General features: G+C 42.1%; 4 protein-coding genes across 4 annotated transcripts; 2 read left to right on the forward strand and 2 right to left on the reverse strand.

Moving 5' to 3' along the window:
- Positions 1-4239: 4239 nt before the first annotated feature.
- On the reverse strand, positions 4240-21348 carry NOC3L (NOC3 like DNA replication regulator). Its single transcript, XM_075717700.1, has 21 exons — positions 21323-21348; positions 19605-19812; positions 19073-19199; positions 16631-16788; positions 16463-16519; positions 15305-15435; positions 14480-14641; positions 13615-13708; positions 13226-13401; positions 12881-13009; positions 12280-12411; positions 11820-11900; positions 11129-11229; positions 10585-10657; positions 10444-10507; positions 10285-10356; positions 9137-9318; positions 8782-8910; positions 8048-8145; positions 6108-6192; positions 4240-4657 (listed from the first exon to the last, which is right to left on the reverse strand). Exons 1-21 carry the CDS (start codon positions 21329-21331, stop codon positions 4526-4528), a joined length of 2400 nt encoding a protein of 799 aa, XP_075573815.1. The 5' UTR covers positions 21332-21348; the 3' UTR covers positions 4240-4525.
- Positions 21349-23317: 1969 nt separating this feature from the next.
- On the reverse strand, positions 23318-71601 carry TBC1D12 (TBC1 domain family member 12). The gene is given in 16 exon segments (XM_075717647.1): positions 23318-23418; positions 23644-23902; positions 25699-25808; positions 26134-26262; positions 28269-28340; positions 29083-29177; positions 31990-32070; positions 32746-32852; positions 33199-33316; positions 35019-35101; positions 37862-37977; positions 44407-44463; positions 51677-51800; positions 70516-71411; positions 71414-71541; positions 71544-71601. Coding segments are annotated over 16 exon segments (2502 nt in total). The 3' UTR covers positions 23318-23349.
- Positions 71602-91045: 19444 nt separating this feature from the next.
- LOC104034053 (D(1)-like dopamine receptor) lies at positions 91046-92418 on the forward strand. Its single transcript, XM_009486900.2, is given in 2 exon segments — positions 91046-91094; positions 91097-92418. Coding segments are annotated over 2 exon segments (1371 nt in total).
- Positions 92419-112235: 19817 nt separating this feature from the next.
- FGFBP3 (fibroblast growth factor binding protein 3) lies at positions 112236-112736 on the forward strand. The gene has a single exon (XM_075718013.1). The coding sequence runs from the start codon at positions 112236-112238 to the stop codon at positions 112734-112736; it is 501 nt and encodes a 166-aa protein (XP_075574128.1).
- Positions 112737-132518: the final 19782 nt, after the last annotated feature.

Below are 132518 nucleotides of genomic sequence, written 5' to 3' on the forward strand. Positions count from 1 at the left end.
GAGTTATTAATTAACGTGCTTAGTCTATTAAAGCAATCCATATCAACTTACAGGGACGCAAATGAAAAAATTGCTGAAACCAGTCATCCCTTTGATTTCCCACATGAAAGTATCTGTGGTGAATAAATCGCTCTGCACATGTTTTGTCTCCCTAGAGCAATCCCTAAACGAAGCATTTCAGTTACCTGGTGTGACTAAATCAAGAAATCCGTTAATATGGGGAGCGATTCATGCTCTCAGCTTTTCCACATCAACTTTAGCACTCGAGCACAAAATGCTGCTGCTCCTAAGAGAGAAGCCGCATCAGGCAAAGGACAAACAGCAATGTAACTAACATCAGGTTTACTTTTGGTAGTGCAAGGACGAAAGGGAAAGAAGTTATAGGCAGTAGTCCTGTGACGATCCCCCCCATAATTAGAAAATGAAATAAAAGAAAGCAAAGGCATTAATTGGCATATAAACAACAGGCAGACCCTGCATTCTGTCATCAGAAGCTGTGAAGTCTTTCACTATACACTACAGAAAATTCCTATAAAGTAGCCATTACCAAAGCAAAAAAGTGCCCTCTTGAGGTCATTTCCAGCTTCCAGGCAAAACAACCACAGACACACCAAAAAAAAGTCAAATTTCCCTGTGGCATAGCCTCCCAGAGACCAGGCACTTCCCACTGCTTGTCATCTGTACCGATGTAGCAAAATAGCATTTTGCAGTTCAGCGAGCATGACTGAATTCAAACCCCAACCACTTCCTCGTTCAGCCTCTTAACTCCGCATTACCAAGGCTAACTACGTAGCCAGCCCCTGCACGAAGGAGGGCTGCTCGCTCCCTAGCCCACGCCCACTGCACGTGTGTAGCGCAAGACTGATACCAAGTGTTAGAAGGGACAACTTACCCCTAGTTTTATATGCATAGTTTGCTTTGGAATACTTTGGATTTACTGGGAAATACTTACATCAACCTACCGCACAATTAACTAATCCAACTTTTTTTTTTTTTTTTTTTTTTTTAAAATGTTAGTTTCATTCTCTCTGTTATTTTAACACAGTGGCAGTTTCCCATCGCAAAGATTTTTTTTTTTTTTTCTTTTGGTGTTTTTATGGCATTTTAGAAACAATACTTACTTTCCTAGAGAGTTTGCCCTTACCTATTTGGCTTTTTTTGTTGTTGTTGTTATATTCAGCAGCACTGAAAATAAAATTCTTAGTATCACCTGTAGTCTGGAAGACACACTTGCTAATTCATTAGCTTCAACATAGAAAGTTATTGCACCCATGTCGTCATCCGCTAATGTTTTTCTGTCACATAGACTTAAAAAGAAAACTAAGCCTTGGGAAATTAAGGGACAACGGTAGCCATGTCACATTGTATAATGCAGGGCTAACACTAGCCTGCAGTTTAGTGGCAATTTAAAAACAGTAGTTTTGTACTATTTCTACTAACACAATAGTTCTCTAGCTGTGGGAATAGTTTATTAATGTAAGTATCTTCCTCATCAATCACGGTCTAAAATTGCTTTTGCTGCTGTTTATCACAAAAAAAAAAAAAGTGAAAGAGAACAGCAAAATACTTGGCTTTCTGTTAAAAAAAAACCCCACAACTTTATAGGAGGTATGTAGACAGTATATTGTTCCGGTATTTTCATTAATGTACATATATCACTTAATTTCAAGTTTAGGTATTGGTAAACATCAGAGTAGACTTGACATGTGGAGTGGGGTGGAATTGGAAAGGAAAAAATGTCCTTCCATTTGTGTTGGTTTCAAATACCCCAATACTGAAAATACCCCACCACTTCAAGCATTAAACTGGGAGAGGGGGTTGTTGTTAACTTTTGTGAACGCCCAGTTAGACAGATTTCTTGTTCTGAGTTATTACTCTAACAGGGAAGTTTATTCTACTTAGCCACAGATTTTATTTCTGCAGGAATACCTGTCCATGCATTCCTATGACAAGACTGACGAAATAATTTTGTCCCTTTCTGTGCTTTTGGCTGGGCATGGACATCAATTAGGAAAATACATTCATTTTTACATTACAAACTATTTACAGGAAGCAGCTTCCAGGATAAAGTTTGAAAGAAAGGAATGTAAATAATCAACACCTTCCAGAAACATGCAGTCTCTGAGCGGTAGCAGGCCTCATGCTGAACAGTTTACAGGTGGAAAGCTCATGCTCTGTTGCCTATTGGCAAAAAAACAGAAGTATTTTATTCTAGACTATTTTAAAATCACTGTTACTTTTCTACCAATTTCTTTTATTTTCCTTGCATAGCATGTGCTGCTTACAGTGGTGCGACTGTATGGGACAAAAGTTGGGCGGCCACAGATCCTGGCCCCGTTGCAGTACTGCTCAGTTTGCGGGAACCAGCGCACACCAGGAGGTGCTTCCTGTTGCCTGAAGGGTTTCTTGTTTCTATCTTACTAATCCCAAGTTTAGCAGTTAGAAGAATAAAAAAATACTATGTCAGTTTTAAAAACTAGTCACATTATTTTTATTGCTACAAATATTGCTAGATGAAGTATTTCAATAGCCATCTTTAGAAAGCCATCTGCTTCTAGAAATCATGTGCTTTCAAGAATTAAAGACTTTGACATGGAAATATCTAAATACTTCAAGAACACAATTCTCTTACATTCACAGTTTGTCTTTAAAAGAGAAGAACTTGCTGGTAGCTTTACATTTCAGTGAAAGGCTGAGTCTGCAGCTTCTGAAACTCAGCTGTCTGTTCTGCTCTAACTCTGAATGCTTCAGGCAATGTTTGGTTTTTCATCACTGGCTGTTACTAGTCCGCTATAAAACTCAGTTTACTTTTAGGGTAGCCCACTGAATGTAAGAACGGTGGCATTTTTCCTGTCTGTGATAAATATTTCGTAACTTCAATAGTGACAGACATTTGGCAGAGTTAGCAAATTAAACACAAAAATCAATAGCAGTAAAGAGATTTTGCTCCAATACATTTATAGGATGTTTCAGAAGGACGTAGTTGTACAGCTGTCTGCCTCTTAAAGCATGTCAAAGTGTTCTGACAATGCAACATTACTATGTGCCAGTCCTTATATTGTTTGGAAACTATGTAAAATGAACAGTTTTAAAAGTGACTTTTCCACCTGGACTATTTTCTCTCTGCTGACTTGAAGAATAAACTTGTATTTGTATATGTTGTAAAAAAAAAATAAATGGTTTAAGATGTTGACTCTTTGCTTTTGCCTTCCTGAGCTGACAAAGTACTGGCAAATGGCCGCCGTGGAATTCTCAGAATTTAAATCACATCCATATTTGCAACCACTTAAAAACTAAAAGGACCTACTCAAAAGCTATGGGAATGGCAACCTAAACAGAGAGAAACACATGTATTACCATCAGTATCACGTACGCAGCTTTGTAATCTACATAGTAAAATACGTATTTTCTAATCCATTAATAGATAGATGTCTATTCCAAAAGTGTTTGTGAATTTATGTTTAACTACTTGAAATTTGGTGAACTAGTCTGATGAATACTAAAAACATGTATTAAAATAAAAATAAATAAATTACAAAACTATCTAAGAACCATAATCAGGATAAAGGACTAAATACCCTAGAGAAAAAGAAATATTTTCTGATTGTTGTAAGGAGGTTAAGTGACTTGAACAAAAGCTTCGCAAAGCTTACATGTATCATTATCACATCATAGACTAAACACTACAAAATGGATTAGCTGCCAGCTAGGGACAGCCCACCACACTCCCCTGTAAAATGGAATTCACATAACACCAATACTCACTTTTGAGTTATTTTCATATATTTTACTTACTGTTTGCAAAGCCAACATGCAGCTGAAAATGGATTCTAAAACAACCGGGCAATAACTAATATTTGGGGAATGAAGGGGAAAAAAAAAAAAATTTCAATTCTTACCTTGAATTTGTCCAGTACTCTTGACAGGCATGGTTTACAGAAGACATTGTAGTGGAGCATTTAATCATGATGATAGTTCAAAACTGGAATCTGGTAATCTCAATTTGCCAATACCAAGATTCATTGGAGGGAAAAACCCCACCAAATGCAAAATTATTAAGATGAGATAAATGGTTAGGAGACATCAGAAGAAAAACAGGAAAAATGCAATAGATATTCCAAATCTCTAGATATCTTAAACACCAAAGTCAATATTATATTAAAATTTCCAAAATATTTATTAATTTATCAACACAAACCAGTGATTCCTCAGAAACACTGTCTATATACTGTTACAAAAATACTATAATGCACGGTTGCAAACAATTTTAAAATGACCTGGGCTTGTATCTTTTTAAATTACTGATGTGACTGTTCGTTGTGGTTCCCAAGCCCTGAGAACATGGGCTCAGTTGTTAAGCAGAGGCCTTGTAACTCTGTGTGAAAAACTGCTGTTACATTTTTTTTGTGTGTTTCTATATTCAAACAAGAGCCTACTTGAATTCCTTTAATGAGGAGTGGAAATTTCTTTCAGCCAATCTTTCTCCATAATTAAGCAGCCAACTGAACACAATCAATAGATACATTTACAATAAGGATGCGTTCTTCAAGTGTTTGGCAAAATCCAAGGGTTTGTGAACAACAGTCTCACTGATGTGTTGTTGAAGCTGTTTGTTTAGCTCTTCATCTATAAATGAATCCATTTGTGAGAATGTATCCTGAAAATTACAAAATATTAGTTGCATTACTAAACAAGGCCAGTATGTGTTTTCCATGCATAGCTTAAATTAGCAGTCCTGTTTCTCTCCCATGCCCCCGGGTCACCTAGACCAGACCTACGGAGCTAGCTCACTTGTATCTGGCCTGCCCAGTAAGTTTCACTTGGCTAGCAACAGAGCAATGTGTCAGGCACTCCCTTCATAAGCTCACGGTTTTGGTGAGGATTTTCTGTTTTGTTGTAAACTGGGCTTTAGAAGAATACCTACTACACCTAGCCGCAGCTTCCAGCTCTGAAGGAGCTTACACACTGCTTCCTCTTCAACACACCTTATAAAAATAAATCAAGTTTCTCTGATCAAAAGGCTAGTGAAAGCAATAATGCTTTCATTATTCAAAGCAGGAATGCCCTGACCCTGCGTCTTGAGATCCCTTCTGGCTGCAGAAGGTAACTTTCCCAGTTATGTCCACTGTAACCAGCTATGGACAGGTTGTTCTCTCTGTTATCTTCCTCATCTGTTTCTGCTACCTTAAAGAGTTTGTGCACTTCCTTATTCAAGCGCTACACAATCTCTCTCCTGTCTGCTGCTCCCAGCCTTGTTCTGTCAGAGCTGCTAATGTAATACCCTAGCAGACAGACTGTCTTGACAGACATGTCAGGAAGTCATTGCAAAAGGACAGAATAAGTGCAAATACATTTTCAGAAGTTGCTTCTCTAAAATGGAAAAAAAAATTGTGCTCTCGAGGCTTTAACTAACTGACATTACCAAGTTACAAATTGGAGGCACTAACAAGGTTAATAGGTTATAATGTTTTCATTAGGAAGAAAGAAAATTAATTACCACTTTTTAAAGGACACACCACTCACTGGACATTTAATGGAGGTTGGCATCTGGAACACATCCAGCGCTGAGGATGTAAGAAGTGTTTGCCCATTTCTCCTCTTTATATGTTAGCTCTTTGTTCCCTTCAAATTTACACTTTAAAGCTATAAACCAACACTAATGGGGATCAGCATCCTTCTACGTACTGACTCAAAGGCTCTGGAAATCCAGCTGTCCTGCCAACTACCCACACTGGGGAAAGAGAGCTGGCTTTTTATTACTGCTTTTTGAACAAACATTAGTTCATCATTACAGAAAAGGGACAAGAAATCTGCACTGAACCACTGCAAAGTGCAAAAGACAAGTAAAATAATAGCTACCACATTCATCTTGCTACATTAACTGATGCTGTAAGAGGTGGAACTATTCATACAGCTTTTCTTCCTTCCTCATAGTCAGTGTTATCTTATGCCAGTTAAAAAAAAAAATAACGTGACACAGAAAGTACAGAAACAAGAAAGCCAAACTAAGTGTGCAGATGCCCAAGCACTGCATAGTGAGCCAGCAAATACAGGTTATATTGGTATATCACGTGGTTAAAAAAGGACACAGAGAGATGAGATGGTACCTTTCTTCTGGGTGTTACTGATGCAACAGGAGGATTGAAGGTCATTCCTCTCATACTGTATGCCTCAAAAAGCTCTGTAGCAGGCCTGTAACAAAAACCACAGTGAAAGAAAACCAGCATTAGATACACTTCTAAATAATGTATCACCAAACTAAGAGCAGCTTCTCACACACACATGCTATTCACACCCTCCACCATGCTTTAAGAGAACTCCTCAGAGTAATGAGCATCACCTGGAAAAGACTGGAAGCCAACAGCTGGGGAACAATGCCAGTAAAAGCAAGTCAAATGTGTCCAAATACTCAGTTGGGGGACAGAAGAAAAGGGAGACAAGAAAACTGTTCTGTTGGCTTGCCAGTGCTCCAAGCAGTCACTGCTTGCCCTGTACATACTTGAAAAAGTGTAAAAAAAAAAAAAAAAAAAAAAAAAAAGAAAGTGGATAAAGGTTACCTATCTGATACAATGTGCCTGAACTTCCAACAGTTCCTTACCAAAGGGTTTTATGAAAACTAAGCAGCCATGGAAGAACAGGGAAGACCATCACATGGAAAAAGAACTGGTTAAAAGATGGGAATCTGTGATCAGTTTTTGCAATGGCAGGAAGAAACTATGGATTTCCACAGGGTCCTGGGCTTTTCAACACACTCAAAGATGAGCTGGAGAGTACCAGGTTATTTGCGGTAGTAAGAATGAGGTGCCTGTGAAGAACTGCAGATAGACTGTACGAGATGGTCAGTAAAATTGCAAATGCCATTTAGTGGTGGGGGGGGGAAATCTTAGAGAAAAGCAATCTCAGCATCACATAAAACCAACAGGCCCTGAGCTGACCACTATCACTTAAGGAAAAAAATACTGTTGTTTTGACAGATACTTTCATGGGATTGTGAACTTAATGCTGTTTGGAGTTGGAAAGAAAGAGAGAACAGAATTGATAATAGTTACATCAGTGTATAAATCCACAGAACACCCACATCTCAAATACTGCATCTGAGTCTCCAATTTGCTCATCTTGAAATACTTGAATTGGTAAAAGTCAGCAACAGGCAAGATGATGAAAAGTATAGAACAGCTCCTGTCCGGGCCAGATCCCTTCAGCCAGAAGACATAGCAGATGGAGGGACAATATGATAGAGGTCTACCAAGTCAAGTGAGGCACAGAAAGAGTGTATTAGAGCAGACTGTTCATTTCACCTCCCAGGGCAAGAACCAGGGACTGTTCAATGATGCATGCTGGCACCAGGTTCAAAACAAAAGAAGGTAGGTCTTAACATAATGAGCTGTGGACTCATGGAACCCTTACCAAAACAATGCTGTATTTGCAAAATGTATGCTTTGGTTCAAGGGACACTGAACAGTTTTGAAAAGAATTCCATGAACAGGTACTAAACAGAGAATGGTATCAGGTTCAGGAAACCCACCAGGCTGAAACCAGTCGGAGGCTAGGACACTGCTCACAGCACGTGTCTTACATGCTTGCCCTGTTTTTACTCTTCCCGAGGCACCTGCTTCCAGCCACTGCTAAAGACAGGATGCTGAACTACATCCTTAGTCTGAACCAGGATGGCTGTTCTTACGTTTTAACACACTATGGACCTTATGCTGCAACTTGGTTTCCAGTTTACGCTGGACAGCCACGGTTCAGTGATCCTGATCCATATTCAGATCAGGGCTGGTGATGCAGATATTTTGCTCCCGTGGGAAGAAAGCACACTGCACTTTGAGATTTTTACCCTTGTCACAGCCTGGCAACAAGCCTCAAAAGAAAAAAAAAAGAAAAAGGCAGCCAACATTCTGTACTGGCAGAAGAACAAAGAAAGTGAATTTGAAGAACAGAATCTTTTCATTTTTGAATAATTATTTTAGGGATTCCTTTAATAAAGTATGAGCAACAGCTACTTTTCAGGGGCTATTTTTAAAAACAGAACTCTTTGATAACTCACCTTTGGCTCAAATCAAGTGAAAGAGCTCCTGAACCTTCAGTTGGAGCTCCAACAATAAGGTGAGCTGCAAATTTCTGCACTGTTGGATGATAGTGTCTCTGAAAGAAAGGAAGAAAGAAGGCAGTTGACTGAGGGATAAGGGATAATGTATTAATCTATGGATTCTTGCATTTATTTCCATTTCATTAAGATGGAAGGTTCTGCTTCTGTTTTAGCTAGAGAAACTGAGCACCCCAAAATAAGTCAGTTTCTGAGGTTAAGTGAATGAGAACACCCACTCATACATTTATTCACTAATATGTCATGCTGTGAGGATAACTCTCCACAGTTAATCTGACTCCCACTCCCAGAAGGCAGGAGAAAGAGCAGAGGAAGCCCTCCCCAAGCCCCAAACTCTAAACCCTAGCTGGAATGACAAGGTGTCAGTAGCCCTGGAGAAGGGCTGGACTGCAAGGGAACTTAACAGATTGAAAAAGCCTCCGAAGGAGTCTTATTAGGCAACCTGCAGTAAGATCCAGTGTGGTATTAACATATGGTATGTATAACATTCCCTTTTGATCTCATTCCTTCCCTATACCACTGTGCTGCTGTTCCTCTTTGTACGGAATAGGCTCATCTGGGCCAGATTTGACTGATAAGCCTGAAGACCTCTGTTCTCTATTTGTGTAAAGCATATAAACATTTATCAGCCATTTACTGCTTTTACTTCTCCAATCACTCAGCTACTCACTAACCTGCAGTAAATGCAGCTCCCACAGAGCTGTGTTCTGAGCATTGCAATGCTCTGGTTCATCTAGTTCTGGGAGATAAACTCCACTGCCTTGAGATTCGTTGTCTAGTAAGAGGTCCATCTTTGGGAATGTCTACAACACAAAAAAAAGGACTGAGTTGCTGAAAATACACATCCAATCATAACATGGTTAAGTTCAGGATTCATTCCATGTTATTCAGTCTCAGCAGCATTTAAGCATACTCTGTTTTCATCATTCTTGCTTAAGATGCTTCAAAATATTTTGCGTAAGGTCAGTTTGTCAAAAAATTCAGTAAGCTTTAACCAGTGAGCTAAAAATTCCAACAAGTAAAACTTACTTGCATGAATACCCTGTTTGTTGCCAAGATCCCAACACTGGAGTTTGGAAGTACATGAAGAGCAAGCGTGGAAAGTCGCTTTAGGAAAGCAAGAGCTCGCTGCTGGGAAACTTGCTTTCTCCGCTTGGCAAACATGACATCCAGGCACTGGAGCACAATCGCTATATCATCATTGGTACCACCTCAAAAGCAGAATTTCATACAAAGAGTAAATAACCATTTCGAGGAACATACAGCTAAATACTGTGCTATTAAGTGTACGCTGGAACCTGAGAAATAGCATGAAAACTAAGGTTCAAACACAGCACTAATGCAATACAGACTTAAGCATCCAGCCCTTTTTGGTAAAAATAGTCCAGCTTTCAACAGAAAAAATGTATCATTGTTTCTGTGCTCCTTTCTAAGAAAATGTTTGTTCCATCAAAAACGTCTAAACATTAGAAGAAGTTAGTGTTTTAACCCTAAGTGCATTCCTTATATCATCTTCTATAAATTGTTAAACGATGCAAAGATTTAGTCTTTTACCCATCCAGCACTGTAGAGTGTTTTTTCTCAATCTTTCCTCCTTAGTGAATACAAATTTATGAAGTTAATTAAAATTACGTTAATTTCAAACTTTGTAAGTATCTTTTTATCAGTTTCTCAGAATTATTAGGAAATTTAGATTTGAAAAATGGAACATCAGAATTATAAAAATCAGAAATATAAACCATAAGATTTTAGAAAACAATTTAAACTGAAATTATTTTCTAAATTCTATTAGAAAAATTAGAGATTTTTCTCTATTAGAGAAAGAATTAGAGAAAAAATAGAGAATTTTTAAATTGCCACTGAAAGAAAGATTTATAAGGAAGTCAAAAAACTTAAACTGAGGACAGGATAAATGCTTATCCAAGATCACATACTTGGCATTCCCTAATGGAATGACATGATTAGAACCTGTTACCATGTATTGCAGTAGTACTTCCAGTATCTGTATTGCAGCAGTGCAATGTGCAACTTACGAAAAAAGTAGATTAAAACAGACAGTAATCTTTTCAGAACTCAGATATCTTAAACAACTATTAACACTATATTAAGGCTATGATACCAAACAAGCAGAATAAACGTTATCTAGGTAAACACTGAAAATAAGAATCTGGAGTTACCTGCATGTAGGCTGAACAGTGTCTTGTAAAGATGTGTGTAGAATTTCATCGGATCAATGTTAAGAACATCACCTATTAACATAATCCCAAATAAATACATTTACTCCATTAATTTATCAGACAATATTAAATGAAAGTTTGCTTTTAAAGTTCTCTTACCTTGACCAGAGAGTATATGAAAAGCACTGAGAATGCAATGAAGACTCTCACGATAGGTTAAACCCTAAGAATACAAAACTGATTAAGTACCCAAAAGAACATAATTTTAAGAAAACCGAAATAAAAGTAAGCTCAACTTACCCCAGATGCAATAAGAGAATGAAGGACAATCAACAGGTCGTCGAAAAATTCCACATTTATGAGGTGAGCAAACCTTGAATCAAAGACATTTTTATTTTTAAGCTACGGACGTTATCTGTACTGCAAACTCAGTTCAAAGTATTTTGAATTGCCAAAATCTGCACCTTAAAAGCAGAGTTAAATCAAATGCTGAACATCTATTACCTTCACATAGATGGTTGATTCAGCCCCCAACTGCTAATCAGCTTCCCTATAGCACTAAAGATATGCTCGTGTCCTTCAGGAAGTAATCAGACAAAATAATGGAATCACATCTCACCCTGCTGGGTTTGCATCACATCAATTCTATCATGGGAAATTTCACATCACATTGAAATGTTTTTAGAAGCAGGTGAAAACTTCAGCAGAGAAGTAAAAGAATTTCAACAAATTTGTCAGGGACAGTCTTCTCTCACTGCTTATAAATCCCTTTCAAAGTCGAAAATCCCTTTAGAGCTTTATGTCTTTTCTAACACACACAAAAGAAGGTGGACTCAGTTCTTACTTTGCAAGACCTTCTAGCACAGCTGGCAAAAGTGGAGACTTCTGAGCTTTCTTCAAGATTCTAAAGTAAGTTACAAATACAATATTCAAGGTCTCTGTGTGCTGAAGGAAAGAAAACAAAATAAAATACTTAAGCATGGAAAACAGACATTTCTATTTCACTTAAACTCAATTTAAAACATTCCTCTCTGTCCAAGCCTGCACTCAGGCCTTCCAAACCAGCCCTGGCACTGCCATCTCTGCTCTTCTTATGCTGAAAACCTCAAGTCCTGCTCTCCTGCCGCCTGCGCTGTCCCCTCACCCTCTCCTAGCTAAACAGGCTCTCTTCCCCTCCGTCCATGCTAGCCACACTCCTCTTTTGGCTAAAGGCCACTCTGAGAGGCTGGTAACAGCCATTACATAGTGCTATATGTATCAGGAACAGGGCACGTGGAGGACATATGTCAATGGATTCAAATACCTTTCTGTGCAGAGAACAGAAGGAAATGGGAATGGCTAAGTTGGCTTTCCTGGGTAAACTGAGAGGGCTTGGTTTACTAAAACCTAGACCTCTGGCACAGGCAACATGTTTATAAGCTGCCAACATTATCGGTGGAGTGCTGACAGGTTGGGATAGAGGGGAGACACTTGGTTACAAATGGGTTAGGAGCTGCTAGTTTGCAAAACAGGAGAATAATCTCTAAATTACTTACCAGCTTCAGTTTTTTTTCTTTACTTTCTGAAGCTTCTGCTTCCAAGAGTTCTCGTTCCAGTTTCTCTTCTGCTTTCCTCCACTGAAAACATACAGTTGATTTTAAGACAACAGATCAAATGTTTCCAACCAGCCTGGATATCCAGGTTCCAAAGACAACCAAAGAACAAATCTTCCATGCTTGGTGAGCTGCTTAAGGCACTCTGTGATGCTACAACCAACTCGGATATATTCCTTCCTATCAGAAACAACCAATCAAAGGCATTATCAACACCAGAAGGAGAAAAAAATTAGGAAGATAATTAAATTCCCTGTAGAACCTCATAGATATTCAAGTACAACGCCAAGACTAATCACTGACGCTGAGAGTTAACAATGGTAACAGGAGATATGCAATCACTACTAGAACAAATTGCTACATAAAGTCACGGAAGTAGAGCATGAGAAAGCACACGTCATACCTTTCTTTGCATTCTTGAAAGATTTTTTCTTTTCTCTTTGTAAGTCATGAACTTTTTCTTTGGTGCAATGTCTTCGGAATCTTTTTGTAATTCTACTTCCTTAATTCTTAAGTGAAGAAATACTTTTAACACCTATTGCAAAATAAAATAAATACAATGACAGGTGACCCACAACAAAGGAACGGAGAGGGTAAGAAATCCTGAATTCCATTCAGGCTAGTGGGCTTTGCTAGTCAAAGGTTCTTCTGTTTACTCCCCTCCTGTTCCTTCATATCTGTATCTTTCATCTCTGCTCCCAGTTCCTTCCCGAGCACTGTCCATTTCTATCCATTCCTCCATTTGCCTCTCTCATTTCAAGTTTCCCTACCTGACTTAACCCATGTCTCTGTTGAGAGCTGATCTCCTCCTCCCAGTTTCCTTCCCCTGCCCCATACCGTTCCTCCTAACCCTCTGGCTCAGCCCACTCCTAAGCTGCCTGTGTTCTGAGAGTGTGAGGAAATTCTGCTTCTCTGTAGCCAGCAGCTGCACTAACTTTAACTTTCAGATTTTTTTTAAACCATTGACTGAAGAAAATTGTATAGTACAACAGAAAGACTCTTACCTCAGGCCTGACATCGTAATTTCTACCCTTCACAAGGCCAGAAATGACCTTAACTACACCAAGGGAAGCATAGCCCAACTTGTCTTGTTTAAAGAGCTTCTTAACTGCCTCAAAGCACAGTTCAGAAATCTGAAAAGTGAATTCAAACAAATTCTTCTGTAAAGCCAAGTCTATGACAACAGCTTACTGATAATACTGATGGTATTTACTAATTAGAAAGTGGTCACAGCCTGTAAAATAGCAAAAAGATAGGGCCAGAAGATCTGGCTACTGTGGAATAAAGCTCAGAAATAGATTATTTTTCATGAAAACAAGAACTCTTTCCCTAATCAGAAAATCACTTACCATTTTTGATGCATCATTCATGAGTGGAACAATGAGAACAATAATGTTGTTGTGGAAGTTAAAGTGGGGTAGGGCCACAAGCAGCTCACACAGACACTTCACTGCAATCTCTGCTAAACCTTTATATGCTTTTAATGAGATGATGTTGCTTTTCTTAATCTTCCTTTGTTTCCAATCTGCACAGAATATTATTTTTAGTGATTACTGTTCAGAATGTAGGGAAGCTTCTAAATATTTACATTTTTAGTTATCGCAGGCATTCTCCTACACACTTATATGAAACAGTACTTGCATGAAAAGCAGCAGGTAGCATTCAGTCAGAGGAGGTTCGCTGTGATGCTGCAAACAATTTTGCGTTTACTACAAAAAATGGAAAGTGTTGACTGTACCTTTAATTGTTTGTTCCAGATTTTCCAAGTAAAATTTATACTGGCTCACAAGGCCTTCTTCAAATTCTCTCAGTTTCTGAGTTTCTTTTTTAACCTGTAAACATAATACACATGAAATTTTATTTGGAGAGATAAATCCTGAAATTAGCCAGTGGTGGAAAAAGATCAAGTTTTAAAACAAATTATCAGATACCTAAGTAGTTTTTAATTCTAGACAGACACTCCTAGAAATGTATGAAAAATAAAGTGTTTCTACATATTTCTCTACATGTTCTTGCGCTCAGAAGGCCTCTTCTAACTTGGCTGATTTCATTTATAGGTACTTAAGTGAAGTTTGTAACTAGATGTTATGTTAAAGCCATGACTCTAAACTGCACTACCTATATTCAAGAAACCTTCTAAAGAATTGCTTAAAAACAAGCTCCAGAAAACAAGTTATTCTGCATTTGTTCAGCAAATTATTGAACACATTACACACAAATCTGTGCCAGTTAGGTGACCATGTTTCATAACATGCTTTCTTTCTAGTTCCCTTCAGTATGACACAAAACACCATCTTATTCTCAGGTTTATGATGAAAGTCACACAGGTTGGGTATGCTGCTTTCATATACTATTTTTTCCCTCCATGACCTCCATCATGTCACCTACTTATTGAAGGAAATACATAAGAATTAAAGGTTCAGAACAAAAGACCTCTGCCCCTGAAAGTGTCACAGTTTCAGAACTTCCACAAGGACTTGTGTATTTGTCACCCTTTGCTCAAAACTATAAATTCATATTAAACAAATCAGTATTAGTATTTGGCATAACTTAAACAACTCTGAACTACTCACAATATTCTATAAAAAAATTTGGTATTTCACCTTGGTAGCTTTTTCTGCTTCAGTCAGAGGCCGAATTTTGTAAGAAGGTGCAATATCTTTGAATATCTCCATCAAAGAAACCATGACCAGCTTCCGAACAATCACGGCCACATTAGGATCCTGTTCCATCAGCATGGCACGCAGCTCCTTCAACTTTTTAATCTGATTAAGAAAAGAGGCAGACAAAGTCAGCTGAAGATCACCCACAAACCAACGTACAAGCACAATGTACATTTCAGCAAAAGTCTGCCACAAGAAACTTGCCTTATTTTTGAATACTAGAAAGAGAAAAACTTCAACTCAGCAGTTACTCAGACTCTACTTAGCACTGCATAAACAGTCAAGAAACGCTAGATATCCCAGCACAATTTTTATCTTGGGAACGTTCAAACTACCCTGCTACTACAAACCTGCACAGAATTACAGCAAATTACTAGGATATCCTGAAACATTGAGAACTATCAGATACAACCTGAAATCAGAGCTTAAATAAGGGTCATGCTAAAGGAACAAGGCAGTTTGGACAGGAAATACCAGAGACACTATTATTCCTAAAACCACAAGTATTCAGAAGGACAAATTACAACTGAACAGAGCAAACACAGTCACCTGGATTGTCACCTGATTCAAATCCTTTGTACCAACCTATGGCAGCAGTTTCACTGTTTGCCACCCCCTGAGAAGTGACAAAACATTGACCCTTTTCCTTGTTCTACTCATGTATTTTTCTGTTTTTGCTATTATTTGGTTACTTTGGATCTTTATTTATTGACTTACTGCACAACACAGGCACATGCAGATGCATATTAAGTAAATGCTACCTACATTGTTGTCTGGCTCAGAGAGAATGGCCGATGCTAAGGCAGCTATGTGCATCTTCCTTTCCTGCAGCTTTTGTCTCCTTTGAGCAGCCATTTCCTCAGGAGTGAGAACAGGCAGGGGTTCTTCATTAAAGTCTAGCACAAGGTGTGAGAGTTAGAAAGGAGGGTCACTAGGGAAGCTGCTTAACAAATACCATATTGCAAACTACAGTTCTAGATACTGCATTTCAGATGGGTACCACAGTAACACCACAAAAGAGCAACACATGCAGTTCCACAGTAAAAGAAGCTTTAAGAATGACCTTGCTAGAGCTTATATTAACCCAGAGATTAATTTTTGCTCCATTCCAAAATCTTACGCTTGCAAAAAGAAATGGACCAAATGCTTTTGAATCTGCAAATGGTATTCCCTAAGTACAGTGGGAACATATAAACTCAACATATGACCCCAGCTGTGCCAAGAAACTGCAGTGCTATGCAATTTGCAACAAATTATTCACCATTCACTTTTTCTTTTAAAAATACAATTGTTTTATTTGCATTTTCTGAGTATTATTCTGCTACAAGTATGTCCTTCCTCAACTTCAGATGATGTTTAGAGAATAATGATCCAGAAGTGACAGAGTTACAACTGCAACTATTATTTGAATATGACTCTTAACTGGAAAACAAACTGCAAATCAAAATCTGAATTTCCTGGTAATCTGATGTTTTAAGTAAAAAATTTCAGACAAAGACAGACATTCAAAAGCTTACACATGTCTGTGTCCTGAACTGCATTTCAAAATGAGTAATTAAACTAGAACCACAGCACATATTCTTTAAGTAAGACCAAGATTTCCCTTCTCACTAGCAAAGATGACACAACGGAGGAACATCATGCAAACATCAGTTCCAAGTGAAAATCAAAATAATTTTAAAGACAGAGATTCTAAAGCCAGCTGTTCCTCAGGTCCTGGGATCCTAACAAGTAAGAAAGCAAGCTCTGAACCACTGTTATACTTTGGGGGCATGGTAATGAACATATTCAACAACACCCTAAACAAAATACACTTAAATTACAAACTTCCTCAAGGAACAGCAAAGTACTCTTCATATATGTCAGTGATTTGGCGTAAAAAAAAAAAAAAACCAACAAAAATCAAAGATGACATTTTATTACCCTCTGCTTCCTCCATTTCTTCTGTATCCTCTTCTTCATCCTGTGCAACATTGAGAACTGCAAAAACAGAGTGTCTAGTGTCAAGTATGTAATAAACACTGCGGAATTTTAAAAGAATAAATTATATACATCTTGACTACGACACTGATTCCGGAATCTGTGTCTTACCTGGCTTTTCCATAGTTTGGGGAATAATGCCGCCTTTGTCTTTGATGGGCAGCAGATGGATGAGTTCTTTTTCTGGCTCAGTCTGCATACGTCTTGGCACCTTCTCGTATTTGTCAATGACACTTTCATGTTTTCGTTTTTTGACGTGAACGGGTTCACTGAAAAACACAAGGCAAACTAAATGAATTAGCCATCTAATTAGATATGAACCATATATGACAGTATACTAGCTGGATTAAGTGTCCACACTCAGAAAAATAAATAATGGCTGATCTTATTAAATGGCATGTTTGAGTGTGTTCACCATGGACAGCACCAGTCACCACATCAAACAATGTTAATGTGGATCTGTACAGGATCTTTGAATTCAGGACAATACAGTGCTTCCCATCTCCTTTTTGTAGGAAACCAAATGTGAAATGAGCAAAGACAAAATGAGATTTAGTTAATCTGGCAGGTCAGCCAACTTTGTGAATTTTGAAATGCTGGCATATGAGTGTAAACACACAAATACATGCAAAATGCTTGCACTGATTTTGAATTTACAAAAAAAATTAATTAAATGGCGTAACCATTTATAGTACAGGCACACTAAGAAGTGTGTTATCTGTTCATCTTATAAAAAAACTAAAAGCCAGGGATAAAGAATCACATTGTTGAAGCCACATGGTCTGTCTTATAGCAGGAACACTGTTTTTGTTCTTGTAAAGGGCAGAGTTTCAACTATGGACATCTGGAAGGACTGTGAAAGCTCTGGTCTCAGAGACAGCTAGGCTTCAGAAAGTAAAAATCACTTGTATGAGAAGTACTTTTATACCCCAGAGTCTACCCAGATTCCCTGCACACATGACACAATCGCCCTATGCATGCATTGTAAGGACAGTGCACCAGGCTCAGCCTTGCTGTCCCTGTGCAGATCAAACCTTTCCTGTGTACCCAAATCCTACTCAATGAGCACAGGAATTCTACACGTCTGTGATTGATCTGTTGAGCACGAAGAAAATACAGCTGCTGTGAAAACAAGGGAAGTTCTGGGTCATACCAGACATCTGGAAACCCTAGTACTAGCTGATGGGTTTTGAGATGGCACTGCTCCCATTCATGTAGCAGTACGGGACTCAGGGACCCTTCAAAGTAGGCAACTGAAAAACATCAGATGAAGCTTGCAAAGGCAAACATCCTCTGGAAACATGCTTTCAGCCCTAAAATATTAAAAATTTTGGAAAAGAGTAAATAAAATACAAAGATGAAAAATAGAAACTATTAAGATGTCAGCACAGCCTGTCTCTCACCTAGGCCAGAGTGCTGTTTTACCTGCCTCCCTCCCCACTGTGCTCCCCCACTGCTTGAGCAGGTGCCCTGGCACGGCTCACTAAAAACTTAACCTTGAGCAGTCCTGCTATGAAGGACTCTACCAGCAAGCAAGCAGGACTAGGACCCTCTCACTGGACAGTCTTGTGTCTTCCTTAAGACGTCCCACAGCCTCGCTCTCCCCTACCCTACCCAGACAATGCTTAACCAGGATGTGATAATGAGTGGGTCAGTGCGCGTTTTTATTTATCCGTACTCTATGTTAACTTTTTACCACTATTGCTATCACTTTTCTACTCTGCTCACTGGGAAAGCTTGTGTCACACCCCGCTCTCCAAGAATAACAGAAAAAATGCAGTGTGGTGTACCACCCTTTCGCAGGGTATGTTCCTAACCTGCACAGAAGTATGTAAGAACATAAGTATTTAGTCTGTGCTAATATGAACATGGAATTTATAAGTGAGGCAATATTTGACAAGTTCTTAAGAATGCCTATAGTTTATCAGAGTAAAGCAGATTAAAAAGACAAATTCTCCAGTTGAAGGGAACACTATGAAAGGAGCTAAAAGTTAGTAACACTAAAACAGCTAAAAGAGCAACTATCCTTCTATGTATTTTGTTGTGAACTCTACCTAACACCTTGCTCCAGAAAACTGGTAATGAATTTATTGTATGAATGTTACAGTGTTGCATGTGTTTACAGACATGGCTTCCAGAACCCCCTTTTTCTTTTTTTATACAGCAACTTGCAATGCAATATGAAAATATAGTGGCCCAAAGTCCAGGGAACATCCTGAATACTCTGTATAGAAAAAAAGACTCTATATACAGATTAAAGTATTTCTTTCAGTTTGAGGAATGCTACTCATCCCACAGCCAGGGACCTCATGGGAAGGAACACTGGGCAGAAACAGTATTGTGAAGGTCAGGCAGAGCAGGTGAATGTACCGATACACATCAATACATTAATACTGAATGTACTGACAGATTAAGGAAACACTAAACTGGAACTGCAAAGAAACACCAGACTGAAAGTGACCTCCTGATGTATGTATTACATTACATAGTAATTACATATTAACCGCACAAACCTGAATTAGTACGAAAACTACACATCACAACAACACTCACTTAGAAGAAAGATCTCTGGTTAAAAAAGATGCTTTTTGAGCCAAATCTTCCATTAATTTTAAGTCATCTTCATCCATCATGTCCAGTGGAAGAGCATCTTCTTCCTCTTCTTCTTCCCGTTTTTCAGCTATTTTAGAAGATGATGCATACAGATTAAGATCCTGTACATATAATCAAACTTGAAAACCTAATCCTGCCTACACACGAGACCATTTTACACGTTACTTCAACCTTGAGCTCATCAACCGTCATGCACGTGTTTTGTGTTATCCCAGAAAACTGCCCCTTTATTGTGACATCCAAGAATTATCAAACACATTTCTACCATCTCAAACTGTCAAATCTTGTTGCCAGAATAGCTACATTTTATATTTTTCATAACTCTCCCTTTCTTTCCTTTAAACATGAACAATTATTTGTACACAGAAAATGAAATCTTGTTTCGATACATAATTTTACAACATGAAGCAGCAGATTATTTAGTAACCCTCATACGTTTTCGCTTACAAAATAACTCTGAGCAAACACTTACCAACTTGTTTTTTCTTGCATTCTTCCAATGGAAAAGGTTTTCTAGAGATAGCATCTCTGACAGCCTCCCTTAGCTTCTTTTGTTCTTTTCGATACTTCTTAGCAGCACTCTGCTGCTTGTACTGTTTATTCTTTAATTTGTTGTCAAGCTTTATTTTACTAGTTCTCAGTAACTTGCGAAAGCTTGGAACTCGTTTTGTGTTTTTTCTCTAGGAAAAAAACAGAAAACTACAAGTAACTGACGTGTTCACAGCCTTCGTGAAATTTATTTCACTGTTTCAGATCTCATTAAACTCGTATTTCTACCAGGGCTGAAGAATGTGTTTCTTCTAAATGGTATCATCAGTTGGCTCCTCATTTCCCCATGTGTTAAATTTTTGAGAAGAGACACCTGCAAAGAATGTTTTACAGAAACATCCTTTGACAATTTTTTTTTATTAAACCCTACGTCCATCACTTTTAGACACGTGAACACTCAAAGTACGGTAAACATTGTTAGGGCACAGCTCTTTGCCCTGTGTGTTCCCAAGCACTCTGTCTCCTCTCTTCACGATGCCATTCTTCCCCAGCACACGGTAAGGTCAGGAGGCTCTGGTACAAGGCCACAGCCTCAGGCCGGTGTCCTCCTGCAGCACGCTTCCCCACGCCAAGCTTTGGCTCTCTCCTGCCCCAAACTCTCCATGACGGGTAGCTGCAAGGAGGAGACAAGGCCGCCCGCTGCAAGGCTCAGAGCAGCACGATGCGCGAGCCCTGTGTGTGTCACCGGTGCCAACGCTCAGGCACCGCCAGCGGTCACGAGAAAGAGGGCTCAGGGAAAGCCCAGAGGCACAGATCAACACAGGCACCCTGTCCAAAACCGCAAAGCACTCCCAGGAGTGTCCAGGATGGAAAGGGACGCAGCACAGCTTACCTACTGAGGGGCATGGGAAGGCATGGAGCGGAGGGAAAGCGGGCCCTTGTATTAGAGCGCTGGTGGCAGCGGGGTGTCCCTTTGGTAAGGGGACAAGTGGCTGGACTAGCGTGGGGCTCCTCGAATCCTGAATTTTTGCCAGTTCGCCTTCATCCTCCCTTTTTAGATGTGACTACTGGGAAAGCGCCGAAGAGACGGAAGCCGCGCCGAGGCCCGTCCCCACGCCCCGTCCCCACGCCCCGCACGGCACCGTGAGCGAGGCCGGCCAGGGCCGGCGGGGCCGCTGCCCAGAGGCCGGCGGGGCCGCTGCCGTCCCTGCCCCGCTGCCTCCAGCGCCCAGCGCCCGCCCCGCTCTACCGCAGCTCGGACGCCGCGCTCCTCCGCGCAACGAGCGACGGCCACCGGGCTCCTGCCCCGTGCCCCAGCTGTGGCAAAATCACCTCCGAGCGGCGAGAGACGAGGCTGCGTTTTGCCGGGGAGCCGCCGCGGAAGGGCGGGCCGCTGCCCGCTCCGGGCACGCCGCATTTTACCACCCGCCCGCCGGCGCTCGGAGTTTCGCCGCTCCCCGCACCCCACGGCCGCAGCAGCCCGGGACAAACGCGCTGGGCCCGGGGGGAGGCGGCGGCGGCGGCGCAGGAAGGCAGCCTCCTCCCGCGGGGCCCGCGGCGAGGCCCAGGGGCCGCCCCCCGCACCCGCCGCCGCCTCAGCCCGGCCGGGCGCGCCCCGCGGCAGCATGCAGGCCGGCGGGAGGCGCGGGCCCCGCTCCCCCGTCCCGCCCCGCCGCCCCCCCCCCCCAGCGCGGCGCCTACCGGCTTCATGGCGGCAGCCAGCGCGCGGCCCGGGGCAGCGGAAGCGCCGCGGGGGGGCGGGGCCGAGCCCAGCCCGCCCCCGCCCCGCGCGGCCGCGGCCACAGCGCCCCCTGGCGGCGGAGGGCGGCAGCCGCTGGCGAGGGGCAGAGGGGCGGGAGCTGCTCCCCCCTCCGCGAACGAGTCCGGCCCCCACTTCAGTGCCCGCCCGCCGCCCCGCCCCGCCCCGCCCCCTCCGGGAGCGGAGCCTCCGGTCTCAGCCCCGGGCTTCGGAAAGAGCAGCGCTAAGCTGGAAGCGCTGGGCGCTGCCCCTCGGCTCAGCCACGTTTGCACCGCGGCAAGCGAGTGCCGCCGGGCCAGCGCTGTCCGGCGTGGCGGGAGGCGGGAGGAAGGGAAAGGCAGCACACCGCACCTCTGGTACAAGTTTTATTTACACAGGAATTGTTACTAGTGGTCTTAGAGGAAGGCTTGATCCTTCTATTTACAGTTATATACAGATTTATAATTGAAAAGTAAGAAAACTGTACAAGATAACACAAAAATATAAGACATTGGATCCAATTAAAGTAGTGAATACATAAGTTAAGAAAAATCTGACATTGAAATTTCAAGTTGTAATGTTATAAGTAGTATATATATATGTAGTTTTTAAACCAGATAGCAACGTAAGTTACACCACACTAAATCTTTACCCCAATTATGTAGACTCTGCTTTTAAACACCAGACAACCGGAAGCCTCCTGCACTTAAAAATACATAATGGTAATTTTGACTTGATTTCCACAGAGGGACCAGTTACAAAAACCCACATGTAAGGAATTTATTTACATTAAATATTAGCAAAAATGGACCAAGAGAGTGCAAGTGTTCCTCACCTGCAGTGCTATCCATTTTAAATTTCCATCCCCTACAAACACAAGTTGTTGTACAGCATCTTCGAGAACAGGAAACGTTTGAAAATATCTGCCGTGACACATAACTGTGAGACATAAGGTCACATTATAAAAGATGATAAAGAATTAAGTATCACTAAGCCAGATGCTTTTTGGATTTCAGTATTGCACACTAATAATAAAACGATTCTGTGCCTGCATTATTCCAAAGTGTTAAAAGTGGCTGCTCCTTTGACTACACAAAGTCTGCAGATAGCTTTGTCAGTTTCTAGTGTTCACCATTACATACAAGTATTTCTCAGTTGGAAATGGCTCAACAAAATAAAACTTCTGGTGGCAAAACCCTTTCACAGAATACCCACTCCATTTTTAATAAGCTCCACAACCAATACACCAAAACAAATGCTTAACACCCCTTGCTTCAAAAGCTGTACACTCTGAAAATAATAGCCTTGATCTTACCACTGTTTAAAATTCAATGATTTTTGCTGTAACAGGTTTGGGCACAATACTTCCACAGTTCCTGAGTTAATTACATTTGCCCAGACTGAAGAATGAAGCTGCAACTTAAGAAAACCCAAGTAAATAAGACAATACCCCCTTCCCAAATTTTAACCATCTTGCACATAAATATACCAAACCACCTTATTTGGTCCTCAGTACTTTCAAATGGTTAATTTTGGAGGTAATATTTGTACCAAAGCATTTGGTTTGGATAGCAGGTTTAGGGCCTTAAGATTTAGCATTTCCCTCATTCCCCCCCCCCCCCCCCCCCCCCCCAAAAGTGCCTTTGTGGTATTTGTAAAAAAAGTTATGCCTCAAAATTTTTTTTAAAGTACCAACAGAAGTTATTACAAATGTTTATTGCATTGAGCTGATTCTTTTAAAGTATTAAATATGAACTCCCTTGCTTCTCAGTTTCATAGGTTTTAGTATTCTGTGTGAAAACAAATCTTCCCATGACAAACGCTAATACTGGCAAAGATTTCATCAGTTCATTACTCCACTGAGAGCTGTGTTGGTTTTCCATCTCCTTTTCACATTTTCTATAGTGTTTTTCCACAAAGAAGTGATGTGAAAACTCCTTTGTCATCAAGTGGTTTTCCACATTTTCAACTGACCTCAACATTATGACGATTAGCTTTTCAGTGCTGGGCTGTGGTTCTTGTCCCCTTCTTTGTTGTCCTTCATCAGTGAGGCAAACACCTGGAAAAGTAAATTATTTAATGAATATAAAAAAGCCAGTCTTATAAAAAAAGATCCCTATTAACCACCACAATGTTAGCATGGAGATTAATTTCTAGAATGAGACACTAGAAAGGAAGTGCCCATTGCTCAGAAGTCAGACATGCAGCATAAAGTAGTCATTAAGTGCCCCATATACTCATGTGCTGACATGTCTGTTTTGAGATACATATACAAGAAACTCACCTGTGCCCATTTTTTGTTACTATTCTGCATCTGAATAGCTGCAATACAGCTAAAAAGCTTTTCTGATGTAATGTCTTCTGGAAGTTTTGTTAGAAACTGTGCTATATGAATAAAGTCCATCTGTAGGAGAATATCTTCATATAACCGAAGGATTCCTAACCCTGTCCTAAACAAAAATTCTTCTCCATCTCTACAGAAGACATCCCAGACACGACAGGCCAGGTCAAGTGGTAATGACTTGCTGTAGAGTGTAAAAATCCTACAATAGAGGGGAAAAAAGGCACAGTTATAACTTTAACCTATTTCAGAAGATGAAAATACAACCGTCTTTAAATCTCAGTTATGTTAGCTGAGAGTGAGCGGATGACATTATTTCATATGTTCTTATTTTTTCTGTATTTCAAAGATCCACAAGTCTCCAGATTTTAAAGTGAGAACTCCTACTCTGAGACCCATCTCTTTTCATGCTACAGGAAATCCTCCATTTGAAAACCACCACCTTCAGGAAGCTCTGGCTAGAAAGGCTGCAAACATCTTTACACTCAAACAGGGTATAATATACAAATAAGAACATAAACTGTATGCCTTCAAGAATGGGAAGGGTGAACAGCTCTGTTCATCATTTATTTTCTAAACTAAATCTAAAGCCACAAATCATCTCAATAGAAGGCTACATCCCACTAATGTACTGATGAGAATTCTACATTTTATCTACAAAATCTACAAATAACTACATTTCCATGATACATTTTGCATTTCTATTCATGTTAAAAATCGCCAAAAATCTAAAGACAGACACTGTTCTATTCTTACTGGGAAGAGTTCACTTGCATTTCTTATTGCAAAGTTTATTTTTAAAAAGCATTCATTATACATGGGCAGAGAGTTCAGTCTGCTGTATGTACCGTATTGTAGAACCCCTCCCATAAATTTGTAGTGGTTCCTTTGATACAAAGCACGGTGTTCTCCATTTCCCCATTATTCCTATTGGGAAGTGGTTCAGGAACCTCAAAACACTCCTTACTCCACAACCTCTTCTACTCTCCCTTTATAAGAGGAGATCTCTATCTCAAGGCCATTTTTGGAACATGTGCAGGAGTAACCATCTTTATTTCTCACAGGTAACTGGAAGCAGAATATTCTAGTACTTTGTACAGCAGCACTATTTCCGCAACATATATACCTCTCTCTCAATCTGCCTAAACTCTTGTGACTGCAGCACACTCCTGACTCAATGCTGCTATTGTATAACCTGCTCCTGCAGAGACTTACTGCTTACTGATAAGCTGCATCTTACAGCCAAAGTTCTTCATTCCCAAGTGCTCAGATGACATGACCTTTTTTTATTATTTAATTCTACCCAATTCAATTTACTAGAAACTTCTAACCCATATAACAATCCTATATAAAGCACATTCCTATCCACACACACACGCTTACGAATAGACATTCCGTATTCGGCAGCGCTACACACACTTCAAGGAGGCTTGCATTACTGCCTTCCACTACAGACACATAACACAGCTTGGTACTCTCTGCTTTAGAACATTCATTACTGCAAAATGTTCACTGTATTTCCAAGTTTATCCCTTCCCAAACCAGGTCCTAAATTTCATCCTCCTTCTGCTTTGAAGTCTATATTCCTATATTCATACTTTCTTCAGTGACCGATGTATGTTAATTTCATCAAGTCACTTAACAATCAGTCATGACAACTACGGTGGTGTAGCCTCCTCTCCCCTACTTATATTACACATAGCTGACTCTTCTTACCTGCAGCAACAAGAAAAGGAGACACAGGACCCCTGTGTGTCTCCTTTTCTATCTGAATAGATGTCATGCCTAATCCCAGTTCATAAAATTTGAATCCTGCTAGAGAAACTGTGGTTGCAGAAAACAGTTCACCACAATTTCACAAGACCTAGGAAGCTGAGGTACACAAACACCTACTGAATGCTTTTTTTATGCTGTATTTCTCTTGCTGAAAAACCTATAGCAAAACGGAAAGTGTTCCAACAGTTGTAAGGTTAGGTTTGCTATGTTCTCTGAACTCACCAGTCTATCAAATATATGTCTGGAGTAAGACTGTATGATTTGAAATGAAGAAACAATTTGGGAAGATTTTCTTCAAAGAATACTTCAAAGGCTGCAAAGTATTTCAGCATCTGTAGAGATAGTAAAGCACCTCATAAGCAGTCATTAAAAGAATGTTTACCTGTAAAGTAACACAAACCCAAAGAAGAATTGAGGATGTCAACATAGCACAATGCTACTTCTTGGGATAAGTACAACAATTAAGTGTTTCTAGAGGGAAAAATCAAAACAGTAGGATGTGTTCTATCAATTAGTATCTGGTATTCTCAGTTTTGTAACCACAGGTTAAAGTTCTCCATTATTCAATAGGACAAAAAAAAAAAGTCATCAATAAATCAACTATGCTTCAAGTCAGAAAGAATGTTACGGTTCAAACCCAGAAAACTCTGTGCATACCATGCTGTGATCCACACGGAAAAAGGCCAGCTGGCATGGCTTGTTTAGAAGGTTAGCAAAGGCAATGAAAGCATCTGCCTCTTCCAGATTGAGAATGAGCACAGCAGCAATGAAGGACATCCCTTGTACCTTCAAGTGGGAAAAGCATCAGGCAAATATAGGTGAGTAGGTTCAGTACATCTCATATCTTTGGAAATGCAAATATTTACAGTCTGCAATATATGAAATACCATTGCATAACATTTCCAGCTGAACAGAAACAATACGGATAAATAATTTTTATGCATGCAGTCAATTTGATTTCACCAAGACATAGAGTGTTTCTTCAGATGCTGCTTTTAGGTGCTTGATGCAAGTTCAAGGAGGTCTCATGATCACAAGTCCTTGGGACTTGGAATGCAAGAAAGTTAAAACCACACAGGCTGGACGCAGAGCTCATAAGAGACCAAATTTGGCCTTAAGTTCATTGTTAAGCTATGGGAAAAGCAGACATGGAGAAAAACCTCACATATGGGACAGTTTAGACCCAGACAGATCTGTTGGAATTGAGACAAAATTCCATTTCAGAAAAGTTAATACATGTCTTTCCACTTGCCAAACAGTATTTGTTCACATACATAAAATTACTTTTAAGTGGCTAGGTACAATACAAGTTTACATTTTTCCATGATTACTCTCTCAGAAACTTTAGCCTGCAATAAAAGTAATGAGCATTATTCTTGTAGTTGTTAACTGATCTGAATACTCATTATTATAAAAAATACTGAACTCATTATATTATAAAAAATAATTTTACCAATTTCAACTGCAATGATTATTATTCTGCTGTTTCTAGGCATTTATGCTGCCTGCTCCTCATTTTAAAAAAAATGCACTCAGTATTTTAACCAACTAGGGGAAAAAGTACTGATATGCATCAAAGCCAGTCCCACAGCTTTCCATTTTTGTGGGACAGATGGGTGTGGAAATAAATTACATTAAGTTTACTGCCATATTAACATTAAAAAAAAAAAAAAAATCTATGATCAGCAATATCCAGGCCAGCTGTGTTCCTGATGAAAAAGAGAAGATCTCTCCATGAAAAATTACTTATTTGTCTTCTAAAACTCCACCCTGGGAACAAGCAGTCTCAGAACCTGCAGAGTTTGTAATCTCACTTAAAGAGTATGGGAGGGTCTCCAAAAAATGAGGTCACAGATGACAAAATTCAGGACTAAACACTTGAACATGAAAAGCCAACTAGATATTGATGCAGAGTCCCAAGCATGTCTGATTTAGAAAGGAAAACACACCTTGTGCTAAATAATGCTTTGTTGCATGGATCAGACTTAAAACTCTTCAAGTTCTTTTTAGCCCAGAAGAGATTAGAGCTTGTGAAAGGTGTTCCTAGCTACCACCAGGAACAGAGAAAGAAAAAGAAGGAAAAAAGCATCTGTTATTTAACTGCTTCTGTAAGCTGACACCATTCAGAGAGATGTTAGGTTTAGTTGGTTTGTTTGCGGGTTTTTTTGGCAGCTTTTTATGGGCTTTGGGTTTTTTTATTGGTTGGTTGTTTTGGTTTGGTTTTTTTAGGTTTTCGGTTTTTGGTTTTTGTGGTTTTGTTGGTTTGTTTGTTTTTTTTTTAACCAGTCATGTTTGCTGCAAGCGATCTTATCTTCACTGAACTCAGATGAAGCGATTAATCTTTGACATCAAGACACCAATAAGGAGTTTCTAGATTTCTTGGATATGCGGTAGTGAAGCAGACAGTATCACTATGGAAATGGCAGCAGTGGGAGCAAGACTAGTACAGAACAGGCTAAATGCTCACTGGAAGTCTGCTAGCGTTTTGTTCTTTTCTGTAGATACTGTGGGTCTGTCAGAACTATAATGCCTTGTGAACACATCCATTTAAAATTTTCCATGCAAGCCAGATAGCATAGTCATCCTTGACATTCAGTACATTTTCAGCTATTTAATTACCTCTAAGAGTTACCATCATTCTAACTGCTATGAAATGAGTAAGTGCCAAAGTTGAATTATTCTTTTTAAGTGCTAGTAGCATTAAGTTTAGTTAACCTACTTATTAAATACACTAATACATGACAACTTAAGCTTATTTGCCACATTATAAACATTTTACAGCAAATACTTACATATCCCACATCTGGTCTGTAGCATGTATATGCTCCTAAAACACTATGCAGGAGATCATGATAAGGACCACCCTAATACAAGGGGGAGGGAGGAAGGGGAAAAGAAAAAAAAAGTTTTTTTCAAAATCACTTTATACATATAGGAAGGTAACAAGCCAGTATTTTAAGATGCAAGTGAAGCGAGTGAATTGCTGCTTTGCTCACATCTAGAATAACAGCAGTTTTTACTCTAAGCATTACCATGTATGCTTTTGAGATGTTAAAGTAACAGACCAATATCGCTATGAAATAATTCAGTGGAAATCAGTACATAATGGAAAATAAGCATATCTGGTACACAGCCAGGGTTGTTTTTTCCTTTTCAGAGACAGTGGATGTTTTAATTCTTAGTAACACAAGTTACTGTATTACAATAGTGCATGCTATTTTATACACGTGTGTATGCCTATATTATATCTATATGAAAATCATAAAGCCTGAAAATGTGTATTAAAACGCATGAAGATTTCTGTAGAAGCAGTGAGAATATTCTCATTTTTGCATGTAATTTCATAAACATTAATAGGAACCACATGCAATTTTTCCAGGAGAAAAAGTCTTATAGCCCATTGTTAAGTGTCCCTACTTTATTCTCATTAGAAAAAAAAAAAAAATTACTATTTGCTGTTGTACGTAGAAAACAACTAATTTTACTTTTATTGTTTTATACAAACAACTTCTAAAAACTATTCCATATTTAGCCAGCTAGGTTTCTTTTCTTGTTTAACTGTTCAGAGGTTTAAAGTTGTCATAACTAAAGTTACAGAAATCTCACCTTCTGGAAAATATACAGGGATGGAAATGTGCGTGATATATCCAACTTAATTAGCTCCAGACTGGCCTCACGATCAGCAACAGATGCACCTGCATCTGCAAGCAAAACCAACACTTATTAAAACTGATAGATAGATTATTCTGAAGTCTGCAGAAAAATGCCATAGGCATATAAAACTTAGGATCTAAGGGAAAACGTTACCTAGTTCTAATTCTTGGAGTGCACTTCTACAGTACTATACTCCAAGAGCTGAAACTGTCCACTGATACCTGGTATATGCCATCAACTCCAAAAAGTGAGGGAAACGATCAGTAATTACTACCTGTCTACTCATTCTTTTTCAAGTCGTACACCTTTACATCATTCAGACATAAAACCAACAGGCTATCTTTTACTTCTGTACAACACTCTAAGCCAGGCCCAGATGGGCTCTGCATTCACTAGAATTCAAACTTTGCCCAGTCCAGTCCTCAAAACCCTGTTTTATCTTCTGCTGTGATGACAGTTACTGAGTCTGTGCAAGAGCACAGAGTGAGAGCACTGCTCTTTACCTAAACGTGATCCAGTGAGATCTCACTTTGCAAATTTTTATTCCTAATCAGCTCATTTGGTGGCTCATTTCAACCAGCAGCATTGAAATATACTCTGTACTCTAGAAGAAAAAGATGAATTGCATCATTATTTCCAACCCAAAGCATTCTATGATTATCACAAGAAGCTAGCACTTCTTCACCTGCAAAGTCAAGCATATTATTTCCGAAGTTATGCTTTTCTCATGTCCCACTTTTACTGAAGGTAACTAAAATATACAGAGAGACTTCACTGAAGTTTCCAGAACTGACCACACACTTAACGATGCGCAGAAGTTATATTACTTCTGAGCTCTCATTTGACTCAGCTTTTTTTGCATCCTTAGGAGCGGCATTCCTCAAATGGCAGGAAAGAAGCAGCATTCACTCAAGAACCTCCAGAAGAAATTCAGCTGGCCCTTCAGTTATCTCTGCCCTGCCTTCTCCATAGGGACATGATGCAAATACTAGTGATGGCGAGGAGAAAAGTACACGTGGCACCTGGGGAAAAGGCTCTTTCAGAGGGCTTAAACAAGTCAAGAGGCATCTGGGAAATGGAAGATTGCAGAATTTGATGAATAGGCTAAACAGAACCTGCTCTGCTGGAGCCTGGGAAGCAGCATTTTCTTCCAGTCCTGAAACTAAGATAGCTGCATTCAGGAGTGAGTGGGACTGCTGCAGGCTGTGTTAGGGAAATTTGGGAGAAAGGCAGTGATTACTACGGAGAAAGAACACACACAATCTAAAATAAAAAGTTCAGGAACTGCTGCTTCATCCCTCCTTTCTCCTTCAAAAGGAACAGGTATTATATTGGTTAATTTGGGACACTATTCATATAGAGTATTCCCAAGGAAGATTATAATTTATGGTATAGAGCATAAGAAACTCTGGATCTATACAAGAAATTCAGTTCCAACTCCAAAAAAGGAGTCACTGGGGGTCTTTTCAACAGATCTGACAGATAACACATCTTTTGCTGAATGTCTTCAAAACACAAAAAGACACTCTTCGTGCTTCACCTTTAACACTTCATTTTGGCAGATAAAGATATTTGAGTAGGTCTGAAGGTTTTTCCTGTTCACATATGTTAAATGAGGCTAAAATAATTGATCCTCCAGGCTTCGCTACCAAAGATTAGTAATAACCACAGTGGGCTGGCTTGCTTTTCAACCAGAGATGAAAATCCTATTACTCTTAAGTTTTCCCTTATTTACTTACTTACTACATTTCCCAGAACATCTGACACAATCAAATTGGACCCTTCCCACCTTTCGCTCCCATCCAGAACTACTGCTTTTCCAAAATGCTACCTAAGCCTTACCCCACACTCAGCCCAAACCCCCACAACAAAAGAACAAACCACCGCCCCACAAACCAAGGGCCATTGCAAACATGTTTTCCAAGGATAAGCATATTTACAGTCATGTAAACACACAATTTCTTTATACAAGTTTCAGATGAGTTACAGAAGTAGCCTAAAGGAGACCAGAATAATTTACAAAGTAGCCAATTAGTCAGGATGGGCTATGGCAAGTGCAAACAAAAAAGTACTTCTTGCATTACAATGGCATTTTCTTCCCCAAAAGAGAGACCAACTCAAAAAAAATAGTTATTTCATAGCAGCTGGTACTGACAGTATCACACAAGACAGCATTTTTAAAAAGTAACTGTCAACAGCACAAGGACTTGATGATTTCAGGGATACACCCACCATTAAAAACACCACTGATGCTATTTTTAACAGGGAGAATAGCTACAGGGGACAGCAACATGCCAGTAATAAAAATCCATTATACATACACATACAAGCGTGCTAACATTCCCACTTAATAGATTAGGGAGGAAAGGCCATCTGGGCAACCAAGGAAACCCAAGTGGGATCCAAAATGTGTAATGTTATATATTCTTTACCTTTCAGTCCCACAATCAAAAAATAGGAAATAATTTTTTTTCCCCCAAAGTGTGGGATACCAACATAAGAACCATCTAAGCAGAGCTAGGCAACAGCCCATGCTCTAATTTAGTTTCCCATTTCTTCTTTTTGTATTTCATCTAAAATTTTCATGAGAGTTAGTCCTGGTATTTCAGGAATTCAGAGGAAAACCCATTCATCTGAAATGCAACTAGCACATGCAATTATTTTAATGCATCTTTTATTGATACAGTAATACTGTTAAGCCCCTCACTGACTTGTAATAAAAAAGCAAACATTTAAGTAGGGAATGACTCGGAGCACTTTTAACAAGTATTCCTAATGCTGCAATTTCAGCTGAACTTGTGAGACTTTCTGGATTGGTAAAAGTGAATAGGAGGCTATCTAACATTCACGAGATCTCACCTTCTACGTCATTCTCAGAACTTGTCTCACTGAAGCTTTTCCATCGTTCCTTAGCTCTCGACAAGAAGATTTCATAAAGTTCTGGAAGAAAACAAAACCAAACCAACAACAAAAAAGGAAGAGATAAGTAAGAAAAGCACCCATCCAAAGCAAAAGCACACTAAGTATTCTTGGCTTTAGTTTTGTGGCTTGATTTCATCTTAACCACTGGGGGCAGGGGAAGAATCTATTAGATGTTTACCACTAACCACTCGAGTACCACTATACACAGTTTTATAGTGTGCACTGTATTATGCTTTCTTCTGTGGTGAACATGCAAGTTACAAGAGGGAAATCGTGTCTTAAATAATTCAGATTTTTATTTTTGTGAATGGGCTAGAACACTTCCAGTTCATCAAAATCATTAGTTATGAAATAAAGCAATTCCCCTTTCCACCCCCTTAAGAAAGCAAAGCTACAAATTCTCAATTTTAAACATAAAAATATTGTTTTGGGGCGGGGGGGGGGGGGGGGAAGAGCACAACCTTAACTCTTGTAAGACTAAAATGTTTTCGTAACCAGTTTTTTAAACCTTGTTCCCATTAATTTGCCAGGCTATGATGTTTAATTGTAAAAAACACCTGTTCCTAAGGTTGTGAAATACAGTTCTTCAAAAAGCAAGTATACCCTGATTTTTTTTTTTAAACAAAAGTTTAAATTTTTCTTTGAAAATAACCAACTTAGTTTTGCATTAAAACGTGATCTGTTAAGGCATACCAGGAGTGATATTTAATTCGTTTCCCACAGCTAGACTCCAAACCTTCCCACGTACACTTGGGGGTAATCCCTGCCACCACAGCTCTCGAACTCTTCGGGTAGCACGCCTAGGATAGGGAAGCAGGGGAAAAAAGAAAAACAAAAAAGTCACATATTGAACACCTTGTTTCTAAAGTCACTGGGCAACTTACAAGCAAAATAACATACTTGATTCCCAAAACAATATTCAGGGATCTCTGCTTATGCTAAAGCCCCCTTAAAAGAACCCAAAACCTTAAGCTCCCAGAAAGCACATTTCATGTTGTTCTGCAATGACCTCTTACTATATCATGGCAACAAAAACTGACTACTTGACAAAACAGAAAGGAAAAGGAAAATAAGGATGTGGTTCCTCTGTTTCCAGAGGCGAAACAAGCCAACCTTGCCTCATTTACACAACAGAACTTTACTTACATGCCTTCCCAGTTAGGTAGTATTTCATTGACCCAAATCACCATAGCGCTAGCAATATTCTCTTCTTGCTTGAAACGCTCTCTCATTATTTTTTTCCTTTTATGTGCTTCTTTAATTTCTGTGAGGCATAACATGTTAATAATTCTGTATTAGTGTACATAAATTATTAGGTAAATAATTCAGCTATTATCTAATTATTTAGATGTCTGAAAGAGATCAAGGGTAAATTACAGTTGTGCATAAGCTAGCTGATACTATTTATGTTGATTGTAGGTGTATTTCTGAGGAAATTTTTTAATTTAAGCTGTCTTTAAGTTATTCAAATACACAGTGATGTAGACAAGCAAAAATCTGGCTAGAAAACTCATAGCTCTCTTTTCTGCAGTACACAGAATGACTAAAAAGCAAGTACGTCATCAGCGCTGTTTTTCCTGTAATGAATTTCACACCATGTTCTACCTAAACCTTACTTACTACTTTGACTAATCAGCAGTAATTGTAGTTAAAATTATTATTCAAAAGTGCACTTCTACATCCATTTTAAAATTATTCCAGTTTTACTGAAACTTCCACCTGGAAGGATTATGTATTTTCTTTTCTGGAAAGAGAACCTAAAGATCTGAGGCAACGCCACAATGCTGAACAAGAGTATTCTGCCTTCTGTTAAAAAAAGATAGGTCCCTCTTATTAAAAAGGCTAAAAGAAGGACAGAGCAGTGCTATCTTGACATCACTAAGAACCACTGTGAAATTGCAAGACATGTTCTAATTATGCATGCATTAGACACATCAACAGAGTAAACATACCATCCCTGGCAAACTGATACGGCTGACCAGCTTCATTAAGTTTTGTTTTTACTGAAGCTTTGTGTGCGTAGCAATAGTTAATTTAGTGAATACCATGGCACACATACTAGAAGACTACACATGGCTGACCCTCCAAAGATCCAGTTAGAGAACATGGACCGCAGTTCATGACATCACCTTACGAGACACAGACCACAAGAGAAGAGTGAAACGAGTTGTCAAATGCCTTGGATTTCTTATTACATCTTTCAGAGTAAGCTGCCACAGATCCATAGAGGCTCAATCAGTTCAGAAGCTTGAATCTCTAACAACAGCTCAAGTAAAACATGCAGCACAGATTCTTAAAATAGATTATTGCCTGAATACTAGGCACGAGACTACAGAAGTCATTTCAACAACTATTCATAGATTGACACAGTACCAGATGCTACAGATATGTTTAATTTAAAAAACAGATCTAGTGGGAGTAGGCAAGTTCACACAGGTACAACTGGTTGGAAAAACCCCAAAGTTTTCATCTGTTTTCACACTGGAATTTATCTCAAATTCCTGAAAAAACAGATCTTTAAGCAGTCAGCTTTATTATACTTTTTGGCTCTCAGTGGCAACTGCAGCAACACAGTTTGAAAAAAACAGTCCGAATACCCAGAAAGTTTCTAGCTGATCACATTACACAAGTAGTTTTTTTTTAAAAAAAAACCAAATACACAAAAACCAAAAAACCAAACACACACCAAAAACCGCACACAACACACAAATCAAGTTCCTACTTAAAAATTAAAGAAAAGGTTAAACTGACTCCTGAACCTAGTTACATTCACTGTGGCGAATAAGAAAACAATTTAATAATTGAGTCTGTTTAAAACTGTGTGCACATATGTACCAGAGAATAACCTAGACAAGATATTAAACAAGGCTGTTCTTTACTGTACCTACTAGCCTACAGGCCAGAAATTACTTTATTTCTGCTGCATAGTTAAAAAGAATTATAGTGATTATTGGCAGTTAACATACCTCGTTTTTTTGCCTCTGCCACCATCTCATCATATTCTTGTCGGTGACGTAAAGCCTCCTCCACTGATTTGGCAGGAAGATTTCTGAAAAGAAGTTGTTCCTGAATTCAGTACATGCAGATGACATTCTGAACCATTTCAAAACAGGTTTTAATTTGGCTTCTCTCTAAGGTGAGCTTTGGGGTTCTCACACTACCGGTGTTTCAGTGCCAGCAGTAGAGAACTACCAGATGTTTATGCTTCTGTTATTAGTTCTCCTATAGTTTCCCCCAAAGCAGGGTTATTAGATTTGTTGAACATCTGGAATGATGCTCAAATGAAGCCTGCATGAAGTGACAAAAGGGAAACACTAATATTTATTTGAATGCATTTCTGCACATGCATATTTTTATCATTAAATATACGTGCATATCGATACTCCATTTCTTCAAATGAAATCTATGATGAAGTATTTTCAATAAAAGGTAAAGATTTTTATTCATTATAGTTAGCCCTTTAAAACTCCCACAGAAGAAGACAGGTTTACCAAAGGAAGACAGGATAGACCCCCATTTATGTCAGACCTAAAGCTAAGGAAGCTTGCTGCAGGGCTACAAGTTCACCAGCTTAAAACATGTTTGGTTTTTGGCTGCATAGTGACCTCCTAATTGCCAAACGCACACTTCCTTTTGACCAAGCAGACTCATTTTGAAACAAATCAGAACACAATGTTTGGTCTCAGTCTCTTACCGAATCCCTAGTCTACTGTGGTTCAGAATAAACAGAAGACAGTTTTGTCATTTTAATATGGAAAAAAAGTTTTCCATCTCAGAAAATCACAGAATCGTTTAGGTTGGAAAAGACCTTTAAGATCACCCAGTCCAACCATTAACCTAACATTACCAAGTCCACCACGAAACCAATTAAGGGTAGAGTGGCAACCCCATACCTCCTGGCTTGGCGGCTGGATCATTTATAATGGAAAGTAAAAACCAGGAATCATTAAGATTGGAAGGACGTCTAAGATCATCACTCCAATCATCAACCCAAAACCCCCATGCCCACTAAACCATGTCACAAGGTGCCACATCTACCATTTTTTGAACTCTTCCAGGGATGGTTACTCCACCACCTCTCTGGGCAGACTGTTCCAATGCTTGACTACCCTTTCCGTGAAGAAATTTTTCCTGATATCCAATCTAAACCTCCCCTGGCACAGCTTGAGAAACTTCTTGTCCTATCGCTAACTACATGGGAGAAGAGCCCAACACCCACCTCACTACACCCTCCTGTCAGGCAGTTGTAGAGAGCGATAAGGTCTCCCCTCAGCCTCCTCTTCTCCAGGCTAAACAACCCCAGTTCCCTCAGCCGCTCCTCATAAGACCTGTGCTCCAGACCCTTCACCAGCTTTGTTGCCCTTCTCTGAACACGCTCCAGCACCTCAATGCCTTTCTCGTAGTGAGGGGCCCAAAACTGGACACAGTATTCCAGGTGCGGCCTCACCAGTGCCGAGTACAGGGGGACAATCACCTCCCTGCTCCTGCTGGCCACACTATTCCTGATCTCCTCTCATACAAGCAGAAAAGATCACTTTCTTAATATTTCTAATGAAAGCGAGAGCAGAATATATATTCAAGGATGAGATTGTGGCAACACATTACACACTTGGGATGGCACTCTAATTTGAAACAAGTGGAAGTGTCATTTGTAAAAACATACTTACATTAGTTTGTGAATTGTGGTATTTTGAAAGTACATAAAAGCATCAGCAAACCAGTTACTGCATATCTTACTCTCCCACCATACAGTGAAAGAAATAATGCATTTACAAAAAAATAGTCAGCAATCCATACCTCCATTCAGGATATTTCTGTCTTTGCATTGAATGAGCTTATATACCACTAGAGAGAATATCAAAGGAAACACTACAAGTTCTGTTTTCCATTTCCTAATTGGAACTGATTAGAGCAAACATTTAACAGTGCCATCGTAAGCTTTTGCAAGGTGCAATCTGAAAGCTTTGCTCCATTTCCTTTCCTCACAGCATGTGTTCCTAGTCAGCAGGTCCTCCTCTTTCCTTCAAATTGCTGAAGACTGTATAGCTGAAAACATTGACCAATTTATTACCCATTTTTCATTACTATTCTGATTTGTACCTAATGCAGTTTTTGTTGCATCTTCACCTGCTGTTTCCTTGCCTTCGGCTGTAGTTTTAAGGAGCCATGAAAACATAACTGGAACAAGGGCAAGGAACAGGTATCAGTGAACACTACCATCTTGGTACCAACAAAGCATTTAACTGTGGTTGCCAGATACAAAATGAGCATTCAGCATTTGTGACAAGAAGGTATTTCTTGTGTTTCAAAACAATTCTTCCCACTCCTGCTGTTACCTACCTAATACTCCCCCCCCCCCCCCCCCCTTTCCTCTCCTTTTTTAAAAGACTATTCTGGTAAGCCAAATCCAGGTTTGCTGAAGTAACAACTGTCACTGTTAAGACTTCCCAACTGGTCTAGGAAATTAAGTTTCCAGAACGGGGGAAGGAGAAGGGAGCACACACTGAGATAGCAGGAAATAAATACATAAAAGTCTTCATGAATTTTCCTGATTAAGGATGCCCACAACACTGCCACAGGCAGCTGTGATATGCAGTAGATAACATACTGGTAGCCCCATTACAGCGAGAAGAAATTCCTCATATAGACTATAATATACTTAAAGGTTCTTCTGGAGGTATTTGTTAGGCTATTATCTGGGATGGAATAAGCCATTGATACTTTTGTGTAAGACTGGTGAAGTTTAGCTCATCAGTAGCATATTGAAGAAATTCAGTCATCATCAGTTCCACAGCAGAATCATACTTACGCTGGACGATCCTCCAGAATCAAAGCAGTAGTTGACAGTGGTTCAAATTCAATATTTTTACGTCTTGCTGATGGGGGTGGAGGTTTATACATTCTTCCTGTCCGTGCTTCATATTCCTAAACAACATTATTAATCAAAATTAAATTTCAACTTTCAGCCTCACTTCTGATATTAACTAACACTTATTAAATAATGTCATAATATATAATATTAAGTAATTTACAACAGCAAGGAGCTAACATTACAAGTTGTTTATAGCAAGACAGTGCAGCTTTCCGGGACTGCTAGGTAAAGATGAATGAGAAAGCAGTTTCTTGTATCAACTTAATCTTTGATCGATTCTAGTTCAATATTACTACTGAGCATGCAAGGATCAGTTACAGTTAGGAGATCTGCACAATCTCCCCAAAATAATTAGCACGCAAGTATATTTAAGTAATCTGTGAAGCTGACAAAAAAACCAACAAAAAACACTAACCAAGAACATGTGTCTTCCTATTTCTTTCCTTTTGATTCTAGCCACCATTAAGATCCGGCACCCTCAAGTTTCTGAAGCTGTTAGCAAGACCATCAAACCCACATTATCCAGAACTACCTATACTACACTGGGTAATAATATAATAATATTTATCATTACAAGTCTGTTTCACGTCATTTCTTTCCTAAAGGTTAAAACATGCAATCTACTTAGAAGGAAATATTTAAGAGCCTTTAATACACAGAAGATTGGGGAAGAAAGAATCCCATTCCTTTTTCCACAGAGCAACTCAACAAAACAGAAATATGAGACAGTCTTTAGGAAAAAAGGCTAGACAGAGCCAGATGAAAACCTCAAATCTCACGTTCCCTCTTTTTTAGCCTCTGTAAATAAAAATTTACTGCCAAGTTACTGGGAAACCCATTCTTATGATCCAGCAAATCTTAAAAGGTTATCTGTGAGAACACTTTCAACTTTTTCCCAAACCAAGTTAGCTTGTGGGTTCACACTCTCCTTAGGCATGAAGGCTAAATACTAGTTTTTCTGCAAGTCTTCCACATGCTAGAATTCAAATGTAGAATACTAAGAGCTGAAAAGTCATCTTGTTAAGAGAACAAATTCAAGGTACTTTAGTAATGTACTTTCACAGATCACACAGCTTTATTCTGAAGCACAGCCAAGTGAGGTGTAACTTGTACAAGCTTTTTTTTATCTAAAGAGAGTTTGTTCTTGTACATCTGTTACTTTAATAATTGTGTAAGTAAATTCAGTCTTAGATTAACCAAATATCTTATGTTTAAGTTACCAAAAATAAAAAATTGATCAATTACAAATTAGGTCATGTATCTTCCTAATCAAACATAACAATCTTCTCTAGAAACTGCTCCCAAATGGATCTTACATCTAATACACGGCTTCTTGTACACATTAGTTCTCCCAGGGAGAAAGAGAGGGCTTTACACATTCAGTGTTCATTGACAGCATTACAGAAACACAGCTGACAATTTTAAATCTATTACATAGCTTAAAAGTTCAGTACACAGTTGAAGACCATAAAGTTAAATGGTAAAAGACCTCTTACAAACTTGACAACGCAGCCTCAGATTTCCAGAGAAGACAAAGTGTTTGCCCAGTGCTAAGGTGGCTTAAAGCTTGCTGCTCAACAGCCTCTTTACCCTATCCATTTTAGTGATCTCTACAAAATTTCTGTTCTTCCACACCAGGCATAATACATTAAATGACCTGAAAAGTATAACCTCAGTGAAGTTACGTTAATCTCATCTCAAGTATAACCTCAGTGAAGTTACGTTAATCTCATCTCAAGAGGACACTGTCACAGAATCACTGAGGTTGGAAGGGACCTCTGGAGATCATCTATAGTCCAGCCTCCCTGGTCAAAGCAAGGTCAACTATAGCAGGTTTTGCTGGGCCTTGTTCAGCCAGATTTTTAGTATCACCGAGGATGGAGACTCCACTCTTGCTAGGAGGAAGAGGCTACAGCACCTGCCATTCCCAAGAGGTTTCCCATCAAAGTACTAACCAGGCCCAACTTGTTAGCTTCAGAGATCAGAGGAGATCAGGCGTGTTCACAGTCGTGTATGCATATATGCCAATATACTTTTCAGATCCTGGGGAGTTATCTGGACTTCTTGCCCTTTTCTGTTTCTAGTTTGTGGGAGTCAGAACAATAGTTTAACTGATGAGAAAAGGTGATTGCACTCCACAATCTCAGTATCTTTTGAAGTGGTTTTCACCCCCCGCTTCAAGTCTTCAGCTATCCTTCTAGCTATCCACCTTTAACCACTGTATCATACTCTGCCCCATGGCAGCATACCAAGTAACTCATTTTGTTAGCACCCTTGAAAGACAAGCGCAAATCTATAGCAACCAGCCTACTATTTCAACTAGAGTACAAACTCTGTTTGCTTTCCTGTCTTCACGAGAAGCCCAAATATGCACCTTGTAAAGAAAAAGAGCAAGCAACTGTTTGCTATCATCGTTTATACCTACATTCACGCTAAAAACATAATGATTTTTAAATACAATGACTTAAAAGTTACTAGCCAACTGTTCTTAAATACAAATCAGCTCTAAATATTTCTAAGTCTTTGGCCAAAATTTCCTGGAACATCTCCTCTCAAGGGTAATTCCCAAGACAACTTTTGATTGAAAATAACACGCATTCAACACCATTTGGCACATTCAAACAAGTATCTTGAACATCTGGACATACAGGATTGGTAGAGTTCTGTTGTAATTCACAAAAGCACAAGAAAAGTCAGAAAACCAACGTTCACTGTATGAATTAAGATACATATTCTTAAGCCTAAAATTATTTCATTCCACCTAAAACCAGAGACACTACAGGCACTCCTGCCATGCTTCATATCTCAGGCTACCCCAGCATATTCTTAAGTTAGGAATGCACCCTGTGGTCAGCATCCAGGCTGCAGTACAGTAGCAATGCCATCCCTCATATTCTTGGTAGAAGTTTCTATTTACTTTCATGCTTTCCAGTACTTTGTAACAGAAGCCACAAAATCAAGTTAATTTAGTGGTCAGAAATGAGGAAGCTCAAACAGTACCAGCCTTTTCAACATTCCTACACATCTAATTTGTATGCAAGTTAAATTAAAAAAAAAGCATTGCGAGATGGACATTAGAAATGAAGCCACTCTCACCCTTTTATTACAAGCAACACATTTGACTGGTGCTAGTGCTTCTGGCTATGGTACATGCTAAGAACTGATACACTATTTCCAAAGCAACAGAGACAGGAGGGAGAAAAAAAACCCAAAAAACAAACAGGAAAAAGATCTTCAACAGGGATATCTACAAAAGGCAGAACTCATCACCCAACTGTGTGGAAGTAAGTACGCTTTACAAACATTTGGTTTTTCCAATAAAAGAATGCATGCACAGAGAGGGAAAGCTGAAGCATTACTAGAGAGAGTCAAAGCAGAGACCAAAATAGCTTCAAGCTCAAACTGTCATGGCTGCACATTCCCCAAGATGAAATATATTCCAAAGTACCAGAACTTCCCAGTGGAAGATGCTTTTTCCTCAAGAACCCTGTGCTCTAGGAAACTTATCTGAAGATTAGATCCCAGAGCCATCAGACATGCATCAAACTTACTAGTTTGTGCAACTAAAATATCCATTTTTTCTGCAATATTTTGTATAACTAGATGTAAACAATCCAATAGCCTTAACCATGCATTTGATGAAGAATCTAAAATTCTTGGTATGTGATAAAAAGCTTGAGCTGACATAGAATTTGACTTCAAAAGATGTGAGCTAATACTCTTCCATAACAAGGTAAAAATACAATTTAAAGTCAAATGTCTTGTCAAATGTTTAACAAGCAGGGCATATGCCAGAGGACAGAACAGTTGACAACTAAGATTCAAGACTAGTGTAAGACCTGTTTATGCAAAAAAATAATTCTGGAAGTGTCACATGTATGGTTTCAGTAGTTTAGGGAATGTTATTAAAAAAAAATCTTTACTGCAGCATATCTGGTATTTATTAAGAGATACAGAACATTTCACAATCCCAAAATAGAGAAAGAAAAACAAATCTCAGCTTTAATAGAAAGTAAGAATAGTTATCTCCTTATTAAGGCTGGAACTGCATCCTCTCATCTACTGCCAATAATAAACCTGTTAACGGGCTAAAATCATGTTTTTCCTGAAAAACACTGCAATGATATGTTTAAGAGCACTTTGATATGTAGAGGGACTTGTATTTCTGGTATTTATTCCTACAGAAATATAGATAAGCCTATTAACCTACAGACTGGTAACATGTAAATGGGGCTGGGAAAAAAGTCTTTTACTTATAAACTGCCTTTGTGCTTAAGAAGATAAAGATATCCCAAATTGTAACTTCTTTACAAAAAAAACAACCCCAAACCCCACCCACACAACCAACAAAAAAACCCTGGTGTTTTAAACAAGAGAAAAATAATAAACCTGCACAGGTCTTTATTGCCTGCACCTTTTTGATATCTACATGGAAAACAGACAAAACTGAAGTTTCTTTCATCCTTCCTCAGAAGAACCATATAGGACAGCTAGACCATTCAGAGCTATTTCAGATATCTCTAAACAGTACTGGATTGCACTGTGTAACATATGCATAATTGCCCATAGCTGCTTCTTCCAGCATCTAAGCAAACTAATTTACAGAAAGGAAAACCAGCTGCATCACAGCATTCCAAAACCATTAGTTAACCTTAAGTAGGGTATGCTCGTGGGGATAAAGTATTTAACTAAGCGTGCACATAATGATTCCATTTTAGAAGACAAACTTGCATCTACAGTGCCGAAAATACAGAGCTTTAAAGGAATAAATATTGACCACAAAATTTAACATGCATCTTGCTGGGGTAAGTTTTGATCCATCTAGGATCCAACAACAAAAGCTGAACTCCTGGAAATGAGCGATAAAAATATAATTGGTACTTTCAGGCCTGTGAGGACTTTCACAAGCCTTGTAATCCAAGGCTTTTATCGCTCATTTCCAGTCATGACTTCTGTTGAGGAAACAATGGGGATTGCCATATATTCTGCAAGTGGTTTTAAACCCATCTCCCCTCTACACACACATGGGACTGTGGAGCAGATAGGCCTCTAAAAACATCTATAGAATTATTTTCACAATGTTGTACAGCTAACTAGAAATATCATCAGAAAGATTATTTCCCATCATTTCAAGCAGAGCTAATCATCCAAGAATGGAAGCATTAATAGAATCGCTTAGGAGGGCACCCATCTACATCACTTTAATAAACTAATAGAAAATTTATGCAAGAAGAATTTCTGCTAATGCGTAAGGATTCTCTCCTATGTTGTCATGGGTGTCCCCCCCAGGTTAAATGTTAAAATCATTGAGCTAGACCTGGTTACAAGGTGATTAAAAACAAAGAAGTGCTTATAGCAAGAGTAGATGTCACTGAAAAATTCTGAGTCATAAACTAGACATTTTCCCAGAACTAAGAACACCAGATAATATCAGGACAGACAGAATAGATTCTTTCCTAACTTGCAGGCAATTTAGGAAGAACCTATATTGGAGGGGAAAATACTAATCTTCGCATAGTACAAGAGAACAACCAAACAGACACTAGAGAGTTTCTAGGTCAACCTTCCAAAGTAATGGCATCCATCTTCAATTGTTCATTTACTTTATTTTTTCCTCAATTGGATATTTAACAAGTTGCATCAAGTGTCATCTTTTCTTGTTTACAAAAAAAAGCATGAAGCAAGCCACGGGCTTCTGGGCCCACTAAAGAAGAGCTGAGAGTGGCTGGACCAGCTAATATGAACCACAGGCATCACATATCAACTAGCAGTTACATTACGGCTCTGCTTCACAAAGCCAGAGTAACAGATCCACAGAACTAAAAAGCTAATTTGTACTATTCCTGTTTAACACAGGGTGTGGGATTACATAAAAAATTTTCAAAGTAACAGGCATGTGTATTAGACCAATTTCAGAAGGATACCAGTCACAGTGAACAGAAGACATAACAGCATATAACAGAAGTTTCAAAAGCTACACTTTTCCAGGTTTCCAATTTCATATTGGAAGTAGTGACTTAAAGCATCTGGAATTCTGAAGCGCCACTGTTAATAGCTTGTATGACTTAGTGACAGGGGAAAAAAAAAAAAAGATTGTCAGATATCAATTTTCAAAGCTCATACAAGATGCTGAAGAATATTACAAATTAAGCCTTTTAACAACTTAAGCAAGGAGGCACAGGAAACATAGAAAGTAAATTACTGTCAAGCTCTAGCATTACCCATTTCCTGGTATTCAAGAACATGCAATATAAACAGTAATAAACAATAATACTCTATCACTTTAAGTTGTTAGTGAGATTCATGTGTGACATTTATTTGTTTGTTTGTTTTACTAATGGTATCTAATGAGTTGATGGTTAGTGCCATAAAATATTCATGCTACTGTGAAAATGTGATGTTTATTCTATTTTAATGAGCGCTACATAGTCCCATGCATGGCATTGAATACAACTAGAAAGAATATATATTAAATTTCATACCCCTGTGTTTAATAGACTGAGAGCAGATATTGACGCAAGACTGCCAGAACTGTCATCCTAATGAGAAAAACAGAAGCAAAGCCTTAGTGAATAAATGAAGGAAAAGACCATTACAATATAGCAACATGCAAGCCAAAATTTAAATTCACATGTATTTATATTCTATGTTTGAAGAAACATAGATGTGGCTGTTCTCCTCCTTCTCCAGCCCTCAAAATATACAAAAACACATACAAAGACTTCCCACTTGTGCAAGGTGTGTATAGACATCTATTGGACTATTTTTTCTGTTTTAATTGAAGTTTTGTATTTTCTACAATCAGCACCTTTTCCTGAAAAGAGACCTTTTTCCATGGCACTTCTCAGGAACATGACAAATGGCATTCCCTGATACATCCTTAGTCCACATCACCCATAAAAGTTACAGTTTTTTAAAACACTAGCCTTGGAAGATACAGTGTTAAAACGGAAAGAACAAAACATTGTCTCTAGGCTGACACAAGAAAACAAACTGTTTGCTCTGAAAATGAATCTTGAAGACCTTGCCTTCATTCCGCTCATGTTAGATTGCATCTCACACCCAACTAGATCTTCACCTATAAGCCAGTTAGCTTTAAAGCTTAAAGTGAATACTCAAGAATAGTACTTGCACTGTGGAGAAAGGGAAAAGAAATGTAACTGGACTTGGATAAGCATTTGGCAAGAAACAAAATACTAGGGTAACTTTCAAACAGAACTTTCACGTTAAGTGTTTGGGTTTTTCTATTTAACATGAGAGGGCAGAAAATGTCACCAAATACCACAGTGACTTAAGAGTGGGCCTTTAAGTCCCCCACCTTCCCCCCTGCCATGTTATAATTAGTATTTCTAAACTGAAAAGCTCGGAAGTGGACTACACCTCAACCTCACTGGTGAGCTGATAAGAAGCAAGATACATTTGTAAGGCTTTGAGAAACAGTCACTTAAATTAAAAGTAAGATTCCAAGTAGCAATATGAAAGCCCTCATAACACACTGCAGCAAGGCAATCAGGCAAAAGCATGCCCAACTACAGGAGACCCTGTACTACCAACCACAGCTCTGCTGGTTTCCATTCAAAAGTCAAAGCTGGTTTTCTAATGGAAGAGCCAAGCTTAAAGACCCGGGGTGGGGTGGGGGGAGACAAGACACAGCCATTGCTTTTAAGCATTGGATTACAGTGCCTGGAAGAAGGAAAATAAGCTTTTTATCATGCCTTCAACATTATTTCTGAAAGTATCTGCAATGTTCTTGTACCATGCATACCCCAGACTAATAAAACACATTTTAAAGGCTTCTTTCTCCATTGCCATAATATTTTCTCCTTTTCAGCACTGAAGTACCATGCCAGCCTCAGAAGGATAAGGCTTATATTAAAAAAAGAAAAACCAAAAAACCCCCCACAAACACACTTTAAAGAAAGTCCATGAAAGACAGCATCTTTACCACCTGAATCTTTTTGCTAAATCCTATCCTTTTGGAATTTGATACAGCCTGCCTAGATGATGATTTTGCTATTGCAGCACCTCAAGCTCACCAGCGTTAAGTCTGCTTAACCTGCAGGAGTTCTCACCTCTTAAGAGAAGAGAAAACAACTATTTTTATCTGTATCATCCTTTGCTAAAGAAATTCAAAGGCCAAATGGGGGGGGGGGTCCCATCCAAAAGAGGATCCAAAAGACCAAAAAAATCTAGTGGCCCACCAAATCAAAGTAAAAGAAATTTGCTTCAATACTCTCTGTAGTTGACATTGAAGACTTTGCTGGGGTTTTTTTTGTTTGTTTTTTTTTTTTTTTTTAAAAAGAACCCAGCAATCAGAAGAATTCACATCAGCAGAGTCAACACCTCTGCAGTATTTTCAACATATTAGTCCCATGCTCACTGTAGAGTACTCCGGTGAAGATACATTTGTGCCACCAGCATAGCACGGACATCATGAGAAGTTCTCCTTGACAAGTTTTCCTTGTCAAAGCAGCTGGGTAAGCCCTGGTACAAGGAGCTGAATTGTATTTTATGTCCTTTATACAAACAAAAGGAGAGGCATTTGTGTCACTGAGGTCCTACCAGTTTCATTACCATTTTACTGATAAGATAATCATTGCAAAAGTCTAAAACACTGGGGAATGTCTTTGAAAGACTTCAACACAACACTTTGTTTTAGCTCTGACATAGCATTTTACTAACTGCATGTGTGATTCTGGAAAGATGATGGGACGTTTCTTAAGAATCTGACGGCTACAGCATCTACAAAGAAAACCATCACAAGCCTTCTCACTGCTGCTAGTAGACAAATTGTTATTCAGGCATTACATATTCTGTGCAAGGCCCAATACCCCCTTATTGTCTGTCCTGGTTTCAAGGCAGTTTGTTACAAACATATTTCTACATGTATCTGCTAAACAGGCAGAAGCCTTGCCTTTCTCTTCCTTCCAGTAGTAATGGAAGACAAGCCAATGTGACCTCTATCTAGATAACTATCTGCTTAAGAACCACTCCTATGAAAAAGCATCTAGCACTGCATTTACCTACTTTTTTCAGATATCTAAATCCTTAGATTTGTTGACAAACATGCTATATACACTTTTTAAACATTAGGAGTTTCATGCATTGTTAAAGTGAAATGTTGAAGATCAGAGGGAAGAGTTAATATTGCAAGTTAGAAGGTCTGAGTTGTATGAAAAAACGCATCTGTTCCTCTAAAGAGGAGTCTTTGACAGCTCTTGTCCCTGGGAGACCATGGGAGTTGCACTGATTCAGTGAATCATATGCAATTTCTCCATTAGATTTCAGACTGGAGATAACGACATCAGAAAAATATGTAAGTGAAGACACTGTTTTTTAGCCCTCAAGTACAGTATTTTACTTTTTTTTTTTAAAAACATTTCAGAGATGCTCAAAAATAATATTTTCAGAGGTGAGTTGTGAGACAGTGACCCAGTCATCAAAATCGGAGTATTTAATGTACTGTCTAAAATTAATACCTTCCATTTTGTACACAAGGTGACAGCTTTTGGAAAAGATGGCTTTGCTTCACTTCTGAATAAGCAATCATTTCTAAATCACTGCAAGTTTTTCATGGTGTGTCAGATTTAAATAAACGCTTCCCCCCCACCACCACCACTTATTCAAGGCTGCCACTGACAGTACTTTGTTAAAATTGCTGATAAAGTTAATTTGGTGTACGTTTTACTTTTCTTTATCTTGCCATGTGTATTTCCATATTTTGAGTTTACTTTAATTCGGGCATACTAGGAAAAAATCACCATGCTGCTTTAAACAAATTAATAAAAAGTATTCAAGACTGCTTTAATAAAGAGCAAGAGCTAAGCTTCATGACTTGATGTTCAGAATCATGTTGATCATAGATTAAAAGCTCTTTTCTTTAACCTTAAGCACAAAAAATTAAATTGAGCTTGCGTTTTTAAACAGAACTTGCACTTCAGTCAATACACACCAAAATGTTTCACGTCAGCCCACAAGTCGCTTTCTGCTTTAAATGCTTCTATATTAAAATAGTTCAGCAGTCTAATTTAAAGCAGATTTCTGTACAGACTGAAAAGAATTTAGCAGACTGATCATTAATGACCACATACTTCTTATAATAGCCAGTTTTATTAGCTGCAGTTCATGAAAAAAGGCACACTTCCTAAAACCAAACGCATTTGACATTTGCAGTCCTAAGGAGTTGCTATTTTCCCTTTCTAAAGAACAGTGAAGGAAGGAAGCCCAGAGGAGGGAGATGTCCAGCAAAAGAGTTGGCCTCAGTTACATCCTGCTTGGGCAGCTCCAAATCCAAGGAGAGCCAAGCGTGCCAGCAGCTGCAAGTGGGGAGATGCAGCTGCCAAGAACTTTCAACCTCTGACCCAGTTCGAGCTGGAGCATCTCACCCAAAGCATGCTGATGGCAGCACAGCTGCAGGGGACTCTGCCATCTCCCCGGCCAGGCAAGCCCTGCAGGTTGCTTTTTTGACAAAAATATGTATCTTCTACATACACTAAGAAACTTGCAAAGAAATTATTTACGGTAATACTCATTAGGCAGTCTCTGCAGGCAGAGCTGGCTAGCATCGTTGTCTGAAAAATGTCTGAAACAGTATCCCAAATTAAGTTTCCAGATTTTCTGGGAAGTTATTCAAGATATTACAGTCACTACCTGACTCCTCTGCAGAGGCATATTATAGCAATGTCTAGTTGACAGACAGTGACTGGGAGCCACAAGCATTCAAACGTAATATCAATTTACTACATCATCCTTACCAAAACAAAGGTAACAAAGGAGGCTTCCATCAGCCAGGATGGAAACAGGGCATGCGAACTCTACCACCCTTCTGACTATAAATCTACAATGATGCAATTTTTTCCTTGTTTTACTAATAGGAAAGTCCTTTAAGCTTCATAATATTGCCATAAACCTTTGATATAAGTATTACCTTTACCCAAAAGACTTCCTCCTTTTATTAGTTACAAAGTTTTTCCGGTTGCGAGTTAATTTTTCCTGCAAAAGGGCTTCTTAAGATCTCATTTTTCATCCGAAGGATGCTGACTCATTACTGAGTTTCCTTAGCCAAGGGTTTATTTGCACTGCCCCCAAAGCTGGCCACGGGCATCAGTAAAGTCACAGAACTTTGTGTTCAACCATGCCAAATGCCATAGCTGTTCAGGAACAGCAAGATTTGTTGCTAATAATAAACTACCATAAACTCCCTCACAGGCAGCATGGCTCCAGCTTAAGCCCATTCTACCTGCGTATTCTTACATCTAGTAGCGCATTTTACAAAAGCTGGTGAACAGTGAGTAGCTGTTGTTCTGACCACAGATAGCTAAAAAAATTGGGGAAAAAAAAAAAATGTGGGTTTTGTGTTTCAGATCACACTTGATCCCTTGACTTCAATTTAGAAAGTCAATCTGGAAGTTTGTAGAGACACTCCATGTAGGATATGAAGTATCTGACAGGTTCACAGAGCACATTAAGCTTTAATCATATTTCTATCAACTTCTTAAAGGCATCCTAACTGCATTCTGGCCTATATTCTTTTCACTCATCTCCTGCAATAGTGAGAAATTTAGTCTAGGGACTTCAGTGAGCCATTCAAAAGTGAAGATACTATTTTCCACTTACCTTCAATAACAAAGTGTGCCTATATTCATTCTAACCCATCACCAGCTTAGCAAATTTGAACATTTTTGAGAAAAGAAACCACTTGGCTTTTCTTCAAAGGCATATGCATAAGAAGCTGTATTGTAAATTTTAAACACACATGCAACACATTTGGCATATGTTAAATATGGAGACTTTAGGGTCACCTCTCAATTTAAGAATCAAATTTTCTCAGGTATTGTAGATCTAACTCTGCACAGAGTATACTGTCATTCTGGATCCCCCTTTGATAACTGTCTATCTTAGCTCATGATGCTTTATCTAAACACCATGCATGCTTTAGCTAAATTAGAAACTAAAAATATTAGCTATTACTGACACATTACTCAAGATTATATAAATCCAAGAGTGACCCTAATCTGGCAACCATTATGACACAAGCCACGTGACTAGCAGCTAGGACCAACCAAATCATGTTTAAAGACATACATTGTTTTAATATATTTGCTTTTCTGCCACTTCAGATAAGTTAAAAAAATGGGAACGCTACAGTTTAAATGAAAAACAGTCACTGAGGGACAACAGGGTAAGAGAATACGACGAATTCTGCAGATTATGACTTGGTCTCCAGAACAAACATCTTCCTAACTAGAAAATGGGAAGCAGATGACTGGTAGCATTGTGCACACTCTCCATTTCTCAGGATGGAAGAGACATCTGGATTTTTACCACAGCATTTTCATAGCACAAGTCCAACAGCATTCATCTGCAAGTAAACTAAGAAAGAACACTTGCCCTCTCTCACCCAAAAAGGGAAAGCATTTAAATAAGGCAAATTGGATTTGAAAATGCTGAAAAAGCACCCAGTTTACTTCAGAGTAAATAGCACCTGCTGCAATCTCATCATTTTCCTACAACATTTCATTGTGTGACAAGTCCCATTACATCGAAGTCCTTCAAAAAGAACCTCTCGGTTTTCACTTTAGTTGCTCCCAAAAGGCCCTCTTCACCACGAAGCTCCTTCTAGAAGATGGCTGAACACTGCTTCATTCACAGCCATTTGCACCTGCCAAACACATCAGCTTATATGGAATTTGAGAAAGGAGACAAAGAAAAAGCAGCTCAAGAGATTCAAACTTACTGTTTTCACCAACCCAAGGGACATTCACATTTCTTGGGTCAACAAAACTTTCAACTTCAGGATTGCATGTTAACATTAAGTTAATGATACATTACCAATTGCTCATCTTTAAAGACTATGCCATTTTATTATTTTATCAAATTAAAGACAGATTCCACAGGAATGAATATATGGAAGTGCAATTTGGTATCAGGGGAAGGAAATCAGAATTACCTTTCTGTAGTACCCCAGTAACTCCAAAACAAGTTCAACTTACAGCACTATTTTGAAACAAAAATACCTTGAGTGAGATTAAGAGACGAAATGAAACAAGATTACATGTTTCAGAATTCTAAGTAATTTGTAACAAGTTACCCAGATAGTAAGCCTTCCAGGCAAGGACTATGGAAAGATGAGTTAGATTTTTTTTAAAAAAAAAAAAAAGAAAAAAAAGAAAAAAAAAAAGAAAAAGCCCACAAAAAAACCAACCCTAAAAAAAACCCCAAAAAAGAAAATCAGTTTTGTAACACTAGAATATCCAAGAATGCTTTAAGAGGATAAATTTTACTAGGTTAATATCTAGCTTGAAAAAAAGCTGAACATACAAGTATGACTGTGGTTTTGTTGCATAGAACAGGCAAAAGTAACTCAGAACTGAACTTCATAAAGGAAGCCTAGAGTATTTCACAATCGCTTTACCATTAAAAAAATTGTAGTATAACATGTTAAATAAGGCAAAATTTTACAGGAAGTGTATTAATGCAAGTTCTGATGTTTTGATCTAAACAGCTTAAATGCTTTTTGAACATGTATCACCTTTTTATAAGCACTGAGGTGTACTGAAGAATGTACTAGATAATCACAAAACTCAAATTCCTTCTGAGTAACTACTATTCTTTAGACAAAGCCCGAAAAGAGTCTTCCCAGAGCACTCTACGGTTCTATAGTAACAACATGGAGATAACAGCAGAGAACTGCAATACCCATGCATTAATTTTTACAAGTTTTGTACCTAGAGCTGTGTGACATTTACTCACCTGCTGAATAATTTTGGAATCTTTTGGAAGGTTTTCCCTGGGTGGGACTTTTCCAAACAACTTCCAACCAGGAGCGCTTTGGACAGCAGGTTTGAGTTCCTTTGTCCTTTTAGTGAAAAAGTTTCTGAAAAGAGAGGAGGGTTTTCTTTTTGTTTATTATAAACAAATAACATTTGTACCCACTTACATTTCTTTACACCAAGTTCACCACTGTAGAGATTTACTGCTCAGCAAATGCATAGTGTGCTACCTTAGTTTTCTCTTATACTTTAATATAATTAACTTGAAGTGGAGCAGCTTTCATTACAGATGTTTTGATGCTAATATTTGTACTTAACACGCAGTTTTACCCCTGAATTCTAAGCTACCTTATGCAAAATCAGAGCTCGTCTGGTAATACCAGACACTCTCTTAAGTTAGCAGTGTGCAACGGCTCTCAGACTTTTGTTTGGGGTTTGTTTTAGCGTATCTTATGGAGCTATTTGGAGACTGAAGACAGCTGGAAATCACTGTATAACTTATAGATTTGAGAAATAAATTGTTAGCTATTACTTCTACTAACAATTTCTGCAATCTTCACACCTTCAACTTTCATAACATGGACTAGAAAAACGTGGACCATGCTCACAGATTCAGTTTAGCAGATAACTTTTGTCCGTGCCTAAAGCAATTACACTCAAAACAGGCAGATGACTGCATTGTTCTATTATAGAATCACAGAATTGTTTAGGTTGGAAAAGACCTTTAAGATCATCCAGTCCAACCATTAACCTAGCACTGCCAAGTCCACCACTAAACCATAGCCCTAAGCACCACATCTACATGTCTTTTAAATACCTCCATGGATGGGGACTCAACCACTTCCCTGGGCAGCCTGTTCCAATGCTTGACTACCCTTTCCATGAAGAAATTTCTCCTAATGACCAATCTAAACCTCCCCTGGCACAACTTGAGGCCATTTCCTCTCATCGTGCAGCTTGTTACTTGGGAGAAAAGACCGACAGTCACCTCACTGCAACCTCCTTTCAGGTAGTTGTAGAGAGCGATAAGGTCTCCCCTCAGCCTCCTTTTCTCTAGGCTAAACAACCCCAGTTCCCTCAGCCGCTCCTCGTAAGGCCTGTGCTCCAGACCCTTCACCAGCTTCGTTGCCCTTCTCTGGACATGCTCCAGCACCTCAATGTCTTTCTTGCAGTGAGGGGCCCAAAACTGGACACAGTATTCCAGGTGCGGCCTCACCAGTGCCGAGTACAGGGGGACAATCACCTCCCTGCTCCTGCTGGCCACACTATTCCTGATACAAGCCAGGATGCTGTTGGTCTTTTGGCCACCTGGGCACACTGCTGGCTCACGTTCAGCCGGCTGTCAAACAGCACCCCCAGGTCCTTTTCGGCCAGGCAGCTTTCCAGCCACTCTTCCCCAAGCCTGTAGCGCTGCATGGGGTTGTTGTGACCCAAGTGCAGGACCCGGCACTTGGCCTTGTTAAATCTCATACACTTGGCCTCGGCCCATCGGTCCAGCCTGTCCAGGTCCCTGTGAGAGCCTTTCTACCCTCAAGCAGATCAACACTCCTGCCCAACCGGGTGTCGTCTGCAAACTTACTGAGGGTGCACTCGATCCCCTCATCCAGATCATTGATAAAGATATTCAACAGAACTGGCCCCAATACTGAGCCCTGGGGAACACCACGTGTGACCGGCTGCCAACTGGATTTAACTCCATTCACCACAACTCTTTGGGTTCGGCCATCCAGCCAGTCTTCTACCCAGCGAAGAGTGTTCTAAGTTCCGTTACTTCTTAGAAAGCCAACCATCACAAGATCACATTAGCAAGCATTTGCCTAGATACACAGCTGTACTATTTGACTCCGATCACAAGCTCCCACAGAGCATGCTATGTACGAGTGCTTTGAAAATGAAAGAAGTGCATTTATTCTGAGTATTGGAAAGTTACTTTCAGAAACTTACGAACAGCACAGAGGGATTAAAATTTAAGTAGTCTGTAAGGTTACTTCTCAGGATGCTTACAAGTTGGCCTCTGGGTGAACAGAATATGGAGCACTTTTATTGGAAGATGTTGTTGTGCAGTGCTAACTAGCTAACCTTGTACTTCCACACTCTTCCTCTGGAAGGAGATCCGCAGATCTATTCTTCACTTAACAGCATTTGCTATATTTTAAAATACATTTCCTTCTCAAATTGAATACATTCATGTTTGTGCATAGAAAACAGTCTCTTGGCTTTACCCAGATAGAAATAGCATGCTTCAACAACTGCAAGCTGTCCAAAAAGAGCACAGTCGCTCTTAAATTCCAGCGCTGTCAGGGTCTCTGACCATGCAGCATAGTTTTACAATTACAAACTGTTAGCATTTGTAGATTTCAAATATGATCTTTTCAGTTCCCAGAATGCTTTTTGTTATTTGGGAAACAAGCAAATGCCTGTCACAAAAATACCTTCTGTGCAAGTCTGCATGAATGGACTCTACAGATATTTGTGTGTAGCTGAAGATCTAGCCACAAGAAAACAGCGAGCTGGAGAGTAGAAGTAGATGCTGATAAAGTGTGAAAGTCTCCGAAGAACCAATAAGCTCAAGTCTAGTAGTCCTGTAGAATCCAGGAGAACTGAGAAACTCAGAACACCAAGACTCTGCTTGGTCTGTCCAAGGCCACCAGCACACACTACCATCAACAACAGCTTGTTAAAAAAAAAGGAGGAAAAAGACTGCATTTGAGAAAGCAGCAGCTGCTATAAGCAGGCAGGGAGTATGGGATTACATACACACCTGATGAAAGAGAGCATGCCTTGAGAGATTTTTGGTTTTGAACGCCCACATAGAAGCTGTTGGTACATCAGTACACCCCCTCCACTTCCGTGGAGGTCTCCCAGCTGTCATTCCAACCCAGTAAGTAAGCATATTTGGCAATAATTGCTTGCACTGTATGAATAGTTACCTGCCATTAACAGAATCAAGCTATTGCTATTAATAACAGCTTAATTAATACAAGGTATTCTAGTAAGCATTGGCAGTGATCCATGCATCCCACAACTCTGTCCCCATCAGGGAAACTTGGCAGTATCTTAGTCCATCCCTGTGGAAGCAAAGGAAGCACCCAGAACACCAAACTAGCTGTTTCTGACTCATGACCTGGAAGGACAGGCTGATGAAAAAGCCAAGCCATGGTACCAACATCTTTAAAAGACACTTTCCTCAGTCAGTCCCAGGACTGCATGCCATTAGTGAAATGAACCGGTCCATCCATAAAAGAACAGATGCAAAAAGTATGCTTATATAAATAACAAAGGCTCATTGCACAAGTACAGGACACCTTTCACACTGCTTTACATTGTCTTTAAGGGGGAAGGAGGACTGTTCAAAGAATCATCAAAAAAAACAAGACAAAGTATTCTAAAGACCAACACCTCACTAAATACTACAACTACAGCCTTGCCCTTAAATCTGCAACTACTGCAGTGGCTATATTTGAAACTTAATTGGAGGAGATTTTTTTCCCCGAAAGCTGGTATGCAGGAAGATACATTCTGGAGTACCATTCTTGAAATATAAAATAGCTCATGCATCTTGACTTCATGGATAGCAACAACCATCCAGTCTCTGCACATATGACAGAATACCACCAGGATTACCTGGCAGTTCAGCTCCATTGCTTCTAGCACTTGTGGAAGCTGAAAAGATGTATGCTTTTAACATCGATGGCAATCTGTATCAAAGCTGGTTTATGATTAACCAGGAAGCTGGCAGATTTAAAAAGGAAAAGTGTGTAAACACACAGAAAATTTTAATTAGTATTTCTGTACAAAAGATTCAGGCATGCTCATGGCTCTTACAAGATTTGTTTTTAATTTTTTTTTTTTAAACAAATATAACATTAAAACAAACCATCTAGAACATAGTCCCCACCATAATGAATCTTGGCAGGTTTTTAATATTCTTTTGTGTACTAAATTAAACAAAAGCTTGTTTCACTTTTTATGAATTCAAAAGTGAATATATAATTTTACTTTTATTGAGTAGATATTCATTGAAGTCTGTTTCTTGTGAGGGCAAAAAGCTGGTCAAACTTTATATCATGTCAGAATAACCCTCACATAGAAGGGTTTTCCAAGAGAAATTCATGGGAGGTTTAAAAATAAGCTTTGCTGAAGATGGAAGGACACTTTCAATACATTGTTTTGGCAGCTAACAGTATCACATCTGATGTGTTGATGACAACAGTAAAGCCTTACAAAAGCCCTGTTAAGCATTCACAGATGCTGTTCCTTACAAGTTGCATTCACTGAATTGCAGGAAGTGTACCAGATTTGATATATTTGTTGCTGCTTAGAATATTCATGAGTTTTCACTGATCCCAGGGAAAGTCATCCATTGAGATGGACTGAAACGTCAATAGCATTTTGGTACAGAATCTCAAAATCCATTTGAAAACTTCAAAATTCCTCAAGAAGCAGCCTACACTTTAGAAATGAATAATGCTTTCTGTTGAAAGGACCTGTGGGATACAAGTATTAAATTAGTTCATTGAACTAAGCTCTGGTTTACAAAAACCCAGTGGAAAAGTTGCAAGTTTTTTTCCCTGCTAGTTTTACATAACCACACTGGAACTCATATTAACGCTCTCAAATGACACTCAAAAATGTTTCAGTAGGTGCACTGAAGAGCTTTAAAAGTAACTGAAGCACCACAGAATAAGAAGCTGTTACTGGCACATACCAAGACATCTATTCCTAACATTGTTTGGATTACACTACACAAAAAACCTATAGCCTCTCATGATCACATAACTAGAACAGCTGTAGTAACAGCTACAAGTGGCAGTTTTCTCCCTTATTTAACAACATCACTTCAACTATTCCTGCCTGTGCCCACAGCAATCTATGCAAGAGTTTCACCATACTGATGGTACAGTAATTCAAAGATGTTAACCATTTCCACAGGTGGCATTAATGTGATGTTCTAGTAATGCAATTGCTTGTTTCCACTCTGCTTTTGCTTTTCAAATCACTTCTTTGTTGCTGTTTAAGATAAACTGATGAAGTCTAACTACAGTTAGAATTAAGTCCCAGAAGGGGATAGGTGGAACTTGATATTTTAATGGGATTTTTTTTTGTTTGTTTCCTTTGGGGTTTTGGCTCCTGCCCCCCCGCCCCCCCCCCAAAATCTGAACACAAAACTTTTTTCCACTTTTTGAGCTAGCTATATGCCAGCCCAAGAGGATGAGAGATTTCCAAGTTTTAGAGGAAGTTACTAGAAAATACCAGAGACAATTACTTCAAGCTTGATCTTAAATTTCATCCAACACCAGACTAGAAACTGGGCTGCCGTATTTGCACAACAGCCACTCAAAGAAAGCTGAAATGCTTTGAACAGCAGCAACCATGAACATCAGCAGGTAGGAAAGCCACCAGGCTAGATACAGCTCCAGCACTCTACCTCCAGGTATAACTGATTCACTTCTCCCCAAGACCAAGTAGTCTTGTGATAGTCTTCTGTTTGACCAAAAATGTCAAACTCAAATCTAGTTTCAAGCTAGGTTTTTCTACAGTTCTTCCAAAGATCACACATATATATCTTCCCTTTCTACAACTCTGCTGTATGCCACTAACAACAGGCTATGAGTATTTCACTATTTTGTGTATTCCAGCAAAACCTGAAGTTGCTTTCCTTTCCACTCCAAATGCACATCCTTGGTTTTCCAATCTTAACTTTGAGCCTCAAAGGAGCCTGCCAGAAGAATCATCTCTGATGACCCAGAGCTCTGATGTTGCTGAGATATAGTACTACTTTATTGGAAGCAATCAACTTTATTTACTTCCCATTGTTCCCCTAAAACTCCCATTTGAGTCCAGCATTCTTAACAATGACACTTGGAAGCAGCGTTCACAAGCCTGTATCTGCCCTTAGTCCTTAGCTTTAAAACAAGATATAGACCCTGACTCATCTCTCCACTCCCTCCATAGAACTGTAACCTGTAGCCTTTAAACCAATACATTCAGCAAGAGCCAGCTCCAGCTTGGAATGCTGTAGGACTAAGGGAAGTCATTCAGTAGCCCAGCTATTCTGACCTGGTAGAGAAGCAGGAGCATGAATTGTACTAGAAGCATAAGGAAAAATAAAATAGTAGTTTAGAAATCTGTGAAATGCAACTAAGTTGTGAGATGGCAAGCTAAAATGCACTCCTGGTCTTTATAACTTACTCTGCATTGTTAAATACTTTTAATGTGATTGCCTAGAAAGCCATACTAACTGTTTAGCCAGTGAGTCTGGTAATGCAGTTTCAATCAGATTTTTAAACGGCATAGTAAACCTCAAAAGATAATTAGTCAGCCAAAGAAGACAGGTGTCCTAATAGGGATTTGCCTCCTCTGCATCAAAGGAAAGGCTGCAGCATTGTTCTACTTCTTATTAGGTGTTAGAGAATCAAATCATTAGAACTCCACCTTCAAACCCAAGCTTCACCTGTTCCACTGCTTTTAATTATCTGTATACAAATTTTAAGTGCAGAGGATGGTTGGATCTTACACCTGAGCCATTTAAGATGAGTATCAGTATGAAACATATTAAAATGAGCCTACCTTTCTCCAATTTGTTAATCCTGCAGTACAAAAAAATGGCAAAAGTCAAGTGGTATCAACCACTGAGACAAGGATATAGTCTCAGAAGAGAGCATAAAACATGTGATTATCATTACTGTTACACCTGAGCAACCCAGCATGCTTCCTTATGGCTCACTTTAATATACAAATAGATCTAATTCAAAATCATAGAATGGTTTAGGTTGGAAAAGACCTTTAAGATCATCCAGTCCAACCATTAACCTAACATTACCAAGTCCACACTAAACCAATTAAGGGTAGACTAGACTAAACCATGTCCCAAAGTGCCACAACTGCCCGTTTTTTTGAACACTTCCAGGGATGGTGACTGCACCACCTCTCTGGGCAGCCTGTTCCAATGCTTGACCACCCTTTCCGTGAAGAAATTTCTCCTAATATCCAACCTAAACCTCCCCTGGCGCAGCTTAAGCCCATTTCCTCTCATCCTATCGCTAACTACTTGGGAGAAGAGCCCAACACCCACCTCACTACAGCCTCCTTTCAGGTAGTTGTAGAGAGCGATAAGGTCTCCCCTCAGCCTCCTCTTCTCCAGGCTAAACAACCCCAGTTCCCTCAGCCACTCCTCATAAGGCCTGTGCTCCAGACCCTTCACCAGCTTCGTTGCCCTTCTCTGGACACGCTCCAGCACCTCAATGTCTGTCTTGTAGTGAGGGGCCCAAAACTGGACACAGTATTCCAGGTGTGGCCTCACCAGCGCTGAGTACAGGGGGACAATCACCTCCCTGCTCCTGCTGGCCACACTATTCCTGATACAAGCCAGGATGCTGTTGGCCTTCTTGGCCACCTGGGCACACTGCTGGCTCATGTTCAGCCGGCTGTCGACTAACACCCCCAGGTCCTTTTCAGCCAGGCAGCTTTCCAGCCACTCTTCCCCAAGCCTGTAGCGTTGCAAATGCTGCACTATGTTAGATAACAAAAAACCTGTGGGCATCCCTTGAAAGCAATCCTTGCAAAACTTGAAGCCTGGCACCAAAGAAACAATTTTTTCCAATTAAAATATTCAGAATTCAGGGTTATCTTAGAAATAAATGAATACTGTGTTGAAATCTTGATGCTGAAAGTTAAACTATTCTAACCAGGAAACGTTACAGATGCATTTTTACTGGTGTAGCATTGAAATGAATCATTTTGACTTAAAACCATACTTTCAGAACAGTCTGCACAAATTCTGAAGACACCTGCAAGCCTGCAATTCCATATTCCTTCATGGCTAGAACTGACTACATAACAAGAATTATTACATTCATATTGGCATGTTTTACTATGTGTAAACTGCAAAAACTGCTTAAGAACACGATTTTTCTTCATACTCAAGTCTTGTCCATTCTGTTAAGGTCCTACATGCAACGATTTGGAAATAACAGCAGAAAAACACTGCTTGATTATAGACAGTTAGCTCCTCTGCTTTAAACAAGACTTTTCAATAATTTACATACAGAAACAAATGTAACTCAACTCCAAGCATAAACAATGAATCATTAAAAGGAAAAAACCAAACTTTTTGGTTAGCCACTTACAAAGCTTGCAGAGCAACAAAAGTAGGATTCTATTTCTACATTTCAAACTGGTTATACACAGTACACCATTTGTAGGAATTGATAAAAGTGTCTAAAAAGTTACATTATATGTTCAGAGTGCACACAGTAATTATTTCTTAGAGCAATGGATAGGGTGTCCCCATTATTTTAGATTTGAATTATATGACATTGTCCAGGAGCTATTTGCTCACTTTCACATGCTCAGAAGGGTTTTCTCACATTATTAGTTATGGCTGGAAAAGTGACATGAACATAAAAATATTAAGAGCAAATACCCCCTACTTTACAAATATACTTTTCAACTCATCCTTTACACTCACATTTCAACCTTAATTTGTAGAGTTAACATGTAAGTGGTTTTAGGTTTAATTTTAAATTCTTAACATGGAGATTTAGGACAAAAAGCACTAATACATTTAGAATTTATTACACATTCTACATGTTCAGTTTCAGTAACTTAGAATAGCATCAGCCCATTTTGATTCAATACATTTATACAGTCTGACCACAAGTTTCCAAGCTCTGCCTTATATTGGAGAAGTGACCCAACCAATTTTACACTTCACCTCTTCCACCACCTTGCTACAAGGAGAAGCTAGACACCAGCTTCTCTTTAAATTTTGTTACAAACCTCCACCCAAACACAGATCTATTAGAGGGCGTTTCTAGCTTCAGCACCTTTTTAGCAGTACAAAGATCTCCTCTTTCTCTTCACACCAAGACAACCCAAAGAGTATCCCAAACCACCCTTCTCCAAATGGAACTTCAATGTTTGCATCTGTAATACTCTCAAACTACAGTCTTAAGTACTAAACAAGCAAGTTTTTGGTTTCCCTCTCCTCCCCCCCAAAAATTAATATAAGGAAACCAAAAAGTCCTAACCAGGAGAACATGCATCTTCAGCAAGACCAAGCTTGCAGTATTTTTTTTAAATGAAAATATGATATTTCCATTGATTTTACTGGTCAGCTAAAGCCTCAGCTACAATTAGGTCAAGGAGTAGCTGCTAAGTATTGAGGGGCAGGGAAGAAGGCCTCTTAGAGCGGACACAAAGATTAACAGAACTATTACGGAACTGCACTGAAGAGACTAAATTAGATCCACCCTATTGCTGAAGCTCCTAGTTGATACCAGTCCCAAAGTGGCTTTACAAACTCCACTGGCAAAACAGTTTTAGTACAGGTACACAAACACTTGGGAAGCTTTAAGAGTTGAAAGCATTTTACAATATCACAGAACACTCTGTATAGAACACTTCCTAGTAAACAGTTATTTTAACAGTCTACATTGCACTCTTAAAAGAGCTGTTGCATAGGTCAGCTTTACAAACAGGCTCAAACATTCCAAAACATATGCAAACAAGCACACACATATGCAAGGTGACAGGCATGGCTAAATTTCAGAATGCTCAAGTACAAAAACAGTAAAGGAAGATGAAATCAACGTGGTCCCACCTTTACTTTTCAGTGTGAACTAGTAAAACAGAGCTCTATGCCAAACTATTCTATCATCTTCATATTTAATCAGGCAGTTCAGCAGCTATTTTGACACTACACCAAACACTATGGTCAGTCTTCTGCAATACCTGAATGTCACTTGCCCACAGAATCTAAACGAGAATCCTAGATCACAGCTGCAAGAAGTGGAGAATTTCTACCAGTTGACTACAGCTGTTCTACTATTTCTTGCATGGCCAGGAATATCTACTCCAGCAAAGCCACAGCTGGTTAACCAGCAACACACTCTAAGCAAAACAATGCTAGATGAGTAAGACCCTTTCCTCCCACACATGCACATAATGGCCAAGCTGTTTCAGCTCCACTAAGGGAAAGCCCATTTGTCTTTCTTGCACCAGTCATGTCCTACACTGCCTTCTGCTGCATCAATTCTGAGACTCTCCATACCTTGCAAGTCAATTCAACTCACTAATCCCACAGAAAACCATCCACGTTTTTTCACTCCCCAGCTTAGTGAGCTACAGCAGCTCACAGAGGATCAAATAAATACCAGAAGCAGGGAAGAGACATTCCCTTTGTTTCCTGACAACAGCAAATTCTTCAATCAGCTCACCAAGACATCTCACAAAAGTGCAACCTAACAAAGCAAACTACCTGAAACTGTTCTAGTAGTAACTCGCTTTCAGTTAAGGCAGAAGTCACCAGCTTTATCAGGGCAGTCACTATGCCTGTAGTCTAAATGTTCCTATACAAGATACATTTTCAAGACAAAAGGTGAGAAAGATTTCCAGTCTTTGACACAGCCTACAAGTCTGCAAACTTAAGTTCAAACATGGTGCAGAGTTTTATTTTGAAGACTGTCCCAAGAGTTGGCGATGCTTACTACTCTAACCAGCCTGATTAAACCTCATTTAATATTTTTCTCTTCTGCTCCCAGAGTGCCTGTTGACTACTTGATTGTGTAATGTAGTACTACAAAGTACTTCTGTACTACTTTTGTAGCCACTCAGTGTATCAGGTTTCTGCTCTGCTTAGCAATTCACAATATATTTAATGTCACTGCTTCAGTGATAAATTGCAGAAACACTACAAAATGCAAGAATCCATTTTTGATCTGTTAGCTGATATTAATATGTAAGAGCATGGTTCCTTTCAGTTTTGCCCAATGGCTTTGTGTTTTATAAAGCAAGGAAGAAATTCCCCAATCTACCACTCAGCTGCCTACAGAATCTGAAGAATCTGAAGAACAGCAAGCAACTTGCAAAAACACCTAAAGATTACAACAACAAAGAGCTAGAATCATAGTCATTTAGGTTGGAAAAGACCTTTAAGATCATCAAGTCCAACTGTTAACATAACACTGCCAAGTCCCACTAAACCATGTCCCTAAGTGCCACATCTACACATCTTTTAAATACCTCCAGGGATGGTCACTCAACCACTTCCCTGGGCAGCCTGTTCCAGTGCTTGACAACCATTTCCATGAAGAAATTTTTCCTAATATCCAATCTAAACCTCCTCTGGTGCAACTTGAGGCCATTTCCTCTCATCATATGCTTGTTACCTGGGAAGAGAGCCCAACACCCACCTCGCTGCAACCTCCTTTCAGGTAGTTGTAGAGAGCGATAGGTCTCCCCTGAGACTCCTCCAGGCTAAACAACCCCAGTTCCCTCAGCCACCCAAAGCAGAGATACTTTGTGCTCTGGAACCTCTACTGCTTCCCCACTTCACAGCTACCAACTGCCCAAATACCTTTAGTAGTTCATGGTTTGTTTGGGTTTTTTTAAAGCATTCTGGCATCCAGCATACAAACAGCTTCAATATTGCCCAGCAGCAAGACAGACAAGATCCTACATTAATGGATGCATTAGGCAACTGAAGCAATACAGACAGGACCGAGCTTCGTGGGGTCTGAGACCTGGCCAAGGCCAAGCTTCCCCTGCTACAGAAAGCAGAGGAGCTGGCATCAACAACTCTGCTGTTCTCGGAGCACAAGTAAGATGTGTGAAGTACAATCACCCTTCTCCCATAGCATCTTCCCTCAGCACATCAAACCAGACCTCAGCAACAGAGGCAGCAGCAGCAGGAAGCCTGGGTTTCTGTAGCTCCAGCAGAGGCAGAAGGGCCATAGATGTTCTGTTGCTCTCTATCTCTCTGGTGTCTTTCTCCTTCATTTCTAGGCAATCACTTAGTTTGCCTATAGCTGGCTTTCAGGAAGTTTGTTTAGATCAACATAACTGCCCTAGGCAAGGGGAGCCAACAAAGCAGCTTTTATTATAGTACCTGATCAAGAGAGACTCTTTTACTCACCCGAGAGCACATTAAATAAAAGTTCCCAACATAACAATGGAAATTGAATATGATTTCTTGTTAATAAAGGAGTACCTTGGAGAAGGATGGAGAAAAACTGCGAAGAGCTTCCTCCCATAGGCTACAGGTATTATTTTCAGTTGGAAGGAAAGGAATTTACAAGAACACCAGTCTGAGTGTTTGACGCTCAGAAGTTCTGGAAGAATAAACTCATTTACGATCATCAAAACTAGTTTTCTACTAACTGAAGTCATAAGTTCACCCACACAACATCCATGCACCTCTCTCACTGCTACCCCAATGCCAGGCCAGAAGCAGTATGATCTGCAGGTGGTTTGCACAGCTGACTGGTTTCTGCAAATACAGAGCCAAATTAGCAGAGTCTCTCTTTTGCAGGCTCTCATTATACTCACCCTTCATTCAAAAACCTGTAGGATATTTATATTTGAGTCCTATTTGAGCTTGACTGAACCTAGCTAACAGGCTGCAGTATTAGAGAGATCGGGCAGTAACTGCCTAAGCTTCACTTCCTTAGAAAGCAATAACAAAAAGGCTGAGAAGCACAGCACAGTCTGAGGCCGAGAAGCTTAAAGCAATGCCTACCACCCAGTCTAACAAACCCAGTCCCTTCCCAGCTGAACAACAAACAAGACCAAAAAGGGATGAAAAAAGGATAGGCTTTATATCATAAACATCTCAGCAGTTCCCAGAAACCGAGGAGAGGAATAACAATTTTTGCATCCATGTGAATGAAATGTGACCAAAATCCTTAAACTCCTTTTTTATACTTAAACAATCAAGACAAAATAGCCTAATGAATAATTGAACAGCCAGAAGAGCAAAAGCATAAAACTATCATTTTCTTAGAGGCCAGCTGTGATTAAAGTGACCTCCTTTGGTTGTTGTTTTCCATGTAAAACATTCTCCTTTTAGTCACAGCCTATTCAGAAGAGAGGTCCCATTCACTTTGCCACACTACTCTCAATATATTGAGTCTGTAAGAAATTCTGTGACAAAATAAGCAGAAGAGACCCAGGAATGAAAAAGGCCTTCTGCGAAATGAAGAGGGGGAGAAGATACTTTCAGGTTAAGTTTAAATGCCTCTGTAAAACACTCCTCAGCAAAACAAGCTATGACTCCAACAGTTTGTTGCACGCTAAATGGCAATTTCGGCTGCTTGACTTGAAAAAGACCACACACACACAAAACCCCCAAAAACTACAATATTAGTTTAAGAAGAACTTACTTCAGGAAAAATCCTATTAGAATTGTAAGACTCCCAGTGCAAATATCTGTACCAATGTAGAATATTACACTATCTACCAAGGAAAGCAGAGAAATTGCTAATAATACTTTGGGTAGTTTAAATTGATGAAGATTATACATACGGCTCTAAGGTCTTAAGGACTTACAAGTGACATCTATTTAGTCAGCTTTTGGGGGGGAGGGGGGAGCGGGGAAGACAGGATGCAGACAGAAGTTGGAGCAATATAGCAATCTGATACCTATCTGGAGTTAAATCAGCATACGATTCTTCCATTTGCACACCTGAAATTTAACTTCTGCTTGCTCAACAGACATCCTAGCCAAAATAACATGGGTGCACAGCATCTTACATACTTATGGTGAAACACCCATTGCTAATGTTTTTCAGAAACACAAAATTCTATGTGGCCTGGGAGCAAAACTTCCTCAAACAGGCATTTTCAACTCATAGACCTCGAGGACTTGCTCATTTTTGTGAGCTGCTTGGAATTGGTTCACTAATAAAAACAAGGCTGCTGCCATATAATTTTCTACAGTGGGGTCCACACTTGTGAGAGAAACTTTAGATGCACAGAGTATCTCCTTGACCATTTTTATGAATAAAAAGTTCATATAATTTGGGTAAAACTTTCCATGTACACAGTTATTAAAAAGCTGTGAGCCAAAAAAAACCCACCACACCTGAGCATTCCTCTTCAAAGTTTGCTACGGTTTGTTTTACTTTGGAGATTACCCTTACTTAGGTTGTCACTGTATTTGTTATTCATATGACTGAAAGCCAGATACTGGCAAACATGTCAGCACAACTTCATAAAAATAAATCATTCTTAGCAAACAGTGAATGAAGAATCTACAGAGAAGCTTTCCATTTTGATAGTATGAATGCTTTTTCCTATATCAAGTTAATTATGTCTCTAACTCAGGAAAAAAGAATACTGTTTGAAGTTAGTCACAGATTTGGGTCCAGGTCTCTTGCCTACTTTCTCCAGTCAGCTATAATTCAAATCAACTGTAAGTATCCGCTTGTTCACTTAAGTTACAAGATTGCTTAGAGAAAGCAAAAAACTAGGCCCAACAAAGACAGAAGGGTGAAGGGTGCCCTCACAATTTCTGGGGGGAAGCTTTGTTGTATTCCCTTAGCTGTTCTCTCCAATTATCTTTCCAATATATTGTCAGTATATCTCCTTTACCTGTTAGAAGCACACTGTACCTTTTCCCCCCCCACCCCACCCTTATCTGGACAGGGGGGAAAAAAAAAAAAAGACAACCCCAAAATCAAAACCAAACACCCAAGTCTTTCAGGATGTCAGCAAGAACTGACCAAGATGCAGGAAAAGGCAATACAGGGATATAAATTAAGCATTGTGAAGTGCCCCCATCAATCTGTTCTTCAATCTTTAGACAAACAGAAGGTTTAGAAGATCTGTCACAACTAGGACAGCTCATTCCCCACTTGACTCTCATTTTTGACCAAAACCCCACAAAACAGATTTCTTCCTCACAGATGCACAGTACATCCCCTGAAGTTTCATGCTGATTTATGAAACAGAAAAGCTCTGTATATGAAACATTGATTCTGGCATTAAACATCGACAAGATGCAACCGTAGACTACATATATGCCTATATAGCGCAAAGAGCTTCAAGTACGACTTAGTAATAAATTGAAATATACAGATGTAACACATTACTATGTATGCAAGTAATAATATTCAGGGAAGTGAACCTCTTTGCAACCCTCCACAGTCTCTGTCAAGGACATTTGTAGGAGCAAGAAGATTAGCAGCTTTTGAAGAACTACCTACTTACTGAATCACAGAACAGTGTTTACAAAGAGGGAGAAAAAGATACAGGCTTCAGTGATTTCTCAGTTCTTTGTTCCTACATATACTGCCTCCCTTCAACTTTCCATCATCTCCAAGAGTGAAGATTTTTTCAAATCTTCTGGACAATAAGCACAACCCTTCTAGGTGAGGAAGGAAGGATGAGACTAGAGACAGTTTTTATAGGCATGTGTGCACCAACTACCATACACACTTAAAACCCCTTACACCCGTTGCTCATCGCACATCCTAAAGACCTACAAGAAGTAAGAGTTATGCTCTTTGCGACTTTATCAGGAAAACTTGTTAGATGAACTCTGGAAAACAAGTATTTGGGAAAATGTTGCTTCACTACAACAAAGTAAGTATCACTGCTGCTGTCAACAGTAAGCTTTCAATCCAGGAATGAGAAGCTTTGCCAACTACCAGATACCTAAATTTATCTAGTAAATACACAGTTCAGAAAGGAACAATGTCTACACAACCTGAGAAGATGCCTGGTACACACATGTAGACCTATGAAGTATAATTCATCTCTAAAAGAGGTTCAGAATCACCATGGCTTTATCTCAGCCCTGTAATACTCACTGCTGCTTGCCCTTTTTGGTTTACTGTTCTGCTCTGTATGTGCTCCTTTGGGAAATAAAGCATACTGCAATCAAGGTAATCAGCACAACTTTAATTCACCTGTCTACGCAACATTCCTGCTCACTGAACCGTTCTGTACCCAATAGCAATCCACTGGGGCTACCCAAAAGTGATCCAATAACCCAAGAACAGAGCATTGCATTTGTAAGCTGCTATGCAAGAGCACAAACCAAAAGAACAGTGCCTATATATGACTGTATTATGAACCATACACAGGAGTACAAAGCAGTGACAGGTGACTTTTAAGAAGCCACTTAATGCTCTGACCATAACAGTAGCACAGTGGAGACAAGTGACCATAGTCATGCAATTTGCCCTGCCACGGCACTCTGCTCCACATACCTCTGATTCACTCGAGGCATTCCACTTCACATGCTGAGAGAAACAAAAGAGGTAGAACAAAAAGACAGCAAAGCCAATTATTTTTCAGTTAAAAGTTGTTACCTTTGATTTGACAGGCTTAATAATTTGGCACAAACACAACTTAAGATCCCAGGGCCAAATATTACACCCAATACTTACCTGAAAAAAAGCTTTGATCATTGATGTAAATTTTCCCCATGAACTTAGAGTAATTATTACTGACAATCTCGAGGATACAGCCACTTGTCCTGTCGCAGAGCTTGGGTAAGATGCTGCTGTTGACAGCTGCTCGCTTTTTCCCCTACCTCACCTCATCAGTTTCCCCTCCAGATGAGCAAAGTGAAGACAGACAACTAACATGGATTATTTCAAAGAACTGTGAAGCCGGCCAGTCTGATAACTGAGAAGATGGGAACAAGCGGCTGGAAACAGCAGCCTCCTAACCCAGATCTGCCATGGCCGAACAGTTTGTCTGACTGGGCAATTACAACAATGAAGCTTTCACACTGTCTCCTCTCAGTTTTCAAATAACAGCAAGAAAAGTCCACCTTTTAAAAGACTTTCCATATAATTATGACTATTAGAAAAAACAGTGGGAGCTACCTCATTTTAGACAGTTTGTAAACTCGAAGAAGAACGTTACAAATGCAAAACATCCTGCATAAGATGCTCCAGAATGCTGAACTACCTGTGTTTAGCACATACAGTACCTTTGCTCGTATACTGTGGGAGCAGGTACACATTCTACCAAAACATGAACGAGTTGGTCTCTCTTAGCAAGTACTTTTGACAGAACATGGCCACCCAGTACAACTTAAAACTTTGGGGAGCAACCTCACGTATGGCTCTGTGTTCATTCAAAAATACAAGCAACCATCGGCTGAGAAGCTTCACAAGGAGGTATAGTTGCTACCAACGTTCAATCACAGGACAGTTTTTAACAATTTGAGTCCTCATTAGACAGCCAAGGTATTTCTCTTTCTAAGAGCTGGAGAAAAATCCACTCATAATGACAACTGTCAGTTTTGAATGACCCTGAGCAGTTTAAAAAGAAAAAAAAGAAAGTGAGAAGTCTACGCTTTTAAAGTATCAGAAATAGTTCAGAAGAGAAGAACTAACTACTCAAAACTAAAAAAAAAGTTTCATTACCACTTTTCTAAGCAATGGAGACTACAAACTCTAGTGCTACTCTAGAGACAAATCTATCAAGAGAAGTGAAGTTTGGGTTTGCTTTTAAAAATCAGTAAAAGTGGCTTTTATTGGAAGATCTCATTTTGGCTGCTCAGATGAAATCAGCTGTAACTAAGACACTTACGAATGTATAGGCAGAGCTGAAGGTAAAGTCTCTGAAGCCAATACTGCTCACCAGGCAAAATGTACAAGAGGCACAGCCAGCTGGGCCAGTCAGGGGCTATGAAATAGGCTCTCTGGCAAACCCTGGTTTTCACTGAGGTATCGGCACTACAGCTCTTGCCAGGATAGAAGCAATTAATTTTTTCCATGTATGATCCAAGCCTTCACTGAAAACAGCAAACATCAGTGCATATTGACAACTTCCACGGCCCACCAAGTTCAGCCTTTTTTATAAGGAAGAGTCTCCAGAATTTCATTAAGTCAACGCTCTGGGGCACAAAGCGGCAAGTACCAGTGTTACTGGTCAAAGTGTTCAAGTAATGAAGCAAAGGGAAAGGAATATACTGCAGTCCACGTTCCACAGTGGAGGGGAAGAACACTAATAGGAAATAGCGGGAATAGAGAGACATCTCTCAACCCATCCTTGAAACAAAGTGGAGGCATCAAGCTTACCCTGCAGTTGCCACTATCCTTACCCTCAGGCAGGAATCCATCTCTCCCTTTCCTGAGGGTTGGTAGAAGGAGCCTATTTCTCAGTTTGGGATCCTGCCTTGAGATCAAACCTCTCCTATATCAATCCTTCAGTTAATAGATTTAATCTTATTCTGTCTTCTCAAAAGACTTCGAGACCTGCTGTGCTATCAGAGTGACTGTCACACAATAACTATAACCCCGGGGTTTTGGAGAATAAAAACTGTTAGAAATTTGGAAATTAAACTCCCCTCTTCAAACACAGTGAAAGTAATAGAAAGCATACTGTAAACTACTATAGTCAAGATGCATCTCCTGCATAGCATGTTAAAGAGTGAACGATGCTACAGAGTCCCCAGGTAACGAAGCTGGAAGTCCTAAAGTTTTTGGTTTGGTGCTAGAAACTTAAGAGAGGCCCAATTAATTTGAGCAAAGCCTAGTCCTTGAAGCTTTCCACACCACACTTGGGAATAAGTAAGCAAACTGTATCTACACTGTCAACAAGTAGCAAGAGCTTTACGAGCCTTTGCAACTTCCACGATGATTCTCAGAATCATCCAAAAGTAGCTTCCGATGCCAGCAATTTCCACCTTATTCCCCAGTTTAATCGGTACCACTGCGTCCACTCGGACAGCAAAACGCTCTGGCACAGGAAGCAAATTCCAGTTTGAAGTCCACGTAGTTCGCAGCAGCGAAGGTACCTTCGTCCTCCTACCCCCGCGTCCAGCGCAGAGCCTCCCTCCCGCCGCAGCAACGCTTACTTGGCGGCGGAAGATCCGCCGGGGCTGGAACCGCTCACCAGCCGACCAGCAGCAAGCCACCGCCGCCGCCGAGGCGCGGCCCTCCGGCCAGCCCCACCGCGCCCCGGGAACCGGCCCCGCAGACCCCGACCCCCGCCTCCGGCGCGCCCCTCCCCGGCCCCCAGGCCGGGCGCTGCCGGGGGCGCCGGTACCGGCCCCGCCGCCGCCCGCTCCTTTACCTGGTGAAGAACTCGGCAAAGCTGCTGCCGGCGCCGGCGCCGCCCGCCCGCCGGGCCCTCTCGGCCGGCTCCTGCGGCGGCGCCGGGGCCGCGGGCGCCGTCCCTCCGTGGGGCAGGTGCTCCGGGGCGCTGCGGCGGCGGCTCACCTCGTAGGTGTTGCGGGAGTTCAGGTTCACGTCCGTGAAGCCGAGGGGCGCCGGGGGCACGGCGGCGGGCTCCGCCCGGCCCCGGGAGGTCCGCACGCCGGGGGCGGCCTGCGCCCGGCTGCCGGCGTCGTCCCCCGCGCCGAGGGGCGGTGAGGGGCTGCCGGCCGCCGCCCCCCCGCGCCGCTGCGCCTCGCTCCGCAGCCGGCAGCTCCTCAGCGGCTCTTCCAAGGCCGTTCCCGCGGGGCCGCCGCCGCCCCCCGGGCCGGGCGGGCAGGGGAGGAAGCCCCCGTTCTGCAGTTTCGCTTCCTCCTCCCCCGGCCCCGGCTCACCGCGCCCCGGCTCGGCCCGTCCTGCCCGAGGGGGCGGCGACGGCGGCTCCTCCGGCGGCGGCAGCAGCAGGAAGCCGACGTCCCCGTTGGTCATCCTCCCGCGGGGGCCCACGGCGCAGGCGGCCCCGTTGGCGGGCTTCTCCGGGCGGCGCTTCCCAGCCGCCGCCGCCGCCGCGGCGGGGCCGAGCGCCGCCAGGTACCGCTGCAGCAGCCGCTCCTGCCCCGGCCCGCCGCTCCTCCGGCTAGAGCCCCGGCTCCCATCCCGCTCCCCGTCCTCCTCCTCCTCCTCCTCCGCCTCCTCCGCCGCCGCCGCCTCCTGCCGGCCCGCGGGAAGCACGGCTGCGCCGCCCGGAGCCCCGGCATCGTCCGGCCCCACCATTTGCCGCCGCGGAGCCCCGGGGATGCCAGCGGCGCAGCGGGGGCGGGGGCGCGGCCCCCCCCGGCGCGGCGGGGGCCCGGCGGGGCGGGGCGCGCGCGCTCCTCCGCACCGGCGGCGCCGCGGGCGCTGGCAGCCGGCGCCGCTCCCGGCCTCGGACGCGGCGGGGGCAGCGGGCCCGGCTCACGCAGGCGCGCGGCGCCGGCGGCCGCCCTTCCCCCCGGGAAGTCACCATAGAGAGGCAGGGCCGGGACAGCGCGCCCGCCCTCCCCGGCGCCGCCACATCCGGGACCATAGAGATGCCAACTAGACAGGATCTTCCCCGCCAGAGCGGTGCCGCGCAGGCCCCCGCCCCGCTACCGTCTTCCAGCTAAAGCTCGCCGCGCCCAGCGCCTGCCGCATTCCGCCGGCGGGCCGCGCCCCCTCTGCCGCCGCAAAGCACGGCCCGGCTGCCGGCGTCCTCCGCGCTCCCCCGGCGCCCGGCCCACACCCGCCGCCTGCCCGCTCGGCCCTCCGGCTGCCCCGGCACCCCCGCTAGCCTCGGGCACGCCGGGGCGCACGGAGGGGACCCGCAGGGCGTTCGACAGTTTCACCGTTGACCTTTTTTCCCCCCCTTTCTGAAGGAATCACAATAATAAAAACACGTTTAGCTGCAGCGAGGGCGTTGCGAGGGACGCCGGGTACCACAAGTTAAGGTGTGCTTACGGGAGGTGAGGCAGGACGGGGAAGGCGGCGGCGGCGTCGCCGCATGGGCAGGGCTGTGCGGAGACCGGCGGGCGCCCGAGGGGGCTGCGGCGGCGGCACGGCCCGGCCCGGCAGCCCGGGAAGCGCCAGCCCGGGCCTCGGAGCGGGGCGGGCGCTGAGGAGGACGGCGGAGGGCCCACGGAGCCCCGGCACCCGCTTCCCTGCGGGGGCGGGCGGTGGCGGAGCTGGCGGCTCACCGCGGCGGGCAGGGGGACTGGGCTGGCTGTCGCCAGCCGCCCCAGAGCCGCGCCGGGGCGGCGCCGGGGAGGGGGCGGAGGCGAGCGCGGGGCCGCGGCGGGAAGGGGCCGCGGCGCCTCAGGCAGGGCAGGGGGCAGCCGGTACCGCGGCCGCGCCCCGGCCCGCGGAGGAAGGGGAGAGGCGGCCGTGGCGGGCGAAGAGCCGGGGACGCCCCAAGCGCGGAGCCCTCGGGCCGGCGAGGGCAGGGGCAGGGCACGGGCGGCACCGGCGGCCCCCGGGACGGGACGGGCAGCGCAGCGCCCGGGCCTGCCCGTAGCTCTTTTTTGAGGAGACCCGGACGTACTTGAGCTCTCGGGGGGGGGGGAACGAGATAGGGAGAACAGAGAAATAGGATGGGCAGCTTGAAATCACGGGGTGAATCTGCTCCAGAGCGGTGATGGGGTCTCAAAACTCCTCAGGTTAACACTGGGGAGGTGGATGCAGGACGCGTAGGAAGGCAGGTGCCAGCACCCATGTTTCCTACCACATCTCTCAGGGAAAAAAACAAGTTATTACAGTCCCCTCTGCCTAGTGAGGAAGCAAGGCCGACAGTCACAGGCAAAAGGGCTTCAAGTCCCCGGAGCAGCAGTAACAACACAAGGCCCCATGCAAGCTCTGGTAGGCTACCACTCACCCTAGGCAAGCACCAAAGGTAGTGCCTCAACCCAGCAGATTACTTCTGTATTCCTACAGTAAATACTCACAGTTGGTAACACGGGAAGTACTGTTCCCTTGGAAATCCTTGGCCAGAGAAGCCCTCCATTTTGCCACCTCCACCATCAAAGGTCCTGCAGCGTTGTGGAGGTCCTTGCTTTTAAAGGTGGGCAAGTGGGGCATGCCCGGAGAGAGAGGCCTCACCCACCACATGGAAATGGGGAAGGAACAGCCATCCTCTTTTAACGTTTTTTTCTTTAAAATTGTGGGCATTTTAGAAAGAAAGGTTCAAATGGGGAATCTTCATCTAAATAAGAAGTTGATGCATTTCGTTGTGTTCACAGAATCATAGAATCCTTTGGGTTAGAAGGGACCTTGAGAGTGTTAGGGCTTTGCAATATAAAGCCTTCTGAGCTTTGTTTTAGTAAAGAAATAAACAAAAAAATGAAGTTTGTGATTTTTTTTTCCCCTTCTTCTCACCTTGTAACTGTACTTCTGAGGTCAGATGTGCAACACTGGGTGTTTTCATGTAACAAGCAAGTCTGATCTCACCCCTTCTGACTTGAGTAGCTGGCAAATACTTGGGATCTCAGAGGTTGGAGAAGAAATTTCTAATTTGGTTTTTTTTTGCCTTGCCTATCTTGATAGCAAGCATGCAGCCTCATCCGGCTACAGCTGTGCCAGATAAAGGACCACTGGCCTCAGCTGCTTGCAAAAATACCCAGTAAAGGTTGCCAGGATTACCTGTCCTTTGTCTATGCCAGCTGAACTGCTTGTGGGAGCGCTTTATAGGCTACTTCAGTCAAACCAAACCATTAGCAAAGATGAACTAATTAAGATTTTTGGTTAACTAAAGCTTTTTAATTAAGCTTTTTTCTGTAACTAAGATGGTAGGTTTTCTGTTCTCCGCTGTGATCCGGGTCATCTCAAACACGTGGGGTCTGATCGCCGTGCCTCCTGAGTGAACATGCATCCTGGATGCTCTCGAGGCTCCCTGTGCAAGGAGACTCTGCAACTTACGTGCAGCATATGCCATGGATCCTCTTTCAGAGTATGGGTCTGGGCAGGCGGCTCATCCATCCACCTTGCACTTCTGTTGTATTTTAGTTAAACTGATGCAGCAAGCAGAATATCCCAAAGAGTACTTGAGTAGTCAGCAGCCACAGGGAGGGTAGATACTGTGTCTTCAAAAGTAATAATAATAAAAAAGAGTCTTGGTATTGTTCTACCCATCTTAAATTGGTGACTTTGTACACTGTAAGAAGGGATCAACAGTGATTTCACTTAACATCTACATAGTCATTGTTACCCTGGGTAACGTGATATGAAGTGAATTGTTATGGAAACACAGCAGCACTTTATGCCTTGCAAGTAAGGAAGGAGTAGATGCAGTGTGAATCCATACATCCAGGAGGTCATTCTGCACCAAGACAAAATGAGAGAGATATCTGCCTTTACTAGTGAGGATTTTAGGTTTAAGGAAACACTCAGAAATCCATAGAGTGTTTGTGCTCATTTTCAATAAAGTGTTCACTGGTTACCTAGGATGCTCTATGGCAGTGTCACTCTTGTATGATTTAATTAATGCAGAACCTGCAAAACAGTACCAGATGTTAAGGAAGTGAAGCAAAATGAAGACTGGCACTGAGTTGCAACACAAGATTGGCTTATGGTGAACTTACTTCCATCAGTGCAGCTAGGATAATTGGTAATTATGCCAGGGATTCCAAAGGATAGCAGGTTGTTTTGCACGAAATGAAATCACTTGGTTCACTGCATTTGCATTGATTTCCACCTCTAGGACTTGCTAGACAGGCAGATTAATCTTATATATACTTTTTCTAAAAAACAGATTTACAGATTTTTGATTTTAAATCACTCCTGTAGGATGGAGTTTAGAGCTGAATGAAGATTTTGGAGCTCTGTATTGTATTTTCCAGAAATGCTCAATCCTGAGGAATACCTCAATGAAGGTCATTCTGATTTGGATGAGCAAGGATGAGCAGGTAATCTGGAGTCTGTAGAGGGTTGTCAGCAATCCACAGGGAAGAAGTGGGGACTAAACAGCAGATAGGTGGTTATAAAATCCAGGAATTTTAAGAGCAGGGTTGCTGAAAGGACTAGGAGTGAAGAAACATGTTTTGAGCCTTGCGAGAATGCAGTCCCATGTTACAATTATTACAGCAGATCTATGAAATAATCTGGTTCAGAAAATCAAAATCCCATTTTGCTGATTAATTTTAGGGCAAGGCCCTGCAGACAGTTGAATCATCACAAGTGAAAGAAGTTAAACTGTGGCTGGAGGTTGGGAATGACTGGCCCGAGTGGGAACCTCTTATCTTCACCTTGACGCTACACCATATAGTAACTGTGCTGTTGCCTGATACTGTTAAAAATTACATTATTTATACTATAGTTCTGACCTGGTAATGAGATCCTTAGTATCCAATGTTTTAGACATATTCACATGAGAAATAGCATAATTTATTAGTGAAAAGAAAATAGCTGTTTAGTTGAATATTGTGAATAACTTATTAGGCAGTGATTTCGTATTGTCCTCAAACTTATTAGGGCAATTTGCATGTAATAAGATCCTTTGTGCTCCCGGCTCTCTAAGGTGTCGCTTATGAAGGAGGCAACTTCACCAAGTAAGATTCTGTGAAGAAAGAGTGAGTCACATTACATAAACGTGAAGCTGAGTTCTTTTTCTTTTGCTAAAATCTTTCCTGCAGTAACAAAGCCTCTGGCTCAATTTATAAAATATCTCAGCTGTGGAGAAGATACTCCAGGCATTTTGGATGTCAGAAAGAAGACAGCAGGATGTTTTCTACCTTAGAAGGCTGTCAGCTCCGCGTGCTATGCCAGTTTTGGGGTGGTAGCAAGAGAATGCATATGAAACAGGAGCTAAGTGAGAGGGAATCTAGCTGGTTTGTTCTCACTGTTAGTCAATGAAAGAGAAAGGAAGCAATCTTCACTGGATTCATTATTTTATGCTACAAACAGCGTGTACAACTTTCAGCTAAACAAGTCCTCACTGAGACAGTGTACAAATAAATAATGCATGTAGACTTCGCTCCAAAGAGTTTACAATTAAAATACCGTGTGAGGAACAATGTACGGCTTTTCAATACTCCTTACTTAAGGTAGGCACGAATTGCAACCCTGCCCCTTGTTCCAGAGGGGGCTAGTGTGCTACAGTGACCCGGATTTGTATGCCTGAGAGGGGCAGCCTTCTCTCCTAGTAGGAACAGCCCCTGTCTATAACTGCACCCGTTCAAAGGTCTGAACACTTAGGAAATGTCACACCTCTCTCATATAATTAGCACAATTATAGGTCATTAGTTTCAGCTCTGGTTTCCATTTTGATCTGTGCTGCCCCATCCAGTTATGGACCATTTTTTACTCCCAAGTTTAAAGCATAAGGAATATCCTGCAATAACATAAGCCAGGCAATTGTTTTCAAGGAGGCTGTGAACACAAGCCTTTCAAGGAGGCAAAGGATCTAATCTTGCAAACATTTATGACAAGGTTTACTGTAAGCAGTGATAAAAACACATGGATGTGAATGCTGCATACGTTGGTGTGTGGTCCTTGCAGAACTAGACACACACACTGCTAGTGGCAGTGCTGAGAAAATTGTAAGGCATTCGTTCAGGAACAAGAACCTGTTGCTGAAATACAGAATGTAGTGATCTGATTTCCCCACTGAACTGACATCTCCATGGGGACTCACGTCTAGTACGAAATTTTAAAAACCTCAGATGTTTAATGCCTTGAGCAAAAGTAGCTAGTAGTTAAGTTCAAAGGTATGTCAGGACTGATCTCTACCACAAAAACAAAAAAGAAGTCTGTGACTACAATTCTCTTGACCATCATTTTAGCACAATGAATTTAGATCACAAAGCCTGCAAACTAGTTATTACCATAAACATTCTTAGTTTGCAGTAACAGTCTATGTTTACCTAGACTGTTCATCAAATGCTGGTAGAGTCTCTTCAAGAGCATGCCTTTGCTATAAACCACGAACCATCTTTCCTCTTCGGGGCCAGATATCTGAGATTTTTTTGACTGGCCCTAGCATTAATATATCCCAATGCAAATGCCACCCAGCTGTGATATTGAATATGACTTGAGAAAACTGATCTAAGAAAAGTAAACACCTAAGTCTTTTCTCATCACTAGCACTTTGCCATCAAGAAGATGATTTAGCTTTGTATTTTGAATACCTGCACACAAAACTTAATAAAGCAGTAAATTTTAACATCAGAAGGACTACTGAAAATGCTAAGCCTGAAATTCTTAAAAACATTTTTCTTTATATAACAGGTCTGGTGGTGAGAAGCAAAGAGAATGTTCCTATTGACTCCAAAATCATTACAGGACTGTTTTGGCCAGGGCTATCTACCATGGTAGATATAGTGGCCTAAGTTCCAGCCAGCCTTCCTCTCTCCTTTATTTATGTTTCTTCAAGGGAAAGAATAGCAAATGATTTGAGGAGACAAGTGATCTGCTTCTGTGTCATAAATTTCCTACAGAGTGGTGAGATACACTTACGTATGGCTGCTGTGCAGGGACTTTAGGAACCCCCGTACAGCAGCCAAGAGATGGAGAGTCCAAGGCTCATCCTCCCTATTTCTAAACATTTTTACAGGTCCCCTCTATAGGCAACGGAGAGATAACTTCTCTAAAGGGCAAGTTAGCTCACTTGAAAACAATCTCACAAGCCCATCTGTGCTCTCTACAGAAGGAGTGCACAGGCAAAACACAAGCAAGGGGCATTCTCCTAGGAAAGAGTGAGAGGGGAAGTTTTGGGGCTAGATGCTATGGATGCATCCCATTTACAGGGATTCAAGGGGAAAGTGCTTGGCTGAGAGATCCAGCAAGGTTCAGTCAGTCAGTGTGCAACTGCTCAGAGTGGTTTCAGGGGCTCCCATCCATCGTTTCAAAGTTGAGGCCACTGAGACGGAGCTTGTACAGCTGCTTGGGCTCCCAGGGAGACTCAAACATTTTCCTAGCAGTGATAAGAGAGCCCCAGCCTCTGGTTTAGAGGCAGGATACTGGGCTAAACAGACCCTTAGTCTGATGGGAATGACTTTTCTTATGTTCTTATGTAAGTTCTCATCTCCAATTCCCATCTGCAGGTCATGAATCAGACACTCTCTGCAGTTCTGGAAATTATGAATGAGGAAACTGTCAATTTATAATTTGTTCTCAAGTGCTGAGAAAAAACACAACTCTGTAGAAAAAAAAAAAACCCAACAAACTGTACAAAAGATAAGGCAATGCCCATCACTAGCCTCTCCTTTTCAAAAGAACAACTAGCAAGGCCACAGATATTCATTTACCTCTTGTGCAAACCAATGCTGATAACTGAAATACACATTTAGTAGTTACACACGTAACCAATATGTAGCTGGTGGTTTCCCTGTGCTGTTTCATTACTTCTGTAATTAAAATGTGAATGGCTTCCTCAAGTCAATATATAGGAAGAACTGTACCCTAGGGCTCCCAAAACCTCAGATGTTCTTCCATTTGGAATATGGTTGTGCTCTTTGGCAGTTCACTCCAGAGGCTCTCATTTCTTTGGAAATGCTACTTTGGCAAGAACATCTTTGCACCCCACTAATAGCAGTTTGCACTTTTAATACAATGCCTTCTGGACAAGATCTCATCGCAGAGTATAAGTAACAATTAATTAAGATGTTCAGAGACATGATGTTGGCAGACTCCTGCACACTGCAAGCTTCTCCTTAGCACACTCCCAGCTCTGCTGCAGCCCTAGAATTAAACTACACTGGTTGTGGATCAAACATGCTGTATACCTGTAGTAAGATAATTCAGCCTGTGGTGCTTTGCTTCTGTATGCTTATGCTTGCTGTGGTTCAGACAGTGCCAAAACCTCCCTGAGTGCCGCAGTGGGGTAAGCTGTATTTGCCATTGCTCTGCTAGGGGCTAGAACGCTTTCCAGGTTATTAACAGTCACTGCAAGACTCTCCTTCCATGTAACCTCCATGTTGCCCACTTCCAGACTGGCCTATGTAATGACATGCCTATGTACAGACTTTTTCTGATACCCTGTGGCTATCACTGTCAAGATACTGAAAAGCTAGACACTGCTAGCATATCCCAGTATTCCTGGTTTAAATGCCAACAAACCTGTAGGGACAGAGAGTTACCTAGAAATCACCCATCCTGAAACCAGGTTAAGATAAAAACAAACGGAAGTATTTATTGCCACATCCAAAACAGAAATGTAATTACACTGATTCTTAACAGAATAGAAGAGAGAAATGGAAAAAAAAAAAAAATCTGCTTCTGCTAGGATTCAAAAGGCTTTTATTTTCCTCTTTCTATCCAGCTAATCACTTAGACACTTACCTAATCCACAGGCTCTGTCCATCTGCAGGCCAGAAACCTCACGTTGTTTTCACAGTGACTGTGAGTTTTCTCTTTCTTTTTGTTCAGATCCACCCTTTGAGATCCACAGAAGGAATAGGTGCAAGCCGGCAGACAGCGGACACAGATGAAGCAGAAGAAAAGGAAGAGAGCAGGGTAAACAGGCAACACAAGATCTCACATTCCTCAGCCTGGGATCCTCACTCCCTCGGGCAGTAACCCTGTGTTGTCAGTGGAGGCATATTTTTGGGATGAAATGAAAGGGAAGTCACTGTAATGAAGCAGAGATCTGAGCCCTTTTCTCCTGAGAATATTTTGGCCAGTTTTTCTCCACCGGTTAGGTGGCTTTTGGGGTTTTTTTTAAGACCAACAAAGTTCTTCCTTTACTTATTTCACCCACTAATTAGACCCATTTTGAATCACTTATATTCAGCCTCAACCCTTTCCTGTTTTCAGGCAGGATATCAGCACGGTCCTTAGCCTACAGCAGTAAATATTTTTGTGGGAGCTCATTCAACTGCATGGACTCTACTTTGCTCTTTTCCTAGCAACATTTACTGTCACATGCAATAAGAGTGTTTTATAAGTTTTTTGTTTACTTTTCTAAAGTTAATCTGTAGTTGATAAAGACTTGTTAGTCCTCCCCCATGGTGATTACAACCTTATCACAAATTCCTGTCTCAGTCTTTTGCTCTGTTTGCTCACTGTGTCACTAATACAAATAAAATCACTTCTATGGCTGATAAAATATAAGCAGGAAAAAGAAAAAAAAGGGTTCTTGGGATTTTTCCTTTTAATTTTCTGCCAAGTCATATTGGATTTGTATTCTTAAATTAAAAGAAAAAAAAAAGTGTTGTAATGCCCATTGGGGGCTGTGAGAACAGGACTCTGCGTTCTCCAAACACATTCTCATTGCTTCATAAGCTAAGTTCATATTGAATATTTAGGAATAATCTAGTTGATCTGATTTTACACTGCCCTGAACCTACAGGTGCTATATATGTATATATACAGCATGACTGTAAAATGTTACCGAGACTGAGCATCAGGCCCAGGGCACTCTGGAATTCTGTCCACTGAATCTAGTGGCAAGAGAAGTCCACTATGAAAAACAGATGAAACTTGAAAGAGTCTTTTCTCCTGAATTCAGTGAGAACTGAATTTGGCTTAGGTCTACTTGCAGGTGAAATCTTTTAATTGAATTTTATTACAAATTATTTTCTTGAGATATGACCAGCATAGAAGCTTTAAACCTTTCACAAAGTTGAAGAGATTGTCACAGGGTGTATAAAAGCAAATGGCAGGAAGAGTGAACAATTTTTCAGTGACAATGTTGGTGTGAACAGACCTTCCTCTGCCCCAGCTCCTGGTCATGCATTCCTACTCCTGCCTGCTGTTATGCCATCTCAGCTGTTTGTGTGGCAACACAATGAAACAGACTGAGAAAGCGATATGGCTGAAAAACAACTTAATTTTTTTGCCATGTTAGTTTACAGCCCTAGCAGTTCTGTTGGTTTCATAGCACATGAAGCTGGGTGATGCAGACACATGAATAAATAGGTGGAAGCAGGAGTTGCCTACCTGAGTTTACAAACTGCTGCTTGTGAATGCTGAACCAGGTCCTAAATAGTAGCAAACGGGTTTATCCTTAAAAGAACAGTTCTCCCTTATCTTGGGCAAACAGAATAACAGGGAGTGGTTGGAAAGGGTAAGGTTCAATTTACTGCTCTGTGTTTAAGCAGTGCTAAACCGGGAGACAGTCCCTTAGGAAATGCTGCAGCCAGGCACAGCCAGTATGACTAGGGCTAATCACAGGCAGTGCAGGAGGGGAGAAACTTCTTAAGGTATTATTTATTAAGGCCATTTGTTAAGTATATTTACTAAGAAATGTTTGTCTGTTTATTCAAACCAACATGCAACATTTGGCATCATGGATGGATAGGAATGAGGAATGAGGAAAATGAGGAAAAAAAATGAGGCGTATATTTACTATGCAGAAATACCACCTTCTAGTTATGGAGTGTTGCATCCTACACAAACCCTGAGCTATTTTCCAGACAGCACTGAAAGCTTGTGTTGCTGAGTTATTCTACGCAGTTTTTTATGCTATGTTCATCACTCCAGTGTCCCAATCCAGCACTGCATTAAGTAATGGCTATGACTGAATTGTGGGACAGTGGGACACTTCTCATTTCTCAGTTCCAGGGGTATAACTCATTTTATCCTGACTTGATGTTAAGAGCTAATCATACACCATGCCTCCACTTCTCCATGCAATGGTTTCCAGAGAAGGAAAGCCAAGGAGAGACTGAAAGGGACCTGTCCCCAGTTTGAACAGTTGGAGTGTCTCATGGGAAGTACCTGTCATGCAATCAAGATGCAGCAAGTGCAACTAATGTTTGTCATGTCCTACCACAGGGAAAGAAGCACATACTACAGACAAGGATTTTTGTTTATTTATTTTGTATTCAAACACAAATTTGCTCAGCTTTTGCTAGAGAAGAAACATGGAGCACTAGGTGGCAAGGTGTGTGAGGTGCTGGAACTTCTGGGGCAAAGTGGGTCCTGCAGGATGGATTTTTTTTTTCTGACCAGGGACAGTTCCTAAGTAGTTATTAACCATGATCTTTACTGTGAAAATTTTATGTGGCCTTTGCCAGCATGAAGTCTAGGAAAGCCTTGAAGATAAGGAACAAGAACTTGAATCTGATTCAATTTCTAAAGTAGCCGGTGTAGGCTGTGGAGACCTTATCTGTTGTGCCCACATGTCTGTAAATGTCCTTGAACATCAGTGCCCAGTTACTTTAAATGCTGTAGTCCAGCCATGAGCTTGCAGTAAGTGGATAAATTAGGCTTGCCATTGCTTTCCAGTATGGGCTAATAGCCTAGCTTAGATAATAGAAAGTTTGTGCTGTCTAATGAGTGTTTGAGAGGAATCCAAAGATTGTTCTAAAATACAGGTTGGATAGATTGTAGGGATGTGGGATCCTCAAAGAAAGAAGAGTGAATATAGGGTTGTGAAGCCTTCAAAAGGCTTTTATCAGCCTCCTGGCATCACTTCTGTCTTGCTTACATTCTATGTACCTAATTGTTGTTATTCCTCAAACGGAGGTTATCCAAGGACAAAGCCTTACTGGTGGCAGTGGTGTGGTCATCTCCTCAGGACAGAAACAATTGTGCATCATCTCTGTGTTGTCTGACCATGTAGTCCAACCAGTTCCAATAGTGGCTGTATGCAGACTTCTAACAAGACAAGAGATTGAAATGGTCCTTGTAAACCACTAAAATTTAGTGGCTACCATGTATCACATCTGCTGGGTGCTAGAAAGCTTTCCAGCTTGCTGACAGTCTCTGTTTTACTATATCTCTAAAATAAGTGAACACAAAACAAAACAAAAAGCAATGCTGTGGCTGTCTGAAATTCTTTAAAGTCAAATCATTTTTAGCAGAGGCTAAATTGCGCTTCTTAATGCTGAGTGCTGAGCACTGCCCCTTATAGACAGAAAATCCATTAGCAGTGTTTGAAAATACCACACATCTCAAAAAACTATTTACACATTGTAAAGACATGGGCAAAAAAGTAAGGAAAACTCACGTTGATTTTCTGAATAATTAAAATTTGCATATTCTGAAGCAAACCAAAGAGATACATTCCAAACTTAGCAGGTAACTTTTTGTTGGAAGTGGAGCACAAATTACTAATTTCTACAGGAATCTGAATATGATTTGGCAATAGTTCTGCCACATCAGTTAGTAAGAGCAAATTTCAGAAATTTTTCATTCTGCAAAGTGCTGTGTGTGCCCTCTATTGGAAAGATATGATGGATTGCATTTTTAAACCTTAATTTTAAAGCTTGTTTTATAAATGCAATGAAAGTCGATGAAGCATTTGTATCCTAAAGTATACAGAGGTAGCATTTTGAAATAGTCAACACTTTATTATAGACTGGTTTTCACATTATTATTATCTTGATTACTTTAATCTAGATTAAACACTGGTTAAAATAACGTAGGTACTGATTACTATAGCAATGTAATGTATTTTGCATTTCTGTTTAAAAAGAAAAATCAAAAAGCTCTTTACTGTGCCCTGCTTCTCTGGGAAAGGCAGCCACTGTCATAAAATACATGGACATGTTGCTTTGTTCAATAGAGAAAGTGCTGGCTTTGTGTTGTGCAACTCAAAAATACAGCTCACTTAGGATTGCATTAAAAGCATCTTTCTGCCTCTTAAATTATGGGCTGTGTCAAGAGCCAGCTCAACCCCAACATTACTCCAGACAGCTTGTACGCTGCTTTGCCTTACGGGGGTGCTTCATGGCTCTCAGTGAGCGCTGCTCAGGATCAGAATAGGCAAGCGCACTGTCCCAGGGCTGCCTGGGCATTAAAGCGTCTGGTTTTACCTTCTGGATTTTGGACTGTACCTAAATGTCACACTGGCCATTTCATCCCTGTCCGAGTTGGGAAGGGTGCCCGCTCAAAGGTATTTGCCTTTGAAGGTGCTGAATGAAAATACTAGTGTCCAGTCGCTGGCACCCTCCCAAGGAAGGTCCAAGGCAGCAGGCCAGGGGTGATGAATTAATTCTTTGGTGGAAGCCGCTAGCTAGAACTGCGCTGGGGAGGGACGAGCCAAGGGAGCTGATAAAAGCTAAGCCACTGGGAACACCAAACGGGGAAAAACAAGAGACTCGCTCAGGCTAGTTCTGAAGAATAATGGAAGGAGTAATATTTTGATACACGCAAACAATATGATGAGCTTATCAGTGTGATATCAACACAGAACTTCCCTGGAGAACGGGCTGAATTACTGAAGCTGATCAGAAAAGTGCCATCACCAAAGGTGACTTACTGAAAACATGCAACGCAGGATGCTCAAAAAACAGATTTTGCCTTTAAACTAAGCCTTAGCCAGCAGACTAAAATAAAGGACAGAGACTCCTTTTAGCATTACCTGTGGTGAAATATGAGCATGATTTTTCTATTTAGTAGTAAGTATTCACTTGTTTCTCGGCACAATACTGAACTCATTTGTTTGACTTTGAAGGGAAAAGTCTGGAAATGTTAGATTTCTTTATGGGTATTTATCACTAACACAGAAGATTAAATAGAAATTTTAAGTAAGATAGCTCAGGTTAAATGCACAGGTATGAAATGTTGCTTTGCAAACCAAAGCGTTTCGAATTAGTTGATCTCTTTCATGCTGTTCACTTTAAAGTTGCAATTTAAATGACAGTTGATTGGATCTCCTACACTGCTTCAGTTTTCACGTATTTATTTTTATAATTTTTAAAAGAATTTTTAAATCTACCTATTATTTAAAAAAAAAAACAACCCAGTTTATCACTTAAATATACCCTGTACTCTTTTGTTATTGACAGTATCTATTATTTAGAGTAGTCATATACTAATCACATTAATTATATTTTGAATGGTAGACTTCCATAAAATGACAAAACTAATAAAAGTGCTCAAATAAGGGAATAGTGAAGGAGGCAGAATCCTTATATTAGCACTAGCTGTTGCTTAAAGAAACCACAGAGACATTCAAACAGATGTGTACCTCTGAATACCAGAAAAGCAATTTGCCAATCCCCCAATGTGGCTAAATGACGAATGCCCAGCAATAGCTAAGCCAAAGTGCAGACCTTTTGAATTCTGGGGTCCAGCTCCAAAACTAACTACTGAAAACAGCCTCAGGAATAGTAAACTACAGCAGACAGAGGATAAGAAAGGAATTAGAAGGGTTGGTATGGCCCTGAACGGGTCTGCATTTCCTGTATCACCAGAGGTTAAAGGGAATAATCAAAGAAGGTTTAGGCAGTCCTCAGAAGGACAATGTTGTCTTCTCTGCTTCAGTTCTAAACTGGAGAACATGATGGGAAGACAGCTACCCTTGACCTAATCTTTCCTAGTAGTGAAAATAAAGCATTCTCTCAGACTGAAGAGTAGCTGTAAGATAAATCCAAGCAATCCTGTAATTTTAAAAGCATAAGAGTCATTGCGTCCAGGTGGCATACCCAAGAACTCTGAAAGCACTTACAGATTAAGTGGTTAGGCTGTTAGCAAATATATGCAGCTTTTGTGTGAGACCTGGAGGGTCAAAATAGTGCACCTGTATTTAAATTATAACTCTACAGTGCCGTCTCCAGGCATTCCCAACGAGAGGGGTTTGCTCAAGACATTGGATTGAAAAGGATAGCTCAGTAGACTCTCAACCAACGCCTTGATATCTGCTAGAAGCCACTATCAGGCCCCTAACTAACGTCCACAATCTTTACACTCTAAAACTCTAAAAAATATTCGAACTTTTAGGTCCAGATATTCTTGTGTATGCTTCCTAGATATGTCCTGACCCAGCCGCAGCGAGAGAATTCAGTGTGTGCTAACCCAGTTGCTCCCTGGGCACGCTGGCATCCACGGGAAGGAAACTCAGGTACAACAGCAGGAAGGGAGCCAGGACATGCTCTAATGAAGTTCCTGGTCTGTATGAGGGTGTTGGAGCATGCTGAAATACACACCTACAGCTCAATTTAGGCAAAGCCTGAACAATCCAGTCAGTAGAAGAACATAGAACTACTCCGTTTTTATTACATAAAACAGATACACAGATAATGCAGAGACCCTGCATCCAGTCAATTTGTCAACCACACTACAATAAAAGACCTTAATGACTGTGGTAGGAAAGGATCTGATGGCCAAAATTTCTGCAAAGAGACATCGTATCTTGCTGAGCTGGTATAAAAGACTGTCTTGATTTAGACAAGATAGCAACAAAGGAGAATTGATGGCAATTATTCTTTGACATTTAAAATTCCTGAAGTATTATCCTTCATGCAAGTTTGCTAAAAACATTAAGAAACTTCCCTTTATCTCTCAAGGAAATCTGTTTAGCCGCTTAGTGCTCCAAACACACAAGAGGTAGCATCTTCACTGCTGAGTACCCATTGCGTTGATACCAGCAAGTGGTGTGGAAAAGCCATTTACCTGTAATTATAGTTCTCCTAGCACCCTGACACAGGAAATCCCAATTGTGAATAGGGACTGTCTTCCAAATTAGATCATATAAAAGCATCACAGCATCCCCACAGACTGGTATTCATAAGTTATCATATAGCGATGCTTGGAGGGCCTTTCCAAAAAAGTGAATTTGACATCTCTAGCCTTTATATCGGGGAGAGAACCCAGGCACTTTCCCCAGAAAAGTAATTTAGTTAGCTATTACATCACTTTTGTATCCTTACTTAACTTTAAAGATATGGCAAACTCAAGAGCTGATTTTACTAAACAACTCATAGTGAAACCACTTCAAGAACCATATTAACGTCAAATGATGTGAAGAGCTACAGTGGGTTCTGTACTGGACATCACACATTCAAATTATTTGTTAAGCCTGAACAGACTAAACATGCTTTTGATACTTAGCTGTTGATTTAGTTATTCTTTCTTCAACTTGTCTAGACAGTTTCTGAAACAATGAATTATTCAGTGACTTCCAGTTCTATCCTACAGCTAATCCATATCTCTGTAATAAAAAGGTCATTTATTTTCAGCAGTAAATGCTGGATTCACTATACAAATAGATTAGCAGTCTCAGTATATGATCAAGTTCACAAAACTCACTTGGCATTGAAAGCATGAATATAATATATAAAGCCAAGATCATAAGTGTACACACACACACACGTACAAAATTGGATAGAATCTTTAGCTATACAGAGATGGATAGACAGATAATCATACCGGTTTCAGACATAACATTATTGCTTTCAATGACATTTTCTTCCAAGACATTTAAAATCAGTCCCTAAAAGTAGCTGTAAAGGTAATCACAAACCCCAGTTTAGTCTGATTCACATACTGTCAATGTTTTTTCAGACTGCAAGGAAGACAACTTATTCAGAGCATCATTTTACCATACCTCAATGCATCTTTACACAGTGTGATCACATTCTGTTAAATGACACTACTTCATGAAGTTGGTTATAATAATGCTCCCCCATTTGGACAAGATCTCAACAGTAAGTGAACTATTCAATTGACCACTGTTGGTATTAAATTTGTTTGACAAAGCAGTAATGACTGGCAGTGGATAAATGTGGCTGAAATCTACAGCCACTGTCTTTATGAGACCACGTAACGTCGGTGCAACTTGGCATTAGTGTGCACGCAGCTTGCAAGCAGAGTGTGGACCCTGTCATTAACCTGCTGGAGGCTCGTTCTCCCCAGCAGACTGCAGCATGAGAGGACAGGGCATGAGAACTGCCGTGCCCTTCCAGGAGGCACCTTGAGACTTGGGCTGAATATCATGTCTTGTTGAGCGTTGAGTTTTAACCTGCTTCAGTTGCCCAGCCAGCTAGCACATCAGGGACCTAGACAGAGGCATGAGCTCCAAATGCAATCATAGTAAACCATTAGAGGCTTAAAGTTCTGAATCAGCTCTCCTCTTAATCATAATATGTGCTATAAATACGTTAGCACTGAGTCTAGGATGAGACAGTTTTACAAGGAAGAAGTAAGAGAAGGAGAAGGAAAGGCGAGGGAGAAGGAAACTCATTCTGGTTTCTTATATAGGTCTGTCTGTCCAGGCTTCCTTCTTTCTCTTCATGGAGGGAGAGAGATTTTGAATACAGTGACTGCATTTAAAAACTGTACAATATAGAGACATTATATACATTGCAATATGTTTTATGTATGTCCTCTGGGTGAGTTTATTTTTTCACAGATGGAATGAGCTTGCAAATTTTTTTGAGTCACAAGAGACTGTTTTATCCAGTCCATCGGTATTTTTTTACATTATTTTGCTCAGACCCTTCCTATTCTATCCCGAGTAAGATTAATTCAAGAAATAGCTACAGGCCTTAAAATCAAAGTTTACAGCATTTTCAACTCACTGCACACGCTGATTTTCACACAGCATTGTGTTTTCCCACGTGTCTGTCTTTCCTCCCTCTCCGATAAGCTTACACTTCACTCCACCATGCCCAATATAGGAATAAGAGCAGGGCAATGTTCTATTCCTGTCCTTGCCACTAACTCACTGTATAGTTTCTTAGGCATTTGCATCTTGCACTTGGATCCTCTGGTATCTAAGAAGATGAATGTGTCTGTTGATGTTTTCTTTGGGATAAGAGCATCCGTAATGCCTCCCTCTGTGTGGATTCTCTCATGTTTAATAAGGGTTGAGTCTGCACTGCAACCTTCCAATTGGTGAGGATATCGGTAGGCATTCTGACTTCTACCCAGATGCCTACTTTGTAGGAAATTAATTTTTTGAGACCTCTACCTCTCAGTCAGATTTGACTTCAGCCAACAGCCTCAAAATTTTGAGGTAGGGCACTCACGTAAAAACATATGCACACAAACCAGCATGATCGCATACACTTCCCTTCATAATGCATGCTAAAAAGGAGCTAGAGATATTTATAGAGCATAAGGAGATCCTGGGAACTGGAGATACACAGAGACACTGAAAACAGTTGTTTTTATAAGGATAATGCTAGCTACCTTCTGCGACAGAGCCCTGTAGCGCTACTATCTGCTGAACATGCAAAAGCATTGCTCTTTCCTTTCAGGGCTATATTGCCTTAATTCCATCTACTGTCCCATTTACAATTCTTCACAAATATATTCTGTTCCTCAGGGTCATTTTATTGATTGTTAAATAAGAGTAAATGTACTGAGTCAAATTAGCAAGTGTGTAGATTATTCTTACAAACTAAGATTTAGTCCTTAGTATTGGAATGAAAATCAGAGACCTACTGTGGTTTGCAGATGTTGGCAAAATCTGTGTAGGTGGAACTACAGATGGTTCCAAATAAGACAAGGTGTGGAGCTGGCACTTATCTTACAGCCAGTGTTATTTTGACAGCTACTACTGTTTTAACAAAGTATATATTTTATCAGAGAAGATTCTAGAGAAACTGTTTGAATTACGAGTTAGTCTTATAGACAAACACATTAACAAGAAACATATTCCAATTTTCAGTGTCACAGCAGGAGTAACACAGTGGGCTGCATTGTGAAGACCGTGGTCGCCAAGGCACAAAGCAACTAGGATCTTAAAAAGCATGACCAAATGTTAACAGTCTGTTATGAACTGGTACAGTCCAGCTAGTTTATCTTCAATATGCTGATTTTTACAGGCTAAGCTGCTGGCTTTGCTGTTCAAAATTGTTTAAAACATTTCCACTCTCTGTTCTAATTACCAAGAATATCAAAACAGTACAATGGAAATCAGATACTTACTGGCTTGAAAATTATTTGCATTGGCATTAGAGGATGAAGTAGTTTTAATTAGGAGGCAAAAAGGAAGTATAAAGTACCTCATGTAAAAATAAAAACCCTTTTGCCGTCTTAATTAATTACATGACTTGGTATTTTCTATTCACATCCCAATCTCTTTTTTCTCATGACAGGATCACCGCATAAACTCTTCCAAAATAAAGGATTATACCCTATTTGCATTAGGATACTTTATTGAAAGTAGGCTGTAAATATATGCAAGATATTTATATGACAACATGTGCATTATTACAACAGCAAATGGAAGACTGTCAAAATACATCAGAAAAAAAACCTTTGGTTTTTGGAAAGTTGCTGCTCGTCCCTCCCAGCACTGCGGGCGGAAGCCGCAGCTGTGCCCTGGCTTGACGCAGCCCCACCGCCGAGGGCGGAAAGCTGCCTGGCCGAAAAGGACCTGGGGGTGTTGGTCGACAGCCGGCTGAACATGAGCCAGCAGTGTGCCCAGGTGGCCAAGAAGGCCAACAGCATCCTGGCTTGTATCAGGAATGCTGTGGCCAGCAGGAGCAGGGAGGTGATTGTCCCCCTGTACTCGGCACTGGTGAGGCCACACCTGGAATACTGTGTCCAGTTTTGGGCCCCCCACTACAAGAAGGACATTGAGGTGCTGGAGCGTGTCCGGAGAAGGGCAACAAAGCTGGTGAAGGGTCTGGAGCACAGGCCTTATGAGGAGCGGCTGAGGGAACTGGGGTTGTTTAGCCTGGAGAAGAGGAGGCTGAGGGGAGACCTTATCGCTCTCTACAACTACCTGAAAGGAGGCTGTAGTGAGGTGGGTGCTGGGCTCTTCTCCCAAGTAGTTAGCAATAGGACGAGAGGGAATGGGCTCAAGCTGCGCCAGGGGAGGTTTAGGTTGGAAATTAGGAAAAATTTCTTTACGGAAAGGGTGGTCAAGAATTGGAACAGTCTGCCCATAGAGGTGGTGGAGTCGCCATCCCTGGAAGTGTTCAAAAAACGGGTAGATGTGGCACTTCAGGACATGGTTTAGTCTAGTCTACCCTTGATTGACTTAGAGAAGACTTGGTAGTGTAGGTTAATGGTTGGACTGGATGATCTTAAAGGTCTTTTCCAACCTAAACCATTCCATGATTCTATGAGGGGCTGCCACCACCCGGGCCGCACTTGCGGCGAGCGGGACGGTGCCTGCCTTGGCAGGGCGGAAGGTGGCGGCCCCAAGCCACCGGCGTGGTGAGTAGCCCTGAGGCGGCTCGGCCCGGCCTGCCCTGAGGCCGCAGGGGAAACTGAGGCAGGTGGTGGCGGCGGACAGAGATGCCCCCGCGGGCGGCCGCCCTCCCCGCCCCGGATGGCGCCGGCTGGCAGGGGTCCCGCCGCCCCTCGGGGGAGTGGCCCCGATGGCGGAGGCGGCGGCGGGGGGCGGCGCGTGGGCGCTGTGGGCCCTGACCGGTGCCTGCTGGGCGCCCTGGTGCTGGGCACGCTGGTGGGCAACGCGCTGGTCTGCCCGGCCGTCCTGCGCTTCCGCCACCTGCGTGCCAAGGTCACCAACTGGTTCGTGCTGTCGCTGGCCGTCTCGGACCTCTGCGTGGCCCTCCTGGTGATGCCCTGGAAGGCAGTCACCGAGGTGGTCGGCGGCTCCTGGCTCTTCGGCAGCCGCTTTTGTGACACCTGGGTGGCCTTCGACATCATGTGCTCCACCGCCTCCATCCTCCACCTCTGCATCATCAGCCTGGACCGGTACTGGGCCATCGCCAGCCCCTTTCGCTATAAGCGCAGGATGATGCAGCGCCTTGCCTGCGCCATGATAGCTGTGGCCTGGGCCCTCTCCATCCTCATCTCCTTCGTCCCAGTGCAGCTACGCTGGCATAAAGCCAAGGACATGAGATACCCAGGCTCCTGGCTGCCTGGGATGCCCCGCTGTGATATCAGCCTGAACCGCACTTATGCCATCACCTCCTCCCTTATCAGCTTCTACATCCCCGTGGCCATCATGATCATCACCTATACCAGGATCTACCGAATTGCCCAGGCCCAGATCCGCCGCATCTCCACCCTCGAGCGAGCAGGGGGGCAGTGGCCAGCTCACGGCAAGGAGCCCACCTCCTCTTTGCGGAGTTGCCTGCGCAAGGAGACCAAGGTGCTGCAGACCCTCTCTATCATAATGGGAGTCTTCGTTTGCTGCTGATTGCCCTTCTTCCTGCTCAACCGCCTGCTGCCTTTCTGCCAGCCCATGCTGGAGAGTGACCACAAAGGGCAGTCACCCTGCGTTGGCCAAACCACCTTCAACATCTTTGTGTGGTTTGGCTGGGCCAACTCCTCAGTGAATCCAGTGATCTATGCTTTCAACGCAGACTTCAGGCGGGCTTTCAGCAACCTGCTGGGCTGCCGGTGCTTCTGCTGTGGCACACCCAGATCCACTGTGGAGAGAGTCAACTTCAGCAATGAGCTGGCTTCCTATCACCATGACACCACCTGCCAGAAGGAAGGAGCTGCCTCATCGTCAGTACCCGCCCCTGCCATCACTGCCTGGGTGCAGCCCGTACCCCGTGCCGTAAGCTTTCAGGGAGAGGACAGCAGTGAGGAGATGTCTATGGAGAAGAGGCCTGTGACTTCTCAGACACAGGCTGCCCCTGGCAGCAGCCCCAAGAGTCGTCAGGTGCCAGCCATTTTGCAATTTGATTGCGAGGCAGAGATACCCCTGGAAACTATTCCACCCTGTACGGGGCTCGGTCAATGTGAGGGACCCCATCACCCTGTTCCAGAGGGATAAGTGATTGTGTGTTTCTCACACGCACAGCCATCCCACGGGGACAGTTCACTCTGCCTGCACATGATACACCCGTCCCCCAGCAAACAAGTCCCATCCCAGAGGGATGGGGACCTGCTGCTCTTACCCCAGAGGGGTGACGGGTGTATGAAGTCCACCCCAAAAGCATGTAGCAGCCACATACTAACCTCTTCCCACAGCCACCTTCACCCCTTACTCTCTTTCACAGCCAGTAAACAGTTCCCATGTATTTGTTCACCCCCACACTTCAATCAAACTTGTGATATTTATTAAGAATAGTGACATAATTACATCAAAATAAAAACAACTCATAGTTTGAGACTCTATAATGTAATCTTACACAGGTAAGTTAATCTTAGATTTAGGTTCATTGCTAAAACCCATTCCCCCCCCTCATGGTTGCACATGATACATGTGCATAGTCCTGGTCTTAAAGGTTTGTGTGTGGTTTTACTTCTGTGTTTATTTCAAAGCTGCCTGTCTGGATTTACACGTCTGAATCTGTGTTTAGGCTCTTAAATAAAAATTACTCTATTAAAACATCACTATCTTATGCTGAGTCAAAAGACTGCTCAAAACCCTGGAAAATTAAGTTGCTTTTATGTAGGACCCCAAACAGTTTCAGGTGCCAGACTTTGGTATCCAGGCTTAATGATACTGATCTAGGATCTTCCTCGTCATCAAATGTTAGGAAATGTAGTATTGTATTAGGCCAAAGTTACAGCAGGATGGTGTTTGAGAACTAACACTACAATTCAGTGCGATTTAAGCTGCTATCAGCCGAGGCAGCTGCAATCCTTCTTTCTCCTACTAGTTCAGGCAGCCGATCCTTCCAGAAAGCAAGCCGGTCCACAAAATAAAAAGTGACCGGGTCATCTCTCTGAACACATTTCACTACTTGTAGACATGAACAGCAGCAAAAGGGAGAGGAAATAGGTATTGGATGGCTTGCAGGAGAGAAAATACTGGGGGAACTTGACAATCATTTCTGCGTGTGTAAAAGGATGCGGCACACATTAAGGGAACACAGTGGCACCTCGGCTGTCCTCCACTTCTCTGTCCACCTCTTAGGAGTTCTGCTGCTGACCATTTAATACTGTGCTTCACTAACCACCATCGTTACCCCATTTTTCTGTCCTTCGCCTATGATTGAGCTGATAGACCTTGATTCATCTAAGGAAGATGATGAAGATGCAACTGTCCAGAAAGAGACATCAAGAATGCTTACACTGCGAGAGTTTTCCTGGACATTCAGTCTTATAGATGGTGCAGCTGATACCTTTCAGAACAGTGGTCCGTGCTGAAAAGCCACGTGCTGAAAAGCCAGACTCACCTCCCAGTGATCCCGCTCCTGCTCCCTGTGAATTTAAACTGTGTGTAGTTCTTAAGTCCCTGCATGCATTTCCCCCATCACATTAATCCTTATGGGAAACATTGCTTTTGCTATCCTGCTCTTTTCAAGAATGCGTCCGTTATGGACACGTAACGTTATGGGTGTGACTCTAATCTGTTCTTTATGGCTAAGACTGGCAGGACAAGAGGTAATGGGCTTAGCTGCAAGAAAGACCAAGGCAAGACTTTGGAAAAAATTGCTAAGAATAAGGGTAATTAAGCACTCAAGTAAATTGCCTAGGGAGGTTATGACATCTCTCTCAGTAAAAGTCTTTAAGATGACATTGCTAAACATCTGTCAGAAATGACATTGGCATTGTTAATCCTGTCTTGGGGCAGAGGCATAGTGTAATGATCTCTTGAGATCTTTTCTAGTCCTGCTTCACTATGACAACACGACTCCTTAAGCATTGAGCTTACGATGTTTAAATATTTTTTTTTTTGCATGCAATAATCCTTAGCTATTTTCTTGAAGGCAAAAAACCATACAGATAAGAACTTTGAGACCCCATTGATGTATTTCCCTTCTTCTCTTCATGATTATCCATTTTTCTTAGCTTTTAACAACTATCAGTCAGCATGCCTAGTGCCTCATCTGGAGAGCAACCCTGAAATAAACCTAGTATTTCCTTAAAAGATATACAAGATCTGTGGTTTTTGCTGTGATTCCCTTTGATTATATTCTAGGTGATCATATGTGGATTCAGATGCTAAAGGCTCAATCAATTTGTGAGAGGATTTTCCTTGCTACATTTCTTCCTTCTTACACAAACCAGAAACATATATTGAAGGAGTGTCAGCATCTTTTTTTCTCCCCCAAAAAACCGAAATTATATGTTAGAGCTGTAAGAGCCTTCTCCTCTCACCCCCTCCACACTAAAACCCAATCAGGGGATATGCTGACACACCTGATAAGATACTATCCTGAAGTGTGACTCCCTCACTGCCTGCTACACTTCAGTTTCTGTTGCAAGAGCTTCAGCCCGCTCCATCCCTCCAGGAGTTAACTCTCCCTGCCCACACACATCTGCCTTCTTGTCGGCACGGCACGCAGTCTTCTGGCAGTCAAGGCCACACATGAAGTTATAATGCACAGGAGCTTTTTTTTTGTTTTGTTTTTATTGTGTGTACAGTCTCATTATCAGTGATAAAAGCTGTTAATTAATGGAAGGGAAAGATTTACCTTCTCACAAGGTGTGCCCTGCCTGTGGGGGCTGTCACACCCAGGAAGTAGTCTGGACTTACTATATAGAGTGATGACAACTAGTGTATGACAGAGTGGGTGGCAGAAATTAAGCAACGAATATATTTGAATAACGTTTTCTCTTAAGAATAGTCAGAAATGCATGGTAGCTTTGATTTATGAAACTATATTTGTGTTAAGAATGGAAAAAGCTATTTGTATCAGTACTTGTTGCTATAGTTTAAATAAGGTTCACTAATAGGTCATATTGTGCCTAAAAATAAATGGGTATTTACCTGAAGAAAAAAAAAAGGTCTTTACTGAAGATTTTTAAAGGGACAATTTAAAATTGCTTTGTGTAAGTGATGCTGGAAATAGTTGTTTCTACCTAATTGATGATGGTCATTACTGATGTGCAGATGACACTACGTTACAATAGTTTACAGCTGTAGGATCCATTGTCCTAAGTGCAGTGTAATGTTTAAAGCTGCAATAAATTTCAGAAATTGCATATTATAAACTGATTATACTCATTTTAAGTGGCATATTACTGAAGGCACTTTATATGAAAGCTAAACTGCATAGCCCTTCAGACTACATCTTCTCCTGTTGCTGATTTAATAACACATAAATATTGATACTGTATGTACTTTTATTTTCCTAGACTGGGAAGGCTCCTGAATGTTAAGTATACTACAGACCGTGCAGTTCTGTGAACAGTAAATGAGCAAGACTTATTTACCCAATAATTTTTTTCTAGTGATTAACTGTGATTTCTAATTGACATTTTTCTCATGACAGGGCAAGCTGCTGTGTTACATTACACAAGATCCAATTAGCATTGTTAGGTTCAAGTCTAATGAGATATATTGAAATTATTACAAAAAGCCAAAGATTTACTTCAGCAGAAATTAAGAGGCAAAATTATTTCCCATTTACACCATTGCAGTCACTCAAAAAAAACCCGCCTTCCAAAGCAAAAACTTGGCAGCACTTTGTTATCCATTTCTGGGCCACAACTTTCCTGGCTTAGCAGGACAAAATGAATCACAAATGGCAAAGGTATTATTTTAGGGAGATCTATGGCTATTCCTCAAACACACTTTTTATAACTCAGATCATCAAATGTACATACTTCTTTATGGATTCACCACAGTATACGTAAGGTATTTCACTGACTAAAAGCAGTTCACTCTCATGCGCAGTAGTTCCACATTTACAATACCATTAACGTCCCAGTGACCTAAAAAGCAGCTTTTAAATAGCCTTGGTGTCAAAACAGTCCAATCTCACAGATACCTTATCTAAACACTCTTATTAGCCAATGTCTAAACATCTGAATCAAAACACATTCCAGTTCAGCAAAGTACAAGTGGTAAGGCTTTACGATGTACGCCAAATGCCTTCTCTGTTCAAGTAATTCCTACTCCCTTTCCTTCTGTCAGTCTACAAAGTTCTCAGCCAGCTACAGATCCCATTTCTTTATTGCACAACTGAAATGAATACAAACTTCTTGTGGTCAATTAAAAGCTTACATAGCTGCGCTGCCATGACAGCTCTTCTCACTATTACATTGCACATGAGAAATAGGGATAATGTCTCTGTAGCCTCCTTGGGTGGCTGTAGAGGTGCTTATCCAGCTGAGAGCTTTTCCCTGCTGTCAAATTGCTCTGAAATTGTTCATTGGGTTTAAAAGTTAAGGATGGAGGTGAACAGAGACAGATATGTGCATGCATGTATGCATGCTCACTGCAGGGGGGTTGGGCTTGATGATCTCTCAAGGTCCCTTCCAACCCAAAGCATTCTATGATTCTATGCCTTCTTAGACAACCAGGCTAGGAAGTAAACAGTGTTCTTCAAGAAAAAGGAAACTTAAACCTCAAGGCAGGCCTTTCTGGAGCTGGAGACACAGCAGGGCGAGGACAGGAACTCATCCTGGTGAAAGACCAAGGCTGGTCCCACACCCCTGCATGGCAGAGGTGCCAGGTGACATTTCAGTAACCAGCCATCAGGGTGTCGTTTCTAAAAACAAATGTAGTGCCACCAGCCACATGCAGCACCTCTGTAGCAGGAGGCAACAGTAGGACAGCAAAGATGTACTTGAACATCACATTGATGCAAAGTTTCTTTTTGTTTCCTAAGCAATATTTTAAAAAGATTAACTGCAACACACATGCACCCTTCACATTATGCTGACATTTTTGTGTTCTGGCCTTTATTGCTTATCTGTTTGCCTGTCATCTTATTTACATAGGGCTTTATTTTGCATTACACACAAACTTTCAGAGATTGCCATTGACTTTAAGAAGCTTGTTAGAGCACTGCCTCTATCAGTTCCAGGAATGAGAAGGGACTGAAAAAGCATGTATCACTCGGCATGAGAAAACGTGAAGCCTTGGGACAATTCTGCAATACAAACTATAACGGCAGACAAATACATTTTCAAAGAAACTCCCCATTAGCAAAATCCTAATAAGCAAAACCTAAAAAGATTAGATTTCCTCCCAATCTCCCCCTCCCCTCGGACTGGAAGTCTTCCCAACCTGCAGGGAAAATCTTCCACCTTCCCCATCTTCTTTCTTCTTCACCAATGCACACAGACATGTGGATACTGCGGAGGGATATTAGCCCTTATATATTGCAAAGTATATTTCCAGGGCACCAGAGGAAATAATCTGTTTCCAAAATAAGTCTTCCCTCCTTCTCCCTTTATTTCTTGCTAAATTGATGTAATTTGTTTTGCCGAGTTGAATACAGACTAAATAACATCGTGGCCTTAGAAACTCCATCCAAATATATGTACAAATGGAAAATTAATTAAGTAGTTCTGATATAGCAACTATTACATATAGTTGCTATGATAAAGGTTAAACAAAAAAACACCAAAAAAACCCCTCATCCACAAGTTTATAGTTAGGTGTAACTTTAACAAATGCTGGATTCAGTGGAAATATCAATGTAAAGGAAAACAAGATCATACCTCAACCGTATATATTTTTTTCTCATCTCTCTGATACTAAGGTGATGCCTTAACATTTCATTTAAACTTTAATTTCATGAGCAACAGCTGACCTAGGTAGCAAAAAGAGAAATCTGTTATACAACTTGGCTGTCAGAAGCATCTGTTGTTTTGCTTTTGCCAAAATCATGCCTCTTGGGCTTCTTGGATTTCAGAGGACTCACCTACGCACACCATATTAAGTATATTTCAATCAATTGAATATTTCTCAGTAAAAATTATTTTGTGAAAAATTCTCTATTCTTCATAAACTGTTTTTTTCCTCACCTGGGAGGTTGAATTGGCTTTCTGGATGTTAAGCACTATCAGTCCAGTCCCCCTGGACTCCCATGTACTTAAGTGGTTTCATCACCATGGTTACAGACTCCCACCACATAACCCTTAACTTTATTTATCTCATTGTTATAATTTTACTCACTTTCCTGAATCCTCTCACCTTGCAAAGGGACGTGCAGCAGGATGCATGCCCAGGCATGGGCTACTCCTCAGATTTCTAGTTCTCTTAAGAACCAATTTGCATTTACACCAAAGAAAGGCACAAAGATGTTAAACAAAGTAATGAATTTTTCTAGCATATTTGGCTTGAAAAAAACCTTATGGTAACCCTGATTTGGGCTTGTTATCCCTCCCCAATCCCTATCTGTGTCTAATCATTCAAGGCATTTTAGAAAACCCAGGGCTTATGCCTGCATTTCACGTTTTTCTAAGTTAACTAGATACATGATAGGAAAACTGCTTATCAGTGACACTACTGACAGCGGTAAATGAAGCGTGGACAGGTGTGCAGGATCTTTGCATGGGCATAGCATAAAATGAATGAAGATGCTAGGGAAAATATAGGTTTCTCTTCATCAACCAGAGGAGCAGAATTTCATCTTGATCCACTTTTATTTTAGTTTAGGTAGTGAGAAGGCATTTCCATTTGTAAAATTTGCAGAAGCCGTTGCTAGGTTCCCCTTTTCCTTTAAAGATAATTTTCATAGAGTTTTCTGCAGTTCAACATTTTAATATTTTTTTTAACTAATTAAATTCATCTTTGCACCCACCCTCAATGAGAACACATCACTTCATTTTATTCTTTTCACATGTAAATCTGAACTGGCTGAAGGGAGTTTATATACACTATTTCATGGGCTCAAATCCTGCGATGACTTTTGCATGAAAGGTAAATAACTACATGTCAGCAAGTTGTCTGAGTTTCTGTTACAATCAATGGAGATCTAGGCCAAGCAGTCAAACATGTCTAGAGTGATTTATTGGACCAGGTGAAGATACCTACTTCAGGAGGAGAGGAAAAACTCCCTAGACTCTGACTAGCTGAAGGGGGAAAAAAGCCAGTGATGCGGGAGAGTAACAGACAGGGGATAACATGGGGAAGCGTGCAAACTAGTTGCAATTTTTTGCTGTTGGTAACAAAGCTGGATCAGTTAGAGACCATACTAAAAACCTGACAAGAGATAATGATCTTTACGATGTACACAGAGCTGGATTTGCTCTTTTGTTCGATGGTCAGTCTGAAAAGTCTCTCTAACCTTACCGTTTGGATTTCAGGAAATAAAAAGATATAAGCCATCAAAGTAATAAGGACTATCAATTTTCCAAAGTAGTTTAAATAAATGAATGCATAAAATAACACAGAGCATAGAGTGTTTACTAATGCCTGAATCAGTAATATAGTCATCAGAGGCAGCATCACGGCCAATGTTCTTGGTGCGCATTTGTTAACAGAGGGAGGGAAATACATAACAGAGCTGAGCTTCAAGACAGCAAGCTGGTAATTAGACATTCTGTCTCTTATGTTTTGGACTATAGCAGAATATTAGTGCTGCCAAACTACATTGTGACAATAATTAATTGTGTTAATTATGAACCATCATTTCGACTCTAAGCGTGCTTATCCTGTAGTACCAGTGCTTCCAAGCCATGAATTACAGCAGCACCAGGCTGATACCTCCCTGGTGTGCTGCCAGCCGTCAGCGTAAAGCTCTTCAAGAGCTTAAAAGAAAACATCTGCACCATCATAACCCAGAAGGCCCTCTGCTACAGTCACTCCCTCTGTTAGGCCTTTCACACCCACAGCAATGGTCAAAAGAAATCCTCTGCTCTGCTAGATGGACCTCCAAAAAAAGGAAAGACTTTGCCCATTTTCTCAAAAGCCTGTCCCTTTCCCAGGACGCTGGCACTTGGGGACAGCGACTGTTCCACATGAACAGGACATCCTTGAGGCGCTCTGCTCGTGTCCTCTCCCACGGCACTGCGGCTGCGTTCCTTCTGGTACCGTCGATTCCCGCTGCGGCAGCCACTCGGTCACGCGCGGTGCAGGGAATCGACGCGCTGGGCCTGCGGCTGCGCCTCCTTTTGCGGCGTGACTGATGGTGCCGTCCCGCTGTCTTCTTCACAGCATCCGTGAAGAAGCTTGGAAGAGGAGAATCCTTTAGAAACCAAATCCTTAGATAAGTGGCATCAACAAAAGGCACATTTGCTGTTACATTTATGCAGATGTTCCTCCAGTGTGAAGTTCTCCTTTTAAACAGTTTTTCAAAGGTAGTAGTGACTGCTTCTGCTTTTGTTTCCTTTCCTGCTTTTCGTATTTTTAGGCCCCCAGTTTTGTCTTAACACTTTAGCACTGACCACAGGTATTCCTCACAGGGCCAGTCCAGCCACCTAGACTATTTTTTAATCCAGCCTAACAGCATTTTACTCATAGGAAGACTCTTCTTGAAAACAAGGGCAATTTTTATTGATGGAGCTGCAATAAGAGTTCTGCACCACTGATGCATTCCAATTTTATATTGTTTGTATTTCAATTTATATTATATATAAAATCTGATACCTAGATTTTAATAGGTATTAAGACAGCTAGCTCTCAAGATAGCTGCCTAAATGACTTCATAAAATGTGCATAACCCAAGAAAGCATAACATATAGAATAACATATAGAGCAACTATTGCTGGGAACAATAGGGCAGTTTTGGGACACAACAGCTTACTGCAGCCTTCTTTCAAGAAGGGGTTAGATTTGCACTGTACTGCTGACAACTTATGCTACTGAAAGAGCACAAAGTAGCTTTAAAGACATTTGTAGTGGAAGCCATTTCCTTGAGGTGGGGTGAAAACTTGCTATGATGATCCTCAGAGGCACCATCTTAGCACATCTGGGCTAGTCCAGGGACAAGGGAATAGAGATAAAGCATAATGCCTTTTGTGCTGTGCTGGTATCTGACAAATCAAATAAACTGATTTTATTTGAAGCACAGGTCACTGCGCTCACTACTACCATCACTTTTGCTTCCTGATAATGCACAGTAGCTGCTTATCTGAATATGCATTACTTTTTTTTTTTTTTTTTTAATCGAAACAACATTCTGAATAATCCCCCTTGTGAATTTAAGCCTAACTTTCAGAGACAAGCAAGCTGGACAGGCAAAAAATTTGAATTGTAAATGTCTTCTTGAGTTTCAATTTTTTTTTTTTTTAGTATGTCTTACTTCATAAAGCTGAAATGTGTAACTTTGCGGTGGCACAGGCCGAGTTCAAACAATGCCTCAAGTCATATGCTTCCAAATATAAGTTTTTCTCCCTAGGTGTTGCTACAACATGCCTGCTCCCCTGCAGTCCAGTCAAGAGAGTCATTCCTGGGAAACACACTGATGGATGATGAAGGAAATCTATATACAATAAAAGAAGAAATAACCTTGAAGGCAGAACAGGGGAGAATTTTCCGGTAGTTTAATACCACTGAGTATTGACACTAATATTTCTGTATTGCTTAGAAAGATCGTACATTTCCATTCAGGAAATGCTCATCACTGTCTCTTAGCCTCAGCTATAGTGCGTTTTCAATGAAACGGACAATTTTCCTCATTAACATTGTATTCTGACTTAGGCTGTAGGATTTGAGAGGCAGAGGACTCATCGCTCTTGGCAAGGTTATCATGTGCAGTAAGAAAGGAAAAGTGCTTTTCATGGCATATTGTTTCACGAACAATGACTTCTATAACTTCAGTCTGCTGATACATGTTACAATGGAAAACACAAAGAATTTCAGCACCCCCAAGGGGTTAACCTGGAAGAACTGGATGTACCGAGCAGGAGTCATTGTGATTTTGATAGCCTTTAGGCTGAGCATCTAACATCATGCAATCTTTTATCCACAAAATAGATTTTTTTCCTCAATTTCAGTCTACATGCATGCAATCCCACTGCTCTATGTTGTCTGCTACCATGCTAGCACGCATCCTCCGTACACTACAAGCACTTCCTTCCCTGCCTGGTACTGTGGTATTTGCTGTGATTCTGTTACCACCTGACCTGGTAATTATAAAGGTCTCATCACTGTGTTCTCCTAATAAGCCAGGATGTGGAAAAAATATTTTCCATTTCTAATGGAGCCTTTTAGGCCCGGAGAGACCAGGATGCAGAAAGGGGAAAACAACTATAATCTGCTAACAGAAGACAAGACACATAGCTGACCATGTTGGATGTAGAGAGGTTGCACAGAAAGGCAAAGTGCATGCACCAGGTGCTTTGTCCAGTGATGGAACTAACACTCTGTACACCTCTTGTCTCTTGTCTCCAGCAAGCACCTCTCTTCTGGATGCACTCAGTCCACAATGGGAAGACTTCTTTCAGAAACATCACGTCTTTAGAAAGATTAAAATGTAGATCCCAAAGAATGATCCTTTCCAGGCTTAACAAGTCCCAGGTCCTGCTTGGAGGCTCGGTGGTCACCCAGCGATGTCGTCCACCACGTAGCACAAGGGGCAGCAGTGGAGTGTCAGGGCAGGACTTCATTTATGTGATTTTCTCCTTTGGACCTCAACAAAATACAGCCAGAGCCAGCCCACATCTCCAGTGGGATAGGCTTGTCTGGCCATCTGTCAGGATGCCTGGGTTTTTGACATTCCTGATCTAAGGATGGGAACACATTCTACCTACATTTCAGTTTTGCTGTATGTACCACAAAAATAATACCCATTTCCTTCCTTGCAGAGCAAAGGGGATGAATTAACTAGTTTCTCCACAAATTTCAAGCAATAGCACAGGTATAAAAAAGGTTTCTAGGTTTATGATTCATTTTTCTTTCTAAATTGAGGGGAAAATCCTCTTAGAGTGATTTTTATCACGCTTCAGAAATAAGAGAAGGAACTTCAGTCTATCAGTTATCCAATTCTGTCCTACTTCGCTAATCCCTTGGTACATATTGAGAGTAGCAAAGCAACAGGGAAAGTAGGTATATTCTTTGGGAAGGGCAGTAGTGTATATGTGAAGGGAAAATTATGTTTTGAGTATAAATTCTGTTATCACTTCCAAACTTTCCACAGCTGCCTACGTGAAGTTCTCCATGTAGGCCAGAAATCTTTCATAGACATGTTAGGACTACGAGTACAGGCAGAGCCTGGCAACAGAACTCACAGAAGCTACGGCGCACCTGGGCTTTTAGGGATCCAGACCAAAGAGCTAGCAATAGCAAACTAAAACAAGAAAACAGATGGGTGAAAACATACAAATGTAGTGTTTACTATTACTTGCTTTTATGGGCAGATTATTCCATGTCTTCTGCCACAAAAATAGAATACCATATTTTCTAACATGCAAAAGAAAACACCAGAACTGCTTGAAAAGCTGTGCCTGCAGCAAATGCCTGGTAACAGGATGCACATTTGTATCAAACCAGAAAACACCCTTCTGGAAACTCGGTGGCCTGTGTAGTGTCAAGGCAAACACACATGAGCAAGAATATGCTGCTCGGCTGCTTTTATTAATATTAGGTTCTTAGCTCTCCTTTTAATCAGGTGTCTTTCCTTGATGTTTCTTTGTTATGGTGTGTTTCTTTGATACTTATGCATAGTACAGTTATACTTAAAAAACACAATATCAAACTGGTTTTAATTTTGTAATACAAGAGCCACGAATCATATTTTGTCAGAGTATACTTGGGCTTGTATAGCCTGTGTATTTCTGCCCCATAAAAATCACTTTAATTTATAGGGCCAGCTTCATTATTTGCTAGTGTCTAATACACCAGCGTTCTCCCCACTACCTCAGATCTTTAGATAAAACCACAATATAAAAATAAACATAACGCATAAAAAAAGTTCTTTTATTTTTTTAGAAAAACATCCACCTTTTAGGTACATGACATCTTTCATAATTACCTCTTTTGACATTTACTCTTCCTTGTAATAGCCTACATATCAGCTCACACCATGGAAAACCAATCTCTAGCTTTCAGTTTGTGAGCAGTTGGTAAGAGAATTAAGCTCTGAATAAACTCAATGTCTGGACAAGTGAAGTGTCTGAACTTGCTTCAGTTTCAGGTGAAGTACTTTACTGTGATGATATACAGAAAGCATTATCCATGTTATGGTTTTCTTCAGAAAAAGTAGACTATTTCTATTATTTTTTATGAAATAAAATTAAACATATCAGGTCAGTTTATTGTATATTTTATAAATTTGCCATTTAGGTTTTCTGAATTTTAACTGGAACTTAGTAGATCAGACCTTTTGTTCTAGAAATTTTTTTTTTCCCAAAACTTGTATTCCAATATATAGCTTTGAAGTTTGTGGGTTTTTGTGGTTTGTTTGGGTTTTTTTGTTTGGTTGGTTGGTTGGGTTTTTTTTTTTTTTTTTACCTCAAACCACAACACATTTAATCTATTTTAAAGAACTCAGTCTTCTGTTTACAACTTGGTTATCAAATAATTATAATTTTTTGAAAAGCTCTGCAACTACATTTTGTTAATGAAACCCTCACAACTTACATTTTCAGAATGTGAGATTTCCTTGCATTTCACAAAACGGAGAGAAATAAGAAGCAATCCCACCCGTCTGAGTTTTCTCAGTGATGTGTACAACATGCTTCCTCCCACACGTGGTGAATGGGGCGTTCGTGCTGCAGTACCAGGTTTTCCATTATCAGCTGTCTGCTATCCTCACTCTCTGCCTGCTGCTTCTTGAATAAAAATGCTCTCTCACACCATCTGGTACAAGCATCCTCTGGTAACATTTTAATAGCTGATCTGCATCATTTTAGCTACACCACCCCACCCCCTTCTACTCTTTAGCTACTCTTCTCACTAAATGATGAAATAAGCCTTTCATAGCATGTTGGTCATCTCCACCACATTGTGAAAGATGGCAAAGAAATAGTCTCAAGATGCATTTGTTGAGTTAATTTTAACACTTCACTTTTCTAGAAGTGTTCAGATTAAATGGGCTCCCCCCACCCCTTCTGTTTGTGTCTAAAATAAGTGGCCAAGATCAATTTAAAAGGCAACTCATTTTCATTCTACAATACTTGCATGATTTTTTAAATTACATATAGGTCTGTATGCATGTTGCTACAACAATGAGGAATATATTTTCTGCTTCTTTAAATCGACTGTAGGATGACCAGCCATAAGTTCTATGAAAGGAAACAGTCTTTTTTGGTAGCCCAATGAAGTCCTCTGTTTAGTAGTAGCTGAAACCAATTCTGTCTGTGGTTTCCCGCACATTAGAGGCCAGAGGCTGATTTATTTTGAACAAGCTTAAAGAATGGAAAAGGCAAAGCTGAAGTTCAGCCTTTCACAAGACTTAAATTTTGATCAGCTGATAGAAAAGCCTGGAGTGATATGGCTTTTTTTGCAGCTCCCATACCAAGCTCAACAAGGGCCATTGTCAATGCCGAGGTCAGTCCATTAATTATACAGTGAAGAATGAAGGTAGGAAGTAGTGGTCATGTGGCTTCTCTGGGAAAGGAGACAACAATGACTCTTTGACAAACATTTGAGAAACAGAAGTGAAAAAACTTAAGTTTGCTTATGAAGGTAAAGAATAAGCATGGTAACATTTACATGACTGAAAAAGAAGCATCCTTACAGTGGGAGGCAGATTATAGAAGAAAACACTGAATAGGTGGCATTTGAAATACGAAAAATTACATGCCTAGAAAAATTAGCATGTAGTTATGTATCTCTAACCAGAAATACAACAATCCGAGTTGAGAATATACAAGTCAAAGCAAGAACGGAATATACACATGGTGCGAGGGACAAAGCAGTTCCTATGTAGCAAAGGAGCCACTACCAAAACCACAAATCACTAAGATTTCCCGAACTCCAGTGTGAAAAACACAGCATTTGAGAACACAAGGCGAAATACTCAGACCAGCTTGTGAAAAAACCTGCAGGGAATGCAAGACGGAAAAGATGGTGGAAGCATATGTGGAACATTTTTTGTTAAAGCAAATGAATTGAGGAGAAACCGTGTTCTGGGATGACTCTGAAGTGCCCTGCAATGGCCTGGCTTCCAAGAGAGCATTCATCAGCGGCATGATCTGTTGGCTGAAGGATGGGCATACGGGTGATTTCAAACGATTCTGCAGCATCAGAAATGAACTTATACATCTGCTAATCTCTGATCAATACTATGCAGTTTCTTTAACTTTTCTATCATTTTGCAAAAAGCCATCTTTTGAATGAAAAGTTGGGTTGAACTTCACTGGAACTTCATTGGCAGGGAAGGAAAGAACCAACACACAAACATGCCAAAAACCCAGACAAAGGCATCAGTCTGACCCTAGAGAAGTATGTAAATAGGGTCTAGAAGAGACTTAAAAAGAAAGGAAAATTTGAGCAAACTCTGGTTTCACTTTGTTCCTTCTGTACTATTGGAAACAGGACACAGACCCCAGAATTTCAGCTATCTGTGTGTCAAAGGTGCTAATAATATATTAACCTGTAAATAATCTTACAAAACATTTCAGTAGTCACGCTTATTTGCCAGCTTGCGATGGAAGGAGAAAAGATGATGAAAAATGCCTCACAACTTTGCCTTGCAGTGCTCTAGCTCAGTGAGGGACCTTAAAACTGTCCACATTCAGAAGATCCTCCACCATAAGTGGACATGAAGCATTAGACACCTCTACCAGTAAAACCAGTATATACATGATACCCTTTGGGGATTGAACTTCTGAGGTGCCCAGCAGAGATGAATGGGACTGTTGGGCACTTGCCCAGTGTAAGGTAATATTTTATTCTGCTTCATGACCAAATTGAGAAATCTGTCTCTGCATGGCTCTTCAGCCACCAGCTTGTCTTTTATACCATGCAGAGCTTGGCTTGCTGTCGTGGTTTAGCCCCAGCCAGCAACTAAGCACCACGCAGCCGCTCGCTCACTCCCCCTACCCCGATGGGATGGGGGAGAGAATCGGAGGAGTAAGAGTGAGAAACACTCCTGGGTTGAGATAAGAACAGTTTAATAATTGAAATAAAGTAAAATAGTAATGCTAATAGTAACAGTATAATAATGATAATAATAATAATGATACACGAAGCAAGTGATGCACAATGCAATTGCTCACCACCCGCTGACCGATACCCAGCCAGTTCCCGAGCAGCGATCGCTGCTCCCTGGCCACCCCCCCCCCCCCAGTTTCTATACTGAGCATGAGGTCATATGGTATGGAATAGCCCTTTGGTCAGTTTGGATCAACTATTCTGGCTGTGCCCCCTCCCAGTTTCTTGTGCGCCTGGCAGAGCATGGGAAGCTGAAAAAGTCCTTGACTAGCATAAGCAGTACTCAGCAACAACTAAAAACATCAGCGTGTTATCAACATTCTTCTCCTACTAAACCCAAAACACAGCACTATGCCTGCTGCTAGGAAGAAAATTAACTCTATCCCAGCCGAAACCAGGACACTTGCCCTGAACAAAACCAGGTAACTGAGAAGGTCAGTTGATCTCCCTGTAGATGATGCTTATTACCACATTAAATATGATTTTATTCTCTTGAGCCAGTAACAAGAAATGGAAAAACTGATAGCTCAAACAAGTAGGTTAAGCACAGCTATGCTTATGTTGTGTATTTAAAACAAATTAGGTTTATGAATCATCAATGTTCTTTACCCACTTCTCTGAAAAGGAGCTTATAGTGACAGGGATGGAGACTGTGGCTATTTTCCACTTGTAAAGCAAAACTATTCTTGCAATCATTAACAATTGTTGCTGCAATCCTGGGGGCTAGAATAAGAGAAATTTTCTTCACAGTGACTGGAGCTTTCATAAATACCAAATAGTTAACTGAATTTTCAAAGCTCAAAACCCTGAAGTCAAAGCCCTAACCCAGTTTCCTGCACAGTATCTTCAATGTGGGGGAAGTGGCCTATAAATAGAATATAGGTTTTTGGTTCCAAGTTAAATTTTAACAGGATAATTTATTCATTGGCCAACAAAAAGTGTAATTAAAGCTATAGACTGAACTTCTGAAACGGAAAGATGCATAAGAATGAGACAGCTTTAAGCAGTGATTGAATTTTTACTATTGCCATATTTGCCTCCTCAGCTCTTTTCTTCTTTAGGTTAACAAGCCCATTGCTTAAATTGTGTTGTCATAAATCAGGTTCTCTAGGTGTGTGATATTCTCATTGCTCTTCTGCAGACTCCGACCAGCTGATTTTTATCTTTTTTGAAGAGTAATGCTTAAAGCTGGATACAATGCCCCAGTCAAAGCCTGGCTTTAGCCCATGCCTTACTTCTTGTGTCTTATAGGTTATATCCTTATTTATGTGTCTGCCTTTTTCACAGTTGCATGACAAATGTGGTCTCACATACAGCTTGTGATTCACTGTAGCTTTACATGCATTTCTGCAGACATGTTACTTAGCATCCATTATCCTGGATTTGTGCAGGTATTTCAGACCTGTATCTTACACTTCTCTCCATTGAGCTGAATCCCATGGTTTAGACTGTTCACGTTAACTTTGAATTTGGGTTACAATCTGGATTGGAGTCCAAACTGCAATCTAACATAGTACGTCCCTAATTCCTTCCAGTTTAGTCTCCTTCCAGGAGTCACACAGTAAGCACACTCTATTTCATTTACTTAGAGTGACAGGTCCATTAAGTCCTCAGAGATTTGTTTCAGGCTCTTTGCGGATACAAGGCAAGTATCTCTGCCACAGTGCACACTGATAACGTTTTCAAAGCTAACTCCATAACCAGCTGACTTCTAGAACTGTAAAGGTTATATTCTGAGGCAAGGGGGATGGTAGGGAAAGACAAGTCAAAACCCAGCTACAGCAGCAACAGAGACTAACCAGATTGTTTTAACTGCAAATACAGAACAAAAAAGATACAGTAATTGTAGTAATGTAAGAATGATCTTCCACCCCCCATGTCCCCATCAAAACCAAGAGCTAAAGTTGCAGCACGTACAGGAAAATTAATATAGAAGCAATGAATATTAAAGACTAACATCTGCTTTACTGCAGAAGATGAGTCAATCATGGAGGAAAATGTGTGTGTAAATATAGGCACGAGGAGAACATGGCGAAGAAGATTAAGTAGGCCAAAATTACTATATGGGAAGTCTAGGCAAGCTTTCATTCCGTTTCACTTTCTTTCCTTAGTTCTGAACAGTAAGAACTTGTACGATATTTAAGTAAACTATCCAAAAAGTGTAACAGCAAAATGTTCATTAAAACACACAGTAATATTTCCCTCCAAACCTGATACACTTTGGGATAACCTGCTATAAAAGTGATCTCAAACATATTAGACAACTCCATTTCACATTGCATAAATGATAGCAACAATGTGGAAAATGGACAAGGATCTCAGTGTAATAATATATAGCAATTACAGGTGGTCAGAACTTAATCTGAAAGCAACTCCAAGGTTTGGTGGACCAATAAGCTAAGGCACATGATGTGCCTTATGCTCACTGGAGCCACATGGGTTTTGAAAGTCACAATGCGGTTCTTTATGATGCCTCATGGTACCCACAGCCCTAAGTTAGATGCCAAGATTCCTCCTACAGTCCACAGGAAGTCCTCAGCACCCATGAAAGGGATTTACACAATCCGGCATGCCGAGCAAGGAGCTATGCACAGCTAACAGTCAGCTAAGCCTCGTCCTTCAGAGATACTTACGTATGTAACTCCAGGACAGAAGGAGATGCCAGCTTCCAATGGAGATTCTTGGTTGTAAAACCTCTCCCCGCTGTTTGTTGCCTAAGCCATTTTACTCCCTTCTCATGACCCTTTCTCCCCTGCTGTTTCCCCCCACCCCAAACAACCAACTAGGGAGAGCACTAAGTATGCAATGCAGCTAGGAAATGGGAGATCTAGCTGAAAATGCTCCTCCCTCCCCCAAACTGGAGAAAGGACTCTGCACCCCACCTCTTCTCCAGCAGTCATTCTCTCAGTCTCTGCAGAAGTCTTTCCTTTTTAGGACTTATTGCACGGAAAGATAAATGAGTCAATATCAGCCTCTCCTCCATTGAGCCGCACTGAACATTATTTGTCCAAAATAGAACAGCTCCATGAGGAAAGATGAGAGCCATACTAGTACCACCCCAAATATCCAATGTAACCAAGGCACTCTTTCGGGACTCTTTGCCAGACTTTACCCTACTATAAGCATGGGGGATCTTTAAAGAAGTCACTGTAAAGGAGGGATGACACAAGAAGAAAGCCTAGAGCAGATGTCACTGTCTCAGTCAGTATTACAGCAACATTTGCCTCGTTGCACAAAGGCAGCTACGTTTTAGCTTTGCTCTACCAACAGCTTCGTTGCTGTGCTACAGCCCGGGCAATGGCTGACCCTGGGTGTCCCCATGAGGTGACCCTCGCTGCCCCGCGAGCTGCCGAGGGGCGAGAGCCGGGGCTGGTCTCAGCCCCCGTTGCACCCACAGCCCTGCCCGCTTTAGGGTAGCTGCAGTTCAGCAATTGCATTACACTGACAGTACAGTGGTCTGGATAGTATCTCCACAGCAGTGTAAATACAGGGTGTAAATGTACATGGGGGATATGAGTGTATCTGTATGTAGAGCTCAGTAATAATCTTTCCAAAAGCTTCTGACAGCTCAGGGGACAGCCTGGACCTTCTCTGCAAGTGGCTTGGGCGAGGAGGGTCTCTGCCATGCGGTGCTGGGCTCGGCGTGCTGAGCAGGGACGCGCTCTTCTGCTGATCCGCTACTGCGGAGACAGCGGTGAGCTGCTGGGAACTCGAGGGGTGGTTGCCTTCAGACTTCGTAAGAGGGTCAGAGTGATAAGTAGCTTGGAACAGATGCGCAAAGTACATCACCCATGAAACGTAAGCACATGTGGATTTTGAGAGTCTATGTCCAACCAGAGATTCCTGTGTCTGATCTCCCACCCCCAAATGCGCAGTAACACAAATACCACATCTACATTCGCTTGAACCCTCGGGCATTATTTTTTAATCACACACACGCAGAAGCCTGCCTCGACATTGACAAAAAAATATATGCCCCAGGACAACCCACACTGATATTTTACTTCCAAAAGGAGATTCCCTTTATGTGATCTAACTCCGCCAGTGGAGGAAAGTCACTCACTCGCTCGATTCTCGTCCGCCGGACTCCCCGCCGAAGGCGGGCTCTGCTGCCGCTGTGCCCCGCTCGGCCCCCAGTCCCCGCTCCCTCGCCCGCCCAGCCCCGGGATGGTTTTGCGGCACCGCCGGGCCCTTTCCTCCAACCAAAAGGGGGGGGGGGGGGTGTCGGGGAACTCCCCGCAAGCCGGTGCCGGGGGGCGCAGCTGCCCGCGTGCCCCCGCGCTGTCCCCCCGCGGGCGGCGGCCGGGGAGGGGCGTCGGCGGGGGCAGCCCCCGGCCCTTGATAACCCCGCGCCCGGCCCCGCCGCCGGCAGCCGGAGAGCGCGGGCAGCCCCGCACGCCTCTGCCCGGCACCTGCACCGCCCCGCAGCGCGCCGCGAGTGAGTGCCCCGGGGACAGAGCGGGAGCACCGGGGGGCGGCGGAGACGGGGGGACGGCGGGGCTTTAGGGGAGCGGGCCGCCCGCAGCCGGGTCTGGCTGCCCTGGTGCTGCAGCCGGCGGGTGCGGGGTCGCGGCTTCGCGGCTGGGGCGGCGGCGGGACCCCGCCGGCACCGGCGGTCCGTCAGCGGAGCCGGGGGGGCGGGGGGGAGGGGGTGGCTGGGTGGAACAAGCTAAACGCCCCGGGGGTTACGGCCCCGGCGGGACAAGCCCGCTCTGCGCCCCTCTGCCGAAGCAAACCCCAGCCGCCTCAGCCGGGCGCCACGCCGGGGTTGGGGGGGGGGGGGGGGGGGGGGGGGCAGCGGGGGCAGCCGCCGCCAGCGTCCGTGTCTCCGCAGGGCGCGGAGGATGCGGCGGGCCGGCGGGCCCCGTGCCGGGACGCTCCGTCGCTGAGGCACCGGAGGAGGCTCCCGCGGCGCCGAGGAGATGGGGCTGCCCCTGGCCCTGCTGGCCCTGGCCGCCCTGGGGGCCGCCGCCGGCGGCGGGGCGGGCCGGGGGGCGGAGGGGGCGGCGCAGGCGGGCCGGTTCTCCACGCCGGAGCAGCACCGCTGCAGCTGGGAGCTGCGCTCGGCGGCGGGGGCCAGCGAGCTGCGGCTGAGCTGCCGGCCGCCGGCGGGCGGCGGGGCGGCGCGGAGCTGCGCCTACCGCGGGGAGCCGGGCCGCTGCCCGGCCTACGGCGGCCGCAGCCGCCAGTACTGGCGGCAGATCCTGGGCCGGCTGCGGCGGCGGCGGCGGCACCCCTGCGCCCGGGGCGCCCCGCTCAGCGCCCGCCTCTGCGGCCCGGGCCGGGCGCCGCCCGAGGCGCAGCTCCGCCTGCTGCCCGCCCCCGGCCCCGCCCCGGAGCCCAGCGAGGCCCCGGCGGAGCCCTACTGCGCCGAGCGGTGGCACTCGCTGTGCCGCTTCTTCGTCGGCTTCTGGGAGGGCTGAGCCGCCCCCGCCGCGCCGGGAGGCAGCGCGGCCCCCGGGCCCGCTGTGCCCGCCGCCCTCCCGCCTGGCCTGCCCGAGCCCGCCCGCCGCCGGCCTCCCTCGACCGCGTCCGCTTTCCTCTGTCCCTCTCCAATAAAGTGGCAACTGTTTCACGACAAGAAGCTCACGTCACTCTCTTCTCGTCAAAGCCCTGCAGCGCCGTGACGCTGCCGGGCGACGCGCGGGCGTCTGCCGGGCACCCGAGATGGCAGCGCCCGGGGACGGCTCCTCCGGAGCGCAGGGAGGGTTTGCACGGGACAGAAACGCCGGGACAGCTACGCCCTCCCTCAAACCGATTTCTGTAAGCCTAAAGTTACACTGAAATCGCCCACCTAGAAAAACAGCCATTTGTACCAAAATAAGGCACAACTGAGGCTTCACTAAACAGTAAGCCCCAGGAAAAAAAAAAACCAAAAACAACCAAACACGTTCTTGCGTACAAAGCTGTCACAAGCTAAACAAGCCCGTGCGGTCCTGCTTCCACAGAGCAGATGATCACTGACTGACTGAACAGGAACACGAACAGTCGGGTGAGAAACCAGCCGTGAAAAGCCTGGGAAGCTCAGCAGCAGCAGCAGCTAGGTACAGAGGCTGTATTTGGGCGATTAATGGCGTTTCACCTAGCTAACGAGCTAGGGCCAAAGCGACAGTCACGTTTAGAGGGACACAGAGTGGAAGCAGGCACGTCATTTTAGCAAGGGGGAAGAAGGGTTTGAGGTGTTAAATACTTATCCACTTACTGAAGCACAATTCTGTGGTACGCTTTGGTAAGGAAAGCTCCGGTTTTCCTCAGTCCTGATCTCTCTCCTTCAGACACATCCCACTCCGAGTCTAAAAAAGCGGTTTGTGTTTTCTACAGCCCATAGCGGACTGCACAGCAACCGCTTCTCTGCCCCACTGCCCAGCAGAGCTGTGCAGAAAGCAGAAAGCACCTGAGGTCGGTGCAGGAAGGACCTAGCCCCTTCATTCAGAAAAAAGAAGCTCCTGGGAGGAGCCATTTGTGCAGAAACTGCAACAATGCCTTTCTGCAGAGAGGTCTTTAATTAAGGCTTACATTAATTGTTTCGCAGAGCTGTCTCCAGATTACCCCTGCACTCAGAGGGCTGCTTCTCCGACATTACCCCTGAAGCAGAACACTTCGCTGCGTCAGCAGACCAAGCACAGCGGCACCTCAGCAGCAGAGCACCCATCATGGCCCCCTCACATGTGACAGGACCAGGGATTAAACATCAGATCCCTGACAGGTGCAGTAAAACAACCACATCAGCCATGGATAAAGCAGACAGGGCAATGTCAAAATAAACCCCAGTCCCCCTCAAACAAGAGGGTTCAAAGGAGCGGTCACATCAGGAAGCGCCAGGTGTATTTTCTTTTTAACCTGAAGAATCATTTGGGGAAGCAGCTGGGCTGGAAGAGGAAGTCAGCACTATTTTCGCAAGGCTAGCGGTCACTGTGTAACCAGCTCTGTGCTTCAGGAAAGCACACCTCTGTCAAAGCGCTAGCATTATTGATAGATGAGTGTTTAGCCATGTAATAGATATGCTTATGGCAGCACTATTTACCTTGCTGGATTACAGAACCTCACCTTTTCACACAAGGGAAATGGTAACAATGTGTTGCAAAAGTTTGAATTTCACAGCTAAGCTGTTGGCGAGCTTATTAGGACAAAGTGTTAGCCAGCCTCACAGGTAAGCACAGCAGCCTCCAGGCATGATGCAACCGAGCTAAACCAGAATTTTAACTAATGGAAATTGAACTTAACCCAGACAAGAGAGAAACAGTTGCTGACTTACAGCCCTGGCAACTTTGATGCTCAAAATGTGGCAAGATAACAAGTAGTGTTCACTTTCCTTAATGTAAGTTCATAATGTAATTGTTTGGAGTCATAACATAATTATTTAGAGAGTTTGAGATTGATGAAATACTGCCCAGAGACAAATTCAGTGTTATTTTTGAAATTATCTTTTAAAGGCTAAGCTACAGTGTTCAGAAAGGTTATGCAATGCGAGCTGCTTATTCCTAGTCCTAAACATTGCCCTTTCAGACAACCTCTAAATGCACCCAACCTACAACTTAGCATGCTTGAAGAAAGCCACAGGAAAAGGGAAGAAGCCAGCAGAAGCACCAAACCAGAACCACTGCTCATGTAGTTCTGCAAGTGCATGCGTGCCTTCACAATCTGTCTGTTAGCCCTTCTTTTGCACCATTAACCTCCATGTTTAACGCTGAGGGAGTATTCGAGTTGAACCCCTTGCTCGCAGTCCCCGGACCTGGTTCATATGCCAAGCACCACAGATACACCTGCGTGCTGTCGCAGGTGCGGGGCGGTCGGAGGGCAGCCACGAGCACGCCCCGCTCTGCAGACCAGCCTGCCTCGCCTGCCCCCAGACTGTCCCCCGGCACATTTAGGTGCCTGCCCATGACTGGGAGCACTTGCAGACCCTTTCTGTGTGTATGGCTGTGAGGAGGCCACCAAGAGGCAATAAGGATCTGCCCGGGGCTCTCTCAAGAGGGTCTGGACTGTTGAACACAGCCCTTGGTGTCAAGGGATTTTCCTTTACAACAAGTTGCTTGGATAATCCTCAGCAGCACTGCAATAGCTTGATCATCAATGACTTACACATTTTTTTTTTTTTTTCAATGACAGCTCACTTTTCCTTCATACATATGTCTTGCACACAGCCATACAGCACGCCGCTGGCCATAGCATTGCACAGTATCTCACAGTAATACGCAGCTTCGTTTCACTTCCGTGGCACCAGCAAGAGCAGTTTTGTGCAGTGCCGTTAGAGCTTGCATTTCACACCATCAGATGCAAAGGTGGAACACCATGGCAACTGATCTGATTACCCACATTGTCCTGCATTTAAAAACCCAACTAGGAATTCTGAACAAATTCATTGTTTTACCTGAGAAGAAGAAAGAAGAGGATCCCTTGCTCCATGTTTCACCACATTATTCCCCTGACTCTCCTAAAGAGCTCAAAGTCTTTCCCGTAGCACCATCAAGTAATGAAACACAACCACCCAAGCATCTGTATTCATTGCATTTACTGTGGTTAACGCCACCAATGCCTAGAGTTGAATGGCAACAAATATTCGGTTTCTGTACTTTGGGTATTGCAGATTCCAAAAGCTGGAAAACTACAGTCAGATCCTCAGATTTGTTTTTAAGAGGGAAGGCCGTGGCTTTTTGCTTCCTAACTGAACATTTTCATCCTCTCCTATGGTTAGGTGACAGCCGACACCACCAGCTAAGCCAGCCAAACATGGGGAGGCTTTGCAGCCAAGATCTTCACCTCCAGCAGGATCTGTTCCTTCCCAGCCCTATGGCAGCTCCACCACAACACGCACTTGTCACCCTCTAGATTTAGTTCAGCCACCCAAATCTGCACACACATCCACTCTGCAGCCGCCCTTACCTCTGCTCTCCCACTGCAGCTGAGGTGGTCCTTCACCACTTCTCTAGTTCCTGGCTTGGCTGGCTCCTGTCATCTCATCCTTCCCTCCTCAGCTCCTCCTGGCCACCCGATGCCCTCAGCAAGAAGAGCAGTAACCAGCTGGCCAGGAGCAAGCCCTGGCTGCCTGCCCCGCAGGCCTGATAAGCTCTCCCATCCCAGAGGCAGGTGGTCCTCGGCAAAATTAACGAGAGGGCACCTTCCCCCCCCTGCAGCTGCAAGGTTGGGTTATCATCACAAGGGTGCTGCCAGCTAAATGTACCAGGATACTAGGGCAGTCTTTCAAGGAAAAGCATGAGCTACCTTGAAAAAAAAGAATCAAGTGACTTTTTAGCTTCTGGATTTTGAATTCTGGGAGCTCTAACTCTTTGGAAGTTTTCAGAGGTAAAAAAAATAAAATCAGCTTGGTGCCATATTGCACACAATCATCAGCACTGTTTTCTTTCCTTCAGCTGCTCAGTAGAGATGGCAGCCACTTTGAATTCACAGTTCACCGTGTATTCATGAGACCACACAAAGAGATATCTCAGTGTCTAGAGTCTCCAACAGAATCTCAACGGCTGGCAATACCATTTCTTGATTTTTCTTTGGAGAAAAATCAGTGATGCTGAGTCTGGGTATATTTTTAGTGCAGCTGGCTTTAATTACTCTTTTTACACATAGAAAACACTCGGTCTTATTAAATAGCAAACTAATAATCTCTCTTTCACCACTTTTTGATTTTGAAGGGACAATTACAAGATGTTACTCTAATTTACAAGGTTAAGCAGACAGTAAGCTGTCTTGCTGTTTGCAACAATCCCCTCCTCTAAAGTGACATCACAAAATTAATAAAGGAAATAAATCTTTCTTCACTATCTGAGCAGAGCTGAACTAAGAACAGGAATCTCCAAAGGTTCAGCATAGGAGTGATAATCACAGCGACGGCAGCTTTAGACAGACACAGCTGTGTCTTACTTGAAAGCATTTCCATGTCTGTAAGTCAGCTTAACGCCTGCGAGTTGTGCTGGACCGAGGAGGGAGGGAAGTCCAGTATCCACAAAAGGAAAGACAGCACATGAGCTCTGCCCTGTCTGGACAACGGGGCTGGCTAGCTCTTGTCCTTTGAAGGACCACCCGTCCATTTATTCTTGGTTTGTAAACGGAAGCTGAAACTAAAATAAGCCAATGCATGCCAATATACTGCCACATATAGTACACCTACTGCAATTTAAGGTGCTACAGTGTTACCAAGTCATCATAAGCATATTTTAAATACTTAAACAGTTTTGGCTTAGTGGGCACTGGCTGTTGTACGTCCTCAGCGCATTAGTTACCGCAGCCGAGCACACAAGTACTCTCGCACGCACCTACATTACTAATACTGACTCTGCAAATCACTTTCTCTGTCCTCTTTCCATTTGTGTGTACACTCAGGACCTGCAGAAACAGCACTGGGCTTTGCTCCTGCTCCCGCTCCCCTCTTCCCAACCCATTTCAAGACATGCAGAGTTAGAGACAGAGTTAGAAAGGCAGCAGGTTGTGCTATTTCAGTGCGGACGAGTAAAGATGATACTCTCACAAGTGGCACTGGGTCGCTGCCAGCACAAGCATCACGGTGCTGCAGGAAACAGTCTATGAAGTCAATTCAAAAAAAAAAAAACAAAACCCAAAACCTTGAAATGGCTAAGCTGCGGAGAGTTTCACCTAGAAATGTTGGTGGCCATGAAACCTGAAACAAAGTGGGGACAGGCGGAGGGGGTTGCCAGGAGACGTGGCGTGGGGACCAGCGGCAGCAGACACAGCCCCGGCACAGCTGCCAGCCCTGAGGCAGCTGCTCCCGGCACAGCTCTGGGGTTGCAGACCCCAAACTTTGAACGATTTGGTCTTTTGTCCCAGCGCACAACAGAAATTACTCTTTCCCAGGTTCTGCGCTAGGCAATTCCATGTGGAAAATGCCTGATACTAGGAAAAAAATGGGAGGATGGAATAGGGAGAGATATCCCTGAGCAAGATGTCATTATTTACATGTGCAGCCGTGCAAAGTTGTACTTAGTACTATATATTGTGGCATATTTGGTCCCAGCTGGCCCGCAGACTGTCCCCAGCACCCCAGTGCTCTGGCCAAGGGGTGGGTGCTGCGGGGTTCCCAGGCCCGGGCTTCGGCACCCACATGTCCCCCATCTCTCTGCGGGAGCCCTTAGCGCTGCCTCTGAGCACCAGCGCCCGAGGCCCTGTACAGCTAGCAAGGACATGTGTGCAAACCTTGATTAGTCCAAAAGCTGGTTAAACTGAGGCGTCAGCTAGGCTGGAGAAGCCGTTTAGTTATTACAGATTTTTGTGAGAAATTGTTTTTTGGAAAAGGGGGTGTGACTAGAGTTTTGGGCTACCGGGATTTATGCTTAGCCGGGGTCCCCACCCTCCTTGAGGCTGAATGTCACACGGGCTGAACAAGAAAGTTCAATTTCCTATGAGATAACGAAAGCTAAAGAGAGTCTGGCACAAACTGAGCTTAATTGTCAGGTGTTTGACACAAACTGGGATTTAACCCGCTTTCCTGCACTGCTGTAGGAAGGGGAGAGCTGAATTTCTGCCTCATTCACGCCTTCCCAATTCCTCTGAACACTTCACAATTTCAGCAAGTGAAATCTGGTCAGGCAGTCTCAGTTCAACTATCAGGTCCACCAGCTATACATGCCTGTGTTTGCATATTTAACGTTTCCACATCTGATCGTTTGACTACCTGAGTTTAAGACCAACCTGTTCTGGGGGAGCCTACAAAGGGCTGCTGTGTTTTTGGAGATTTGTAGTACAACTTAAAAGCCATCAGGCTATTAACGAATAAGGCAGAGGCACAAAAAAAAAAAAAAAGCAACCCTTCCATCGGGAGCTGGTTCGATAATGGAGCCTGAAATCTTTGGGAATCTCTCTTTAAATGCCTCTGACGTATTCTAGACTCTCCCTCGTGCTGTGAGCCCCGTCTGAGACTCACTGTAAAACCGAGCAACACAAGAGGCGAGCGAACGGCAGGCTTTGTCAAACACCAAACACCCTGTCATTTTGCCAAACACCAAACCCCTTCCTTTGTATTAATATGGATTTTTAAGAATTCCAAGCTCAGTTCATAAATGCAGTTACATGGAAGAGGCTTTTAACCATACAGCATTACAGAGTTTAGATGAACTCTCCCAGCCCTCGCACCCCTTCCTGACGTGGAAGGGATGTGTTCAGTGCAAGCATGTATGAACTATCTATGGCTTTGGAAATAATTCAGCGTTTTAGGGCTTAACCTTGTTCGGTATGTGCCGTGCTTTGTCAAGTGTGTACAGTCTGTGCTGGCCTCTCGGAAGGCAAACACTGTGCCCAGTTTATTTCAAGCCCTCAGAAGGTTAATGATGCATGTTTCTCCGAGGGGGGAGAGGGCGTGAGAGGGGCGGCGAGGCCAGCCTGAGCTCAGCCCACATTCCCGCCGGCTGAATAGCGGCATGGCCCGACCGCCCGGCTCTGATTTTACTGTCGGCTCCAGCCTTCCCACGGGAGAGACCCTCCCTGCACCCCCAGCGGCCCCGGGCTCCCCCCCGCCCCAGCTGGCAGGGACAAATGCTGAGGCTTGGCCCACGGGGTCTCAGCACACCAGGGAAACACAGGATGCTTCTCTGACAAGGAAAAAGGAAAAACCTCTATAAATTCTATATATTTACATATATAAATTATATTTTTTTTAATATATATTTCAGAGCTCTGTCCTTGCTGCTGGCCTTGGTGCCCTGGACGGGTACGTGCATTTAAGAAGCGCTCGCTGCCAGCGCGTGCCCTGGGCAGGGGGCTCAGCTGCCTGCGCGGGGCGTGCGCGGGGCGCGCAGCACCACGGCCACGCTAGCACCCGTGCCGTGCAGTTCAGTCACCCATTTTACACCCACTGCTGAGCTGCTGGATCAGCTGGAGAAGTTGTGTGTTCATCTCTCAGAGGAAACCTGGGGATAATTGCTCCTTGTAAAATAAGGCTTCTTAGGATTAAGTTGTAATTAATTTCAGACTCTAAGATGACATTTTCTATTTAAACTGGCATAAAATGAGAAGTAGTTTGATGAAAGGGTCATGGTGAGCACAGAATCAAATAATTTCTTATTACACGTTCACAAAGTACTGAAGTTAAAATATCAACTTAACAAAGGAAATACATAGAACAAAATCTGGTCCAATAAAAGAGATCCAAATCCTAAAATGTAAAATTGTGTGTAATATCTATTTCGGCACACACTGTTAATTTAATAAAAAAGATCTTAAAGCTTTTTTTTTTGCAAATTATATTCAGAGCCCCTATTTAGTCTGACTACTGGATTCAGCAGATTTTCTTGCACGAGTAAGTGAAGGTCTTAGGTCCCAGAATGTCTATAGGGTTTGAAATCTCAGTTGAAAAAGAGCAAAAAATCCTACAGTAATTTTTTTTTTTTTTCCAGACTTCACTTGTAACTAGAAAATACATGAGACCTATCATCCTCAGAGGTAGTTTAGTGAAAAGCAGGAGCAGAAAACCTAGTGGCTGACTTTTTAAAGCTGTGCTTCTTTTCAATTAAAAAAAGTATTGTGTACTTCCCAAAGTCACCATCCTTAGCAGCAGCATGATTTGCACTACCAGGAATAAATATAGCCTCAACCCCATGTGTTTTCTTCTTCTTTTTGAATTTTAAGAGCAAAACCTTTCAAAATTATGAATAAATTTATCACTAGTATTCTTTTGATGGGAAAAGAGTAACAAGACAGCCACACAAGAGAGTATTATTCCATGTTAGTCGAGACAAGATGTTGAGGATTTAGAACCGATCTTTTGTCTCCGGTCAAAGACAAATGGTATAAAATTGATATGCATGCTTCTGTCCTGACAGCAAAGGGCTGCGGCACGACTCTCGCTGAGAGCTAACGGCTCTTGGGGATGCTGCTCTCTGAAGTCCCTCGCCATGAAATGGCCTCTTGCGATTCATCTCCCGTTAATAGCAGCTCCAAGACTACAGCCTCTCTCTTTTTGTTTTGTTTTAAGTTCCTTTATCCCCAGCTGAAGCTGCCTGTGTTCTCCTTGGAGCCGAGAGGCTGCGGTGTGAAGGCTTCCTCCCCTCGGCTCTATTCTCTCGCCGCCCTCAGCAGACGTCGGGGCAAGCTGGAGGCCCTATGGAAAGCGGGGCCCGATGTCATCCCACCCAGCGCGGGGCCAATGAACGTCCTCCAGCGCCTGGCTCCGCCACACACGTACACATCAACGGCATCTTAATAGCTTCTGGGGGCTTTTTAAAGCTTTATTAGTCCATGGTAAATAGCAGCGGTGACGTGACGGCTTGTTTCAATGGACGTCTCTGAGCCAGGAACTTTACGGTGCCATAGTTCCGTAGGAAAACAGCACCAGGGAAGAAGAAAATAGTTTGGCTTAAGAAGCTATTATAACTCTAAGGGAGAAAAAGGCTCCTATTTTAATTTCTGGGAGACGAGGCAGCCCTGGGGCCAGGGCCAGCCGTGTGCAGGGGGCACCTGTGGGGACCGCACATCACTGGGCCACCAAAAGGCTCCGGCTGACCCTTCCTGCCAGCGCCAGGATGGTGGGGAGAGCCCGAATTGCCTGGCGCTGGCTACCTTCTTCCTTTTAACATGCCCATGTGGCAGATGCGGCTTAGGAGTGAAATAACATTACAAAGTCAGGAGTCCGCACCCAGTGCCACCAGAATATCATCTGTCACAGCTTGCTCTGCCTTTTACGTGGGTCCTCACCTGCCATGGTCGTGCAGACGTTTCATTGCTTTCTTCATGCTCTTTGCTGCCCAAGGAAATTAGACTTGTCTATGTTTCTGCCTCTGTAGCTCCTCTGCCCACAACTCGACGGTGTGGTGGGACTCTCAGAGATATTAAATTCTTTCAAGTTATTTAAACTAAGATGCTGGAGCAGAGTAGACTTCTTGTTGGAAATTCGGAGCTAAATCCTGAATGAGATCAATGAAAATATTTCCACCAAGCATCACTTGCAGCAAAAGTAATTGGCTTTATAGAGAAGGCACCACCTAACATTAAATCAGAGTGGAAGTGAGTGTAAAAAATTCAGAAGATAAGGCTGGAAAAGTCGTCATTTCCTGAAGAAGAATAGCTCATTTATTTTTTGTTATTACATAGTCTAGGTAAGGACTAAGTACATGTAAGTACTCTTTGTAAATCTGAAATAGTGATTTGTTGGTTACCCCCCTCTTTCCTATGCAACTTGGAAATCCCGTTGACTGCATGTGTGTGCAGTTAACCCGGTTATCTCACACCAGCACCCTCACGCTGGGGAACGTTGCTTACGCCATCAGCTGCAGCCGGCAGAAGCTGGCCTTGCACTTGGGAGAGGCAGCCTTGTCCTTCTCCTTTTCATCCATTGCCCATGTTTTTATGTCAGTGCAAGTGTTTATGCAGCCACATCGCAAACGAGATCAGGGAGCCAGTCTGGGTTGAAGGATTCTGGGGCAGGGGAGGTTTCGGGTGGGTCAGTTCCCCCAGATGGTCATACCGGCATCAGGGAAGGGATGGCACTGGACCTGAAGTGAGTGTCCAAAGGCAGGCGAGCCTGGCTCCTTCAGTGGCAGGACTGCTAAAATCTCATTTGAAATGGCTGTAAGTCTACAGCATAAGCTGTTTCTTTCTTGCCACGGAATGCAATTAGGGGTCCACAAGGATCCATTGATTTATGTTTCCCTATATCTGGTCTGAAGAAAGGGTGATTTCAAACTAGCTAACAGCAATGTTTCACTGAACGTCACGTACAGCGAATTACACAGCAGAATTAAGACAACTCAGTTTTAACACCAAACTCCCCACGCACATTCTCCAGAGCATCTGGAAGGTGCCAGGCTGTCCCAGCAGTGGCATGGAAAGGCCATGGATCTCTGACTCTAAAAATCAACAAAATCTTGAAAACTATGCAGTTACACAGAATTAACTGCAGTTCTGTTTGCCTTCTACCTGTAAATGCTCCGAGTTGTATTTTCTGGACTTGGGCTGGCCGCTTGCTGTTTCCAAGCGCCACAGGCAGGGAGCTGCTTGTGCAGCCAAAACCACCCTTCCAGCGTCCTGCCACAGCGTGTCTCACTCACACCGCTTGTTGCTGTCTGGAATACAAAGCTGGAGGGCAGAAAAAATAGCTGTGGGGTTGATCACTCAGAGAAGTTCAACCAGTTAGACTATTGAAGAGAATGGGATTTTTTTGTTTTTATGACAAAAATCATGGCCTCGCTGGCATGAGCTAATAGCTCCCCTGCTAGTATCTCGATCAGAAGCTGAATTAAACACAGTCCTCGGCCTTACATTTAATGGCGCTATAACGGCACATCTAAGCTGCATTTTACATCCCGCGCTATCACCCCTACCCACACCTGAAGGCTCAGAGCCACCCTTGGTGGCCTGTGCTGCCGTACAGCATCTTCCAGCGCCGGCCGTGCTCTCACCCCACCAGCCCCCCACTGCTTCGCCATCCCACGGGGGCCCCCCGCGCCCTCTCCCCTCCCTGCTGCCAGCCTTGCCCTGGTGCTGGCCAGGACTCAGCGCCTCCAGCCCAGCCCCTGCCCTGTCCCCCAGGCACAAGCCTTGCCCCGTGCCACCACCCAGGCAGGCACCGCGCCGCGGGGGAGCTGCCGAGGGGTGCGTGGCCATTGGCGCTCCGGGCAGACAGAGCAAGCCGAAGCCATCTCCAGTCTCATGACAAGCACAGGCTGTATTTTAGCAACACTGGATGACCAGCATTGCAAAACAAAACAAAACAAAGAAATCATGCAGTCTGTCTTGTGTGGGGAGGGGGTGAAAGGAAAGGAAGAGGCATTTAATGCTGGCAGGGGTTTTAGTTAATTTTTTAGTGATTAAATTAAGCTTTCCAAGACCTTCAATAATTGCTTGAGGCTGTAAGAAAGGTAGCTTGGGTCAGATCTTCTCTCTTTAACTCCTAGGACAACTTTTGTGGGCTCTCATAGAAGTGCCTTAGTCATTCCACTTTGCGTGTGCGTGCGTGAGCTCATCCCTAGTGACGAGCGTCCTTCCCAGAGTGAAAGAGCTTACTACAACTGCTGCTCCTCTTGGTTTGCATTAAGGTTGTAACTGGAAGAAGTCAGAGCAAGAAGTACGATTTCTGCTAGGTCTGTTAAACCAACACAGCTGTGTCACTGCCAATAGTGTCTGAAAAATGGTAGGCTGTAAAGGGAGAAAGCCCCCCCCAATCTATTACAATGAGCCACGAACACAAGACTAATGTGGTAAGTCAGGGCAATATGCAAATGGCTGCACGTCCCAGAAACCCTAATCCTATCAAGAATGCAGAAGATGTTAATTTGACCATCTTTCACAGCTCATAAATCTATAGCAAAGCCAGGCTGCCAGATGTCATCCAGTAGCCCTTCTTTGAGGCTGGCCCTCTCGGCACAGACGCCTGACCATGCCTGAGTAAAGACCAATAAAGAGCATTGTTTGCCTGGCCCGAGAGCAGCTTCTCACATTGTGCTACAATAGAGGAAAACAGTGGGAAATGTGAGTGACCGATTGGCAGAACTGGTGGTCTCGCTTGTGCTGCTTTCCACATGCGGAGCCATAGATTTCACACGCATTTTACGTCATTAGCATGCAGATTAACCTATCTTGTTTGTAACAATTAGCAGCGTAGGCTCCTCAATTTAACTTCTTGAATCCTAAACTATAAATACAAGCTGGACATAGTTCCTATCCTCTCAGGCAGATGCTCCTTATTTACTTGAAATAACTTAAAATGGCAAACAGCTTTTATCATGATGTGATCTTACAGTTACAATTTAACATTGAGAATTGAAACATCCTATTTCAAAGCAAGCAAAGTTCTCTAAACCAAAGACCTCTAGAAATATGTACTCACCTTGCCCTTCTCAAATACAAGGTTTAAAACTACCAGTTGCAATTCAGGTTCTTTAGTATCAACCAGGATTAATCTAACTTGCTTTTACAGGGTGTATATTAAAGCACCACAGCAGATATTTTTGTGTGAAGTTACCTGGGAGCAAGCTGGATAAACCTCACTTTTATCCAAACTGAAATGCCTTTCAGCTGCTCAGTGGATATGGTGACTATCACAGAACTCCGGGCCGAATCGCATTATTACAGTGTTGGGCTGAAAAAAGAAACCAGGCAAAATTATAGAGAATGCTGTAGAGAAACACCTCTAGAGAAACAGGAATTTCCAGCAATAAAAATGATACTGGGCTGTCTGCTATCTATAGGTACGGAGATCCTCATAGAAATTGCTGTTTATTTAGGACGTGTATATTCCTGTCACATGCCATCCAAAACACCACTCAAACATTTCAGCTCATGAAGCTCCAGCCACACAGAACAGACTTCCAGCGCTGCTGCAGCTCAGGTACGGAGCCTACAGCAGGGCAGACTGAGCCAAGAGCCTGAGGTGCTTAACGCCAGCAAGTGCCTGCGGTCTGTGACAAGGGAGACGGTGCACAAGGCCACCGAGGAGAGCCCGAGTCTTGCAGGTGAACGCAGGCTGCAACGCGATTTGAGTGACATCTCTGACAGCGGGGGGCTCTGGAGCCACCCCTAGCAGTGGCGGTCAGGGACCCCTCAGCTCCGCGCAGGGAAGCGAGGCAGGGCACCTGCCCGCCTCAACCTGCCCGAACTGTGCACAAGCCCCTCCTGGTGCGAACAAGCAGGAGCTTAGTTCAGGGAGTAAATCTGAGAGACAAAATGTGTGCGCAGCCTGTTCCCTACAGCATTACGTACCAAACCCCATTCTGATCTTGGTATGAGGGAGAACCAGTAGTAATGACGTGAGGCTTTTTTTAGGTAGCCGCAGTCAAATAAATCAAGTAATTCCACTGGGTCAAAAGAGACAAAATGCTACAAAAAAGAAGAAACCAGAATAAAGTAAGCTTTAAAACTAGAGGACATACTTTGTGAATTTGCTTGGGAAATCCTTGGTATGTTTTACCTCGATACAACAGGGGAGAATGAATGGTGTCCAAGTTTGAGAAGCCAACTGTTCCGGGTTAATAACCTTAAAATACCTGTAATGCTAAATTAGGGTATGTACAAATATAGTTCTGATTAATTCTTCCGAGAATAAAAAAATTCTGAGGCAAATACATGCGATTTCATCATGTTTACAGATATGAGAAAATTCATTATGCTAAAACTAGTAGGTCAGCGAGTCCAAACCCACTATTTTAACGGTATTTCAGGTAGGTTAAAGCTGCTGAACCACAAACTCCCCAAAATCTGTACTGTAAAATCAGTCCAGTGAAGGAGACGTATTAAGCATTATTTTTAGAAGTTTTTTCTTTTTTTTAAAAAGGAAAATACGTTATTTATTGATATTGCAATAAAACATCTGTAATACATAACAATGCACCCTATTACACAATTAATAATATTTAAGCTATTGATTGTACATCATTGCACCATTACTCTCTCATCTTTCAAAAAAAATAAGCACAACCAAAACTTGATATATGAAATCTTTAACTCATACATTTTGTTAAAGTCCTTTACTGAAAAGCTGACATTTTCTGGGAATGGGGAGGGGAGTCTCAGAAGAGAGAAAGCAGGCATACCTAAATCTGTAACTATTCATTTATGGACCGGTTTGTACGAGTCCTTGTCTATTAAAAGTTACCACATGTACAAGGTCCTCATATCTCTTGCAAATTATTGTTATGATTTCAGTATTTCTGCTGAACTATTTCCCAACAGCAGACACGTGGTACTTATATATATAAACCAACCCAAAACTGGTTTTAAAGCAGGCCCCTGAATAAATCTTTCCATTTACAGTAAGTGTGAAATATTCCTTTTAATTGGTCCAGGTCTGAAATGACTGTTCTTTTTTTCTTGTAATTTACAAACATCTGTTCTTTTTATTAGGTGTTTCCAAAATTGTAACTGATTAAGCACACTTTTAATAGCAGGTGATATTTCAGAAGCAGTGCCTTGGAATATGGTCTAATACACAATTACATAAAAAGAGCAGGTTTTCGTATTTTTTTTGGTCCAATCCTATCCAGAAGGGGTTATTCCCATCAGAATTCCTCTCTGGGACTAGTCTGCCCTGTGCTACTGTTGAGGATTGCTTGAAATGTGCTAGCACCAGCTCATCATTTTGCCACTCCGTCTCATTTCGAGTCTGATTACGTAAATGCTCAGAGGCTTTTAAAGATACTTAAAACAGTTATGTGGCATATATAAATAAGACGATGGCTAGAAGGTTCACGTTAGTTTTTTATTTCAGAAATCCATCAATCTTACTCTTCATCACAGTTAAGAGCAGCACTTTTCTCTCTCTTTGTTTCCTCATCAAGACACTTTCTAATTTTGTGTAGGCTATTTCAGATCTTCTGGTATACCACTGACCAGATTTTCTCTGTTAACGTTACCTGCCACCATGCTCAGAGGTGCTCAGTCAATCCCCTTCCCCCCTTTTTCTAAACCCTATTTTTTTCTTCCAAGGTCTGTCTGTTCTGCGCCTTTAGAAATCCATCTTAGTAGTAACGCCCTAACCAGTTCTCCATTCATACAGCGCTAGTCCCAATAGGAGACCATTTTCTTAAAACTTAAATGTTTTTGCAGCTTCTAGTGCATGTTCACATTCCTAATCTTTTGAAATAAGCTTCTACTGTTAGTCCCTTTATTTTTAAGTCTGATTTATTTCTTTGTCTGACTACTGGTTTCAGAATCTTTGCATTAAATAACATCTATACTATGTACTTCAGTGGTCTCATGTTATTAGTGGGACTATGCTATCTGTGAAACTGCCCTTATTTATATAGGTTTTTGATTATTTATACATCTTTGGGTTTTAGTAACCTACTGCTAACTTCTAGTTCTTTCCCTAAGTCCTGAATTAGACTTTGTTTTATGAAAACAGGTGCTCTAATGAATATTTATTATTCAAAATGAAGTCCTTTAATATCAACCCAAACCTAACTTATTCTATTGCATGTCTGGAATGCTTCAGTAAAATACTTCCAAAGAGGGAACCACTATCAGGCATTAGTCACCATACACAGATTTATTTATTTAAAGATGACACTTTTGGACTGCTTGGTAGTTCATTCTATCATTAATTAAATCAATATTTAATGTAATGGCTGTCAGCTTCTACTTTGACTACTTCAATAATTAAAAACTATTAGATACAATATCCTCCTCAGTTGGGTCATAAGTATTCTAAACACTAATTGATTTACCATTACTCATTTTTGCAACAAAATCCAGTTTTTCCTTTGTTCTTGTAATTTCAGTTCTACTTACATGTCAATCCTATTTACTTCCTTAATTTATTTACCTGCTTCTTTATCAGGCTAGTAAGAAGTTCTACCTCTATACCCGTCTATTGATCTATGATGGCCGCTGTCTCACAAAATTGAATAAATTTCTTGTTGTGAAATCAGCTTCCAAATATATTGCTGGAAAATGTTACCTTCTTGAAGAGCAGCTAGACAACATAAAACCACGCACCACCACTAGCCCAGGTATAAGTGACTACTTTCAAGTTCATTTCTCAGGCTATTTCTATTAGCTTCATTCAATACTAATCCTTTCCCACATGTACCAACCTAGATCTGTAAACAGTATTATCAGCTGACATGAAGCTGCTTTCCCAGCTATAAAGTCTCAGTCATGCAATCTTAGGCCCTAGTGCATTTTCTTTTGCTCCTTAAACCATTTACATCTATTTTAAATACTAAAGGTTTGCAAATACTACTACTATGATCTTTTGAAAACTCTTAATGGTTCTAACTTAAAAACTTTGCAAGTAGATGTTCCCCTAGCTGTGTCACTGCACACGCGCTGGGCAACGGCATCGTGCACACTGCGCTTGTACCACGTCAGAAACCACCCCAACCCCCTTTGCTGCTGCTCATTAAGACCCCAGCTGAAAGACACTGGAGTTGCGGCTGAATCAAGTTAGCAGTTTTTTCAAGATTACAGATGGAGAGATGGATCCGACCCCCACTTCCTGCTCTGAATTTTCTGGCTGCATTAAAATCCCCACCCCCACCTCCCCATATACATCCTACCACTAGACAGGATCCAGGTAGATAATTTCATGTGACATACTTTTCATTTACTGGTATTCTAATCTACTGTGGTTTTTCAGCTTGTATCCGATAATCAATGCTTCAAAACCAATGTTTTTAAGAACTATTGTATAGGACATTTGCCTTCAGTTTTTAAATCCTATTACTTTTTCTTGCACACATTATTTCCCAGGTCTAATGTTAATGTTTTGAATTGGCTGCAACCTTCTCCTCCTAAACATGTATATTCTTCTCAAGAGGAGCTATTTTGAAATCCCTGTAGTGTCTACACATCAATGCTTCTTTGCTGTTTTAACTCAAAACAGGCAGAAACAATTCCCATCAGAAGCTGGGAAGTTGATGTACCACGATTATCTTAGTCATTCCTAATAACTGTATTAGTGTTTCCTACCATAACTTTTTGGCACTTGTAGAACTTGCCTTTCTTTCTTCATAGGTTATTAGTTCTTTTATTATCTCTCCCCTCCTGTCTGTCTTCTCTCAGTTACCAATCTTGCCCCTTCTTAGGGCAGAACATGTTAACTTCAAACCAGCCATCTACATGCTTTTTCTTTTTATCTTGCATTCTGTTCTGGCTGCCTGCAGCTTTTTCTGATCTGGTGAGCCGCAGGCAGAGGGAAGAAACCCCTCGCTACTCTCAGAAGTACCACTGCTTATGCTTGCTGGAGAGGGGCAAAACGAGGCACACACCTCGCTCCACACCCTCGACTATAGCACTTCCCTTGCTGACACTATCTCTACCTACTGCAACTTCAGTGGGTGCAGGAAAAGCACAACTCCAAGAAACACAGAGGGGCAGACCTCCGGCAGTCCCATTTTCCAGTTCACCGATGGTGGGAAAGCAGTCTTTGCTGTATTGTTGCATTAGATGAGTACAAATCAAGCCTTTATACTTTTTCACTGGAAGGCAGAAGGCAAGCCACCCATGGGATCCTGTTTTTTCCAGCAAGAGAGAAAAACTGTTTTATAACATTAAGTTCAGGGGATGGGCAGTAGAAGTGAAAATTGGTCCTAGGCTGCAGCACCCTCACTGACAACGGTGGTCTGCTGGAGAAGTCACTTTTTAAACTTTTTCTCAGCTTCTTGGTGAATGAAGTGAGTGAGAGAGCGAGCAAGTGTGTGTATTCTATATACACACACAGCATGGTGTTTAATGAGCAAGTTCAGGGTAGAAAAGACAGTGGCAACTCCTTTCATACAGTTGTTTCCATTCAAAATTAGTGCCAACATACCTCTTGAACTTGCATTGTACAGATAATCAAGTTTTTCAGTTATATGACAGAAGAGTCTGGCTAAATTATTTTTTAATGTCTAAGAACTAAGGCCTAAGTTATGAGTGAAGTGTTTAAGAAAACAAACCTGAACATTTTCAATTTGCTTACTTGCAGCAGTTGTTTTTATACTAATCACTTAGTTTTTAAAAAACTAATGCAGAATGGAAAGTTAATTTAAATTTTTTGCTACCTAGATAGGTAGAAGTTCAGAAGCAATTTTATCAGAAGTTGTACTCCCAAGATACTTCAAAGATTTTCATCACCTTCAATCTCACTGAACATTTCCTTTCCTGCCCTCTAGTGCTCACATCTATTTAAATCTTCTATATAAGTCTGGTTTTGGAAACCTCCTACCATGCAAGTAGTCCCACTGAAATAAAATTATTCACTTACTGCAATACTACAAGTCGTCTAAGCAGTACTTTTGTTGTTGCTCAGGTACGTATCACACTGCTACCTATGCAGTTATCCGAAAGGTAAGACTTTCTGCATTACTTTTTGTTTCACAAAATCAACGTAAGCAGTTTTCTTTTTCAGTTTTTGGACCACATAATGGAGTTTTAAATGCAAAAATTTAATCTTACTTCTAGATTTATTATTAAAACATTGTCACTGGTAGCTAAAGCTGTTAGTTATATACCAAACTACAAGTTTCCACAGTATTTACAGTTTTTCATCCACATTAAAAGCTTTTCTATTTAAAGCAATGAATTTCCCCGCTACTGATATAGTTTGTTATGTATGTGCATGCTCACATTTAAAACAATGGGTTGACATACTACATCTGTAATTACTCCCATGCTACCAGAAAAAACAGTGAATTAAATTTATTTAGTGTTAAATGGATATGGAATGTTATACAGTACATGTAAAGACACTTCAAGATGAGTAAAGCAGAACTAATTGCACAAGAGCTTAAAGGTTCACCTCAATAGTCAGTATTATCAAATCATTACAGCTTCCATCTTCAGAGTGCAAGGTATGTCATGCAAAAAAACAGCTCAAAAAATCCCCAAACAGACAAAACCCAGCATTGTGGTACCACTTAAAATGCTATCATACCACAATATTTTACAAGACATTAAGTGATCACTCATAGAGAATGAAGCATTTTAGCAATAACAAAAAAGTTTTAAACATACTTAACAAATTTTGCATGAACACCAATTCCAGCATTACTATACCTAAGGAACAGGCAACATGCTGGGAGAAAGTTCCTAAAAATCAAAGCCTTTTTTATTCATAGCCAATATTACTTTCTGCAAGAGTTTTGCAATCTTATTATTCAGATTCCCCACAGAACGGGGTAAGGTTCAATACATTTTTACATAGAGCATAATCACATAACCACCACATCAGCAAGACGATTTTATTATCTTGACCAGTTACTACATTTAAAACTATGGTATGATAACATGCCCTGCAAACAAATTGTCTTCTGGGACAGTGTCCTGTATGTAGAAATATAAAAGAACTAAAATATACTCCTAACCACTTTAACCCCAAATGAACTATAATTTGTATTTAACATTTTTGAAATATGCAGGTAAAAACTGCAGATGGAAGAGAAGCAGAATACACAAGAGAGCTATGATAGGGCTGACTGAACTCATTGGTGCATTCAGTAACCCCGAACGAGACTTGGAACGGGGGGTTGTACCTTTTGTACTCTTCCTCCACCCAAGCGGTCTTCTCAGGGCTACTGAAGGCAGCTGCTGCTGTGGAAGAGCTGCTCATCCCACTCACACACTCCTCGCCCAGCCGGCCGAGCACAGGGAGCAGAACCGTGCACCCTGACCAGTTCCACTCAGCCAAAAGAACTGCAGATAAACACACCTCTACGCACCTGCTTCAACTACAGCTTACGTTGACATGGAAGAAACACAGGAGATGACAAGATGGGTTTTAACATTTCCACCTCGCAATACTCGTATCATCCTGAGGGCACCAACAGGTA

This window comes from Pelecanus crispus, chromosome 10 (assembly GCF_030463565.1).
Source record: "Pelecanus crispus isolate bPelCri1 chromosome 10, bPelCri1.pri, whole genome shotgun sequence".
NCBI classification, from domain to species: domain Eukaryota; kingdom Metazoa; phylum Chordata; class Aves; order Pelecaniformes; family Pelecanidae; genus Pelecanus; species Pelecanus crispus.

Excerpts from the sequence above, each read along its gene's own strand:
- FGFBP3 (XM_075718013.1), top strand. The coding sequence starts at position 112,236 with ATGGGGCTGCCCCTGGCCCTGCTGGCCCTGGCCGCCCTGGGGGCCGCC.
- NOC3L (XM_075717700.1), bottom strand. Across the intron at positions 14,642-15,304 it reads TCTCTGAGCCAGACAACAAT|ATTAAAAAGTTGAAGGAGCT; the intron begins GTAGGTAGCATT and ends TTTCTTAATCAG. Across the intron at positions 13,709-14,479 it reads AAGCAGAAAAAGCTACCAAG|GTTAAAAAAGAAACTCAGAA; the intron begins GTGAAATACCAA and ends TTATGTTTACAG.